The following is a 144,179-nucleotide window of genomic DNA, read 5'->3' on the forward strand; positions in this document are numbered from 1 at the left end:
GTATTCTAGCTGCAGACCAGAGAGAGCTTTATGGTTTAATCATAAAAGTCCTGTTCATTTCCACCGCAGACGCTGCCGTTTATGGAGGACTGACGCGTTTTGGGAAAATTCCACAATTGCTCATCTGCTGGCTGTGTAGCTTTGCTGAGGATGAAGCTTCGATATGAGGTCATTACCAGATTCTGTGGCCATTAGATTTGATGGAGTCCTGAATAGCAAGACTTAATAGAAAACAGTAATGTGGTGGTGGAGGGAATTTGGGTAGATATCTTTGTCTTTGCCTCCAATACACAAGTTTTCATTATCTTTTGGTTCATAAAAATGTTTCATAAACCACATTTTTTTGCCCACACACACACACACACACACACACACACACACACACACACACACACACACACACACAATCTTGAATGAATTAAGAATCAATACTATTTTGTATTTAATAATAACCACACTGGTTGTTATCTCCACCACCATGGAAGTGTCGCTGTCAGGAATCTGTTAAATCCCACCACCTGCACACCTGACTCAATGTGATAAGGTATTGATTAGATATTGATTTAACATTCAAAGCACATCAGAGCTGTGAGAAAAAAACTGCTTGGTGCAAAAAAAGATGAAAAAGATGTAATTTATGAGATGTATAGTTTAATCATTGTTTAGGATTATATATTTATGGCATAATATTATCTGTATTAAAGGAGCACTCCGGTAATTTTATACATCAAGTTTACAGCACAAGTTTCAAGTGGCTTTGATTCTAAATGTAGGTTATATAGTATGTTATGCAGTGTGTTAAAGCTGTAAGAAGAGTCATATAATGTCTTGGTGGCTCTGTAAGGAGCATTCCACAGTCTTAGAAAAGAATTTACTATGCAGGGAGAGTATAATGAACAGATACTATTGAGTTGCATTGTGGGAAATGTAGGATAGTTGACCAATGAGACTCGAGGAAGTGAATTCACTGATGTTTGCATCAGTTCTATTTTATTTAAGCTTAACAGTGGTTCAGAAATTAAACCTACATCTCACTTGAGGCGAGTCTGTGTGAGTTTGTCCATCTGGATGCTGCTCAAACCAGAATTAGCAGCACTACAAGATGCAACCTAGCAACCAGATGTAGCAACAGTGAGAGAAGGGAAATGTCCTGAAATATAACTGAAGAGGACTCACTGAGGGTTTTCTCAAGGACTCTTATAGAGGTTTGTCAGAGGGGACAAATATAAACTCCCTGAAATTGACAAGAGTGGAAAATGTTCAGTGTGCACAGCTCAGTGAATGAACCCAAAGGGATGTGTGTAAACAGCAGATGAAAATTAGTGTGGCATGTGTGGATCCAGATCCAGGCTGTGGTGGCAGAAGGCTACATGATAGGCCAAAGGGTCTTATCCCTAGGCACATCCTCAGGCTTCCTGGGGGAACTCAAGGCACTGTAGACCATATGGATAATATGATATATAATCCCTCCAGCACGTTACAGGTCTCCTTCAACATCTTGTAGTTAAAGGTGCTGGTATACCTCCACAGGGACATTGCACTCCTAATCAGATGTATGGACCACCTCACTGTCTTTGTTCTACTATGAGATGTCTGAGTCTCTTTCAGTCATTACTCAAAGCTTATGACCAGAGATAAGGGTAGAAATGGAGAATGGCCAGGTTTATTGAGAGCTTCACATTCAGCATCTGCTTTACAACAACAGCACTTTGCCTGCCAATCTCGTGTTCCATCTTACTTTCTGTCTCGCCCTCACAGCAAGTTAAAATGTTCTCCTCCTGGTGCAGTGGCACATTTCCAACCTGAGGGAAACAATCGACTTCTTTTTTATAACAGTAGATATATATTCTATATCATTAGAGAGGTGTGATACTAAAGAGTGAAAAGACTAATTATGTAAAGGCCTACAACTGTTACTTACGCACACACATAAAATGTTTCATTCTTGTGTTTTTTAGTGAACTGCATAGGTTTGGTTTGGGAGGTTGGGTACATTATTGACAGAGAAGGACCTTCTCTTTTTTATCTTACACACACACGTGTGATCACACAATATATAATCACCAGGTAACATAAATGTCATTTTGAAAAGGTCAGCAGGCATTCTCCCCCTCTGCAGCTCTCACTGAGGAGAGCAAAAAGACAGGGTCACTGTTGGACAAGTGTCAGTGCTTCAGGGCAGACTGAGGTTTCTGCAGCTGACCTTCAGCCCTCTCTGTTTTACTGGTTGGTTTGTCACTCAGAAGAAGAAAGGCATGATGCTAAAATTGTACAAATGGCGACGAGTGTACACCCTTTCAAAAAATATCAGCTTGAAGCTATTCATGATGTTGCACCATTTTTACACATGAGAGATCTGGAGACAGAGAGAGAGAGGTTCAAACAAATCCTGCAAACTTTCTCACCTCCTCACATCTGATCAATCACTGTGTGAATTAAGCGTGGTTGTCAGTTTGTCAGTTTTGTTACAAAGATTGTTGGATACAGAATATTATATTTATACTTTCTCACAGAAACAATAAAGGTTCTTTGTTGTTGTTGTTTTTGTGCTAATTGCCCTGCTGCTCTCAGCTACTGTGTTAATATGGCAATATAAGAAACTCAAATTTCCCTGGATAAATAAAGTTTAATAAAAGAACAGTTATATTACAATAACACAGACAAATAATGAAATACTGGTTGTATTGAAGCCAGCAAAGCATTAATTAAATAGTTCAGTGTATCTGTCTGTCTTCCTCTCTGTCTCTCTGCCTCCTCCCACTTTGCCTTTAATCATTAACTTTATCTCCTGTCCCCCCGCCTCTAATTATTGTTCATTAGTCATAGCTGCTTCTATTTCTAGAGCTAATTGCATGGTTACTAATTAGTTACTAATACATATGAGTATGTGATTACATGAGAGTTGAATTTAGTGTTTGTATAGAAACAGACTTAGGTTTGCATCAGTTGAATCTCTACAAGTATTTAATTTCAGTTTAAATTTCAGTCTGATGATGATGGTCGAGGTTGGATGAATAAGTGACCCCACGCTCCTTCTCTGCCTGGAAATGATTTCAGTGTAATTGTATTGCTGTAATTGTCTCATGGCGTCAACTTGACTTTCCCATTATCGCTCTCAAACAGGGTCATGTGATGTTGCTGGCACAATTACATGTACAACCTTTCTATGTTTGCTCTGCAGAAGCCGACATGTACGCAGACAGCGAGAGCAAATATAACCACCAGCATTTTGTACTTAAGTGAATTAAAAAACTTAAAAAAAAATCTCCTTACCTCTAATTTCTTTTGTTTTTATGTTTTGCTGTGTTTTTCTTCAACTGTACGACATGTTCATTTTTCTTTTTATGTATGTATTTTGACCTACAAATGCATTGCAATTGTAAATATCTAATTATCTCAGCTGTTTGTGTGATTTGATCAATCTTTCTGGCTGGTTGCTGCAACAAGTGGCTAAAGTAAAAAACAAACAAACAAACAAAAAAACTATTTATTGCATCGTTTGTTTAAAGAATGTTATGACCAAAGCTGTTTCTTCTGTAAATCTGATTATTTTCAAAAATCCTAATGATACCTGTTACTGCAAAACATACTGTTATGGTAAATTAATTACAATATGAGCCATAATATAGATTTAGTCTCTGAAATGCTTGTAAGTATTGCAGTTGTAACTGCACAGCAGTAACCGTGGGGTAAGTAAAAAGCCTTATGACTATCCTGTCATAAGGATACAGTGAGCAAACCTGGCCTTGGTACTATATAGTGGTGTCACTGTGGCTGTGAAAAGGCTTCCTGCCCACAGAGTCAGCCTCCTGCTGCAGTGATAGAATGAAGGTATCATGAAGAAGACCCCGGTGTAATAAAGCACAGAGGAAAGCTGAGAGCTGCCTCTGCTGCCTGTGAACACCCTGTTTCATCTGTTATCTTTGCTTCTGGTTCCGTGCTGGTCTGCTAATGTACTGCTCACACCACGCCTTCTGTGTAGACGACCAGCTTACAAAGACAACTGAACCCACCATAACCCATATCAAACACTGAATGTTGGTGAGTATGAAACAAGATAAGGGCTAAATTACTGCTTTGCTTTATCTTCTGTATTAATCATGTGCCATTCATTAATGGGTGAAATGTAAATGCTTGTGAATTGATTATTAATATTTCAAACAGTGGAAAGTGGAATTTCTGAGGATAAAGAGGCAACAGGAGAGGAGGCCTGAAGTCCAGAGATACCTGCACGTTGAAACTCATTTTTCAGCCCATGTGTCACAAGCACTCTACGTGGTGTTGATCTGACAGTGTTTTCCAGAGCAGACAGGGCACTCCCATTAAGAGCACAGCAGCATGCAGGTATCATTACAACCAACCTCGAGGATCAAGACAACTGCTCACATCACCGCTATGCTCTCTCCACTCGCCACTAGACTGTGGGATCACAAGAATCCTATAAGTTCAATGTAAAGAAGAAAAACAAGACATACATAATCTGTTCCAGGTTACTAGTGTCGTGCTTTATCAAATCTTGTGCACCAGACTATTTATTAAAAGGATTTAAGAAGGAGGGGTGTAACTAAAAATAAGTTTAGGGGAAGTAGTGTAAGGACAAAGTACAACAAACCCAAACAGGATGGAAGCCTGAAGACAGAGGGAGACTGACCAGGTGAGCTGAATCTCCCTGATTACCTGACTCTACCCACTAGGCTCCTGCAGATAAAGGCCTTCCCACAGAGGGTTGTCACAGAATTAGTTCATCTGAAACCTTACAACAAAAAACATATAAAGACCAATACTCCTCTATTAGAATAAACAAATGAAAAAACAAAAAAACAGAATTAAAAAAACATAGGTTGAAATCCATCTGGAATCAACAATTTCATAAAATGGCAATAAAAAGAATTGCTGAGTCATTTGGTCCAATGAACCTTCTGGGAATGATGAAACAGCAAAAGCTTTAAATCCTTTATTGCAGATTGTTTGAGCAGCCAAGGGTGAGGAGGTCAAAGGTCACAGATAGCACTCTAACAGTACATGCATCAAATATGCTGGTGACCCTGCAGCTGGAATACAAATCACCACAAAGGATCAATTTGGCAACATTCCCTCACATTCATCAGTCATGGTTTTGCAAAGAAAATAAGTTGAGAGTTCACAACCCCCTGTGGAGGTCAAAGGTCAATATGTTACTATGGAAATTTTCTCCTTCCATCATTATCAGCAGATCACTGAGAGACATTTATTGATGTAACAGTGGCCCTTGAAGGAGAATTGCAGTGTGTGAATATATGTGAGAGGAATTATAATGTGAGTGATTACTCATACTGTGAGTGTGCTTCACACTAATGAATGTTGACATCAAGGAGTCTTAATTTTGAGTGCTACTAATCAACATCTTTTATATTATACTGGATTAGTGCATTGTTTTGGTTTTATGCTAAATTTACTGCATGGTTCTGAAGCTCTGTAAATAAAGTAACCCGGATACAGAATTAATCCAACAAGTGGAGCAGTCAGAGGCCAGACCTTAAACCAGGAAAAAATGCTGTGGAATGAACTCAAAGAGAGGCGAGCTGAAGCAGTGCTGTGGGAAGAAAGGTGCAAAATTCCTCCTGAACATGAACATGTGCAGGTAAAACACTTGTTTGAGGTTATTGCTGCCAAAGGGGGTTTGACCACTTATTAAATCTGAGGGTTCACTTACTCTTTCCACCAGTATTCTGTGTTGAATGGTTGAATTCCATTGGTTCAGAACTGTTTGTGTGCTTAAGCACATTGTGTTTGTCTGTACCTATCACTACAATAAATATCTGATCACATTAGATTACCAATTAATGCAGAAAACTGAATTCCAAAGAGTTAACATTATTTTCTTGCCCCTGTATATAGTCTACTTTCAAAGAGTTACAAAATTTATAAGTATATACTCAAAGCAGGCACTCTGGATAAAAGCTTCTCCTAAATGCACAGGTGCAGGTAAGTAAAAGAGAGCTGGAGAGAACCAAGACAGCATAGAAAAAGCTTTGTGACATGATGAATGGGTAAAGAGATGCTCAAAGGAAAGAAAAAAGGGAGGAAGAAGAGGGGTGTGAGAGATGTTAGTGAGAGTTGTGACGGCAGATATGGGATATGCAAAAGTTTGGATGACAGGTAGAGAGAGGTTAAGAAAGGACAGAGCCAAGCTGTTATGTAACGAAAAGGGAGGAGACAAAATAAGAGATGGACGAGCAAATAAGATAAAAGGGAGGGAGGTAGATGAAAAGACAGAACGAATTTTCCTTGTAAAGTGCAGAAAAGATCTCGACGTCCTAGTCCTCACAGAACCCAGAGAGTGTGTTTGTGTTTATTTGTGATCAAAGTACAGCTGAGGGACAGAAAGAGTAAAAGGACAAAAGAAACAGTGTTTGTGTTCGAGAGGACAAAACTTAGGCTAACAGAGTGATGATATTAATGTGGCTCTGTTGCAGCACTGACAGAACAACGCTGTGAAAAGTGTTGGTATTTGACCTGGTAATGGTATTGGGATGATGGTGATGGTCGTGATCATCATTAGCATCCTTGTCATCTGAGAACCTTGCTGAGATATCTTGGTCTGGACTGGAATCCACTGAAAGTCAAAAACAATCTACAAGAGACACTCATCAGACTGGCAGCAGATTTCTCCAGTATCCACTGTGCTGCAAACTCAGGACAGATCTGAAAACAGATGACCTTCAGGGCTGAAAGGGTGGCAGGGGAAATTACTTTAACCTTTTTCCTCTCACAACTACTTCGAAATGTATGAGGCAGGAACTCTAAAAAACTATTTGAAAAGGTCAAGTAGTTGTTTAGGAAAAACTCTCAGTCGATTATTATTCACATTGTGTCCCTCAGGGAAACATGCATTTTGCTCTACCCACAGAATAAAGATGTTAACTAATGTTATATCTGTCTCCTCATCTATTTCTGGGGATGCTTGTCCCTGTTGCTAATGACTGTCATCACTGTCATTGCAGTCGGACAGTTTTTTTCCTTGTTGATAAAGTTTAATAATGTGTCTGGTGTGTTCAGTTCATATTGGTAGTTGTGTGAGTGTGATTAACTAACCACTAGTAGCACTGATAACGGAGCTCTGTGTCAATCCATGTTTAATGTTGGAGCAGAATAATTTCAGAGTACAAAATAATTGTTAAACTGAACGTTGCCATCATGCTGTGTGTGGAGTGTAGGAGGCAGTGTCAGCTGCAAACTACTGATATTAAATCAAAACATACTGACAGTACTGTATTAAAAACCATGACTCATTTTTAAAGAGATAGACATGCTAAGGACTCTGCTTTTGTGAGTGAGATTGATGCCTGATGTGTCTCTATCATGGTTGTCTGGAACTATAAACAGGTTTGATTGATTTGGATCTCCCACATGAAATTCTGAAGCTGGTGCCAAGGAAAAGCCTTCTCCTCCTCCTCCTCCTCCTCTTCCTCCTCCAGTTAGCTGTTCATCCTTTGATTCTGACAGTCCACTTCGATGCACGTCTGAAAGCTCAATGTCAAAACAATAAATAACAAGGAATTGCTGAAAAAGACAAGGAGACCTCTTTGTTTCCTACAGGGAATTCTCAACATAAAAATACAGCACACTTAGTGGAATAATAATATAATGTTAAAAGTTAATTATTAAAGACCAGAATCTGGCGGTGTGGCTGAATACAAAAACCCTCTATTGAACCTGCTCTTTTCCACTATCCAATATGAAACGTGCAAGTAAGAAAAGAATGGTGGTTAAAATCCATTTAGCTTCACTGTCACAGCCCTTAGACATACTGGATGGCTGTCCCATTGTCATAAATGGGTTTTTCCTACTATGGCAAGTAATACGTGTGTTGTGAAAAATACATATTTGGAAAAAAACAAACAAACAAAAAAACACTTAATTTCAAGGTAAACAATATATGCAAAATACTACTTAGTGAGCTAACTGTTTAGCGAATGAGCAAGCAGCAAGCTAACTAGTTAAGACTGGGTTTGTGGCTAACTAAAGTTAACTTTTTTTAAAGTTTTTTATTCCTCAGTTTAGTTTTATGTAGATGACACTCTACTTGTAAAACTAGATTATTTTGTATTAGTTTAAGATAGTGTCACACTGATACAAAACAAAAATAAAACAAATAAAAACTAAGAATGACCAGAGGTTTTGCACATTGAACTGCTAATATTTGAGCATTTTTCAAACTGTCATAATTTGGTCACACCAATTATATAAATACTGAATGTGAACCATGAACCCTGTATTGTGACTCGCACCAAACCATGAGCTAACAGCAGGACATTTAGAATACACCTGGGAAATAGTCAAGACAATAAATCAATGAGTCATGGCCATCATTTATTTATTCATTTCATATGCAGAGAAAAATATACAATTTAAAATTCAAGCTTCAGCAAAAAGTCTTTATGCATTGACAACAAGCCAGCTAGCATGGTAGTTCAGTCTGCCATCCGCAGAACAGGAACAAGTAAGTTTATGTAGCTACAACCAGAGTCATGTGATACAAACAGCTCTGTCATCTGACCCCATTTACAACCAATATTCAAATCCCACTACAAGTACTAAACTGTGACTAGAAAGCATCAGGTCATATTTAAACAGATATAATTATATGACATTGTGGGCATATAACTGATTTTCTGACTTAACCCTAACCCACAAAGTGTATAAACTACTTTAAGTTTTGAGATCACAGACATACTGTGTGAGACAAGGTTCAAGAGATGGGGCCTTGACAGTGACAATGCTTGCTGAGGTAAAATTTCTATACTTTGGAGCCATAAGAACTGTTTCATTTCATGACTCAGGCAGTGAGCAAAATGCAGTCCACAAGTAATACAGAGATACATATCAGACAGTCTCCCGCACAGCAAAAAAACACTAATGCGACACTGTTTTCTCTTTTGATAGCAATAATAGTAATAACAACAACATCAACATTGTATGCTTTTTTCTTCCTAGATTTGGATTTTCAACAGGTTTTTAATTTGACATTCATGTGGTCTGTAAAATGTAAACGAATGAAAGGAATCTCCCTGCTTTTAGATGCATGGAGGTAACAATACGTATCGTTACAGTTGGCGAGAAATAGTTTTTATTTATACACCAAGAATAACAGGAGAAAGAGGTCAGACATTAAATGATGATCAGAACCATGTTTTATACTTTACACAAGTGTACTATTCAAACAAAATGTCTGTACAGAGCTAATTGACAGTATAATTATGCTCACTCTGCAAAGTTAGATTTCGCCCTCTTGGAGTCCTCTTTATATAGTTTTGTGCTACAAAAAACACCAAACAGTAATACAAAATATCATTGCGTCTTCAATTTTAACAGTGACAGTTAAGCACAAAGAGTCTCACAGCTGTATCATAGCATGTTTTCATAAAGATGAATCATATCGAAGCCAGTGTCCTTGATGCTCCGGTCATTTTTCCTACAGAATGTCTGCTAGGTTGTACAAAAGACGACCTGTATTCATAAAGCTATCTCAGAATAGAACAGACAGACGTCATAATTAAGGATAGCAGAGGTATGCCAAAATGTAGAGCTCCAATTCAGTTAATATTATATTAATTTATGGTAAAGAAAAGCCCCATAAAGCCAGAATACATTTTGGGAAATCATGGCAACATCATCTGCATACAATCTAAAGATATACTACCGTCTTTATAGCCAGCATTTCACTCTCAGCCCACTGCCGATGACAAATTCACTTCACTTATGAGTTTCAAAACTGTGAACTAAAAGGAAATTTGGGTATTTACAACCAATGATTGGACAGTTGGACTTGGCCTACAATTATTTTCTATATTAGAACATTGTGGAGTGTATTATTGTGCTTATGGCATGGCAACCTAATATATTTTTTGTGGTTAGCTTTACCCATCGTTAGATTAGTTTCACCAGAGAGAGTTCACTGGTTATGCAGCTCAAAGTATTGCTGCTATGGTTACATGTAGTTTAATACACCTTGAGCGCTGTTTTATAACAATGTTTAAACTGTTGACATTTTAGCAGTTGTGGAGCCCGTAATTTAAGGCTAAAGAGATATATTTTAAGAAATACAAACTAAAAATTTTGTGGTTTTCTGGTCTGATGAGTTCTCTTCTCAGACACTTTGTGAATACAGTTCTGGACTAGTATAAACTAACAGCGAAGCACCAGTAAAAACTAGAAACACGTTTTATCCAGCCAGAGAGCGAGCTTCAGTAACAGACTTCACTTGATATTTAAGGCAATGTAAGTTCATAGAATTGTTCCTCTCAAACAAAATAAGACAAAATTTGGTAAATGAACAAAATGATTGTATTTGCTGCTAAGAGTAGCTGTAGCAAAGACACTGGTTTGTACAGACATAAAAAACAAAACAATACAAAAAAAATAAAAAATAAATACAAAAGCAACACAGCAATACAGAAAACCATAGCCATCTACGACAGCAAATGGAATCAACTTGCTCTCCTGAAACTGATTCTAGTAAAGAAAAAAAAGTGAAAAGAATAATTAAAAACACCATGTTTACAATATGAGAACTTAACCAGGTGAACCACTAAAGTAACAAGACACAAATATAAAATTAAAGGGGACACCAACCCTAAAACAGAATCCACGTTATTTCTTACAGCCTGGAGAGTTTAACCTTTTACTGCCTCACTGAAACTGTAGCCAAATACTGCAAAACATCAGAACAGTGGAGGTATCCAAACTGTGTTACTGCATTAATGTGAAATAATAATGGGAATTGTTGGGTCTCTCTCTGTAAATATAATAATATAAAGAATACAGTCTACATGGAAAGTACCTTGAGATAACTTCTGTTGTGATTTGGCAGTATATAAATAAAATAAAATAAAATTGAATTGAATTGAATTGTCATTTTTTTGTAAATTAAACCTCAAGCTACACAAAGACTTTGTAATATTTCTCTTTAGGTTAGACCCAGAAATTAAATTAGAAAGTTTAACTTAAGCAGTAAATCAGAAATTACTACAACATTTTTCCAGAAATTGAGTGATTGACTCTGCTTTTATTATAAATTAAAACTGTGAAAATTCTACTATATTGCCTCCATGTAAAACTACTGGTCTGAAATTTAAATCTAAGAGTAAAAAAGTGAGAATTTTTTGTTGTTTGTACAGTGCCACAAAAAGTGTAAATAGGTGTTCTAACATTATGCTTTTTGCAAACATGGCGGAAATACCTGTTACAATTTTTGGTAATCACAGTATCACATATAAAAGCTATTACAAACAGAATTACAACTGAATAAAAACTTAAATTTATATATTTGTGTGTCAAAGTGTCTACTAGGTGTTCAAAAAGTTAACACTGCCATACTGCATATATAATTTTTAGCTGTCCAGGACCATGAGATTACCACACAAGATTTCTGTTTCAGGGCTGGTTTCCTCTTTAAGACACTAAGAAGAGAGAGAGCCCCTTTGTCCCTTGGAGGGGGGTCAGAACACTGTGACCCCTTCCTCCTGCTTTGCCACTGTGGTGCTGGGAGTCAAAATTACTCCACTGTTAACACCTCTACCGACCCCGCCCAATGTAAATGCCCCCACCTCAAAATATCTCAGACCCAGAGTCCAAACCCAACCTCGACCCCAAACCCCACCAGTTTCACATTGGATCAGTTACACATCAGATTCCCCACAACCCACCAACAGCCACACACCTGGGAAAAACAACGCAGCCAGATGTGCCCTTTTGAAAACATCTGTGATTATACTGCCTCTGTCATGTTCACTTTGCTTTTGTTTAAAATGCCTAATTACGATGGTAGGTATCAGTGGACAGCAAACTCCAAGCAAGCATCTTTGTATTAGACTTTTCCTTACAACAATGGATCAAATTTAGTCACTTAAGTGGAAAAGATAGTCAGGGCTGTGTATCAAGAACTGCGCTGGAATTAGAACCATACACACATTTATAAAAACGTCCGTAAAAATGTGGACCATGGTTCCACTTCCCCAGAACCACAGTTTAGTTTTTCTTTTTCCTTGTACACTTCAGTCTACGGCATGAGTTCAGGAACATTACTGCTTGTATACAGTGTCCACAATATGACAGTCAGGGGTAGTGCTAAAATATGTGACTAATCTTTGCAAAAGAGAGTGGTAACAGAGAAATGCAGGACTAGTCACTGCAGGAAAATCATTTCACACAGGGAGGAAGGTGATATTTTTCTGTAGCAGGTATAAGACTGCAATGTTTGTGATGATCCCATTTATAGTCATAACGCCCCAGAATCATCCAGCATAATAATAGGAGGTTCTAGCTCATGAAAGAAAAAATAGTATGAAACAGCACACACTGAACTTGTGCATGGCAGGAATCATAGAGAATATTTATATTTTCATTCATTTTATATTTTAACCAGAAAAGGAGCAGAATAATTCAGAATTTATGAAAACCAAATGTTAATGGATGGCCAAATCTGCTCTTTCAACATATTTTGGTTTCGGTTTGTATTCAAGCAAGATGCAGAGAATCAAAAACAGGATTCAGTAAGAGCCAGAATCAGAGCTGATGAAACCCAAATGATAGGCAGCCTGACTAATCATTATTACTGCTGAGTGTTCATGAGAGTCTTGAATTATTTTCAATGAATCTTCCAACCTAAATGACCATACAGGTTGTTGGCCACTGTTGGAAAGGACCCATAGGAGCATACCGTTGGTAGACTAACAGGACCTTTGTTGTCAAGATAACAATAATAGACTCACAGTTAAGGTTGTGGAACGATAACTGTTTGGTTAGGATTAGGCACAAAAACTACTTGGTTAGGTTGAGGAAAACATTACTTCCTTAAAATGTAACTACAGGTGATAATAAGCTGCTTGCAGGCTGCATGACAACCTGTGGGCTCGTTTTTTAACAAGAGGACAGTCTCTATTTTGACACTGTTTGGCATGTTTGGGGAAATGATGTGTTTCTTTATATTAATTCTTACACGTGTTGACCTGAAAAGTTCTACAAGAGATGTTGGGTTTGATGGCACAATCACAGACATTTCTTCCAGCTAAGAGGACCAAATTCATGACCAGTAATCACTTCACTGTCATCTGACAAATTACAGGGTTCAGGTGTATTGTAAGGTGTTCTATGTTCCCTAAGTGCTTGAAGCAAACAGCTTTAATGAGCCCATTGTTTTTGCCCAGGTCATGTTAAATGATTTGTTAACAACAAACTTTTGAAGTCCTAACTGCAAATTTGATACAGGTAGATCTACCTGTGGATACAGGCTAATTGACATTTCATGTGTGGAACCACCACAAACAGGCACTGTCAAAACAACAAGAAGAAAAGCATTAATACCCCTGCTGGGCTTTGACCCAAAACTGAATCCCTTGTTGAGTGTTTGTGTTTCTTTGATTTTACAATCTCACCAGACGCCCCCCCACCCCCCACCCCAAACTCCCCACAGATGAGCATAAAAAGTTTTCAAAAATCACAAAAACGCTAAGAAACTTGTTTTACGACAGGATTCCTTAGGCTTATTTTGCTTCAGGACACGTTGAGAAATGTTGCTTCTATGAGAAATAACATTCATGTGACCCATTCTGGGTCCATAGACACAGTTTAAGAAGTATTGTTCAAGAGTAGCTTGTTGCACATTGTTATTCTTCCTTATGCCACCTATTGTTTTTTTAGATATTACATCCAACTTCCTGACAACACTCTCAAATATCACATTACATTTTATATGCCCATTTAGTCCTGATAAGGGCTCAGCAGCATATTGTCATTACGAATTGTTTTTACATTGACCCATACAGGACCCATCACGATGAAGACCCAACACTGAGATCAGTATGGGCCACAGGGTCTTTTGTCCACAGCTTCGAACCAAGTTCTTAGGACTGAAACATCAATTGGTGAAGATAGAATAAACTGTAGTGAAAGTGTTTATCAACCATTTCACACCTCCAGAAAACTTTACTCCTCCTTACTTCTTCCTTGGCAAGTCTTCAGTCCATGGTCCACCAGACGGCCACAATCCATTCTTCCAATGTTGTTAATATTCTTTCTACAAGCACAAAAGTAGTGCGTGGTGGTTTCAGAGATTTGGTATCAGCAGCTCCTTCAGTTAATCCCCTGCTGTTTGTAAGTTCTCTCCAAATATCTAGCTCAAACTCCTGCCTTCTCATAACCAAGTTAGGCATCTTTCTAAAGCTGCAGCAAACTGGGTATCAGCCTCAGTTGGCAGAGCTAGAGGGTGCTGATTTGGAGCTGCAATAAATGTCAAATAATGTTTTCACCTGTTTTGTGTTTACATCCACCTCAAAAAAGGTGGATGTCAACATGTGGATGAAACGCTGCCACTGAATCCTGAAGCAAGTCTTAAAGTTTCCCTAAAGTCTGTAGCTCATTTCCACAACATCTTACCACCTCAGTGAAGTTAGGCCATAGCTGTTCCGAGATCCAGGATCCAGAATGGTTTGAGCTACTTCCATATCTGGCACTATCTCATACCTAAAAGTCTACCACCCTTCCTACCCAGTCTTTCAACATAACCCACTTCCTTCCACCCACATAAGCTCCCTACGGGTCCTATGTTTGTCATCCCCATCCTTATTCCTAAATTCTTTTCCTTTCAATCCCGTCCTCCTCATCTCCCTCCCCCCCGCCCCAGGCCAGTCTTCTAGTTGGGGGACGGGAGGGCTCGTGCCGCTAGAGAGCTGTGATCTGAGTTAATTCTGTGTTGGAGTTCCCTGTACCCTGGATGTCTCTCCTTTGTGGGGGATCTACCCCCACCAAGGGGAGTTCCACGCCTAGTCATGCTGGATTAGGCGTTCCTCCCCCAGGCCCCCCACCATCTCCGGCCTTGCAGCTGTACGCTGCTGCTACCTCCCTGGCAATGCTCCTCATCCTGCCTGATTGTTGGGTGTCGAGGCGGAAAGGTGATGGGTGGCAGAACTCGCGGAAGCAGCGCTTGAAGTTCTCATCCAGGAAGGCATAGAGCACAGGATTCAAGCTGCTGTTGACATAGCCCAGTGCGATGCAGAAGTGCATCAGGACCAGTGTGAACAAGCTACTCAGGTTGAAGCCCAGTGACTGAGCCAGGACCATGATCTGGATGGGTGTCCAACAGACGACGAATGCTGCCACCACCACCAAGACCATCCTGGTGATACGACGCAAGTTACGGTCTTTTTCCTTGGAGCCTGAGAGGATGCGAACACTGCGCAAGCGCTTGACCATCAAGCTGTAGCAGATGCTGATAATAGCCACGGGAATAAGGAAGGAGAAGAGGAAGACGCAGGTGCCGAATACAGGATCCCAGTGACTCCTAGGTTCAGGTAAAACCACGATGCACTCAACGCCTATATGCATTCAAAAAGAAGAAGACAGGAAGAAAATAAAAGAAAAAGTTAATTATATATCTTGAAATATTGTAAGTGGGGACCGCAAAAGTGGTTAGAGAGAAGCCCAGTACAGCAATACAGTAGATCCAGGATGTATTAGCCTGGAGCTGCTTCTTGAGCAACAACCACCGGGAGCAATGACTGCAGCTTAAATGACTTCAATGACTACATCTTAAAAGTCCTGTCCTTAAGGGATCTAAGTTTGAGTTCTATTGTATCTCTATAATGAGCAAAGCCCTGGTGACTCTTGGATGAATTGGCATCTTGGTAGCTACAGTATCAAATTAAAACACAGTTCTTTTTTCACTACTGACAAAGAGGTAGTGCACAGAGAGAAAATGGATATAAATTTTCTAATGTGACTTAAGTGCATTTCCAAAAATAAACCTTTAGCATTATCACATTATGCAATTAAACTGGGATAAAACCTACTCTGTATATTACAGGGTACAATGTGGATGATATCTGAATACTGATGTATTTATTAAAAATGCAAATTACAAATGCAGATTAGGCAGTGATACTAATAATAGAAGACAGGCACAGAGAATTGAGGACAGAGGAAAACCAATGTCTGCATCTATAGTTGGAACATGATGACAAAGGTACAAAGGAGACAAAGTTTGAAAGGATGAGTGAACAATGACAGGGGAGTCAGTTTTCACAGGGAGACTGGTTTAATCAGTTGATTCATAAGATAGTCAGCAGCTAAAGGAGGAGGGGGACTGGATGGGAGAAAGAAGACAGGAAGATAAATGTGTCTGGACCTATAGAGAGATAAGTAGTGACACGTAAAATAAAAGACAGTGAATAATGACTTGGGAGTTTTAGTGGGAGCAAGTGGTCAGGTTTTTCATTAAAAAGTAAAGGGGCAAAAATTGTGCAGAGGAGATACATCTACAAACATCATAATAATTTAAAATATAACATGTTAAAACAGTAAGACTTTGAGAAAGAGGATGCATCTGCACCTACAGGATATACTGATATACTGAGTTATGAGTAGGACCAACAGCCTTGGTGAATGATGACAGGAGAGTAGTTTTTACAATATTTGTTCACAAACACACCTGCGCTTTCAGCTTAAATCACAACAGAGAACAGCATCTCAGTCCTCCTGATAGGACCTCATTTGCCCAAATGAAAGTCAGGTGCTGGGTCTGGACACTGGAGGAAAATCCTCTTAACATGCAGGAAACAATGAATCACAAAATGAAGAGAAAATGCAAAACTGACTAAACAGCAGTGGGCGACAGCTTAAAAACAAACAGTGATACTGTGTGCTTCCAGCCAATAAGATGATTTATTGCAGATCCAAGAGGTGCAGTGTTTTCTGATGAGCTGGTAAGATTTCTAAGAAATGATGACTGTTAAAAATATACCTATTCCCTTATCCCATAGACAGTTTCTATCTATTCTATTCTATAGGAGGCTCAGACAAAAAAAGAGGAGGAAAAATAAATGGTAAATCTTAAAGGGAGTGAGTACATTTATAGAGCTTCATACACTGTATGTGTTTTATAGCATGTAGCAGACACAATGACAGGGCAATACTATATAATAATAACATGCCAACATGTTTTCCATGATCACCATCTTAGCATGTTAGCATGTTAACATTTGCAAATTAGCACAAACTACAGCTGAGGCTGATGGGAATGTCATTAGTTCTGAAGGGATTTAGTCATTAAAAAAAAAGAACTGAACAAACTGAAAAGTCAACCGAAAGTTGTAAGATTCATCCTCTGAGGATCATGAATGCAAACCATGTCATAGTTATTGAGACCTTTCAGTTTGGATCAAAGTAGTGGAGCAACCAACTTTGCCATACCTATAGTCATGCTCAAAAGTCTTGATCAAAATCATGATCAAATATTTTCATTTGCCTTCACGATACAGTCAAATCTGCTGCATTTATGGCTTTGAAATAGAATTTAAGGATTTTACTGTGGTATGGCTTGAGAAGATTCAATCAAAATTGTGTTGTCAGAATAGCATGAATGTCAAATTTAGCACACAGCTGTTTCACTGCAGCTCTTCCTGAAAACCTGACATTTAAACTTAAAAGGTATAAAGTATTGAATTGCCTACAGCAGCAGTTTAATACTTTCTTGCATAGTCAGCCTGGTGAAACAACAGCACGGTCTGAGCCTGATAGAGCACAAAGATGGATGAGAAGAAGAGAAAATCTCCTGTACATACTAATTTTCTGACATCCCATTTGTCAAAGGTCCAAACAACGGCTGATTACAGTTTAGAGGTGATCTAGTTCTGTGATTTCTGCCATTAGATAGATTTCATGTTTTAACCATAACTCTGAAGAGAGCGGAGATTAAAGATTGGATTTTTTAAAATCCTGAGGCTGTTTGCAAGGCCAAGAAATCAGTCTGACTTAAAGTTAAAGTGACAGCACTGAAGCTTTTAAGTGTAGCAGGGTGCGGGAGAACACTTCAGCTATGAAGAGGTTTGCACTCTGTGCCTTCTAGTTAGTCTGATTAAAATAATTATACTGCATGAACAAGTGTGTGTTTAATGAATTAGTGAAATTTTACAACCCCTCCAGAGCACCACTTCAAAAAAAAAATTATTGCTTGTTTTGTCCTTGTATTTAGAAAAGGGACATCACTTAAACAAGAGCATTAGAGACATAATTTGCTACTTTAAAACCTTTATCTTTGACAATTGAATCCATATTTTTGGAATATTAAATGATAAATCAGGCGGTATTTTTAGGTTATTTTTTCTCCTCCAAAGTCACAAACTTTATGATGTAGTGCTTCTGGCTATAGAAGAGACGTAATGCAGTGTTTTTATTTTGAATTAAAGCCTTAAACTGTGTTTGCTCCAAGATAAGGCAGCAGCACGCGCATGCACACACACACACACACACATACTGCAGAATAAACTGCATAAATAGTCACAATAAAGCCAGATCAAACAAATAGGAATAGGGACTGTTGAAAGAAAAAGTTGATCTATTATTCCATTTGGTGGATGCTTTTATCAAATGCATCTCGCTGGGCCATGAGTGCACACAATTTATAGTGTGTGGGTGTCCCCAGTAAAAATGGAAGCCGTAGCCTCGGCTCCATTACTGCCACACTCCAGCCATTGATCAAAAACACAGTAAAAGTCTGTGTGAAAGGACAGGAATAGTAATAACCTGCTTGATAGGGTTGTGCGAAGTTTATGCGTTTTATAAAAATTGCTGTAGATGGCTCTCTGTTGCCTGAGGGAGAAAGTGGTAGAAATGAAGCACCAGGTATGTTTTAAACCTAGAGGAAAACACCACCAACAAATATGATAACAGTATTGATCCCTGTAGGGAAATAATCCCTCTTCATGGAGGGTCAGAGGGCAAATGGATCAGCAACCATACATGCTGCAAGAGGTGAGAATCTAAGAAGTTGGTATGTAATGAACGTTAAAGCCTTATGGGATCGCTAACACGACTGTACATGATTCTATCACTTCTGGCTTCATTTCATCTTCCTCATCTCACCTGTCGTCATGTTCAGGAAACTGCTTCCTCTCTGTCTCTTCCCCTCTATTTTTCAAACAGAACATTTCTGACAGTGAACCTTGTGGACATTTCGATTTATTATATATATGATTTCATTCTCATTCTGCTCAGAGACAGACTGTGACAGCTCATCAGTACAATGATACCACGAAACTCAGATGTCAATGACTGCAGCTTCAGCTGCTAAAAGGAATGTCAGTCTACACACACAGGAAAATATGAAGGTGTTTCAAATTTTCACTTTGCTGCCTGCTCTGGTCAAATTCCCAACTGTATTTGTCTGGCTTCAAACAGCTACATTATATCACACAGCAACAACCATCCCACTGCAGCACAATCTGCATCACATAAAGGAAGTAAACATGCTTTCATTTCATTAAAGTAGGAGTCATGGCACAAGAATTCCTGGCTCCTCACCTACTGGCACATGGGAAAGGGAAAATATCTGAAAATTTCAATGCTCCAGCAACACTTCAGTCAGTGGCCGTCATCAAGGTCATCATACACATTACACATTTAAATCTCTGTGGATTATACAGTCATGTTAACACAAAGACATTTACCCCTAATAATCTCTCATAAAAACAGGTTTTCTTTTGCAATTTCTGATAAAATTTAAAAGATAGTTCATGGAAATGTGTAAATTGAATTAGATTAACTACATGTATTATAGTTAAAGGTGATGTTGTACTCCACCTTATATTGAGAGGTGTGTCTAACTTTATTGTCCTCCCTTTTTTAATTTCATTTTCAAATTAATTTCACCAGTACATGATATTTGCTCATGCTTCTCCACTGCTGTAAATACAAACACACACACTCCATACATGTTTTATTTTGATGGGAAATAAAATAATTCCTTTGATTCAATTCTCTGCAGAGGTCTCTTCATATAGGGCAGTTTTTATAGTTTACCCAGACTGCCTGCTGCATTAATGCACACACATTCCCACACATAAAACAGACACTGACATGTACATTCATGAAAATATGTTGATGTGTGTCGACTGTAGACATGCACTTTTCAGTATTTTGACAGGAGACACAAAATACGTCAGCTTTTGTCTCTCTGAGGATATGTGTGATAGGTGGAAATCTCAGAGATGGGATGGTGTTGCGGCTCCATTAAAGCATTTTGCTGCACAACGAAAGGTCAAGCAGCAATCACTCGATAGCTGTTAGCAGCAATCACTCAATGGCTGTTTCGAAATATCTCATCTTTTGAAATGTCAATGGATGACTTTTGCTTCTGTCTGTTCCGATACAAAACAGTATTGTCATATTTTAAATCATGCAGTGAAACAGTATTGGTAATTAGCTAAGATTAACCTTCATTAATTCAAAGCTTAATGTCAAAAGAAATTGCATCATCTTGTTGGAAGATGCAAATTGTGATAATGTTTTGTTGATACAACAGACTTTTAACTCATAGCTATGCTTAGTTGAGGCTTTTTAAAAAAATCAGTTTTAAGATTTTTATCAATTTTTGAGCCACAGTTATTTATAATAACTGTGCATGTGTTGTATGCTTATAATTAGGGAAACATTATGGTCATGGAAAATTGTTAGGTTATGTTTAAGGTGAAGCAACTAAACACTCAGGTAATGTTATGGAAAGACTGTGGCTGTGGTTAATCAAAAAGCAAATGCTAATTGCAGGTTTATGACAGGATGCAAACTTCAGTCTCCTGCATGGAGGTCAGACGTGTTACATTCCCATCCATCTGACTTTAACACCTTCACTTTGGCAATATAAAACACTCACTACTTCTTGAATGTTGACGCTGGAGTGCTAATAGTGCCAATAAACCTGCCCTTGCCTCAGGTTCTGTTCAAGGATGTCCATGCATGATGGTGGAGCTAATCATTTATGGGAGAAGAAAATTTTTAAGAAGGACATACTGAACATAAAAATGGACCCAGTCCAATGACTTTATGTCTAATGGTAGGCCACCTGCTCTGTCATACTGAAGAACTTTTTGGTTCAGTTCTTCTGATGAAGTAACAAACTCTATATGTTGCTTCTTTTCACTTTCATATCTGCATGTTTTTCTTTCATCCTTGTTTTCTTCATTTCTCTTGTTATTTTTTTCTTAACTATCCAGTGTTTGGTTTGTAATCCTTGATGTTTGTTTCTTTTCCACTTTCTTTGTCTCTCTACATTATTCTACCCATACTTTCCTTCTTGCTGTCATATATATCACAGACTGTGTGTCCCATCCTGGTTTCTATTTCACAGCTGATGATTCTCCACCTCTGCTTTCATTCCTCTCATTTATCACTTCTTTCCCCCCTATTGCGTTTTGCCTACTACTTTCTTTTTCTTTTCCTGCAGCTTGGATCGTCTGTTATTCTCTCACTCTCACTGCTCTTCTCTTTGTTTCATTTCAATTCCTTGATTTTGCTCTCTATTACTTTCCTCACCTCTGATTCAGAGCTATTATTTTCTCTTTTTGTTCATTTTGCCCAGTGTCTTATCTTTTGATCCCCAATTTTGTTTTCTTCTGCCTATCACTTTATTCTCTTTTCTTTTCCTCCTGTTCTTCACAGTCACTCAACATCCTTCCTTCCTATTCATTCTCCTCTTTTTGACCTCACTTGTCCAGTCTTTATCTCCTCTGTTGGTCACTGCTCTTCTTAATAATTTTCTCTTCCTTCCTTCACCTTTATTCTCACAAGAAAATAAATGTGTTCATTACACTTCCTTTTCTCCAACTTTCATTTCTTGTTTTCTCCTCTCTCTCACTGCTAATCTCCTCTGCCTCCCCCCTCTTCCATTTTCAATCAGGGCAAAACAGCATTCTTCTCTTTCTTTTTTCTCCTCTCTTTCACCTTTCCTCACTTTCTTACTTATTATTACATTCTTTTCTTTTTTCTCCTCCCCCAACAACTTCCATTTTCTATCTGAGGTCTGAAAAGCTGTGGTCTTGCAGTGATTGGATCCTGTTTGCCTCCCACCTGAACACATGAAAGCTTGTTACCTTCTTTAAACAGCCGCCTCACTAGCTGCTGACGCACAATATCCAGATGTCACTATATATATATATATATATATATATATATATATATATATATATATATATATATATATATTTACTGAGTGAGAAATGATAAAACCATACCCTTCACCATAGTTCATTAATGTCAATTCAATTACTGTTATATTTAATTGCATGGGTTACTGATAAAGCAATGATATGTAAAATTTAATTATGTCTCATATCATTACATTGCTTTGTGAATGATAATACTTATCAACCTTTTAAATACAAAGCACTTTAAGTAGAAGGCAACACCAGAGGGCTGGTTTAAAACTGTGGCCCTATCAGCTGTTTACATATCTTATTCAGGGACAAATGTCAGCACACACATACAGCTTGTCAATCGGCTTCTGTCTTCTCCTTATCACTGTAAATTCTGTCTTTGGTTTAAAAAGATGACGGCATCTTTGGGCTCTGGGAATGTGATGTGGGCATTTGTCACTGAACATTTTATAGACAATTAATAATGGCTTAATTTGAAAACAGTCTACAGCTACACTGGTGGCTCTGTGAGGCTGAATTTAGGCATGGTGGTGATTTAGGCTAAATGCTAACGTCAGTGTGCAAACATGATCATAGTGACAATAGTAACATAGCTGATCTTTAGCAGGTAATGTTTACAGTGGTCACCATCATAATTTAGTGTGTTAGCATGCTAACATTTGCTAATTAGCACTAAAACTTCCGCTGTTTTACAGGTATTTGTAAGTATTTGACACTAGATGAAAAATCAGGGGATCACCAAATTCATTAGGATTCAGCCTCTGGGAACCATGAACATCTTAAATCAACACTGTCATCCCCACAGCCATGCAGCTGTGAGGTTAAAAAGTAAATGTTATCATTTTGTGCTCTGGGAACTTGTGTTGGAGCCTTGTTATTTTGTGGACATCTTATAAAACTACAAATAATAAAAAATAACCCCAGTAGCAGCTCTGGTTAGTTGAGGGGGGAATTGCTGCATGCTATGTCGACGACCTTGCAGGACAATGGAGAATTTACACTTTTTACCAGTCTTCAACTTGCTGTGGGAGCCCAGTACAATCACAGTTTGCTACACTGTTCAGCTTCCACTCAACAGTATTTTCTGGGCCACATAACATTGTTTCATTATTTATTGCGGTCTGGTTTGTTTTGCCATTACTTCACCGATTTTCTCAGACAGGTATTTAAACTTTGTACCTTTCCTCTTTATTTCTGTGTTCCCCACTTGGTTTCTCCTGCTCTTTCCTGTGGCTGAAAAGGACACAAGATATTCAGGCTTAAAGCAGTTGTTGCTGAATTTATTATTCAGTCAGAGTACACTGAAAGTTTGCAGGGGCAAATTAAAAAAAAGGCTGAGCTAGGTTTATACATATGCTGTATTTGCCCTTGTTTACCTGCGCTTGCATAAAAATCTTGCAGCTCAGAAGCTCAGTACACTTGCATGCTGTCTCAACTCAGAGATCAGCAATTCATCCTCGTTTGAATAGTTAACCACAAAGACAGACTCATTTAAGACATTTTCTGCCACACCAGCTCTCTGCTCATTGTACATGTCTCTATAGGTATTAGGACTGGCTGCATGAACAGTGATTCTCTGTCACTGTAAGAACTTTGATACTGGTTCAGATTATATTTTCATTTGCTACTCAAAATTGCAGCTTTGCAGCCTTGTTGGAAGTTTGACTTCTTTGAGTGCTTCCTACTCTACTGTCAAGTTTGACAGCACTGACACTGACAACCAATGACAAGCTTAATCAACACTTTTTAAAAGTAACTTTAACTGGACGGAATGAGGAAAATTGGAATAATATTGAAATAGTGATATGGACTGCCTTCTTCAGCCTATGGAGGGTTGAGATCATACTGTGCAGATCATGGGGCCTTAATGAAGTCAGTCATTGTGGTGGATGCCTCTCTCTTGTGGACATTAAGAATACATTCTGCCTCAGGGCTTTTCCCCCCTTAAAAGAGTAAAATATGCTGCAAAGGAAAATAAAACCTGTCATCAGCTGTCACAGTTTACTCCTCTTTCTCCTGTCAGTGAGCTTGTGCACAGGAACTGTTTGGTTTTGAGGGGCTGAAAAGGTTGAAAGTCGCCAGTTTAGGCTTTAAGTTTCAGACTCATACTTCTTTACCTGCTGCTGCCTGAAGCTGACAAACTGACTGTGGCAGCCACAGACTTATATAACCTGTTCAAATGTGTGTGAGTTAAGTGGCAGTACATGAGGTGGTTTTGTGCTGTATATGACATATGCATGTTTACAGCTCATCTCACACTGTTGCTTCAGGCAAAACATAAGGGAAAAAAGATCACATGCATGACTGTCAGAAGGCTATGAGTGTGTGTGTGTGTGTGTGTCTGGGTGCTTAAAGACATCTCAACATGTAGGCATGTGTGTGTAGGTTTATTCCATGTGTGTATCCTCTATACATGTCCCTGGGCACATCTGCTTTCTCTGTGTGTGCATGCGTCTGTGTGTGTCTATCCTGAGGGCCATACAGCAGTTGTCATCAAAGTTACATTGGGCTGTGTCAGCAGGGGAGGGGGCACATACACACATTATAAAAGGGTTTTTCACTGTCTTTTGTTACAGTATTCTTCCACCACACTTTATGGCTGGGTTATTTAGTTATTTTCTTTTCACTGTTTTTCATTGTGCAGCAGATAAACTGAACACTGAACTAAGAGACATCTGATCTGTTCTTTATTCTCCATTATGTAGAGTTATGTACAGAGAAAGTATTTTAGCAACAACTCGTGAACTACTGCTTCAAAAATCTTGTGCGTATGCAACTGAGAAGGAAATGGCAGAAAAGGCTCTTTGACGGGTCAACCAGAGAGTCTACTGCAATTAATTAAGTACATGAGCATCAGGATGAAATCACTGTAGGTGCATCTGTGTAAATGGTGAATGAACTGCACTTACATACTGCTTTTCTAGTCATGTTGACCAGTCAGAGCACTTTACACTGCAGGTCACATTCATAAAACTTGTTCTATACACGAAGTGCTCTAACACACACCCATTCACACACCAATGATACATCAGGGGCAGTTTCGGGGTTTAGTATCTTGCCCAGGGATACTTTAGCACATGGACTGGAGGAGCCCAGGGTCAAACTAATGACCTTCTGATTGGTGGACGATCCGCTCTACCTCCTGAGCCACAGGAATGTGGATATGACTGGATGTAACTAGTTGTCTGCTCACAGCAAAGCTCATGAATGAGGCATTTTCATATCATCCTTCAGGGCTGTGGTGGGCTGGAGACTATCCCAGCTAATGTCAAGAGGTGGAGTACACCTTGTACAGGTGCTCAGTGATTCATAGGGATGACACAACTGATGCAATTTGGAGTCACCAGCTAACATAACCTGTTTGTCCTTGCACTGCGGGGGGAAACTGGAGCATCTGGAAATAACCTGTACAGACACAGGAACAAGCACAACCCAGAACCTTGTTGTTGTGAGGACACAGTGCTAACTACTACACCATCAAGCTGCCCAGGAAGATCAACACCATTACAAACAATTTATGTCAAGCCTTTGCTGTATGTCTTGGTGTGTTAGTGCCACCTACAGATCAGTGGAACAGTGTAAAATATGATGGTGTGGACAGTAAGTAGAAAAGATATCATATGTATATCATTAATATTCATTTTGTTTTCTTGGTACTTTAACGTACTGCTGAGAAACAGCAGTGATCATTGTACTGAAAATTAAATACAGGAACACTAAAAACTAAACAAGCATCTGACCCAGAGGTAAGTGTAATAAAAAGCACACTGGCAGCCCTGATATAAGGACACAATATCTTGCCAGCACAGAGTGATAATATAGTGCTGGTAAACAAAATAAAACAGGAGGTAAATATAGAAACAGGAGTGATTTATTACATAGCTTTGGTGGAAGTACTGTATGTGCTCTATTGAGACAATCTGCTGTAAGCTAATACTGAAAAGGACTGACCTTGGCTTTCTAAAACCTGCTGATGCTCTGATGGTCCCGAGAGCCCAGCAATTGGTCCTGTTGTTTATGTGTGTATGTGTGCAAATCATAATGGGGATGACATATAGGATCATACTTTGTTGGAATAATGTTTCTCTGAATAAAAACAGTTGCATCTGAAACCAAGACACAGGGCTGAAGCATCACATTAAAACTTATGAGTATCATCATCAAACCAAAGTAATGATATGTGACACATCACCTCATTATACTGTGCGTATCACTGCTTTTACAATAACTAGCTTGTAAAAGATATACTAAGCCATCATAGATGATGAGGCATGACAACATTAATTATGCATTGTTACTATAATGCCACTGTATCTCATTCATTAAAGTTTACATACTGTAGCTTGGAGGATGTAGAAATTACAGCAAAGGCAAAACACAAGGGAACGGACTTTGACGTGTAATCTCAAACCAGTGCAACACTCAGAACGCTGCTAGCGTTTGTTCCTCCACTTCATTATATAAAGAGCAAAAATCCTTTATAATCCTTGACTTAACATAAATAAATAAGTGTTTACATAATGAACAGTGAAAATAATGAATACACTGTAACACAGAAGCTTTCAGCCTTTTCTTATCTAATGTCCAGTATTACAGTGGTATGGTTGGTAAACTGCATCACTGGCAAACATCAGCAAAAACACTTTTGTTGCATCCAGCGTGAATGTTAAATGAAACTTTCTACTATATATATATGGCAGCACAGTAAGGTTATGTCTAGGAAAAGACTTATAGTAAGAACCCCTTTAAACACTTATTAAGACATGTAAAAATACTCTGCCTTGAATGATCATTTCTCTGATATGGTTTTACAACAACAACAAAAAACCCTTAAAATGTCCTTAAAATCTACTCCTCCTCTCTCACTGAAGTGGGTCTGTGGAGGCATGCTGGAGCAGTGATTAGCACCTCACAGCGCAAAGGTTCAGGGTTTGACTCTGCTGTTCTCCCTGTGCCTACGTGGGTTTTCTCCAAGTACTCAGGCTTCCTCCCACAGTCCAAAGACATGCAGTTTAGGTTAACTGGTAACTCTAGATTGCCTGTATAAATGGTTGTTTGTCTGTATTTGTCAGCCCTGCCATGGACTGCTGACACATCCAGGGTGTACCCCTCCTCTTGCCCAACGCCTGCTGAGATCGGCTTCAGCCCTCCTGCACCTCTTAAAAGGATAAGTGCTATACTAATGGATGGATGGATTTGCACATCTTGAACTCCCATTCAAGTTGAGAACAGAAAAACTTCCAACCTGCCAGTGTCAAACACTGTTCAGACAGTACAGTGCACAATGATGTTAAAACATTCAAGTGCAGTACTGCTGTCAAGAAAAGTGGACCTGAAAACTTTAAATGTAAGCAAACGCAAAGTTCAATGCTGCTCCTACATTTTTTTTTAAGGTCTAACCCCAGTGTTGTTGTCAGTGCCTGCATACTGCAGCACTAACACACATCTCTGCAGCAGTAGACACGCTGCTAGGAAACACACTTTGCTATGAGTCTTTTGGATGGATTAGTCAGAGCAACTATTAGTGACAGCAGGGTGGCTGCTGATTATAGCCTCCTTCCTGCCACTGTGTCCTTGGGCAAGGCTTTTGACCCCAATTACTGAGAGCGGCGTGCCATGACTTTCCCTGCAGCTGTCAGGTTATAAAGCCTCTCTGTCCGTTCTCTGTTTGTTCAGAGGAGAAAGGAAGAGGAGCAGAGAGGAGAGCAACACCAGTGGAGTAGAATGAACCTATATTAGCCCTGAATGTCAATTTGTTGTACAGCTAGCAGTCACATAAGAACACTGATGATAAACAAACAGCTGCAGGACATGGCCAGCAAACTGTAATTACATGAGGAGTAGAGCAGAAGAGGAAGGAAAAAGAAAGAAGATGATAGGGGAGAAAAACATGGATGGAAGGAAGAGACTTACATAGAGTGAAAGTGGAAGATATGAAGAGAGGAGAGAATAAGCAGAGAGGTGTGGCAAGGGGAAGAGGATAACTGATGACTGAGATGTGAGAGAAATGAATGAGGTAAGAACTAAACACCGAAATTAAATCCAAATAAAATAAAAATGAAATGTGCATGAAAATGAGATGCAAATGAAATGAATGAAAAATGAACGAGGTAAGAATTAAAGAGAGGAACGAAAGTCAGTTGACACAAATGAAATGTTCTATATTAAGTAAAAGGGAGGAGAGTGAAATGAAAACAAGAAAGGTGTGAATGAAATAAATGTAGATGGAAACAGGAGGAGATGAAATTAGGATTAAATTGATAAATTGTGACTGAAAAGACAATGACGTAGAAGAAATGTGAATGAAATTATGACTCCTGAAATGAAAAGAAGACTGAAAAAGGGCAGAGATAGAAGAGGACAAACTAGAGACTGAGATTAGAATGAATGAGATGAGAATGACCTGTATACAATAAACAAGATGAGAGTACAATGAGAATGTAATTGAATGAGATGTAAGCTAAATTAAGAAGAAAGGAATGAAATGAAAAGAAAGAATGAGAGATTAATGATATAGCAGGAAGAAGCTGAGGAGAAAACAAGTAGAAAACAGAAAAGAGACATGAGCAGTAGAAAAAGCAGACTCAGAGAGAACTCAGAGTGCAGATGTAGCTCAGCTGTAGAGTAGACTAATAAAAATGATTATAGGATTAGGCTGTAGCTGCAGGCTGAGACTGGATCAATATCTAACCACTAGGCCTCCTGTTCCCCTGCTAGCTACAACATATTACTCGATTTAACTACAAAATAGCCTGATAATAACTGAGCGATGTGTGGGCATGTGTATGGAAAATCACTGACTGTTTCAGTGATTTTCTATGCTTAGTATTAAAATAAATATCAAAACCATAAATGATGGTTCTCCCTCGCTGTGCCTCACCAGTCTATTTTCAGATTCTTTTTATATGCAGTAATTCTCAAAACAACAAAGATAACACAATGACAGGGGGTCCAAATAATTATTAGGACAAAAGCTGGAGATAAAATTGGGATTTGATAAGAGGTCACCAACAGATCTGGGAACAGCAAGAAGAGCTTCCAGAAGTTCTCAGGGCCTGGATCAGGCTCAGAGAAGGAAATCAATTCACAGGTATAAGTAAGAGATGCTTTAAAAACCAGTGGCAAAATCAACTGTAAAATTGACAGGCACCCAGTGAAGGGCAGAAAAGGTTGGAGTAATAACATGTCTTCTCTTGGGATGTGTTGGCAGTCTGGCAGCAGCTTTCTGCACTAGCTGCTGTTAGAAGGCATATTTCTGGCTGGGGCAAGAAGGAAGCTAGTTTGTAGTGATAACACCTGGAGTGGAAAAAAAAAACATTAATGACTTTCTCCAGGTCAGTGGATGAAAGAAAAGAGCTGATCTCTGTGATGTGAAATTCTGCTCTATATGCTACCAAAGACCAAAGAGGCTCTGTAGTCAGTGGCACTGGAGGGAGAAATTAGAGTGTGTGCTATCAAGATTCAAAATTGAAGTTGAGGAGGTTTTTGTCCATTGAGCAAAAGGAGACACATAAACGAATAATAAAGAGCCCAAGATAGGACCCAGGATTTGACAAATATGAGCTAAATAAATCCATCTGTTTTTGCATAAAAGTGATTAACTTGTTGTATGTATATATATGCTTTAATATCAGGTCAGGTTTTGCTTATACTGAATATCTCCACCCTCTTCTTCTACAAAATGTGTCCAGTATTAGAGTAAATGTAAAACAGTGCTGAGAGATGACAGACAGGAAAGTACTGTCAGGGTCAGCAGTAAATGTGGCTGCAGGCTGACAGTGGACCTGCTGTCCTCCCAGCTGCCTGCTAGCTGGCACACCTGGTCTGGTTCAGGTGAACTGACTCGTAGCAGCTTAAGGTCTGCATGCAGAGTTGCTGACACACAGGGGACAGAGCAGGAGAGGGCAGAGCTGCAACTGGAGACGTTACCACAGACACTGATTCCAGCCTTACCGATGTTTTCTAGTCTGCAGGTGTTCTATAGACTGATATTCAGACTGAATGGCCAGTTATTTGGAGTAAACAAAAAGACTCAAGTTGCTCTTTCTATTAGAAAAACTGGGAATCAAAGTCTCTTCAGGTCACCTGTCTACTGCCAGGACAGCAAAGCAAAGACAAAGCAACATTTATTTATGTAGCACATTTCATTCCAGGGAAGATTCAATGTGCTTCAAGATAAAAACAAAACATATACACATGCTAAATATACGTATGTGTGTCATCCAATGAAATCCTCCTTTACTCTGTCACCCTACTTCCTCCTTTACACCCATGATAACTGATACGGCTGCTAGAGGTCGTCTGACTATAAAATGTAAACATGGGTTGTAGACAGTGAGAGGAAAAGACAGGCAGGTGGATTTCTAAGGTTGGTGTTCATGATGAAATTATTCTGCTTTAATATCTGGGGGAGGATGTTCTGACATGTGATCCCAAGTCAAACAGCTCTAACACCCGAGGAAAAGATTTGTTCAAGAATGATTTGTTTAATACATTACAAACAAAAGTCTTCAGTCTGAAATTAAAGTACACTTTAAAATATCTGTTTCCAAATTTTCCACCTGTTTATGAGGTTTATCTCACAGGAGACTGTGAAGGTATACAGTAACACTGTAATACCACGCCAATGACACATTCAATGACATTCTCTAGCTGCTGAAAAGGCTTCAGCTGTAGCCTGAAAGCTCAGTATTCTTTATAAACTCAACCTCATATACTTTATGCTTTCAATGAATATTAACTAAATAATACATAAATAATAACAGCTATAAATAATAACAATATTTTACAGAAGATCATCTATATTCTTAATGTGTCCATTAGAAGACAGCATGCGTCACTTCAGCACTGACCTGCTTCACATTTCTGCTTAAATGAAATTTAAATATTAATGAACCTAAATTTGGTACAACCTCCCACACAGAGGAAAAGAAGAGCACAGGTGATAATGTTGCCCGAAATAAGCAACTGGCAGGTCCTTGACAAGAACATAATAGACATATTAAAAATATTACAGCATTTTCAGAGTGAGAGAATATCTATATATGAAGCCTGACTGAGAGCAAAATGCCCTGCTAGTGACCACAAGAGGCTCAGTGAACAAACAACATGGCAATCAATCAACCTTAGAGATTATATTTATATACAACTACACTGCAGCAGCAAATATGTCTTATAGCTCACTAATGTGACAACAGTGGATTCTGAAAGCGGTGGTAGGGTTGGATGGTGAGTGTACACAGTGCATGACTGTCACACCAGAGAGCGAGGTTCCCATCCAGAGTCCTGTCTGTGGCTGGTTTCTGCAAACATTACACTGATGGAATTAACTCAATTAATTAACAACCTATCCTTATTACGTTAATAAAAAACGTAATGGAGTCATAATTGCTGTTGCAGTTTAGTTGTACAGAAACATAATATATAGGAGACAGGGTTGATATCACAGTGGGGCTAAAAATAATAATGAAAATGGTTCAATCCTGGGAATCAAAAATGCAGCTTTTAATTTTGAGGCTTACATCAATGGGCCCCAAGCCTGGGGTCAATAACAGGTCGATGAATTGAGGAGGTTGAAGATGTATAGAAAATAAAAAAATCTAAATTCTGCAACACAAAAACATATTTCTTCAGGTATGTAAAAATAATTCAAATAATCAGTCTGATAATCTACAGGTGACAGCTACATCAACAAAAACCCATGTTGTTTTAATGTAAGAGAATGAATTATGATCGTTTAGTCTTTACAACAACAGCAACATAAATTACAACATTAACCTTGTCCTCTCCTTTCTAACTTTAGCTACACAAGTAATAAACAGTAAAATCACTCTGTCATAACACAAATGAGTAAGCTAGCCTACCAGGATGTGTGTTAAAACCACAGTTTTTGTTCCATAACGGACTAGAGGCCAGAAATGTCATTTTATAAACCAAAAATCTCAGCAGCTGCTAAAGAAATGTTGAGTCATCAGTATTGATGAACAGCCCTGTTTACCTGCTGATGACATATTATGGCTTTTGGTTTGTATTAACCTCATGTATTGTCCCTTTAAGGTCAGATGAAATTCTGTGTGCACCTGTTCACACAGAAACTGAGCAGAATTCTTTGAATGTTTTTGGCCTTTTTAGGAGAAGAGCTGCCATCTGTGAGCTGTAAACTCCCAACAGCAAGTTTGTCATGATATCCAAGGCTGCCAGCACGATCAGATCTCACACACACACACACACACACAGTCCCATCATCACTCTCACACAACCGTATAAGGCAAATGTACTGCTCTGAAATACACGCACACACAGCTTAATGTGTGCAGAGCAGAATCCGTTCCACAGCAAGACTTTTCCATTAATATTAAGCTATAATTCTGTGTATGTGTGTGCTGTAAACTGTATGAATGCCTGAGCCAGATGATATATGGCTACAAACACACACTCACAGTGTATAAAGATGGAGGACCCAGCTGGATCCACTCAGCAGAAACTGATAAGCAGCTATAAGAAGAGAAACGAAATGAGTCTATTTCAAACTGAGAATGAAGCTGCCGTTATCCATCAGGTGTTATCAGGTATCAGAGAGACTGAGATGAACAGAGAGAGAGAGGGAGAGAGAAAGAGACTGTGATAAAGAGTAAAACTTTCCAACAGTTAGGCACTTCTGTAAACTTTGGTGAGAATACAGCAGCTGTCCTGGACTTCAAACACACTGTCGCCCTTTTCATACAGGGAGTATGTAGCACTGCTCGCTTCATCTGTGTTTAAGCAATGATTCTTTGTCATTCGCTTTAGCTTTACTCAGACATGATGAGGGCCTCGCTGCTCTCAAAGTATTTGGTGTGGTCAGTTGTAAAGTAATGCCATGGAAGAAGAGAGTTTTCTAAAGGGAGAATAATATTCCTGGTTCTCTCTCAGGCTCCATCAGTGATGGGTTAAAACAACGATTTTGCCATTGAAGTCATAAATGTCATAAATGTGAGGGTCACTTGGCCTCTCCTCTCACTGTAAATCCCCTAATAAATTTCCACATTGATGGTCTCTTTATTAGGTGTATTTACTATTTATTAGAGCCAGTTTTATAATGCCACATATTGCACAGCATAAAATGACAGCACATTAAGTTGGCATTTTACTCATCTTTGCTCATTTAGATCATCTCTTGATTTTTTAATTAATGAAAGCTGAGAACATGATGAGGGAGTGCTTTCTGATTATTATTGTGACTCACGCTGTGAGAGGAAAAATCATTTTTCTCAATTTATCTGAAGTGATGAATCTCCTCAACTTAAATTTGGCTCATTCACAGTTTTTACAAGTTTATTCATTTATTTTTTGTGCATAAAGCATCTATCTATCTGTTCACACCTGACTGATATCTCATTAAATTACATGGAGTTCAGTGGTATATTCTGGGAGGGAGGCCTGATCTTCAGGTGATGCTCTCTAAAATGAGGTGTTTCTCCTGGTAGCAGCTTGTGTTGAGGAAGAAGAGAAGGCAATAAATCATCAGATAAATGAGCAGTAGATATCAAATATGGAAAGTTATAGCTCCATCTTGTACATGACAGAAACAGTGGGATTTTATGACTCCATTCACCCACGAGTAACGTCAGACCAGTTTAAACTGTGGATTTACAGGTACAGTGCATTCAGAATCAAAGGATGGATACAGAGTCACTCGACATCACTGAAATATTAAAACCTGGAGGCCACTTGAGGCAAATTATTTATAGTATAATTAAATACTGACATAATATTGTTCCTGGCCATTTGTAAGTTTTACAAGAGCCCAAGCCCTAATTTGAACTTTTGTGGGATACATTAGTGCAGGAGTGTCTGCCAAGAACTCACTGTTTGAATCCCATTCAAGGCTGGGCTCAGTGTGGGTTAGAAACTGGAGTAGTTATAGTTTGAAAGCACCTGGTTGAAAATTTTGATTGTGTTTGTGGACATATCTGATAGATTTAACAGATGAGCAGTGGACAGCAGTAACACTGTGATGCATCAGTGAATTAAAAAAGAAGAGTGTGTTTGATGTGTGGGTGGAAATGTCAGTGTCTTTGTTCCTTATTTTTCATGCTCATTGTAAATTAATGCTTTGCAAAGTCCTGTTTAACGGATTGTGGCTCTGCATCATTTGTATAATGATTCCTTTGAAACTGAGTTACCATAATTATGGCTTTCTGCTGATTGAATCCAGTTGCATTGAATTCATTTGTATTTTCCGCAGTTAATCTCAGTCATGCATATTTATGGTGTAAATGATGAGTGTTAGTAATTCAAACATTATGTGTTTCTGTGGGGTTATTACATTTAAAAACATTCAGGCAACTTATCTGTCATTAAGCTCACATTATATAAATTGGACACAGTCACACAAGTCATTTAGGTTTTAATAATCAAAACATATCAGGTAGTGACTCAAGCTGTTATCTCACTGGTCTATTAACATGACTTCTGCTGATTGCTTTGTGTTCGACAGCAGAGTTCAAGCATTAGAAATCGTTCTATTTTGGTAGATCTAAACATGTACCTGCTGGGTGCAGGTTCATAATGTCAAGCATCATGCAGAGTATTGTGTCAATTCACAGGCAGCTGGTTTTGACATTTTTTGCACTTGTCTGATGTAAAGAGAAATAAAGAGCAAAAGGGGCACTGCACAATAGCAGTCAGATGCTGTGCAGTAAAAGCTATAAAACTGGCACAGCAACAACATTTGTACACGGCTTCACTCACATCAGGCCTCCTGGAGCAACCTCTTGAAATACAGCTTAAATCTTTTTTTCCCCCAACTGCTTTTCATAGCAGCAGATATAAAAAATATATCCGTAAAACCTGTTTTGTGTGTTACACAACTTTGCATAGTTTTGCATATTAATTAGACATTTAAATTCATAGTATCACATTCACAGGTGTAAGTAGGTATGGTGAGACTGTGCGGTAGCTTCACAGAGTTCGTTGGACTTTGTGGCTTGGTTTTTGTCCAGTGCAGTGCATTGTGGGACCTGTATTCCAGTGTGTGTGTTTCTGAACTGTGTCCAATCAGTTCAATTTACCACAGGTGGACTCTAATGATCTCAGGGATAATTAAAGCGGATGCACCTGACCACAATGTGGAGTGCCACACCAAAGGGTCTGAGTACTTTTGTAAATGAGAGATTTTTGTTTTTGAATTTTTATAAAATAGCAAATGTTTCTAAAAACATATTTTCACTTTGGTCTTATGGGTTATTGAGTGTAGCTTGATGGAAAACAGTGGCAATTTTATCCATTTACAATTAAATCTACACCATGAAGTGTGCGGAAAGTGGTCTGAATACTTACTGAAGCCACTGTAAATGCTGTCAGGAGGTTTGTTTCATATGCATATGTACGTATATATGTAGGTGAGTGTGTGTGTGTTAATTTCTTACTGTTATGCTCTTGTTCTTCCTCTACATTTCCCATCACCATGGCCGGAACACCAAAGGCCGATGCCAAAACCCACACACAGATGTTCACCACCTGAAGACATGATGATTATACAGTGTGATGTATTGTCATTTAAAAACCCTTATGTCTACAAATCTGAAATGACTAGTGGCATGACACCTACAGTATATGCAGTGCGTCAGCATTCAAAGTCACATGTACAATAGTAAAAAACCCAACAGAACCTAGTGTAGTTTGTTTTCTTTTCACCTCGCTTCATCAGTGTGAATGGAACACAGCATTTCAAACTTCTATTTTTCAGCCTCCACTGACTCAAATTCCATCACTTGAGGCAATTTATCATCTCAGTTTAGAGCCAAAAATATTTCACACAAGTTTATCACATATGCAGTACCTGTGCTGATGTGTAAAATCAGTTAAAGTAAAAACAAAAAGCGTTTGCTAGTCGTATTACACAGAGTTCTGCAGGTACTGCAGAGTAGCAGGAGTAACGATGCCTGTATCTTTATCAGTTTGCCACATGACACAGCACACACAACGTCACTTTAAAGGGTTGATAACATGACATCCCATGACAAAAGTGTCTGAAGTGAGCTGAAGTGCCTGCTGACATCTGATCTGATGGTTTCAGGGAGAATACAGGAGGTGTGAAGGTTCTGAAAAGGTGAATATCTCACTTTGAAATGAAATGCTCTTACCTTGGCCTTGTGAGGAGTCCTCATGTCCAGGGCTTTGACAGGGTGGCAGACGGCCACGTATCTGTCCATACTCATCACTGTCAGGGTGAAGGTGCTGGTGAACATGTTGTAGTAATCGATTGACACCACCGCCTTGCACAAAGCGTTCCCAAACGGCCAGAAGCCCAGGAACACGTCGGTGCCCTGGATACATCCAGAAATCAGAGAATGAACATAGAAATAGAGCTGGAGGCTGTGCAGAGAGCTCCATCTCCGCTGAAATATGACTCTGGACAGTTAATTAGTCAATGAAGTGGAAACAGATCAGTGCAGTGGAGCACAGAACCATTAACACCTCATAACCAACTAGTGACAGATATAGTCCATATAATGTTCAGTAGCTGGGAGGAGAGCAAAGCATGAAGTCAGTTCAGAGTGCAGTCAGAGTGCAGAGGACTGATGAGTTTGAGTCAGTGTTGTATGTAAACAGCACATTCAAAACCAACACATTCAATAAGCTGTTTCACAGAGACAGATAAGCAAATAAATCTCTTAAAGTCACTGTGTCATAAGTTTAGAAAACAGTGATGTATGTTCAGTGTGTGAAGTGTTTAATCCACCCTATACAGATACAATACAACGTCACCTGATTTAATCCTTCACTCTCGTCATAATTACTTAACGGGCTGAAACAACTGATGCTACAGTATCATTCTCTATACAGTTTTATTGTATATGTGATAAACTCCTACCTGGAAAGGTAAAGTAGCCAGGAACAAAGAATCAGCCAGGGCCAGGTTAAAGATGTAGATGTTAGTGGCTGTTTTCATCTTAGTGTATCTGAGGAGAGAGGAGGCAGAGAGACACACAAGCTCAGTGAAATGAGAAAACACGAGGACAGGAAGCTCATTTTACTGTAGGTCACACACACCTTTAACACCTTAATCAAGAGTCTGCAGCCAATTCAGGATTTAATCCAGTCTGCATAACAAACACAGATACTGTGGCTGCAGGTGCATGAGACTATTAAAATGCACAGAGTGTCTTTGTGAGGTCCCGCTGCTAAAACTGCTGGTTATAATGAGATTTGGACGCTTTTATCCAAAGCACCTTGCAGTAGCAGGAGTGAGGAGATTGCTGACATCGGTGGTGACAGTGGGAATCAAACCCCAAACCAGGCAGTGCTAATGCCTTGAGGTTAATAAAGACTACAGCCTGAGGTGCTCTTGTCACTGCATGGAGACTAATGAATGAAAACGCACTAATGAATCAGCTTTTCTCTGTCTTTACTTTAAAGCTTTGTCCAAAGCGAGGCACTGGAGGAACATCCGTCTCGAGGCCAATAAAATCAAAAGGGTTCATCGTCTGTGAAACAAGAATGTTCTCAGCAAATTCCATGAGCAAAAGGACTATGAGATATCATATGCTGAGCTGATATTTTGGTTTGGTTGATTTTGACACTACAAGAGAGACTGGGGATGTGTCCCCTCTGCTGGGCCTCTGTGCTGTGTCCTCAGTTCCTCCTGGTCCTGGTCAGGTGTGGACTCAGCAGCAGCCTGATTTGACCTTGTGGTTTGATATTTAGTTTGCTTGTCCTGTTCCCAAGGTTTATTTGCCAGTTATCTGTTCAGGTCTGGTGGTCTAGTGTCTGGTTTGCCTTGAGGGGGTTCCCCTTATTTTGATTTCATCTCACCGGCCTGTCTCTCAACTTGCATGTTTTTTTTGTTTTGTTGGTTTGTTTTGGTCGATACTTTATACTTTGATGTTTTTGGGTCAAACACAGACCGATCACAAATAAATAAAGTGTTCACTTTCAGTCCTCAGACTCTGTTGATATATATTTTTGACCTGAGGTCGTAGCAGTGAAAAATACAAGGATTCATTGTCTGGAGCTCACACATACACACAAAAAACTGAGTGTGAATCTTAAAAATAATGATTTAAATAAAAAAAGAAAAATCAAGAACCATGTTCATCAAGACATTAATTAGTCACTTATTATTTGAGTGTGTGTTGGGTGTGTCCACTGCAGATTTTCCCTCTTTGGCTTGAGAGCAAACTGAGGGTTTTTCTGCTTCAGCTGCCCTGGATAAAACTTTATAAAAACGCATTGCAGTCAAATGTTTCTGTCTCCCCCCTTCTCACCCCCCCTCCCCCTCCTACCCCCCTCATTCAGTTTAGCCTCGAGCTCTTTTTCACTCTCCCGTTTTTTCCTCAACACATCCCCTTCTTTCTTTCTCCCTTTCTCTCCATCTCTTCCTCTGCCTCCTCCTCATGTCCTCTTTTCCCCCAATCTCCAATTTTAGATGACGTTCACTGTTCACCCCCCCATCCCCCCTTTTTAGGTCTATCATCTATTCCCTTGCATCTCAACATCTGTGTCTTTCAGTCTTTTATCCTTTCATCCCTCTCATTACCTTCTTCTGACTTTTACTTCTCTGTATCTTTTCCCCTCTTCACTTGTTATCTGTCTCCACGCCCTCAGCTCTTTCCGACTCATCCTTCCTGCCTTGGTCTGAATTATATCTGCAGGTTTTCAGAGGCTGAATTTATGATGTTTTCAGGACTTTTTAATCAAATCTGATCTGTCTCTTAACGACCAAAACACAGAGACAGCTGCAAATGAACACAGTACTGAGGGACGTCGTATTCCACTGTGAAACCAAAAGCATGTTTTTCATACTTTTCATACTGTAAAAGCAGGCAGCCATGGATTTTAGGTCATTTCACTCTGAAAGTCAACTTGCAGCGACAAGAACCTTGAGTGAAACTCATCACTCATCAGTAGATCATGTTTGACTTTTAAAGTTACATTATGCAGTTGCGAGCAGAAACTGTCCTTGACACTGTGTTCAAGAAACCTTTACTAACTGAGGCATGACTTGCTTTTTAATTCCAAATCACAGTAAATTTAAAATAACATGGAAAAACTCGACAAAACAGTTCTATAGATGTACAGATGTTTTTACATTATACTCCCTGCATCCTGAGTCAACTGTTCACGTCTGTGAAAATAATACTTAAAACTTTTCAGATGTCTTTTTTTAAAGAACTTTTTCAGATGTCTGTGGAGATTCTCAGTCATCCAGGTCATGGTAATCCAGTGAAGATAACTGAAGGATAAGTTCAGAACTGAAGAAGGCTCCTGGAGGACAGGTGAAACGTCCTCAACTATCTAAAACCAAATCCAGTTGCCCTCCGTTCAACCCTTCTTGGATAACTTTGTCAGACTTTTTAAGTCTTCATCAGCTCTTCTCTGTCTTTCTGCTTCCTTCACCCATCATTCTCCTTGGCCTTTTAACTCTTACTCTCCATCACATCCATCTTTCCTATCTTTCCTCTACCCTCCTCCTTCTCTGCAGGTTCCCACCCATGCCTCCCCTCTTCATCCCATCCACACTTTTACCTCAGCTCTTTTCCTCCTCCTCTCTAACGATCCATTCTCCCAGCACCTTAAATCCTCCCTCCCTAACTTTTTGATACAGCTCCCCTCAGTCTCTCACTCTGCTCTTCCCTCTTTCACTCAATTCCTATCTTCTTTTCCACGTACTCCCCTCTTTCTCTCCATCTAGTTCTTCTTCTTCTTAGTTCCCACCTCTTATCTATATCTTTCTAAATCTCCTCCATACCTCCTTTCTTTCTCTGCCATCTTGCCCTCCTCCTCCTCTCTCTCTTACATTCCTCCCCTCCCTCTCCCTGTGCACCAAACACTTGCAGGCAGGCCGAGAGTCTTCAGAGAGAATATTTCATGGCTGTTCAGCTATCCTCCCCTCTTTACATCAGGGACTGAGTCGACCTAACCAAACCCTCTATCTCTGTCTTTCTCTATCCTCCAGAACATCTTGTCTTCTCTCCATAAGTCTCTGTGGGTCTCTGTTGTCTTCTGGCCTTCTGTCTCTCTGGCTCAAACACAATCTCTCTTTTGCCCTCCATCTCTATTCAGAACGCCTCCCGATACTCAGCCCTGTTCTCTACACTATTTCATTTTCTCTTTCACTCTCTCTGTCATTTGGTGAAAGTATAATTGCATTATGAGTTCAAGGCTCCTGGCAGCAGTGAAATCAGTAGAGAGAAGAGAAAGAAAAAAATAAAGTGGGCAACATGAGAAAAGAAAGGACAGAGCAGTGAGCCCCAAGCAAGTAGAAGCTAGAGTCAGTGACATACAATGTACAAATTAATTTTAACAGAGATATTCCCATACTGTCCTGTAACAGAGACGTATAAGAAACATATTACATACACATATTTGTCTTTTCTGATTTAGTTTCGAAGAGGGCAACTGTCTGGCAGCTCTGCAGCTGAAACAACGTGCAAGGAGTTACAATGATACAGGAACATCTTGTTTACTTTACATGTACACTGGCAAAAGCACAGAAAGTGTTGAAATCTAAAGGAAGGCAAATGATTCATTCATGCACCAGATAATGAAGGTGAGGAAAAATACAGAGGCAGAGAAAAAGAATCTAATCAATGTACAGTGTCAATATTTTTGTACCAGGAACCAAAAAATATGCTTTTAATCAAAATTTGCCCCATGTCTTATCTTTTATAAGCTATTCAAATAATCTGGTAGAAGGAGAAGAAGAAGAAACTCAGATGAAAAAAAGTAGTTTAAAATCTTATGTGTTTCTCTAGAAAATGTAATATTTGTGACTGTATTCAGAGAAAAAAATCTCTGGTCATAAATTAGTAATTTTAGCACTCAAGAACTCAGACAATCTGTTTCATCAGGGCTGTGTGGGTTTCATTTGATCAAATTATGACTGACAGTGGCGTTTCCCTGGCAACACAAGCAATGAACCAAACCCTGCAAACTGAATAAGGAAGACTATGAGATGAGGCTGAAAGCTCTGGAAGAAATTAGTAAGTGTAGTGAAATTTGGGAAAAAGTGAACCTATCCACTAATCACATATTTAAAACTCTTTTAATCTAAAAATTCATCAATCAACTAGTCAATTAATTCACTCATCACTTCAGCACTATCATTCACCAGTGAAGTCAACACTGGATCAGAGCTTTTCTCTGGATCACACTGTAAGCTCAGCACACAGTCCTAATCCCCTTAGTACATATTACTTACATTTCAGAAACGCAGCTGAAACACGCTGGTCTTTGAGACTCAGTGCTGTTAGCATTCACTGTCTGTCTGCACTTAAGGAATTCCACAATCTCCAAAATAAGCATGAAATATTTAGTCATTACATTAAAGCGGGTTTACTGCTTTACGCCTCTCTCGCTCTGGTCTCTCCCTTGTGCCAGCTAATTCCTCAGCTCCCTCTCTCTAATTCTCTTTTGACTACTTCTGTCTTCTCTTAATGTCCTCTTCAATGAACACTAAGGCTGATATAATCCTCTGAACAAAAATTCAATCTGCAAGCTAATGCCAGCATGTGACTGCAGTTCACATCCCCTATTGCAAGACCCAAAGTTCATATTTTAAGATTCTCTGAAACAAATAAACTTCTAGTGAAGTTTGGGGGGGTGCACTTTACTTTACTTTACTTTGTACTGACTAATGTTTTATAGGAAATGTAATACCATCCAGGTTCAGACTTTTTATGTTTTTGATCAATGTGATAAAATATCTTTGTTGTCGTTATATCTTCAAACTTTTCATTCTCAACATATTTCATGCATTTATCAAAGAGGATCCTCTATTGACAACTAAAATAAAATATTTTATTATTATTAAATGGTTGTAGGAACTCCAGCAAGCATTTCTCATGAAGCATACTGACAGCTTAAACCTTCAGACATTGTTGCTATGATTTGCCTTTTCAGCTGTTTATTCAACTGTCAAGAACACAAAGAACCAGCTCCATAAGAAGCATTAGTCCAGACTTCATTTTGCTGTCTTTCATGCTGCTGCATGCCACTCTTCACACTCATGTTGTTTTGGCTCATTTCCTGCACTTCTATGACATTTCATTGTTAGGCCAATAACAAAGGAGACCAGAAATCACATTTTCAGGCAAATTGTGTTCCTCTGCTGTACCACTTGAGACAGATAACATCACCCAGCCAAACAAACTGAACCAAAGAGGGAAACACTCAGCTCAGACTCACTGTTTCCAATATGACTGATGTGGATTTTATTATTCTGCAGCTCTCCACTCACAAAAGATAACAAAGACCCTGTTAAATCACTTCTCTGTCTCACATCCTAGATCTTCTTTTTTCCTTTCTGTTTTTAAAACAATGGCACCAATCAGCCAGTTTCCTGCACAGATCCTTGTATTAACGCTCTACGTCAGACACAGCTCCCTGTGTATTCCCACTGGCCCCCCACGTTTCTCGCTTGCTGTTCATCTTTAATTTTCTCCTCTTCATCTTTCACCTTTATTTGCATGCGACTATGATCTTGTAATTAATAAATGCAATTAATGGATTACCCCTCTGAACCTTCCAGGAAACACATTTGCAGCTGATAATGAAATATGTTGAATTTGCTGGTGCATGGTGTATAATTGAGGGCTTTGAGGTCAATATTTAGCAATTCATCCACCACTGATTCCATTTTTTATCACAGCAGGGAGATTAAAATCTACGAAGAGAAGGATCACAAGCTGAGTGACAAAAACAAATTATTGTTAAAAATTCTCTGTGTTACTGTATTGTCATTACTTATGTTGCAGAAACACACACAAGCAGACCTGACCTGAATTCTAGATCAGTCAGTGACTTGTGAATATCTGTATAACAGCACTGCTGAACGTAATAAAATGTTGGTTTTCTTATATTAGATTGACATGATTCATAAATCACTCTGAGCAGAACAAGAGCAGCTATTTCACCTACAGTGATGACCTATAGCGTGGAAGGATGTTGTCACCCAGATTGCAGTCAAAATACTCAAACGCTGTTTTTGCAGAGGGCAGCAAACCTGCATAAAAGCATTGTGTAGAGCTCAGTGTATTTCTACAGTTTGTTTACTTCTTCCTTATTTCATCTAACATTTTTATCCAAACAATACCAGAGGAAAGCCTGAATGTGGAGTGAAGTGAATGAAACACCTTGACGCTGAACAGCCTACGACTGTCGATCAGATCTCCCCCTCTGCTGGTTCTTTCAAGTCTCAGCTCAAAATCAGCATGAAGGCTGATGTTGTTGAACTCACTCAACACCTGCCCCGTGCACCTGATTCGAGGCCCTCAGTACTATCTCATCTCCAAAATGAAGAGGGTGCCATCACTGCCTTTTTCTCAGACAGTGCTGACTTTCAATTTTAAATGATCCGAAACAGAAATACCACAAAAGTTATTACCTTCAAGCTTTCTGCATAATGAGAACTGTTCGACTTTCTATCTTAGACCAAAATCTTATCAATCATCTCACGTAGATCTTGTGCGATGATCACTCATACACCTAATTAAGTTTGTGTTGCTCAGTGTAGGTCATGACATTTTTAATTTAAACAAAATATGATACAGGAATAGTGGAATGTGATGTAACATTGAGTCACAGCATAATTTCTTTGCAGACGATGTCGTCCTTTTGATTTCACCCCACGCTCATTTTCTGACTTCATGTCCCTCGATCTCACTCCTTCCCTTCCTTATCTCTTTCCATGTGTGTCTCTGACAGACTTTTCTTTCTCACCGTTTGTCACTACACTTTTTCTCTCCATTAATGGGGGGAAGAAGAGGGAGGATGAAAGGAGTCCATTTGATGACTCCTTCATCCGCCGAGCTGTTCGGTTTCAAATATTAATAATCACTTTGAATAATTCACACACTGCCGGTCTGCGCTGTGTTCGGCTTGAATGAGCTGTCACACACTGGCAGAAGTGTGTGTGTGTGTGTGTGTGTGTGTGTGTGTGTATGTGTGTACCAGGCTATACTGAACCTAATAAGGACATCTGATAGGACAGAACATGTAGACAGAAGTGTAAACCTACTACAAAGTACAAAATTAATCTAATCATTGATAACATTTTAATGGAAATAAGAACTTCATATTACATACTGTGATACCCAAAATTCAGTTTGGGTATCACAGTATGTGGTTCACCTCATTCCTGTTGCACAAACAGAGATCCATTTTAAATTTTCTGTTTGGCTCTACATCAGCAGTTCCTCTCTGCATCTCATAACCAGAATAGTTTCACAGCTGCTGCGTCTCCTGAGGCAAATTCAGATATTTCTACCTGTTTTATATCCAAAAGGCAACACTGCTCCTTCCTTATTTAACATTCAGTTGGTGCTGGAATTGATGTATTTTACTATTTTTCCTGCTTCATGGTCAGAAGAAAGGTGCTGGCAGTTGTTTTTCTCCATCAGACCTACGTTATATTTTACTGTATAATATCTGTTTCACATCCTCAGACATCACTCTTACACAGTCTTTTACTTAAGGATGTAAAAAATCAGACTAACATTACCACTCTGTCATTTTGGAAAAAACACTTGTTTATGTTGTTACTAAGACTGAGATGAGAGGATTGATACAGTTTAGCTTAATGTAAACAGCTAGTCTGGCTTTTCCTTCTTTCCTGCACACTTGGTAATTTTCTGCCCAAAAAACAATGAGTCTTTTGCAAAAAGTTGAGTTATACTTTAATAACACAACAAGTGCGAGAGGAAAACTGTGTATTAAAGCTCAAACTCAAAACAGAATGTACAACAACTTCTAGTATGTCTGCAAAAGCCCAAGAAGGAAGACAACAATAATGAATGACTGTGAATGAATCTTTTCTGCCAACAAGATGAATAACGTTTGGAGACACATCATTCATGCTATTCACAGAAGGTTTACTGCATTGAATATATTCAGAAGTGCACATAAAGAGTAGTCAGGTCACATTTGACTACAATGTGGAACAACAGACACATCTCCTGAACAATTCAAAAGATGTTCATGCAGTAATATAATCAGGGGGGCTACTAGACAAAAGTAGTTAGACATGCTAATTTGAAATTTCTTTAAAAAGTGGGCAACAACAACAACGAAAAACATGAAAGCTGTTCTCTGCATGACATCTTAAGGCACGAGAATATTGTTTCATCCATTGGGCTGTGTGTCTTTGACTAAGACGAAACCTCTCCTCAGGCTTCACTTTCTTCTCTCACTGCACAAAATGTTTCTACGGTCAAAGAAATGTACTGTGCCGTCTATTCTCAGAGCACTGCAGAGGTCTGTGACCCTTTGAGTTGCTTTTTGATCTAAAAACAGAAATTTACAGTGACCGTCACAGTTTCATTCTGTGTCTGACAAAACTACAGTATTAAACTTTTTCACTGCACATGAATGCTTCTTCACAGCATGAATAAGACCATCACTTCTGCTGTGAAAATATGTAAACCCCTTTCTTCAAAGTGCAGCCGTGACTTGCACTGTAAGTTAAATGTGAGGGAGAAGCTTTTGATGGCAATGCATAGAGCAGTTAACTGTAAATGTTTAAAATGGTTAATTTAAACACATTTAATTCTATAGTTTTCTTTGGATGATTCACTCTTGGGCATCAGATCTACAAAATGGTCCCCTACTTAGATCGATAAGTCCTGAAAGTGCTGAAAAGTCTGATGACAACTGAACTCTATATGCTAATTATGATCATGAAATACAGTCAAAAGCCCCAGAACAAGCAGGTGGGTGGATCTGAAGTGGGGACTTTGTTGGTAACTACTGTAGTATTTACAAGTTCCATGACAACTGAGTAAATATATCATTCTGTGTTTCGTCAACATGATTTAAGGAAGACTTACTTGGTTAAGGCTGGATAACATTTAACCTACACCCACACTCCATACTGTAAGCAACAGATTACAAACGACGCCATCCTGCTGATAGATCAGAAAACTAATCTTTCCGTTCACGAGCTCATGAACTAATGATGAATTTTGTTGATTAATTTGGAGGAACGTGCTGGAAGCACATCCCAATGCAGTTAGCTTCAATATAATCCAGAGAGACAACTCTTCTGTTTACTTAAGGTTGGACTCAGAGACATGTCCTCTAAACCATTTATGTACAGTTATATGAGCCATAGTCAGACTGGCAAGAAACGACTAATGCTATTATATGACCCAAAATGTGACAGATACTGACAAATTACGTCAGTTTGCACTGAAATAATTTCCAACTTATGAAATGGCTGAAATAAACCTGTAACCTCGAACCCCATTCATACTATGTCCCCAAACAGCAAAGCATCATTAGAGAGCAGAACCCTTCAACTCTGTCAAATCTGCCGGATAAACATCATTTTTACAATAAATCCTGTACTTTCCCTTTTGTCTCTTTGTGCCTTAATGACACGGCTTCATAAAGACCTATTTATCTGTATCCTGCCAAAGTATAAGCCCTTTCATATCCCTGTGTCTTCAGAGGAAAGAGCTCTTGAAGGAAAGCCTTTCTTGATGACAATCACACAATCCAATTCAAAGCCGCCAGCTGCTGCGGAGGTACTGGCAGTGTTATTATCACAACCCTCCTCTGGTGACATCAGCCCTATTTTTTAAAACCTTTAAGCATCTCTCTGAAAGCAATCCAATGGATGTACTATTATCTCTGCCTAGCTGAAAGGGGATTCAAGTGAACGGTGAGAGGGATTATGGGAACATGTATGCTGATGTCAAACAGAAAATTCAGAGTGTTGGCATGTATTGTGAGGATTACAACGCTCTTTTTAACATAAACACTTTGGGAATTCAGTTATGAGTGCCTACAGGGCTGCCCTTTGCTTTTTGGCAGTCAAAAGCAGTCTTGTACACATTGTCACTAAAAGTATTAGACATTTATACAATCAGTGTATGCCACTGAAGCACAATGATGAACCTTAAATAAACCTGTGCTGGCACATCCTGTTTTTGTCCTGGTAGCTACAGTTTAATGGTGAGAAGTGGTGAGAATTCATATTATGACAATAGAAAGACAGATGTGACAAATGCTTCCAGTTTGTGATGCAGGTCTTCTGTTGAATATTCAAGGTGTCAAAGAAGGTGTTATTTTCTCCAACTTAAGGAAAAGAAGCCAAGTAACTATCACAGGCTCAACTGTAATCCCTGTATCTAGTCAACTGATCTTGATGTGTTACATTGGAGTCGCTCTTTGAAAAAGGTGAAGTGATAAAATTTGGTTGGGAAACAATTTCTAATGGTTTAGACATTTTGTTTACCACCATCATCAGGTCGCAGATTCCCTTCGACTAACTGTGGCCAATTAAAGGGAGTTTTGAAAACAAATGTGCAGCAATCTCAGGACAAAATTGCCACCTACTTTACATGCTTATAGAAATATCCCTGAAATATCCCTGTAACTCTGCAGTGTATACCAGAAAAGTGCCACAAAAAGCAACAGTGAAGTAAGAACAGAAACCAAAGGAGAGGAAAGGAGAGGAGAGGACCCAAGAAAAAAATTTTTTCATCTTCAGACAAGAGCACAAGAGAGTGAGTGGTATTAGAGTGATATTGAACAGGGGGATGTCAGAGAGATGAGACTTCAGGCCCTCTGAGCTTTTCACTCCTGACATAATACTTACAAGTACTGATCCAGGTGGGTCATATAGTACCCTAAAAGCACTTTGGAAATCCAAACAAGGACCAGACCTGACCAGAGCGCCACAAAAGCTTCAAGACAGTCGCTCTCTTTCCCGTAAAAAGCATTAATTCTCATCATAAGGCCATGTTTGTCTACATCTTCTGACACAGCAGGGTCCTTCCATATCTCAATCATGCCTCTCTATTCGCATACAAATTTTTAGAAGATTGGGGTTTTAGCTTTACAACATTTATCTTAATTACATTTGTTCAAGCCTTCTGTCCTTATCGATGGGGCGTTTTTTATAAGGATCATATTTTGAACCAGATCCTTATAGAAAAAAAAGACAAGAAAGAGAAGAAAAGATGTAGTCTGAATGCTCTAATTAATTTGTATTTTAATAATAATAAGTTCATCATGCTTAGCTAAATTTTCAGCAACAACAATCAGGATAATAAGATTTAATAAAACCAAGTGCTAATGCTTCATTTTCCCAATTACCCTTGAAAATGCAGCTAAAGATGCTGACATCCATTAAACTTCCACTTTTAATCCCAGTGAGCCTAATTTTGAAATGGTATAACTGGCCATAAACCATTCAGATGTCTTTTTAATGGCTAATAAGGTAAAGTTGTTCAGTGAGTGTAGAGCTCTCTCAGTTCAATCTCATTCATCCCACTCACTGCAGTCCCACAAGTCACACTGCTAATGGAGAGTTAGACTGACACACACACACACACACACACACACACACACTTCAAACGCATGCTTTTTAGTCAGATAGAGAATCAAAACCACTTTATTAAGCCAATCAGAATTCAATCCAGAGAAAAGGAGACTAGAGTAGCACTGATGAGGACATGAGTGGACACTACAAACACATAAACACACATTAGCTTTACCTGAGAGCGCAGTTAAGTGGACTCAACCCATCTAATACACACATACATACATACACACACACACACACACACACACACACCAGCACTGACATCAAACACCATGAACTACTGACACCAGCAGAGTTCAGGGATTATCACAGATTGAATTCAGTATGACATCTTTGTTCCATGTGATGTAATATTTAGTGTTATCAGCCCATAACTGTGAGCAAATCTTATGGTTGGGTTTAATCTTAAACCTGAGCCCAAATCACTAATCATGCATTAGAATACATACACTCCCTATAGGGCTGCAACTAAACATTACACTTAGTTATATAATACATACAGCGTTACAGAAAACATTACAGATCAATTTTCTTTGTGTCTTTGGAAGTTTCAGTGACAAATAAGTCACATATTTTCATGTATGTGATTTATTTGCTATGTCTGTTTCTATTGGACCTTTTTTTTGCAATACACAGCATTTTTAATGAACAAATTGAAAATGTGCATAAAAATGCTGGATGCAAACTACTGATGTCTTGGGGGAAAAAAATTTAAGATCACAGCAATTTATACAGTTTCATATTAAAAGACTTAAATGTATGAAATGAAAGAGAACTTTAAAGTTCTCTTAATGACTTCTAAAATTCTAGATGGGTTAGTCCCCTCATACCTGTCCGAGGTTTCTTCCCTCAAGCACATTAGTGCCCAGGCTGTGCTTCTCTCTCTCTCTCTGCTACTGTCTCTTACTGCAGAGCTGGAGAGTTTCCTGCTGCTCCCATGATCCAGCTCAACCAATGATACGACAATGATTAAACATTTATTAGTGTTAGTGCTATTAATGTTTCACTGTTTGTCATTATTATTCCTTTAGCTGTAATAATAATATTAATAATAATAATGATTATTATTATTGTAGTTATTATTATTATTATTACTACTACTATTTACATTTTGACTTAGTCTGTGTATCTGCAATGTTGTCTTTCTCCTACCCCCCCCCCTCTCTCTGTCTAAACCCAACCGGTCGAGGCAGATGGCCGCCCACCTTGAGTCTGGTTCTGCTCGAGGTTTCTGCCTCTTAAAAGGAAGTTTTTCCTTGCCACAGTTGCCTAGTGCTGCTCATGGTGGGATCTGTTGGGTTTCTCTCTGTAAATTTTATAAGATAAAGAGTACGGTCTAGACCGGCTCTATATGTACAGTGAATTGGCCACAAGCTCAAAACTTTCAAGCTGTTAACGCTTGTGAAAATGCTGTTGCTGGGTAACTAATGTGAACCCTACATTGTTCTTTTTTGGAAAGTAGTGATTTTGTTTTCTGTGTCAGCGCCATAAAAAGGAACAAGAAAAAAACACATGACAAAGGTGATGATTCTCTTGAATATATTAAACAAAACAGCATCTGAAGGCACCACTGTACTTTGTTTTTATCATGTCAACAGAAAAAGAAATAAATCACACACTGTTCTTACTACTTCCCACCTTTTTGCAGTGTTCCCCCCTCATGTTCTGTTCTTTTGTCTAAAATTACTGTTTCTGCTGTAAGAGGCTTTCTTCATTTGTCCACCAGGAACATCTCTGCATATTACTGTCGTGTCCTTGTTTTGATCAGAGAGGACATGCTGTCCCTGTCAGGCTCGGAAAAGGAACAAATATGTGAAAATACAGAGTCACAACTCTCTGGTTCAGCTATTCTCCATAAGAAGTGTCTTCATGACACACAAAAGACATCTGGATTCACTGCTTATTTGCCTCCTCATTGGTTACCTCATATAGCTTCGTTTTCAATGTCACAGTGATTCATTTCTCATCTTGAAACACAGTTTGAAATAACATTAAGGTAAAATGTGCATATGTATAAAGTCAAATAATAAACACAAAAATTTGCCCTGACACTTTCTGATGTGACTGTGCACTGGGACTGCTCATTGCAGATTAACTTTGCATCATTGTGAGCCATTGTTTTCCTATGAATAGACAGATGATGCTGAATGATGTGACACTTCTGTTTTCAGCATTTCATACCTAATTGCTGTGCTCAAAGTTGAAACTATTCAAACTTAAACTTGAGTCTGCGGATGTAGCTACATGTATAAGATCTTCATGGTCACAATAGGGTCCTGTCAGGTAACCACAATCACACATCGCTGCTCTGCATACAGTTTGCATACAGTCTGCATAATACGATGAATCATGCTGTCACTGAGCTGGACTATCAGTACTATTAGGAGAGTGTCAGACACAGAGCAAGGTCGGCGTAGCCTCACCTTGTCTCTGGATATCATGCCACTATTCTGCAACCCACTGACAGACTGATTAACATACTGACTGAGGGGCTGATGAAATGACAACTGAGAAAGGACAGGTGTTTTTTATGAATACTTTTTATCTATCTTACTGTCAGCAGTTACAGGTGTGATCCCAAACCACCAGCAAAACTCCTCAAACATGGATTTACTGGCTGTTACAGTTCTTTGTAAGGACAACACAAGTGGTCCATTCAATTGTTTAAAAAAAACCTTTTGTGTACAAAAAAAAATCTGAAATCAATCCCCTTTCATTATCCATGGGGCAATTTCCGGAGTACTGACTTCCTCTGTATTCCTGTCTTTAACACAACACATCAAATATCAACACCCTGCCAGGTAACAACAATAAAAAAACAAACACACAACTGTCAGCGGGAGAGATGTCTTTTTCTTCGAGTACATTCTTGAAAGAAAACAGCAGTTGAAAGTAATTTCCCCTGATGCTTTTAGCTAATGCTGTGAAAGAAAATGGAAGAAGAGGGGGAGAGAGGAGACGCATTGTGTCTCCTAAGATGTCCTCTCTACTCCAGTAAATTAACCCAGACATTTTTACAAAGACTGCAAAAAGTGGTAAACACTTCCTTTTCACTCTGAAGGACTCTTAAATTCTCAGTGTGACTGGAAATTTACAAAAGTATCAGCATGAATCAGGTCAAGGAGAAAACCATGTCACTGGATACTGAACACTCACTACTGTGAACATGCAGTTTCACAAACAGTACACAGACACAATCAAGTATAGCAAAAAAGCAATGTATATGCCAACAGGTATAGGTCTGGTGTTTTGTTGAGATCTTCTCAGATTTCAGTCTTACAAGAATAACACAAACTGCTTATTCATGGCAGTGATCTCCATCTGATCTATTTGCCTGCAGCTCCACAGTGTGCACCTGTTTACACTCTGATAGTGTTATCTTCTCAGTCTCAGTGTCTGAGCTCTGTTAATCTAACTAACATTTGGAGTCCTTGAAAGACCTTCAGAGTACAAACATCAGCTGATTAAAACCATTAGTATGTGTATAATCAAAGCAGCACAAAAACCATGTACTTTTATTTCAAGTAGATCACTTTTAGTCTTGCATTCAGAGGTGAACATTGCTCGAGAGGGAACCACAGCTGCATGTAGCATGATTTTTCTTACTGCTTTAATTCACCAATGACAGCTGTGAAAGGAGGAGTTGCTCTCATCTTCACTGACTGAGATGTGGAAGATTAGCCCTGCTGGCTACACTGAAATTCTGATGTTGGGTAAGGACACAGATGGGACATTTTCCCTCCAAGCAGGAGGTTTAAAATCGACGGATAACAGCACTGGACTCACCAGTGTTAGATCTTTTTCCTCTCTTGTCTCTGTGGTGTTAAACACCACAGACCAGCTTGACAACATGGACACTGTGACAATTGTCCTAGATTTGAAGACCTTTCCGTGAAGTTTCCCTTGTGAAAATCTAAACTGGAAGTCTAGTACCTACAATGGCACAAGTGTGTACTGAATAACAAGTGTGCTCTGTCTGCTGCTATAGCAGCACACTGTAACAGTGAATATAATCCTGGAGTTCTTTTTGGCACCGTAGCCAAACTTACTCAAAGGCAGCCTTCTCTCAGCTGCTCACCCTTTACAGCTCATGATTTCTTAGACTTTTTCTGCAGTAAAATTAGATAAAATACAAAATCATTTCTTTATCTCCAACTCTTTCTGCAGAACCAGGTCAGCATTACATTAAATCCCAGATCATTTCTGTTCCTTGAGACTACATATCTGGAATCACTATCTACCTACAATTCTAAACACTGTTAATGTATCACTTTAAAACTGCTGTAATGTGTGTGTCTTCCTATTTAGTGTGGTTAGTGTTTATTGATAAAGACAGCTGTGTCTTGTAATGAGTGTTAAGTATTAGCACACGACAACTGACAGAGGCCATCTTGGCTGTTCGATGACATGAGCATGTGAAAGTCATTAACATGGGAATCTTTCCCATCATTCCTCTCACATGACCTGAGCATTGGTTCCAGAAACATGTGGTGTGGATCTGTGCCTGTTGAGAAAGTCACCGTCATACAGGCTGAACCAGCCACCCAAACATCTCCAAGCCACCCACATGAATGCTTGCCTATGTGCAACCTGGAGAGGCATAACTCCAGTTTAAAACTCTCTGTACAGCAGTGGTTCCCAACCAATTTTACATTACATTTGTGCCTGAAATGTGCAATGCAAATAAACTTGTCTTAATTTTATCTCTTCAAACCTGTGATGCAAAATCAGTCTTTGGTTGAACTCTCAAACCTCACGTCCACACTAAAGCAATAACGTGTGATTAGGGGTCACAAACCAAAAAGGTTGAGAACTACTGCACTAAGACACTGTGAACATCTCTCAGCTCTAGTTTTAAAGGGGCATTTGAGGGAGATAACAACCTACCATCTGTTACTATCCACACTGCAAACATGAAAGTGACAATTAGATTCAGTCTCTCACTCGTTAAACTTCAGAATGATCACAGCTGTGACTCTATCACTGCTGTCTTCTTTTCCTCTCAATGTCATTCTGTCTTATTTGGGGTATTTCTGTCTCTATTGCTACATCCTTTATGTTTGTGTCCTCTTTCTGCCCCCCAAACAATTACACAAACACTTTGTTTTATCTGTTCTAATCTTTGTTTGCCAGTAAATCATCTTCTATGTGCTAAAACTGTATGGCAAGAGGACAACACAGAGATACACAGAGAAACTGTCAAAGACACAAAAACGCAGAAAGTGAAACTGAAGTTTTAGCCACTTTCAACTGATATGATCAAAGTGTTTTTCAGTGCTTTAAGATGTCAAAAAAAACTTGGTTCAAAGAGACATAAAAGCACCATCAATACAAAGAGTTTGTTTTGTTTAATACTCTACTGAGCAGCAATGGACTGCAAGTAAACTGGAGGTGGAGGAATGTTACTGGAGGGGTCAGATGTGCTTTTTTAAAAGACAGTGACTAAGTATCCTCATTGTTTCTCCTCCAAACTTAGTTGCTGAGTTTCTACAAAACTTTTTCATGGTAAGATTTCTGCACACTGTTTGCAGGTCATCTCGCACAATGGAGCTGCTCAGAGTCTGTAGTCTGCATGGCCTCATCTCTCAAACATTAGAACCAAGCTGTGGAGCAGAAAGGCAAAGTAAGGACCACTGGTAAGAATATACCTAAATTCTCTGCTCCTGTTCTGTGGTCTCCACCTCTCCACTTTACACTTGGTGGGAAAACACCTTTTTCAATGTAAAGGAACAAACGGTCCTGGAAAATTGGAAAACATAATTTAAGACATAATTTATGGTGATGGTATCAGCATTACGCCAGTAGCCTTGATTTATTCTGAGCACAGACCATATCTCACTGTTTTCTAATGAGGCCTGCTGCTAATTTATAACCATGCATAATGACAATATTTTGATTAAGGATACATTTACATCTCTCACATTCTAAAGAAGGAAAAAGGTGATCAATAAATGTGTCCTCACCAGGCAGGTCACCGGAGTTTGCTGCCTCCAAACGTGAGCAACATCTTTCAAGGGCCTCTTATAGTCTTAAGTGTGAATGAGATCAACACAGCTGCAGAAGTTGCTGTGATTTGGTTTGTTTGGTTAAGTGCCTTTCTGAGGCGTTCCTAAATAGTGGAAGTATTATTGACTTTAATCTGAAAGACACCCTCCTCTTAAACCTTTGGGAAACTAGCTCATGTTCATTTGTCCAATGAAAAGCTTCTTAAAAAAAGAGTGTTAAAAAAGAATGAAATGTGTTCCCCATTCAAATTAAATCACAAAGTGTCTCGGCTAAAACCTGGTTCTCTTCATATTACTGACTGGATATTATGACTTGATTACATTTGCTTGAACTGGCTGTCTGACTATCACACAGCACTTATTTCTGTTTGACATTTCAAAGCCAATGATGGAGAATAGGTGCTTTTCTCAGTACATAAATGTATGCAGTCTGGATTGAATGCACCTGCTTTTGTAAAGGCTGCTGATCTGCAATCAGCCAAGTAATTCAGCAACAAATAGGAGCAGAAGGTCTCAAATCATTTGGTAAAAGCACTTTGGCATCTTTTAATCTTTAAATCTATCACTGGCTCAGATACATTACTTCTTGTAAATTGTTGTTGCATAACATGCCATTTCGTTGCTGCTTTTATCCACTGTGTAGGCAAAGTTAATGTCGGTCTTTGAGCTACACAGTAAATGAAACTACAAACCAGTGTTAAGGAGCCTTGAGAACAGTTAATGCATATTTAGTTTTATTCACTTAGTTCTACTGTGAGCCACAGAGGCCAATCTTTGTAACATCAGTTCAGAGAATTCTATTTAAAGCAGGTCAAGGAACAACAGTGAATCGAATGTTTTACACCTCCACAGCCCTGAACATTTTTTTCTTTCTCGTTCTTTTTTACCCACAGATCATAATCTTCAACCTGTCAATTCAACTGTTTAAGAAGTGGGTATGGTTGGATTTTAAAATCATCAAATATATCATTAACTTGTCTGTGCTGATGTTGCACACAAACATTAAGCTGTTGCCAAAATCCACAGGGACTTTGCTGTTCTTAAGTTCAAATGTATTTTATTGATTCCTTGAGAAGAATACATTTAATTCCATTCTCTTCCACTTTTGGCTGGTGCAGATCTCAATACCAACCCTAATCTATTGCATACACATACCTAGGAATTAAGTTAGACAATATGTCTTTGTAATTTGAGTATAATTTAGAACCAGATCCAACACAGGTCTTAAACACAACTGTAATCCTAATGCAGTCCATTGGGATAAGTCTGAACCTAAACACTCAAATAAAGGTTTACCCATAATGCAACTGTATGAACAGGTTTCTCCCCACAGTATGCAATAATTTAATAATAATTTTTTTCAGTATTGCTATATAACATCACATATATAGAAATGATCTATGTTCCACTTTCATATCTTGCATCAAACATAGCTCACAAACAATAGAATAAAATGATAATACGATATGATCAAATATTCATGAAAAGATTCCACTGAAAGTCAATAAATGATAATAGTGAAAGATCACCCAACCTTCTACACAAACATAATGTGTACACATCAATTAAATAAAATCTGAAAGGCAGTGAAGGACAATTAAAACCAATTATATCTAATTTCACCTGAATAGACTCTAACATAGAGAGAACACTGGCAGCAATCTGAGCCAATAAAAAAGCAGCTGCTGTCCATCAGTGCACAAATACATGTCTTCACAGTTCACACTCACCATCTTGCCTTAAAAAACGTTTTCTTTTTTCTTGCGATATTTATGACACACCACGTGATTGAAGATGATAGCAAGTTGAGTTTGACACACAAAAACCTGCAGCAGTAGAACTTATTAGAATTTGAACCCTCATTTACTAGAAACCAAAGACCTCTATAGAGATACATGAAAACCTTGTCTCTCTCTGGTTCAAACACACATGCATACAGAACATGCTATGCTGCGCTCATTAATGTGAAAACAGAGTCACGAACTGAGATCTGAGGATATTACTGAGAGGGGGCAACTGTACCCTGGGATGAGATGTTCATTAGAGCCTCACCTGACATTCTGTCACACTTTCTGCTACTGTCAGCAGCTGCATATTCACACACTTGGAGTCATGCAACACCTCCCTCCTGCACAGCGGTGCAGTAAAGCATATAGCGGCAGCCCGCCGCAGCCTGTAAATAATGAATGATTTTTCTATAAATCTGGGCGCAGGGTGTAGAAGCGCTGAACATGTTTGGTCGGCCAGCATCTCCTCATTTGACAGGCTTTTCATTGCTGCTGCCAGCCAGCCAGCCTCGCTCAAAGCCCTGCCAAAAGCATTAGAGTGCCAGCCTCGTGATTGCTGACTGCTGTCTCTTGGCAAATATTGTGCATTATCGGGAAACCTTTTAACTCCCGTGGCCATTACAGCCGAGGCTTTTGTTAGCCACAAGCAGGTAAAGGGCTCAGTGTTCTCATTATGGTAGCTGATGAAGACCTGGTGGTTGCAGGGGAACAGACCTGCGACCTTTGTGATACACAATACTATCTGTAGCCATTAAAGCACCCTGTCACCTCACCTCTTTTCTTTCAACCATTCTAACTTTTCTTTCCACCTCTCTGTCTCTTTCTCCACCTGTGTTCTCTCAGCTCTAGCTGCTCACTGCTGATTTATTTGTAGTAAAATCTGCCAGTGTCAGCAGAAATGAAATAATTATATTAACCACCTATTCTGCATCTGGACTCATGAAACATTACATCAGTTGATGCTGCTGGTACATACCACACGTCATACAGACAGAAGTAGTTAAGGTACAGTAGCCTGGCTTTGCCAACCAAGACAGCAAACGTGACACAGCTGCTGCTTTTCTTGAGGACTGACAGGTGTCAATATTAATAGAACAGGACGTTGGTATATCCTGGTACTTGGTGTCATGTGCCAATACAAGGTGCCAGAAGAATGGTGTCATAATGAAATAAGTAAGAAGACAAAGCTGTGGTTAGCCTATCTTACCTGGACTGAAGACTGGAGGCAGGGGGAGACTATAGTCTCCACCAAAAGAATAAGAATACACCCTCCAGCAGCTGAGCATAGTCTGATTTTACATGTTGTTGCTTATTATACGAAGCTTATTTTGATTCCCTTTTCCATCGCTCTTTTCTTCTCCACATATTTTATGGAGATTCACAACTAATCTTTTTCACCTCTTGCTCTCTAGCTTCTCCGGCTCCCTAGAATTCATTACCTGATGTTTTATCAGCTTCACCCTTTCACTCACCTTTTCTTCCTTTAGAGTCTTCCAAAGGTTTGGGAGTCTCTTTACATAGAGCTGAGTTCTCTGTCATTATGTTTATTGTACAGAACCTTATGTAAGCCCCTGTTGAGCAATTAAAAATTATTTTGTCCATAATGCATCCCTACTCTTGAGTCACCACCCACTCTTAAATGTAGCTGAGTGACCAGAGGTGCTCATGAATGGCTGTTTCCACAGCTGGAAAAACCTTTAAAGCCAAACCCCTGTGGCCAGGATTAATGTTTCCATCACTTTCCATCACACTATGATGTAACCATTAAAATTAAAAACACTTTCATAATTCAGTTTCTTTCAAATTAAATTTGGTTTATCGTGCATTACAGACACAAGGCCAGAAATGGAAAGAAGATAATAGTTGACTTGGGTAGGAATAGAATGGTTGCTAGTACATTAGCTAAGTTGCTGGCACTTTAGGTAGAGATAACACAATAACCAGGTTGAACAAATACAGTCTTGAATGCACCTCACATTATATAACCTTTAGCAATGTCCTGATACAGAAAAATACAGAACACCTGTTTCCTTGTGAAAATCTTCAAATGATTTCCCTGTTTTTGTGACCTGACTTGATCCAATTAGCTAAATTGCTGATAACGAACTATTATGTGTGTGTGTGTGTGTGTGTGTGTGTGTGTGTGTGTGTGTGTAAAGTTTCATCCAAGTGATATAAAAGTCTGGAAAAAGTTTCAAGTTTGATGGTAGCCATTTTATTTATTCATACATTTATTCATGATGGCACCAGGTACGGTTGAGTGCAGTGGATGTGATAACTGCCATGCTTGGCTTGATGCTCCTAATTTGTCACTGCGGGGGTTGATTTTCCAAGTCAGGTAAGTCAAACAAGTCAGTAATAATTTGTGATAATTTAATGCAGGACTTCATCATTTCAGACTGGCTAAGTGACATTTGGGTTAATGTATTTTAGGGCTGTTATGTAAGACTATAAACTATGGGAGGAGGGAATGGAAATTATACAGATGAGGCCTGAAACTGATTGTCATCGCCAACTGAGCACCACAGCAGAGGGTTCTGCGTCACTGATTGAGGATCCGAGAGAGGCAGGTAAAAAACATTTGCAACACTGTTATCATCATGTCGGCTTATTTGAATTGGAGGAGGTACTGTCGGTGTGGTAGAGAATGTATGAGAAAGAAGAGAAGGTAGGAGGAAAATGTCATTTTATGGCAGTTATTAAAATGTCAATGACCTTTTTGAGCAGTATTATTTAACTTCCTTTTCCTTCCATTTACACTTCCTTTGGTAGAAAGAACATGCGATTGAAGATCAGAATTATATTAACGGTTTAACTAATGTTTCAAGTTCAGCCACAAAGAACGTGCACTTTCCTCTCTTTTAGTCCTTTCAGGAAATGTATAAGATGTGTGTTTAGTCCAGCATCAGATGATAATCAGCAGCAGTGCATTCCACTTAACTCAGCTGCAGCTGTTACCATTTACATCAAGTCTTTGTAAATTGCTACGTTTAAAAGATGCTGAAATGAAACATTTAGCGACCATGAAAGTCATTTAGGTTTATAGATGTGTTCCAACAACACTTGTGTTTTATTTATCGCCTCATTTGCTGTATATGTGCTTGATCTGGCTCTGCATGGACTGTGGGCTGTGCAATTGACAAAAGAGAACAAACAAAAAGCAGCTGCTTCTACCGGGATTTTTGTTTTTGTGCCACAAGCTGACCTATACTGTCTTTGTGCAAATATTTCAAGAAGTCAGTCTTGCGTTCAATCCAGACTGTATTATCCCTGCCTATCTCCTGTCTGAGTCCACATTCCCTGTAAGTTGTCATCATACCTATCATCACAGTATTGTTCTGAGGGCATGGGTGTAATCATGTGTGAAATTAGTTTGGATAGGGTTTGATGGTGCTCCATGTCTCAATGGATAAATATAAAGCCCATCTAATTATGATCTGGAGCAGGAGAGGGAGAGACCAATGACCTGTGGCCCGTTTATCTGCCTCTAATCAGGATCATCAGAGAGGAGAAAATTGTCAAAACTGTCTTGGTTTCTGTACCAAGTCATTTTTGTGGTAATTTATGTAACGATTCAGGATTTTAAAGGTTTAACCAGCTACCTTTGTACAATTTGGATCAATTTTGTATGCAATACTACAGAGACAATTGGGTTTTAACTTAGATAAAACCACATGTTCAAAAAGTAAACTGGATAAATCAGCTCAGCTCATGTTGGAAGTCTTTTCCTCATGATACATCATCTGCCCTCTACTGCTAGAAAAATACTGCAGGTGAATGTGTTTTTTACCTTGCTATCAAGAAATACTGAATGGCTCGTCATGGATGGTTAGTTGTCATCCATCATAAAGTCTGATCAAAACAAAGCCAGTGCACTGAAGACCTTTTTTGCATGGTCATGATTCAGAATCAAGGATAATCTTCAAGGTGTTTCATTATATGCACAATGGAAGCCTTTTTCATTGTCTACAAAATTTACATATAAATATGAGTTCCACTGGAGAGTGTCTTCTAAACACCCTATAAAAACCAGCAAAAAAAGCAGAAGCAAATACTTACTATAGTTAATTTAATACTGAAGTAATTATTTTTTCTTTAATAACCTTTTAAAACTTGTCATGGTTCATATTATCTGTCAAAATAATTTTTGCTGAGCTACAGGCTAAAATGTGAAATCGGCAATGATATCAATAGATATAGTCAGTATATAGTCAGACATTAATTATTTGTCACAAACTTGACGATGTCACTAAAAATAGATAAGACAAGGAAAGAAACATGGCAAATAATTTACAATATAATACTGTCATAGCTGCTACAACTAATAGCTTCACTCTGAAAATAAGATGGAAGTTGGAATCAATCAATTTTCCCTTAATCACAGCAAAAGCAGCGGTTGTCAGCTATTTAAGAGGAACTCCACTGATTTTATACATCAATGTGTTAGGGAGTACAGTTATTCCCACATTGCAAGAGGTCAAGAAATGTCATTATCAGTCAATTTAAGCATTTGAGCAAATGACCAGAGCTGTTGTTTTATCTGTTGAGGGCGGCCTCAGTCTAGCCTTGTATCAGACTTAAACAAAGTCTGCCTATTGGTCTCTCGGCTTCTCGACCATCTCATCTTTCATCCTCTCCGACAGAAATCCTGTTGTAGTTTCCCTGTAAGGATGTGAATCATCTTCTCACCCTCCTGAGGGGGATCCACGCAGGTTGAGAAGCCTCGCTCCTCTCCATTTATCACCCCTCCGTCCTCTCACATCTTTATCTTCCTTGTTTTGTCCTCCCCTTCTCCCTCTTTCCCTTGACGTTTCCCCTCCTCTGCCTCCTGTCTCCTCAAATTTAATCTCCCTCTCTCTCTCTGCTCCTCACTGCGTCTCTCCAATTGCACATCTTTCTTCATTCTTTATCCCCCTCTTTAGCCTTTTCCTCACATATTATTGTATCCACAGACTGCAGAATGGGAAAACATCAAATTAACCTTTAATGTTTTGTTTTCCTACTTCACCTCTGGTCTTGTTCTTTTCTCTTCCTTCAGACATTTTTTTGCTTCCTCCTCATTTGTCCTCTCTCCCATTACTCCCTTCACTTTCACCCTCCTCCTTTTCTCCTCCCTCTTCACTTCAGCTAACTGGTCACATGCTCCCCCCGTATACTTCCTTCTGTCCTAAATTCCTCCATCTGTATCTCCCCATTCCCCGTCGTCATTGTGTTTTCTCTACCCTTCTTCTTTTCTTACTTTCCATTATTTTATCCTTCCTTTCATCCACCCTAATCAACCTGTTCAGTTTCAGCAAGTGAACACACAGGAAATTTCAGACCATCACAATAGCAAGCAGAGAAACCTTCCAACCTCATTTGCTGATACTCCTCCCACCCACCACCAACACTCTACACCAATCAAGGACCTAATTAAGGACCTCAACCCCCAACTCTAAAAGACCCCCTCCAACTCCATCCCTGCATCCCTGGTCTCTCCTTCCCCACCGTTTTCTTCCCTCAGCTCTTCCTCCCACATGTCTCCACCCGCTCTCCTCCTCCTACAGAAGCAATTAAATTACCCAACATTCTGCACAATTGCATTCATCTCCCTTTTCTGAGTCTTTCTTCTTCCCCTCAGTCGTTTTCTTCTAATCTAACTGATGACATTAACATATGAATAAGTGTTTGTTTTGCTACCCTCTACTGTAACACAGAGGTGATTCAACTAGCTGAAGCTACTGAATTAGCATATGGAAACTGTAATATAGGGGACTATATATGTATTGTTATTATAAGATACACATCCAGCACAACTGAATCTCACTGATATCACCCTCACCTTTTACTCTTGTTACATCAAGGTAGAGCTGTATACCATGACTGCAAATGCAAACACAACATTCTGCTGCTTCACATTAAAACTGTTCAACTAACAAAAGACATGCTGGTTATTATTGTGAAGCAGGCACAGGAAATGTAAAGGGCGTAAAGAAACAAGAAGGAGCAGCCAATGTGAGCTGTTAGGGGGCGTAGGTAACAGGCTGTTGCTGCCCAATTCATACAACCTGATGTGTTTTAGGGTTAGGGTTGGGAGTAGGGGTAAGGTAGCGGGGTATCAGGAAGAGGCAATGAGAGTCATGCAGTAAAAAAGACATTTTTCATTCACCTGTAATTAAAGATTAAAAAGAAGCTTATATTTTTGCAGGCTACCACTTTTTCAACATCTCGTCTCCAACCATATATTTACAATTTCCTTTCTCTGTAGCTTTGCCTCTTTTCTCGTCTTTTCTTTCCTCAGATCTTTCCTTTTTCCTGCATTCGTCTTATTTCTACACTCATGCTGTATCATAAATTGTCTCTTTGTTGCATATACATTCACACTCTGTCCTTCTTTTTAATTATCTTCTGTCTCCTCTCTTTGTTTCTGTTATAGATTTTTTCTAATTGTCAAACAGTAAGGAACGTGTTGCTGCATGTCAGGGCACTCTGCAGACCTGTCTCCCTCTTTAGCTCGCCTGCTTATACCAACAAGTACCCAATTAAGCCAATGGCCACAAACCCACTCATCTGTCTCTCTCTCCTCCCCCCTCTCATGTCAGCTCTTGTCTGCAGTTCTTCAAGACCCTTTCCCCTTGTTAACCCTTGTTGTGTTGTGGTTCCTCTCTTGCTTCGATTTGCTTTAACATCACACCTCTCATTTCAGTCTCTTTGTGTCTTGTAGGATGACACTGCAGTTTGATTTATCTGTTTGTTTGTCCCCCTGTTAATAACATGCAGCTACACAAATACCACTGATGAGATTTTAATGAATTCCAATATTTTTAAAATTAGACTCGCTGAGGGGTGATGTTAGGCAGCATCACTGAAAGCTACTGAGTTTAGTGTCACATAGCAACATCTATGAATACTGCAAGTCAACACAATATTTTCAAGAGGCAGAGAAATAATCAATGCAACAAGATGTATTTATATTGTTTGATGAGTGTCAAGTGACTTTTGTATGGCTAACCATCCACACAATCCTCCTCTAGGTGTCACAGTTATCTTCTTGAAAACAGGCAACATTCAAAAACCATGTTTACATGATTCAATATGTATAGAATAATGTTTGTTTGTAGATTAGGCAGACAAGGTCTTCATTGTTCAGTTTATTCTTCACCTTGGAAACAGCAGTTAACAAAAGAATAAAAACTAAAAAAGTTTTTATTCTTTTAAAAGTCCACTTACATATTTTTTTTTAAAGCATTTGACCATATCACAACAATCAGTTGATTGAGTTTGAGATGACCGAGGAGTCCTTAAAATGCTCAGACTCTTCAGTTTCATGGCAACAGAGAAACCTTCATCTGCTAATGATGAACATGATTAGGTCAAATGATCCAGATCAAGCGAGTGAGTGGACCTTGAGTTAAAATGTTTCATCAACATGGTTTTAATCATTCGCTGTTCTTCAGACTTAATACTTTACTGTTGGCAACTGGCTGCTCTTATCCACAGTAGGTATTTTTAGGCTCAGTCCCTTACAGGACACGTCAGCAGTTCATGTGGTTTTTGTTTTACTGACATCATATCTCAGACGTTTCAGTTCTGGCATGGCGTCACCTACAGCCAGCCCCGCTCATAAAAACTGCATAAATCACTGCGGTATTTCAACATTCATCCCCTTCATTCATTCACCATCTAAAGCCACACCACTTTTACTGTAATGCAGATGAAATGCTCCCTGGTCAAAAATCAGCCTGGCTCTGCATTGTTAACAATCAAGAAAAAGTCCAGAAGTCTGCCGGTAAACGGCGCGATCAGGGGTAGAAGTGGTGCCATGTTCTGGCTGGGCAGAGCAGAAATTAGCCATGATGATGGTAAATGGTCTGGCTCTGTTTCACCATCTGAGGCCCTCATTAAGGGAAATGGCTCACAGAGGCCCAGAGCAGGGATGACTGCACACGTCGTTAACCCCAGCAAGACTGTGTCCTGTGTGTGTGTGTGTGTGTGTGTGTGTGTGTGTGTGTGTGTGCGCGCTGAAACTGCCTCACAGTCAAGTCCAATCTATGGCTGGTGTGAAGAAATGACACACCGCTGCCCAACCACATGTTGCTCTGTCACACATACACAGATGAAACACTTGTTTGTGACTGACATCATCTTACTCTGTGTTCCATTATCTGTTCTGACACTAATTAATCAATCTCCTTAAACAGGAAATTTGTACCATGATAATAACAAAAAAACAACCCTACATTTGCACTGCAAGAAATCACGCAGACATCAACGCACATATACTGTGTGAATCTGCAATAAGATCAGGGGACACATTTAAAGGTTCCCCATAATTTAGAGATGCTGTTTTACATTTAGGCCCCTTTACAATTCACCCGACACATCCAATCCAAATAAGACGATTCACTTTTGGCTATTGGCACCTACAAGTCACAGTTAAGCTAAGCAACAACTGTCCAACTAATACAAACACATGGATGACTTGTGTAGATGAAACTATGAGCGAAACAATGGGGCTGTTATTCAGGCTTCAAACAGATCATTCAGTGGTGACACTCATTAAGGATTAGACAAATGCTACAACAGCATATTACACCCATATGTATGTATTGATATCACTGGTCTGCTTTCCTCTGTCACTTTAATGAGAGCGGTAGAAAAAAAAGAAACCTTTTCGTTTCAACATCTGGTCAGAATGCTGCTGATATCTGATCAGTACTAGAAGCAAGAGATGTATGAAAGGTGACACTTATATTAAATACAAATGTAATATTATTTTCATGTGTCTACAGAACAACGATTACCTATTTGTTAGAATGAAGCAGTCTCCATTTTAAAAAGCTGTGTGATAGCGAGGACTTCACAACCACAACAGTCCATTGTTGTAGTTGTGAAATCCTTGCTATTACACAGCTTTGTAGCTCAGGTTGTCAACAGACTGGATTTTTTCCTTGGTCCTGATTAATTTCCTTCCATCCTGTGGGGTTTGATATTGCCAAACCTCTTGATCCCAAACCAGTTCTGCTCCGGTCCTGATTAATTCCCTGTCATGTTGAATATTAGAAAGCTTCTACCCAAAGGATCTCAGCAGGTCTAAATTCCACATCTAAATGTTAAAGTGATAATGTTTTTAAATACTGAAGTATATCACTGAGGAACTGGAGTTGCATCTATAATGACACCATCTAGCCCCATATAAAAAAAAAAGTCAGCCAATATTGTCGCATAACATATGAACAACATATATAAAATTCAACCCAAAGGCCTGGTTTGTCATGTCCAGGCATGACATCCAGATTCTAGATTTGATGTTGTCAGACTTGACTTTATACAACTCCTACATGAGGAGATATTTAGAACACTTTGTTAAGATGAAAATGTTTCAGGATCAACTTTCGAGAGCTGCTGTGTCAGGGCGAATTCAGCAGAGAACCGCGACTTTCCATTTTGTTGTCACATGGTATTTTTCTATTTTCTCTTTTATAAAAAGCCTGTTGTCAGAGAATTGATGATGAGAAAGCAAACTGTGAAATCCACGTTATCTGAACACCGGAGACGCGTCTTCACAGTTGGAGGTGGAGGGGGTGTACTTTGCATGAGGAACATTACTATTCATTGTTTTCAGCTGTTTTCATTGTTGTAGTGGATCTCAGGGGATTCGCCATCTGGTGTATCCAACTCATAAATGCCCTAAGATCTTAGCGTTTATTCCACCTCTGTCCTCATGGTTGTTTTGTGTTCATGTTTATGCTACTAGATAGTAGATACTACATAAATACATAAACTATGTAATGAAGGTCAAATATTAACACAAATTTAGAGAGAGTCCTGTATGGGTATATCAAGTCGATGGCACTCATTAGCAGTGAAAGATGGAAGAGAGCTGCAGAGATAAGAAATGAAAATGACAATGAAGATCAAAGCATAAAAATGGATAATAAGGGATCGAGGAACAAAGAGAAAGAAGGGCTTCTCCTGCCTCTCCTCATTTTCCTCTACCCTCTATCTGATTTCTCTTTCCCTCTTTTCTTTTTCTTCTCACCACTCCATTATGTCACAGCTCCACCGATCAGCTCTTAACAGGCAATCAGCTGCATATTTCTTCTTCTTTGACAGAGCGAGAGAGAGAAGGCAAGAAGAAAACGTAGAGGAGGGCAGTGCACACATACCAGACATGAGATAAGACGGGATGAAGAGAGTGGGTTATTTTCTTCAAATTCCAGGCATATATTGTTTAGTATTTTGTCTGTAGCCCCATTCTGTCTCAGACTTGCACAGAGAAAACCAAAGACACTTATTTCGACTGAATAAAATGTCTGCTGAGTATCTAAATGTTTAAACCAATCCACTTCAGAACAGCAAAGTTTTTGTGCTAGACTTGGGCATTGTAGCTTAAAATCAATTCTTTAACATTTCAAAATTATTCATGTCTTTTGATTATACAGATTTTTACGCCTTTATTCTGAAATTCGGCTTTACAAAGAGAGTTCAGTCTGTCTCTAATAAATGCCTTTAGATTTAACCAGACCAGTGCAAACATTCTTCAATTAAATATTATTAAGAATATTTAATAATGTTTTAACTGAGCACACTTCTGACTACTGTCTTCAGAGAGAATAAAGTACGTGGTCAGAGTGTGAGAGTGTGATGAACAATGTCTCCTAAAAACTGTCCTGTGTGGTCTAACCTCAGACTGCAAATATGTTTTGAAGCACAGCGCCACCTGGATTACAGTTTTATTAAAACAATACGGAAACTACGAAAGCTTTCTGCTGCAGCCAAAAATGACACAATGACAGTGAACCCCCGTCGGCTTTGCAGCTTTGTAAAGCCAAAAGGGAACTGCAGGTTCAAGTTATATGTCTCTCTCTTTACATTCTCAGCTGATACATTGCTATTGCAAAACATCATAGAAATCTTGGTTAAATAAAATCATCACTGACTTGAACACTGTGTGAAAAAACACTGCCAGTCAATACTAATCAGCCAGCCATTAGGTTTTCCCCAAAATGTTATTGGCAAAACAATTAAGTTGTAAATAAATAAAATATTTATGAAATAGTGTTATAAATTGAGTGTGCCTTTTCTTCTTCTTTTTCCTTCTTGTGCAGTCACACAGTCCCTCACTCTAGGGAAGGTTACTGATTCCTTCAAAAATATTGATAGAAAAAATATATATATGAAAAAATGTGTGGCTGTGTCACTTCCAAATGTTTTCCTTATTGTTTGAACCAAAACAGCAATATGAGTAATGTCTTTGAACACTTAAAAACACACATGCTGAAAGTTATGAGGATACATATCCATACACACACATGCACATGTTAAGAAAGCTGCTCGTTCCAAGGTCGAGAATGAACCTTCAAACTAAACTTCAATGCTTCTTGTAATAGATTCTCAAAGTCTATGAAATTCTACTGGAGGGATGACCACCATTCATGTTCAGGTATTTGATGTCTTCGTGACAGTAGGTAAGAACACGGTCTGGCTTTCATCGCAAAATCTCCCACAGGCGTTCAGCTGGGTTGTGATCTGGTGACTGCGGAGGCTATAATCATCATCATTTCCAAATCACTGATCAACCCTTTGTTTTGCTGGAAGCATCTGCATTCCTTATGTTTCTGTTTTCATTTGTCCCCTGTTTATACACACCTGTCACCTTAAAACTCCTGGTATTTGCAGAAGGATCTTTTGGATATTGATTTCCTTTCATTTTAAAATGCAAGAACTACATCCTGCAGCTTCAGCAGCACACAGACACGTTTTGGACTAAATTATAACAAGATGTGACATTTGTTTAGGAACACCTACGCCAGAGAAAATTCTGGTGTAAAATTCAACCTTTTACTCCTGCTGACTGTGTGGAACCACTTAAGTAAAATCCACAGTCGAAAAATGGTTTGTTAAAATCCACTTCAACACAGATTTAGATAATGACCCCAATCTGATTACATTATACTGTTAAACCAGCCAGAGACAGAGGGAAACATATGGTGAGAGAGGAGAGGCAGAGAGAAGGCTGGGAACAGAATCAAAGAATGAAGAGAAGAAAAAATGAATGAGATTTAGCCAGTTTTTAGCCAAATTACTCCTCCTTTTACTAAAGACATGTAGGAGAGAGCAAGAAGAAGCAAAATGACAGATATTAATGAAATTCTAAGAGCAAATGACACTAAGTCAGTGGTTTGTCCAGTTTATGCCAATGAATCCACTATGACTTCCATTTCAAATGTGCTTAATTTTAGACCACATGTCCATAATCAGACCTAAATATCATGTACAAGCGGAAGAGCCAAAGACAAAACAGTCAAAACAGGCAAAATAAAATGAATATAGACCCTTACTGTACCTCTCATTACATCTGGCTTCTCATTGGTATCAGTGTTACAGTTTAATTCTCATTAACTGCACTGTGAGAATGAGCAGATACCTTATTTAATGGAGGGTTTTTATCACATTTCAGTAAAGGAACAAGTCAGTAAAATGATCTTTAAAACCCAGCAGGTCCCACAGAGCCACTCTCCCTTCACCAGGGAGAGAAACCCAGTTTCTTATTCCTCTCTTCACATCCCAACAATTCCATAATTGTTGATTTAACATGACAAAGTTCTTGTAAAAAGTAAAAGACAGTGTTGACCTTTATGACCCTTAATGCAGGCTTAGCCCTGATTATAATGTTTGTGCATGAGAACAAGAGTCTACAGCCATGCTAATGGCTCTGTGAACTCTTAACTTTATGCTAACATCAGTATGCTAACACGCTTACAGTGATCATGTGCAGGTAATATGATGGGTTTACCATCTTATTCTAGCCTGTTAGCATGCTAACATTTGCTAAATAGCACTAAACACAAAGTACAGGTGAACCCAGAACCCAGATTTGAAACTGTGACCAGATGATGGTTCTGGATGAAATGTAAGGGGATCAATAAAATCAGGGACCTAATCTTAATGCAAAATTAATATTCTGTTCACCATATTATTATCATCGCGGCTGCCGATTCACTGAGAGTTCTTTTTAGGATTTATGATTTATCTAAGTAACATCTAAGTACCATATAATGGGATGGAGACCCAGCCTCAGCTCATATCATTGCTTTGCAGTGGGACCTCATTTTGTGGAGTATCACTTTAACTTTCACAATGACTCGAGTGTCATGGAATGTGCTGGTTTTCTCAGGGAGCCAGCACAGATGCTGACAGATTGTCTGTCATCTTCATTACTCATTAGGTGGTATTTTAACTGAAACTGGTGTCAAAGTCAGTCTCATTTTGGAATCTTTAATCATCTAATGACAGTCAAGGATATAAGGGACAACCATTAACTGTCTGGTGCTTTCAGGACAACACAAATACAGTATAACAGGGAACACAGGATCAGGCTTGGAGCCCAAATTCTTCACTTTGATTTCAAAGCAATTAGTCTTGGGTTCATATTCATCAACTTCTCTGAAAAAAATGTCTGCATCAGGAAGAGCTACTGAAACATGCATGACCGACTTAAAAGGAGGCTTGGAGTATAGTCACGTGTCTCGTGTGGCTCAGTTTAATCACATCACCGCCCTCCAGAAAAAGTTCTAAGGAAATATCTCACGACTGTCCCTCGAGGGTTACAGATTCCAGGCTCAGGCTGACTTCACACTACTAAAAAGAAAAAGCATGAAAGAGACGGTCTGTTATCGGTCTCTATCTAAGTTAAAACTCAAGGGCAGTTGAACTAACAGTGTTGTGATCTGGGTGACTGCAAGCTGATTCTGTGAGGCCTTAAATGTCTGCAGGGACTGCCTCCAGATATATCTACCAGAAGTACACTGGATCACCAAAAGGAGCAAAACAAAATGTGTAAAAGGGCTGGAGCTGTTTCATTCCTGCCATGGAAGCTTGTTATTTCCCCTGATCCACCCAAGGGCATAATTTGCGCCAGGGATGGGGGGAGGCCAGCCCCCCTTACTTGTCACAATCCTATTTTTGTGTCCTTCGCTCGGACAGTTTAAGGATGATTTTCTCATTAAAATCTCACTAAAAGTTGTATCATTACTGCCCAGTCACCATCCAGAGAAGACAAGAATTAAAGTGTTACACATTTTCAGCTTTCATCCTCATTGTCCCTGAACAAGAATTTGTCTTGGGGGAAACATGAAATGTGCCTAAAATGACAAAAAAGTATGTAAAACATACAATATAGGTATATAAAATATGTGTGTAAAGCTACCACATAAATATAAAAATCCTTTACAGTTAAGCGAGGAGAGCAACCAAGCCAATGAATCCAGAGAAACAGCATTTGTCCCTGCATATAGTAAATGTACAATTACATCCTCCTAAATACAGAGTGGAGTAAACCAGCTCTCCAGGGTGCTTAGTCATGCTGCAGCAGTAGCACCTGTGAAATACAATAGAGACAACAAGAGACCATCTGAAAACATGTTGTCAGCCCCTGACAAACAGGCTATGATCAGACATGGGTCTGTTCTGAGGGAGGATGTGAGCTATGGCCGACACATGCCAGCATTCACCTCATTCTGCAGGATATTGTGTATTACAATACAACCTTGAAGCTTTCAGTGCTCTCCTGAACATCCACTACTCAGGAAAGATGTTGTTCTTTTGAGTTTCAGGAATACTTAGACTATTCAGTCGAACATTTTTAAAAGCCACAAGGCTGTAATGTCTCTGTTGCAGTTGCAAAAAGCTTTCTATACCACACTCAGTAAGTGCATAGTGCAAATGTTAGGTGTTGCAGTTTTAAGAGCCCACTTGGTGAGTTTGAGTGCTTTCTGAAACATTACCAGGAAAAGATGTGAGACTGAAAACCAAAGTGAGCTTCTTTTTTTCCTACAGACACTTCACATATACAGTATATTAATAGGAGATATATGGCTATTCATAAAATGTTACACAAACTACCATGATGAAAAGAAGACAACTTTTCAATAAAGAGGTCTTCACCACTTTTCAGGTTTTTAAGTGCAAAATCCACCTATAATCAGAAAAGTATAAACGTGTCAGTCAGTAATACACTATAAATTAGTCTGTTCCATTCAGGTTTTTCATTTGATCACTAATGCTAATTAAGTCAAGTGAAATTAAAAATTAATGACAAAAGAGAGACAACGGAAGAAAGGAAGCAAGACAGAGAGGAGCCACTGCAAGGACAGAGCGTGCACTGTCCTGAATGTATGCAAATGAGAGCGTGTGTCTGTGTCATAGAGACAGAGAAGTCATGTGACAACCAGCTATATTTGGTGTCTATTACACACAGAAATACATGCGCACATACAGACACCCTCTGTTCTCAGTACGAGGGATTCATTTGCAGTGCAGAGTAAATGGCCTCATAATTCACCATAGTCATTAGGAAGGAGGAAGGCACAGTCATTACCCTGTGGCACACACAGACACAGACACACAGACACACACACAGACACACAAAGGTTGACAAGCACACAACAACAGATACAGACAGAAACATTTGCAGATACTCATATGTGTTCATAGTTTAACAGCCACACACTAACAGTTAGTTGTCTTTGATATGATCATTATTCAACTTTTTTATTCCTTTTCTGAATTCCACTCAGTAAAAGCACTTTGAGAAGAAACAGATGGAAAGACACAGGCACACATTCACACACATCATCAATCCATCTGCAGAGTATTCAGGTCACAGGGTCAAGGACTAGCAGATATGACATGACAGCCATCTCTCTCTCTCTCTCTCTCTCTCTCTCTCTCTCTCTCTCTCTCTCTCTCTCTCTCTCTCTCTCTCTCTCTCTCTCTCTCTCTCTCTCTCTCTCTCTCTCTCTCTCTCTCTCTCTCTCTCTCTGCTGGTTCACTCTTTGTCAAGGATCCACAATGAGATGAGCTGGCAGCCTTTCTTTCTTGTATGTCTCTCTAACTCACAGATATGCACTCCTGGCCGTCCTCTCAGCCACTCACCGGCAGTATCCATCAAGGTGTAACAGAGATGTAAAGCACCACTTCCTCAGCTATTTGCTGATAAAAGAAAACAGCAGACTTTGTCTGTCTCCTGTTTGGTGCTGAGCAGGTAGTGTACAGTGAGTGTGTTATCATGAATAGGTGCCTACTAAGACTGGGGGCTCAGACTGTAACATAGTCTATGTTAAGTTGTAGAATGAAAACATTATAGAATGAAAATCATAGTATTAGAGAGCTAATGGTAACTGATGGGTCCTCTACATATCATCTCTCTTCCTGATATCAGGCAGGAGAGTCTGGATGGACACACAGACACACCGTCCCTATAATATTACACTGACACTCTGGCCGATATCATAAACTCACTGTGGGAACCTCACTGATCTCATAGGAGTGGGGGAGGGAGGACTGTTGCATATGTGCAAGTGCTTTTGTGGCTCCAGAGGGAGTTGTGCAAAATCTGATGAATCTCCTCAAGTGAGTCAGCATTGATTGGAGCCAAAGAAAGTTTGAATATGAGAAAAATCCAGGAGTTAGAAAGAGGTGATCTTACCAGACCACTGTAGTTGACGACTCATTTCTGCTTGAGGCTCATCATTCAGGCCTATATTAACCTTATTAACACAACTAGTCAAGTGAATCAAGTTGAGTTGAATTGTGAGGAATGGAAGTACCAGGCTGCGACAAAGAAGAAGAATAAAAAGGATGATCTCTCTGAGTTTACACAGGGCCAATGCTAAATCAATCAGATACTCTTAAGTAACAGCTACAGAAATTTGTTCAGGCTTCTTTGTGGTGACGCACAAGTTTCTGTTACTGTCTGCTTTCAGTCTTTAAGCTTTGCTGAGCTTTGTGTGAAACCTAAACTTCCTCAAACTTCTCATCTATTTGTCAAAAAGTAAAGTTTTAATATATGACTGGTGTACTACCAATCAGTTTATGTTATGCAATCATCTGTGTCCGGATGCATTATTCTCCAAATTTTGTCAAAATGATGCAGTGATTTGCAGATAAACCTGTGTGATGGATGAAGAAACAAACTAATGAATAAACAGATTTCATCAGGAGGATGATATGACCGTCACTGAATGCAGATTACACACACTCTCTCTCTCTCACACACACACATTTTTATTAGTAAAAGGAACTATAGAGGAGATGAAAAATGAGACGATATCAGATAATGTGACATTGTATTATGATCCCTCTCTTTTTCACCTTCACTCTTTCATTTCATATCTTTCTCTTTGCCCTTTAGTTGTCTCCTCTCCTCTCTCTGTTTATTGACCTCTCTGTTTCTGCCTCTATTCCCATCTGCTTCAATCTATTTTCAATAGAAAAAAAAACAAACAAACTCAGAATAACACCCCTGAGTGGTTCGACCAACAACTCCACACACCCCATACACACACACACACACCACTCTTATGATAAATAAACCAGAAAAACTGTCCATCAGCTCATGGACCATCAGAGATTCAGATAACTGGGCAACTCAGTGCATCTGAGAGCCCAGTTGCAACCTAATTAGACTCTCTGGTATCAAAAAACTCAGTTCAAATGCCAGATCTGCTCCACAGCAGATGGTCAAAACTGACACAAACTGATCTGTCGCTTTGTAATCAAAACTCTGGTCCATTTCATGTTTCAAGGATCTAAGAAAAATGTTCTAATGGCTGTTTTATTTTACCACTGAACAACAAATACATAGAGAAGACAACCAACCAAACACCTCATTTACATGCATATAAACAATATATGAGCATAAAGTCCCATAGTTCACAAATACAGTTTAGAATATGTGTACAGGGAACACAGAGCAATGGAAAATAAACACCTTCTTTGTGTCAAATTCCACTTTGTTGCACATTTTTCCATCCGGGGGATTCAAATGAAAAGCAGCAACATCCAGATTTGCTTTTAATACTCAGCCAATCAGCATACAGCCCTTAACAGGCTCAGGTGTGTTTTACACTGCTCTCCAGGGATAGTAAAGATTTACTTGACATCCCTCTTCTGTACCTGTTGCCTTTCTCCGTTCTCTCTCTGTGGAGTCCTTCCAGTGCCTGCTTCATCCCTCCTCTTTTCCCTCACATCCATCCCCTCCTCACTCCTTAGCTCCCCCTCTGCCAGACTGGAAATCCTTGCTAAGTCACATCAGCCAAGAAGTGACATGAAACTCTTACTGCATGCTGCAAAGCTGAGCTGTATCATCTTTCACCTTTTGTTGTGGCATGTTTTGCCTTCTTAGAGCTTGGATTTTGTTCATATTTTTTTGTTCGTATATAGTATACATAAATATACAGTAAGTGTCACAGTTTAAATGACCCAGTAACAGATGTGAAATATGTTTCTTTTTGACTTCCAGTGTCCCACTGATTTGTGTTCTGCCATCACTCCTACTAAATTAAAGCTCGAAGAAAAATGTTGAATGTCATTTTTTTTTTAAACTGCAGAGGCTTCACACAGAAATTTGCCATTCAGAGCGCTGTCATAGTTAGACACTTAATGTGTCATTTTTAATTGTAAAAGCACAAGATACATGTCAAAACACTCCTTTAGAGCTGTACTTTAAGAGGCAAACCAATATTTAAACACCAGATTACATAAAATGAAACAGGCACATGTTTGAAAAGTGCTGTCAACATCTAGGTCAAAGTGGAAATTAGTTTTAAGTGAAAAGCATATAAGTAAACTAGATTTATTATGAATTTGGAAAATGGCAGAAGGCTCGTTTTTCGGAAATATACATACTGGACTACAAAACTCAGTGAAATAAAGGGTAGGCTGACTCTTACATTGACACTGAATGTTAGAATTGGATTTAAATTGTTAGGTGCAGAATTGTCCACTATGGATGTAATTACACTGGGTTGACAGTGTGATAGGTTTATGTTATGGCTTTTAATTATGTCAGCATTTTTCTAAGAAGTTGGGTTTCCCAGCAGCCATTGCTATGGAGAGGGAGCAGGCTAGAGGACGAGAGCTGTGTGTAATATGGAATGCTTTCACACTGTGCCACACAAGTTTTCAACTGATTCATTGTTTAGTCTTTGAAAAAGAGCCAATGAGATGACAATAACTCGTGAAAAAAATAGACAATATGCTTAGAATTTTTTCTGTATTTTTGAAAAATGACTGAAACAACTAATCAGTTATCAAAATACTGAATATTAAGCTCTATGATGATGTAGTTGACTTCTTTACTTAGGTATATGTGCATAAGCTTATACTGTTGACTTTTTATCAAAGAACTATATCTGTGCTCCAACTGTCAGTTTCCAAACACTGTCTATGTATAATGTGATTGAGACTTTTATTTTTTGGATGTGTTTACTTGTTGCCAGCAGAACACAGCTTCACTTGAGAGATGGGATATTCACCTGATACGTCCTGAGCAAGTTTGTTCCCAGCTCTGTTGGTACAGTTTTATGACACCTTAGATTTGACAGTTTGTGTTTTTGTCTTTTTTTTCCCATTGTCTGATGTTTTTTGCTCTAAGGAGCGTGTCATTTTGATGTCTCAGAACTGATGCTAAGGGATGATGATGTCCTAAAATGTATAACGTAGATCAGTCTGTTGTTATGGAAACAAAACCCTTTTCCTTTACAAAAATCCCTCCAGGCAGCACTTTTTCCCTTACAGGAAAAAAAAGCTTCACACATCTTCAGCCTGCCATCCTCTCCTCTCCTCTCTCTGTCTCCAGGCCGCTCTGTGCTGAATTCAGCATAATGTTTCTCCCTCCCTGTGGTCCACCTTCTTGTTTTTGAGCCTGTAGCACTAAACAGATGCTCATAGGAATCCTTGCTCATGGCTCTTGTTGTTGCTACGAGCTGAAAACACGCCTGCATTGCGGTGCTCTGCTGCTGAAAGTTAAAGCTCCTTCTCTCTACTGTTCTCTGACAGCGCTGAGAACTGAAAACACGCTAAGCTCACAGTGCTGTCAGGAAAAGCGCCAAAGCATGTCTGGGAGAACAAAAAGCAAAAAAATTCTCAGAGTGATGAGTTCACTGACAGACACGCAACCTTAATTAATGCTACTTGATGGCTTCTGCACTGTGATTTTTATCCTTTATGTTTTGTTTTCCATCTGTGGTTAACGCTGGCATTTAAATGATAATTAACTGCTGGTCCTTCAAGAACTAAACAGAACAATGTTGCTGCTGCCAGAGGACAACATTCTGTTCTTATTACAGCCAATAGGAGGCCCTGGTGTTAATGGAGGACAGCTCAGTGTACTTGCTCATAGGAAGTGAAAGTGAAGAGACAAAAAGCAAAAGAGCCGCTGATGACGCTGTATACAGCAGATGAGCTAGAATCCCTTGATGAAACACCAATAAATGTTTAATGGATAGGTTTGGATTTTTTTCAAGCCTGTCATCACACAGTACGCACAAGACAAATGTACTGTGAGATTTATGGCCCTGAAGTGACTGCAGCTTAAGAGATGGGGGGAGAAAATTCACAGTATGCAATCTAGCTGAAGCTAACGTGAGGCTTAAGGAGACTTAATTAGGCAAACTAAGTGGGTATCTTCATCCTGGTAGTTGTGTGTGGGTTTACTGCTCGTGTTCTGTCCCAGTAATAAAGCTTTATGCAAGTGATCGGTCCAGTTCCCTAGAAATTCTGCTTATATAGGATGATTCTGCTCTTTGTAATTTATGTCCAGTGCCTCCATTCACTGTTAATGTAGGATGTAGTGTGTCCTTTATGTAGAAAAGTGTTAAGGTCCAGGTGGTGGAGGGACATGTGGCATGTCTGACATCCAGGGATGGGATTTTGCATCCAATCACACACCAACAATTGTTTCCTTTAGTTGACTGTAACCTAAGGTTAACTTGGGTCAGAGCCCACAGGAGCGGAGCACCACCTCCTAACATACAAACTGCCCCCTGTCAGAGCTCAGCTCCACCTCCTTCACTATCACAATGTTGTCAGTGCTCACACTTTTAACTTCAAACATCCATGTTCAGACACTGTCTTTTATGAAGGCTTCTCTTTGACTTGCTTCATTAAGTAGCTGTGGTCACCACATAGAATCAGGATCAATACGCATCTCCCAATGAAAAGAAGGGCTGTGTGCATTTTACGCATGTGGCACGCCCGCTGTAATCAATTAAATCCTCTCATGTGGCGTAACCTGAATGTTTTTCTGCACTGCAAACAGATAAGCTGTCACACAGACTTGCAGTTTAGACAGTGAAATCACTGGGAACAAAGATGCTGTGGTCAGGAGTCCAGCACCATCAGAGCTGTTGCTACATTTTCATTTTAAGCAAATGTCCAATGTTTTCTTCTGGAGTATCAGGGGGATTTTCTAAATAACCAAGTGACCTACACACTGGACAAATCCCAGAATTCCTGTGTGTCTTTGTCAGTCTTTCTTTGTCTCTTTATGCTGCTCGGTCATGACGCCAGCCTCCCACTCTCCCTCCATCACACTGGACATGAGAAGCACAAGTCTGTTTCTCTCTCCTCCATCTGATGTAGCTACACTACAAGATTTTACACTAATTACACAACAGTGTGTTTGTATTTGTGTTGGTTGAATGTCACATCTTTCCATCTGGCTTAAAGAGTGACTACATGTTCTTAGCTGTGACTGTGAAAAAGTGCAGAGGCGGCACAGTGTGAGGGACAGAGTAAATTGTGTGAGATATAAATTTACAGTGGAACTTTTCTATTATTTCCAAAGGAAATTATGTAGTTGTATCACATTCCTCAGATTTCCAAATCTGCTTCCTTAGCTTCGTAACTTCTTATTTGAATTTCTGTATCTCACGCTGGTTTTTAATGGACAGTTTTGAAAAAAGAAAAAAAAAATCCATATCAAAATCGATACAGCAGAACCAAAGATATCATCCTTTTTATTCCACACATCTGCCTTCCTTTATAGATATGTCGCCTGCATTACCCACCATGCAACTCAATTCAAGGAGTGAGCAACAGTGGTCTGGTGAGCTGATTTTTTACACACACTACACAGATTCTTTTCATATCTAAACTTCAGCCTCAACTGATACTGATTCAAAGGACAGTGGACATTACTTGAAGTGATTTATCAGGATATTTGCAGCTCCCTGTGGAGCCACGATTTTTTGAAGGGTTTTTTTTAAACATATGCTGTTGTACCTCAGACTGGTAAACAGTCTTTGATGTGTAAAAGTCTGTGATGTTCCCCTTTAACAGGACTTGAATTCTAAACGGATACATCTGGGCATGTTATTCAAACAGACTACCTTCTAAAAGGTGGATTAAATAGTTAAAATTATTGTTCCATTATGAAGAAATGCTGAAGTACATTTTGGGAGGCATTTGTTTGATTGATGGGTCTCTCAGTCTATCACAGTAAGATGTGTTACTTGCCCTTGCTTGACCCTCCTAATCTTCACCTTGCTGGCCAAATTAGGGTTTTATAACTTTAGTAACTGACAACGATGGTGGCAGGAAACAGCATTAATTAAACCCAAACTACAAAATTCATAATGTCCCCTCAGATACCTGTGAGTGATGCCACAGATGCTGCTGCAATATTAGTCTCTGGGCAGAGGACAGTAACTGACAAAGTTTTACAATTTTGTCTTTTATGTTTAAGAATCCCTTACACAGTAGTAGTAAAATGTGTGTGTGCATCCATGTACATATGTTTGTGTAGGTTAAATGTCACCACTTTCCATCTGCTGCGAAAGAATGACTCAGACTTTTCTTAGCTGTGAGTGTTTCTTAAAAACTGCACCCAAATGTCACATCTGGTGCACAGTGAAAACAGACTTCATTTACATTTCTCTTATTTTTTCTTATTTTCTCTCTCTGCAGCCTCTACATGAATACATGAGTTGATCACGCAGCCCACTGTTTTGGGACTTGAGCTCCTGAACCTGCTATAACCTGCTTGGATAAGATTTGAGTCTATCCCAGGTAATTACCCACAATCCATCACCTTAATACCAACTCAGGCTGAATCACACTGGGCCACATTCTTTAAGTCTTTGGGATAATTGGACATCTTTACATTCAAAGCACCCAGCTGATGCTCTGACCTGCTCTCAGTCTGAGATTATTCTTTAATGATTTCAAGCTCTTTAAGGTGCCTCAGCCACTATAATTTACCTGCAGAGTGAAAATGCACATATCCTGTGATCTGAATCCAGTTTTTGAAACAGTTATGATTCTATGTCATGTAACAATCAATCCACAGCTTTGCACATAAAACATCACATTATATTCTACATATTTAATTGAATAACTTTAATTAACATGTTTAATTTAGTTCAGAGATTACTTCTGCATGGTTTATTCTTGGTCTAAGAATGTTGGTGTATATCATGTTCTCTATGTTATGTGCTTGCTATGTTTGCCACATTGCATCACACTCAAAATCACAGTAAACACGAGTTACTAGCTAAGGGCTGTTCCATTTAGTGGCCTCTCTAAGTAGGACACGAGGAGAACTGAAGGTAATGAGTTTCATAGGTTGTATCTCCAACTTGGCACAAACTACTGTATGTATATGTTTGTCAAGACAGGCAGCAAATGAGGAGGCAAATGCAGCAGTGTCAGAAGATATAAATAGTCAAGGTAATAGAAAAAAAATTCACAATACAGTCACGTTATAGTGTCACTTATACAGTTAATTAGTCAGACATATCAGAGTCGAGAACATATCAGCTGCACAGTAGTTAGAGCTTATATTTTAATGGTAAATAAGCAGTTCCCACTCTGCAACTTTAATTAACACCATTGAATGCCATATCATGGAGCTGCATTGGACAACAAATGACAGGAAATTAAAAATAGTCACACCTGTCATGATGTTTACCTGCATATAGAAAACATCTCTAGTTGGGCATAAAGGAAAAAATGCATGTGATAGAGACATACAACGCAACAATCTTTTAAATCAGAGTTCTAACTAAGAGGGCAGACTTTCTGCACACCTAACTCTCCTCCTACGTATTATACTCATCCCACAGTATTTAAGATCTTTCATTTCGCTCAATTAACCTCCTGATCAACGCATGGATGTCTCTGATAGTAACATGTTATCTTGTTCTCTGGTTTCTTCCTGCTTGACATCAAACTTGTTGTAAGACTTGTTGCAAGTAAACCTCTGGAACTTTGTGAGTAAAAATAACCAATACAACCAATACAATCACAAAATGCACTGCTGAGTCTTTGCCAGGGATTAGTGGCTAACAAGGGCAGAGACCTGCACTCTGCTCGGTCTAATATGGTGGAGGCAAGTGTCGGCCATCTTGTGCAATCAGCCCTTTCATCCAGCCTAACACCGCCAAATGATGGAGGCTGCTGCCTTCTGACACCCTTGATGAGGGCAAGTTGTCGGGGCGGCCATCTTTACTGAGGACAACGGCTGAGTGCTGACACTGCTGAGCAGGAGGGCAAAGTGTCAGCAGTGAATCAACACCTGTGTGTGCGCGCGCACGTGTGTGTGTATAAATCTGCGTGTGCATGTTTCATGTGTGGGTAAAGGCACGGAGACGGATGGAATACTTTTGTCTGAGTTTGTGCACATGTATGTGTGTGTGTGTGTGTGTGTGAGAGAGAGAGAGAGAGAGAGAGAGAGACTCATATCTACAGAACTACATGTAGATAGCAGAGTAAGAATAGGTCTAACAAGAATAGTAGTTATCTACAGAGGATAGTTATATTATAGTTAGTGGTTATCTAGCAAGGGCAACATGCACACAGACTCATACAGACATGTAATCATTTCCTTTCCACTTCAGGTCTCCAGCACAGCTTGAACTGTACAACATTTAATCATGATACAGAAAACTGTACAGTACTCTGACTGAAGTATGAAAGCTTGATTGCAGAATACTTTTCTAGTTCTAAGGAACCAGATATTGTTCACAGGGCTGCGAATGATTACTATGCTGACAAATGTCTCGAGTGAAACTGTCACTGTGAATACTTGCCCATTCCATTTCTGTGGAAACTCAAATCACCACTCAAGTGCTTTGCAATGTTTTATATAGAACTTGATTATGCAGGAAGAAGCAAAAGAACAGGATTAATATCCTGTTGCTATTTGCTGGCTGCTCAATCTGTTGTAACATATGGGAAACCTGGGAGAAATCATTTGATCTCAGAAGAAGTAATTTAAGAGAAAATGTGCAGCTGGAGTTGAACCCACAGTGGGTCAATTACAGTCCAATAAACTGTCTAAGAAAAACAGAGCAGCTATCTTATAAAACTTACAAAGTTACACATCTCACAAGCTCAGTTTTTAGATGCTAAACATTACCTGCCACCTTTCAAAACTCTCCACAGCAACTTTCTAAATTGGGCATTATAGATTCATATGGGTGAGGATTTAAAAGAAAAATCTGAATAAATTAGTGGAGTAGCATTATGAATGTAGATGCATGTAGAGCATGAGGGGTTAGTAAACAGCTTGAAAATAATGTGAATCATATACTATGGCCCTCACAGTCACCAGGTCTAAAACCAACGAACACCTATGGGAGATTTTGGAGCAAAGTGATAAACAGCACTCTCCACCACCATCATCAAAACACCAAGTGACGAAATATATTTTGGATGGACTTCAGAAACAACACCTCCCCACACCACCACGTTTTCTAAGACTGAAACTCAGAAGCAGGGACAGAGCTGTCTGTCATGTGGGAAACAGCCTGTTTGATACAGCCTGACATCTGTCTTGGGCAAACAGATATAGAGCTTTAATACGGAGCAAAAGTACAGCAAAGTATCCCAACAACAACAAAGTCACACAAACACATACACAGTCTCCTGGTTCAACATGATATACATGAGCAGACAGCAGCTGCCCACCGGGCTAACCACGACTGCACACAAACTCACACAACACACACATGTCCACCTACGCTTGTTTCAATCAAATCTACCGGAGAATACTGCATGTGCACACACACACACACACACACACACACACACACACACACACACACACACACACACACACAAACCAGCACAGTGGCACACATGACCCATACATGACCAGACAGTTGCCTGCCAGGCTTTCCACAAAAATATCTACACAATCGGGCATGTGTACACACACACAGACACATGCAGATGCAGGCTGGGGGTAGCTTATTTTCTTTGAAAGATCACCTTGAGTAGTCGATGTTGGCAAAATTTGTTTGAAGCAGCCTCTTGTCCTCCCATGCCTCAGCCACGGATTACCATCATTTTTGATAGCCTGATTTAATGTTCAGTCTAAACAACCTTTTTGGTTTTTGATCCTTTAATAAAACTACAGCTAGCTGCAGCATGTCATCACTGTTTGCATGTGTTTTGGGGCTTGGGTGACAATTAATTCTCCTGATGTTTTATCTAAATATCTTTTAGATGTGTGAAGTGAAAAAAAACCCAAGAAAAAAGATTACACATAAATATCAACATTTCAGACAATGTTTCTTTCAGCTTCCCTGTCCTGTGAATCATTTCAAAATATCCAAAATAAAGACAGTTGCACATCAGAGGTTCAAAGATATTCAGGTTACAGTGAAAAGATGAATCAAAAAAGCAGAAAATCTATGTGATAAATGACTTAAAGAACTATCTTGATTGAATCATTTTCTTTCTAATAATGAATAATAATAATAATTTATGGACTAATAATTCAGCACCCGTATCTACAGGCTGTGGTAACAGTGACTGAACCTCTGACAGATGCAGTGAGATAACACAGCTGTAGTGACACTGAGCTCTGAACTGTGACTTGAATAAAACAGCTGAGAAGATCTAATAGCCTTTTTATATGTTAAGACTGGGTTAATTACGGTGCTATTATTTAAAGTATTTCATCCTGTCAGTTTGGATTTCCATAGCAACAGTAGCCATATCATCATTCCTGACTGTCAAGCCTTTGATTTAGAGGAATGGCTGAAAATGTGCTGTCACTAAAGTGGAACTATCCACGTGTTAAGACCATACGATCTCACATAAATCAATTTCATCCATTTTATTTTTCAAGACTTTTGTTTGTCTTACCTTATGATGACATACATGACCAGGAAGTTTCCCACCAGGCCGATGACGCAGACGATCATATAGACGACCACGATGGTGACCTTCACACCTGTCGGCAGCAAGGCGTCTGTCTCGTTGTATGGACCGGTGAAGTTGTTCTGGAAGAGCGAGTCGTTGTAGAGCTGCAGGTGGCCCAGCTCGGCCAACAGGAAGTCATCTGGGAACTCCATCACTGACAAAGAGCAAAGGCAGGTGGTTTATAGCCACCTGAAAGAAAACAGACGTGTGATTGTAAAGAAGGGAGTCAAAATTTTCTAGTTTGAAACATTGTCTCATGTAATATGATTATATCATAAGATCACACTTTTCCTGCTTTTTCCTCTAAAACAGCTTTTTGTAAATTTACCAGAAATTTTCCACCCTTTTGCAACCCTACTTACCAGTAAAATAGGCTATTGTTGTTCTGTTACATAACACATGGAGGAAACTGGTGTCAAAATATTCTGGGTTGTTAAGTGGCAAGATGATTAACAAAGGTAAAGCTATTTGCCGACTTTGTAAAATGCGGCAGCCTTAGAAGTATCAACAAAAACACACCTGACAAGTCTGTCACCTAATGATTAGGTTATTTGGGTTGCAATTAAATTAATTCAAATTATCATGTCTCTTCAAATCCGATTTTTGAAAAAAAAAAAAAAACAACTGAAAAAAATGAAAAAACTTTAACTTATACTGCACACTGTTGGTATTGCATGTTTCTCAAAAATAAAGTTTAAGGTGATAGAAAAATAATCTTCATGCTTTCAAAAAACCAACATTCAACAATATGAGACACAATGCAAACCCTGATTTTTGGTGTCAAAGTCACTCTTTGTCCACCCCATCCAACCACCCCAACTGTGTATCAAGATTTTTCATGGCAGTATAACAATTTGCTGCTTTCCTACTTAATGTAAACAGATTTGCTTTAAGCAGTGGTAGAATGGATAAATAAAGCAGGAAGGATGGTTGGGAAAATCAGAGAGGAGAATAAAGGAAAGAAGAGGGCGAGAGGTAAATAAATAAATTGGAGGGAGGGAGGGAAGAAAGGCAAAAAGAGAGTGAGGAAGGATGGAATAAACTTAATTCGAGGGGATGAAAATGAAGAACAGAGACTAGGAAATGGGGGAAAAGAGGAGAGAAAGAAGGAAGAAAAGAAGTTGAAGGATGAAGGAACATGAGAGTGGAATTGAAAGCATTAAAATTCCTATTAATGCACTGTCATGTGAGGAATACATTACTGCCAAGAAGTGTGAGACAAAGAGACTAAGAGAGAGAACGAGGGGGAGACAAAGGAGGAAATGACATCAATATGGTTGTTAATGAAGTCAGAAGAGAAAAAGGGAAAATGGTGGTCATATGCCATTTTTTCAGCAAAGTGGAACACAACATTAGCATTTTCAACAACCAAAAAATAAATTAATATATTTAGAGGAAAAGACTCAGTTAAGAAAAGACTCAAATGTTCTTATTATTAACAATGAAACATACAACGCTTGAGTCCATCTGTATTTCTTTACTTCGCGTAGCCAAAAAGCACAACACCAGATCTATTTGATTTGCTGAACAAATCTAAGATGTGGGCGACAGCTGAGAGGTCTGGAACCAGGTTAATGCAAATGCTAACACATTTGGCTAGTCAGTATTCATTGCACCAGGCTATTTTAGGGCATTGCCTCTCTTTGTAGATGATGTGATTAGGTCGTGACAGCCAGTACCTCCAGGTCTGAGACCATGATAGTCTGCTGGAAAATGGAGGATAGCTCACTCTGAAGGAGATAAGTGTAGAACCACTGCTCCTTCATGTTGAAAGGAGGTGGTTTGGGGATCTGAGTTTGATGTCTCTTATGAAGGTATTTTGAGAACAAGTGAAAGAGGATGTTAAGGCATACCCAGAATATGCTTAAGGGGTTACATATACTCAGTGTGGCCTGAGTACACCTCACTAAGGGTAAGCTGGAGGACGTGGCTCAGGACACGGATGCTTGGACTGTTTAACCTGCTGCCACCAGAACCTAGTCCTGGATGAGGGACAGAAGATGGATGGATGGGGTTTATATAAGTGGAATTCACTCACAACAGTGCCAGTGTTCATCACAATAAGAGACCGCGTCACCCACGGCAACAGTGTGGCTTATTCATGTGATTTAAAATTTTTTGGACAACAGTGGAGTGGATATCAGGCCCTGGCTACACAGGCAAGACTCTCTTTCTCTGCAACACCCCTTCATACGAACTGCAGCAGCAACACGTCAAAAATGCTGCCATGAACCAGGCTCCCTCCCTCTCCCTGCCTGATCATGAATATTCATCAAATCAAAAACAGCAAAGTAACTCTGCTGTGCTGCTGAATTTCCCCAGGGCTACTGCCAGGCTCAATACACATGGGTTATATATGTTCCAATATCTCTCTCTTTCTTCTCATTTTCTTCCATCCTCCTTTCCTCATCTCTCTCCCTCCCTCTCTGTTTACATCTCATTTCCCCTCCCCCTTGACATCCTAACTCTCCATTCTGACACTGCGTTTTGTTTTCCAGGTCCAATCTCCATTGCAGTCGCAGAGAGTGTGTGTGTGTTTTGGCTGCCTGGCCTTTGATGAATAAGCAGTTAAACTTAGAGCTTCAAGTGTGTGTCCATGTAAGGCTGCAGTGCCACTATGGGTGGGCTGCTGTACCACTTCCACTACGTGTTAGCGGACAAAGAGGCACTAATGAAACTGATGTTTTTATTACAGTCACTGCATGCAACAGCACAAGGTGCATGTAGGAAAACTAAAGCTACAGCAACTACTTTTTACTCTTCAAACGCTGTTCTTAGTGAGTATTTCTTGGTTGTTATGATCCCTAAAGTAATTTCAATAATTATGTTTCCAACCAAATGTTGTCAAGTCTTAACAAAATTTCCTGAAAAGTCAGTGCATGTTTCTATTAACCACCGTAATGTGAATGCGATAGGATGAAAGATGATGACATAATTAATTAAACTGCAGTAACTCTAATTTATTGTGGCATTTTCATTACTGTTTTCAACCTCAGATGCCATTTGTCTTACTCTAATGAATGGATTTGTCTTCTCTGATTCATGCATGTCATGTGGTGTTTCTATCACCTGCTTTGGTGATAGAGTGGGAGTGACCTGCATCAAGTTCTGGACTCAAACTGGGGACATTCAGGTCAGCCATCCATACTCTTTTTTTTATTCTGTAATTTACAATAATACAATACTACAATATTGCATCAGGACCTGTTTAACACTGAAATCTAATAATATAAATGTAGTTGAAACAACAGTTACATGTAGGTGAGATGTCTATAAAACTTTCACTTTTCAATCAAATGTAGTTCAGTTGTTGTAATAACTTGACTGAAGAAACACAAATGAAAATGGCCCAGCCAGTGTTCAGAAAAGTTGTGTAAAGCTTTTTGTGGCCCCCGGAGGGAAACGCGCAAAGCCTGGTAAACTGTCACCTAAGTCAGCGTTGGTTGGGTCTGAAGACTTCAGGTTTGAAAATGAAAAAGATCATCTGGGGGTGAGTTAGAAAGAAACGATTTTACCAGACCCCTGTAGACAGCCTGTCATCTCTGCATGAGGCTCAAGGATACATTAGCTGCTGGTAGCATAACACATGCAAATTTTCTGAATTTGGCAGTTGACCAGCATTCTGGGTAATGTAGGTGCCAAGTTTTGACAAGGAAGAAGAATGCTTGGAATGGAACAGATGACACCCCTGGTCATGCTATATTGATTCTGATCATTCCTTTACTGTCCACCATGAGTCTGATAGTGTTATAGGGTGATATTGTTATTTCAGGTTCCAGTGGCAAAACTAAAAATGGTCCAGGAAGTACAGTTTAAGAATGACATTAATTATTTTTGAAGACTTATTACTTCCCAAAGCACGGCACAGTGGTTCACAGTACTCCAAGATAGGATTTTACAACCCATCAATTACGAGTTTGAGAGCAGATACATACTCATGTTACACAGTAATCTACATGCATTTATTGGTCACCGTAGCAGCCTCCAGCAATGTTTGAACCAGTTCAACCCTGTGTTTTAGCTGGAGATCTCTGCATTGGCCCCCCTGCTGCATCACCGGATGGGCCTCATTCAAATGAACGATGAGGCTGCATTTTTCCTGCAGGGCTTAAGTTGGTCTGAATGTTGCCATAGACCCTCAGAGAGACTCGATGAGGAGGAGTTTCCACATTGATGTTATTAGGAAAACTAAACTAATATCTTGAGGAACTCCTCAGAGAGGATGTAATAATTAAAAGTGAACAAGCAAGCAACAGATCAGCAAGTTGCAAAACAATCCTTTAAGCTAAATACCTGCAGGCACTGAGCACCTCCTCAGAGGAAGCCCATAATACAAACAGTTGTTAATAAGTCCATACAGTTCAGGTAAACTGTTGCAGAAGATGCCGTCTCTGCTTATTTTCAACCTTTCACCGTGTTCTCAATTGTACAAATGATTACAGTTACATAAAAAAAAAGTCTTGGTTTCTGTTTTCTCTCTGTAGAGCACAGAGCTGACTGGAGACACCAAAGATTTCTACACCGATGATACAGTGAGTGTCCTATGCCATTTCTGCTTCTATTATGACAAAAACAGAAATCATCTTTTTTTGGATTGATGCTGACATTGTATGTGGCACAGATAAGCATCTTGCCTTACTCGTTAGCTGCTTCGACCCTCTGGATGCAAAATCAGATCAAATTAACATGTAATAACTTTGTCTAGAAGTCTAGAAAAAAGATTGAAAGACAAAGAAATCGGTTTTATGGTACAAAATGCCTTGTGGATAATCGCTTACATTTCTGTTTCAAGTAAAATACACATAAACATTTACCCCCACTTACTGAGAGAGGCATACAAGAAAGAGAGAACATATACACAGTTTAATGAGGAGATGATGGGTTCACTAGCTTCTCTAATTTTCTATCTAATAATCTATTTTTTCTAGCTGCATGTGTCAGCAACAGGTCTGTCCCAGTGTTTTCCAGAATCATAACAACAAACTCCAAAACTGAGCCAGGTTTCACTAGGCAACAGCTGACTGCTCTGCTGTTAGGGTCTTTTTCAACAAATACAGTGTACATGACCAGCTATCGTGTTTATGGTCTTTTTATGTGGGATTAGTTTCAAGCCATTACTCACTGCTGGAGAATATCACATCTTTGGCACCACTTCTCACAAATATGCTTTCATCCTTAATAAGCACTAAGATCATTCTGCATGACCGCATTCATCTGCAGAGACAACAGTACTGTCTGAGCAGCTGAACATTCTTCATCCAAAGCAACATGGATAATAGGTCTTACAAGTGCTCAGGATACTGCAAAGTTTAAACATCTACAGGTTGATGACAACTGAGAAAACTTCATCTGCTGATGGAGACCATGTGGTACTGTTGAAAGCCTCAGACCAAGCAGGTAAGTGGACTTTGAGTTGGGATTGTTTGGTATAAGTAAGTATTTATTATGAAGATTTAGAAGACAGTTCATGAAATGAAATAAAACAAAAGCAAACTGCCATGTTATGGAGCTTATTGGTGACAAAACTATGGAAAAGTCTCAGAACTAATTATTTTTTATCTCAAACACTGTAGAAGAACAATGAAGAACAGTGAGGACAGAATCAGGAATGTAGCACATGTAGAAGAATTGTTTTACTAAATGTGCATGAGTGGCTCCTTCCTCAATCTTCAACATTGTTTGCTCTTCATTTATATGCATTGCACACAAAGTTCACCTGACAACAGAACACAATGCAATGGGTATGATTCGCAAATGAGCTATCATCCTATTAGACTCCACCTTCTAAGTCACATCAGGTCATTTATCCACAAAGACAGCTTAAAGTTTAACTGATAAATAGACTCTATAACCAAGATGGCGGCGCATCCAGACGCAGCGGCCCAGCGCTCTTCAAGTTTTGGCATGGTATTTCATTGTTTTGGAACAGTGACAATAAAGACTTTTCTATTCTATTCTAAACTTGTAAATCAGTTCTCAGCTTCTCTAAATCTGTTAAAAAAACAAACAACAAAAAAAAAAACTTAAAAATCAAAACAAACAACAAAAAAACGGTGAGATTTTACTGATTTACATCATTGTACTGGTGTTGCATTTGTTTTATGTGCTGGTGCAAAGTATCTCAGCAGTAACATGAGAGTCATTCACTCACACACACTCTGAGAGACACCAAGAAAAAGTGTTGCAAGAAAGCACATAAACAAAACCTCCACCCCCTGACAGACCACAAACGCCCCACACATGGAACCTAACAGAATAAGTAGTAACTGATGCATCTCCATAACAGCAGGTGTTTGAAGTAAACACACTTCAGTGCACCCAACTTCATCTCTTTGCCACACAATCTGTCACTTAAACACGCCACAGAATGAAGCAAACATAAACACACTTAAACGCACCGCGCACACTGCAAAAAGTGCACGACAAATGAGCATATACCACACTTTAAAATACAACTACGTCACGCACGCGCCGCGCCACGCGCCATCAGTATCCATACAGTGTGTTATGGCAACCTTTCAGCTTAGCTCAATATAAACACAGTGACAGACTGCAGACGGGCAGAGGCGCGTTTTCTCACGCAGTAGTGGTGGTCCAGGATACTGATGCATGTACATATAGGTGTATGCATAAACAGCCTACATGTTGTACTTGTATTGTTGCAGCGGACTGGGCAACATCCTACCTTCCTGGCGCCAACAGCTCCAGAGCTCCCCGCAGACCGCCCCGAGGACACAGCCGTTGGAAGTTGTTGTGTTTCTCTCTGCGTTACTGTGCTCAGTCTTGGTTTCTGACCGCTTTCTCTCTCGGCTTTGGTTTGTTTTCTTTATTTGCGCAGTTTCCTCCCGCTGTCATCACCAAGTAGCTGGTGTCAAAAATCCAAAAAAAAAAAAAAACCTCCGTCAGTCAGTCCGTCCGTCCGTACAGGTTTCCCCGGGATGGCGAGGGGAGAGAGAAACCGCCTCACCTCCAGTCAGCATCAGCTGGCAGGCAGACAGGGGGGGGAGAGAGAGAGAGAGAGAGAGAGAGAGAGAGAGAGAGAGAGAGAGAGAGAGGAGGGGTCTGCTGGGATATAGATGCAGGCAGGCGCTGCGCTTTCTTCCACCCCCCCTCCCCTCTCCCTCTCTCGGACAGATCGATGAGAGCTTGCTCAACACCCCCCTCGCTTTCTCTCTCCTCTCCTTCTTCGGCTAGTAACCCATCTTGTATGCGCATTTGGATCTAGAAGGAGAGCTGCTCTGTGTGCATTCTTTACATTGTGTTAGACTACTGTGTATACAGCACGTGTATCCATTTACATATATGTTTATACTGTTTGTCATCTGCGTTCTGTTTGATTCTGAGGGATGATAAAAGCTGGACTTAAACATCTAGAAAGGGAACGATGAGAGTAATACAACCTGTTACTGTAACTACATTATCTCTCCTGTTAACAAGATATGCTTACATTAGCTTCCTATCCAATGAAATTTTCCATCACTTAAGCTGAAAAAGGGGATGACATGGTACTGATGTGGGCAATAAATAAATCATCCTTTTGGGCGAGGAGAAAAAACTGTAAACAGTATACAGAACGAGAAACATGCTGCAGTTTATAGTTGGTTGTTGGACATTGTATCTCTGGAATTACAACTTTTCTGTTTCCAAACTCAGTGCATCAGTGTTTCTGTTGGCCACCTGTGAATAAAAGTGAAACAGAAGAAGTAGTATAGTAGAGTAAGAAGTAGTATAGATGTGCAGTGTGACTGTACCTTAATGCACAGATGTGGTACTTCCTTCACATTTAAACGTTTGGGGTTTTTTGTTTGTTTTAAGCAGAAATCAATTCTTTGTCAAGCTTTTGTGATGAAGTTCACCAGAACAAACATTAAGCTTTTCAAGAACCTCAACAGTGTATATTAACAGGAGCTAATATTCAGAGTCATCACTTATCTTTGAATAAAAATCTGTTTTGATCCATCAAACAAAATAATTCTAACTTCTCTCATAGGTAAAGTGTTAAATGAGACTGGATGCTGTGATAAGTGGATTTATGTGTTTTGAATAGACATCATAAACATGTATGAATATTGTTGTGTCCAAATGTGCAATATGAGATTATACTAAATAAATATAAATATAAAAAAATATAATAATAAATAATTTTCACTGAGTCACCAAGTACATTTACTTAAGTACAATTTTGAGGTACCATGACGACAAACTATCACAGAGAATGTTGAATTAAAAAAAAAAAAAAAAAACAAATCACAGATTTTTACAGATCATAATGACAAACACTACTAAACTGATGATAGACTGATACAGACTGTTTTGTAGAAGCTGTGCTGCAGTAAGGAGAGAGGAGGTTCCTGGCTGCTCAGTGGAGGGAATGTTCACAATACAATAATTATCTTTTCTTAAAATTGGAACAATTTCATCTCATTATAACTAGTAATGACTGACAGCAATGACTGATTTTTCTGAGTTCTCTCTCCAACAGTGAAATGTAGCAAAATAAAGGCAAAAAAGCGCAGTGTCTGATCCAAATGACGCTCAGCACATGATCAAATCTCAGATCTCAGGACTGTAATCTGCTGTCAGTCCTAAACTAATCAAAAGGTCTTTTAATACGTTGTTTTTTTCAACTCACCACTTATTCACATAGGACAGAGAAAAATAACCAAACAAGAAAATGAACCCATGAAAAGGTCAGCACTGTTTTTAACAGTCAGTGATTTAAAGTGGACTTCTCCGTCACGGAGTCATGTGTTGTTTTTGTGACCTGACCTGATCCAATCAGCCAAATTGCTGGTAATGAACCATTTTGCGTGTCTGTCTGTGTGTCTGTCTGTGTGTGTCTGTGTGTGTGTGATGGCCAGACTTAAATGAATGATTTTCTGGCTGTAACTGTGCCAGTTTGATGCCTGGACAAGCAGTAATCTCTGGACTCCTCAGGTTTCTCTGCTGGGTTCACTTTTTGGCAAAAGATTGATTCATTCAGTCCACAAAAACAACCAGGTTCTGGCTGAGACAAATTATATAACATTTATCTAACATACTCTGAACTCGCTGTGTTCCAAGGTGAATAAATCATGACTGTAGATGATGATCATGTTTACAACCTGCAAGAGGATTTATTTCCCTTTTACTGTTTTTGCTCTCTCTTACTGAAATATTCCTTTTATTTCCTATTTTCAGGTTCCATATCTTTCTCTCCTTCTTTGTATTTATGGTGGATGTATTGTTTGCCTTATGCTTAAATACAGGAGGTCTAAATTAACCGGGGTGTAGTTTAGGGGTTGAAAAGGCTCAACATCACACACTTATTGTTGCTCTGCAGTTTTTTTATTCAGCCTTGTTTCAACAGCAGACTGCCATTCAAACATTCTCTCTCTCAAACAAACACTGACACCCTGCAGGTGCAGCTCTTCAGGACACATGTACTAATACTAATGCCGGGCTGAAGATTACTATTATGATTAACACTGAGGTGGAGACTAGAAAACATATTTACTATGCTCAACATTAAATTAACTCATCACTCAAGACGCACTTTAACCATCATGAAATTACAGGATACAGTCTGTAAGTTCATTCCACAGGACAAAGCTAAATGAGAAAGACAAACCCTTCCCAGGTGGGCATGGGAGAGTTGAAGATGCTGCAGAAGATTCATTTTTGATTCCAAAATTGTCATAACTCAACCAGGCAAACATGAAGCACATTATGAGAAATCATTCAATAAGACTGACACTTCCCGAAATCTGCTTAGAAATCAACAAGACATTAAAAAACTTCCCTGAGAATCACCTCATTTTTAGAGGTCCCATACTGGACACTTTGCTGGTGATATCCAGAAGAGGATATATTTGTGGATTTAAGTACCAAAGACTAGCCCACCACAAACGATCATACACCACCCATCTTTGCACGCCCCTGAATATGCACGCCCTTCAATATACCAACCATGCCACTCCCTAAAAACACTTCAGCTGTGTAATGACTGAGAGGGAATCAAGGAAGATAAAGAGAGGAAACATGATAAATACCTCTAAAAGGTGGCGATGTAAAGTTGTGTACTCCACTGTGAGGAATTCACCGTGATGAATCCTAACATGAGCGACGGCATCCTGTATGTATGAGATGCAAAAAAGTTGCATTAACATAACAGTTAATGCAACAACACGGTAATGGAAAATTGTTGTTTAATAAATAATAACATATTTGTGTCATTTTCATTTCTACACACTGCCCAGCTGGCTAGGCTCCCAAACTGTTCACCCTCTAACCTTATAAATAAATGAAAAACAAATGCTGCCAGCTGACAATGGTGATTAACTAATAAGACAACCATTAAAGGATATCTACAGCTTCCCAAGGAAAACATAGGGGAACTAGCTTGCTAGCCGCTGGCAAATGTTTACCATTTGTCTTAGCCAGTGTGCACATTATGCTAGCTAGCCAACATTAATGTTGTAATTAGCAAGCTAGCAAAACTGAGGTGAAGCAAAACACGCAGTAATGTTATCAACATAACTTTGCAAAAAAAACAGTAGTAGCTTGTTAATCACCAGAACTTTTTTGCTCAGTTTTATCAAATAGGATCGCAATGGGCTCCTAGACTCCAGAGCAGCATAGCCTAATATTAATCACCATCATCTCTTGTAAGCTATTATTTATCGAGTAACCTAGCCAGTGTTAGCTTATGCTTACCACACGCCCTACTCTTCCTCCACTCTGTGTCCGCTACCACCACCACCATCATCGGCCGTGGGTGCTTAAGAAGATCCTGCAGCAAACATATGAGTAAGTTTTGCACGTTTGACAGCATCTGCCTGAAGGTGTTGTAGCTTTTTTGCGCCGCATTTTGTTTTATAGCTTGCTAGCTCAGCGACGGAATGACTGTTTGGTGTTGTGTTGTTAAAGAAGAAAAAAAAACAACAACAACAGGTTGCATGGTTATGGTGGAGTGTGCATTGCTGAGAACGGTGACTGTGTAGGTGTAAATCACAAAGTTATGGAGGTTCTGACAGCTCGTTTAGAGGCACAGTTTCTGAATACCGCCTGTGTGTTTTGGTACTTTCACCTATGACACCCAAAAAAAAAAAAAAAAAAAAAAAGGAAATCTGAGCATGCCAGTACGTTACTGTAGCTGAACCAGCTGTTAGACAAAAGGACAAAACCATAATGTACAGTTGTATAAAAACAAATTAATGTTGGTAAGAAAGAAAATGTAATGCATGTACTTACCCAACTAACTGAACTCCTCTGATGTGTGGGAAGAAAATGCAGTGGGGCTGCTGCTCCTGCTGTCCTTTGGCTGTCCTTTTATCTCACCTATTAATGTGTCTTTGTTAAGCCCCTGCCACTGTCTTGGGACTTTTACTTTGAAAATCTGTGCTTTCTCTCCAACTGAAATTAATTGCCAAACAACTCATGACTAAAGCTGAACTAAAACAGAATTTCCAGTGGAAACTGGCGTAATGTTTGTTGTATGTAGCATAGAACAGCATGTAGCAGCAGTGTGACATGCCAGTCCTCTGTGTGTCTCTGTGTGTAAACAGTGCAGAGACCAATGAAGCTGTTAATGACTAAATGTCCATCAGCTGTGTGTAGCCAGCCCCAATTAAGGTTGCCATGGTGATGGAACAGTTTCTGACCTGTGAGATTTGGCTTAGTGCACCTCTTGAACTCTCATAATCAAAGTTTTTACACTGTGAGCACTACAAGACTTTACTGAACTCATCTGTGCAATTTTGTGTTCTTGTTGTCACAAATATGGAAAATAGAGTGAGTTATTTTTTAAAAAGTTTAGCGAAAAATAATGTGTAAATAGGTGAAACTTGTGGCCATGAGGATGAGTTAAACTGAATTTTTTCAAAACAAACATGTCACTCACTCCATCCTCTCAACATCCTCTCCATTCATTTGCATGGAGAAAAAGCAGACAAAACATGTAATATTTCAGAAATTATGAGACCTTGTGCTGAAAAACGTAATCCCCATCATCTCCTGATCGAGCCTGCAAGTTTTGACGTTTGCAAAATTAGTTAGGTGCTAAAAAAAAGTGAGCGTAAGAAAAACGAAAATTTTGGGGCTTTCTCAGTAAACCCAAATGAGCAACATCCTGCCTATATTTGACCAACATAGCCAAGCAGCTGCAGTGCAGCCCTGCTGAGCTGCCCTGAATTTAATTTCTGTATGAAGATGACATAAATGGCTGGGAAAGAATAGATATACTCAGCGAACTCCCCAGATGAAGATTATAAAGATACAGAAGTAACTGTTTTTGCACTCTATAGTGACGTTTATTTATTGGCGCTGTCTAAAGGCTCCAAAGAGCTGAAGGAACCTGGAGACCACAGAGGACTCATTAAACACACTTCTTCTGTAGCAGATGGACCTCTGCTGACCTGAGCTGAAATCTTATCCCAACTTCTCCCATGAGAATCTCTTATATTGTCATCCTGAATATGAAAAATGGATTTATAATACTCTGTAGAGGGTACACACATGATGTCAGCAAGTGGCCTTGGTCAGTATCAGTGATTCTGGCTCCACAGAGACATATTTTGTACAGGAACTGGCATGCACAGCCAACACATGAACCAGGCAACAGCCAATATTTGTTTTGTCAACTCACAGAATTAATGTTAATTACCTACAGCTGAGTACATTTACAGGCGGCGGTTGTCATGATAGCCACTGAAGTCAACAATCACTGGCTTAAATTTTCACTTTCTACAGCTTATTAAGACATTGTTCATTTGACAAGCTGAAACTAAAATTGCTATAGCTATAATTAAAACCATTGCTCACTTTCAAATTTTGATTTTGATTTTAAAAAAAGATGGTTCAGCTGTAGATGCTACTTTAAAGTTGTGTGAACAAAACAATGAAATATTTAATTATACTGTTTGTCTGTTTTTGGTGAAAAATAGTCACCAGAGATTTTGCAAAAAATACAGATGATCTTATTTTCCCAAAACAGAAGCACCTTATAGGCAAAGGCATATAGGCCGTAACTGCAATAGAAACCCATGATGTGTTTTATAGAAGGCTTTTTGTGGGAGGGAACCATGTTTCCCTCACAAAGGGCTGAGCTGATGCACATAGATGACGGCTGTTATGAGAGTAAACCTGTGACTTCCTACATAGTGAACAGAAGCTGGTTGCAGAACCTGCAAGCTCAAACTCCACCTACTTCTAATTTAAATGTTTACTAAGTGGGATTTCATATGTATAATATCTATGTACTAGGTTTAATTAATGGGTTGATACTTATAAATGTTTTGAAACATTTTTCAGTATGTTTTTGTCGTTATTAATTGTGTTTTCATTCTAAGTCTGTGTTTTACCTTTTTATTTTTTCTTTCCAATATTTATATTTGGCTTGCTTTGTCGACCACTTTGTGGAAGCTAATGGGGATCCAAGTAAAGGACAAAGAATGTGCACACATGTTGTTTGTCAGTGATGCTGCCTGCTTGGCCAGTGTTGTCTTGAGAACACATTTTTATTCCTGTTGGGAACACCTGAATGGGTGATATCTAGACAAACTCTCCTTGGTGCTCTTGTGTTTGCCCTCAGTTTACTGTGTACCCTGAGGACTTTTGCTTTATCCTCTGAATGAAATATTACATTTTAGCTGAAACTCGCAGAGAACTCCTCAGAGCAGGAGCAGGTGTTGTTGTTTAATATCATGTTTGTGCCTTCTTGCTTACATTAAAGATTCATGGTTACCTAAAAGTTGAAATAAAGCTGTAAAAATGATTCCAATATCCCTTTCTTAGCCATGATATTTGTTTTTGTGCCCTTGAGGAGTCTCATGTATCATGGATCATTTTATAAAGCCAGAATAAAACATTTTCCATTGTTATTTTAGACATTTTAGCAGCGTGACTCACACCATGAACAGGCATTATATTCAGCTGCAGTATTGCTCAGCATACAGTATCTTAACAATCTGTTGGTTTTTGCAGGATCCAGTGCTTTGGGCTTGTACTACAGAACAGGTTCTACTTGTGCTTGACTCTGTGAGCTCAGTATGTCAGTCTACATTTTCATTTCAGGACAGTGTTTTTTGGTTAGTTTTCTGAAAAAAGGACAGATTTAATTAATATTGATGGCATTTACTTCTTCATGTAAATGACAAAATGGACACACCTTAAAATCTCTGACACTCTAATACTCATACAGCTTTATGGTTATTAATTTGATGGTTTTTAGAAGGTAATTTTACAGTTGGAGGCTGCTTAAGCAAACTTTGAAAGGAATTTCTCCTTACTGGGAGGTGTCTTCCTCTTACTGGCCATAGGGGGCACTGACGTTCAGCCGTAGTGGGAGGTATAGCAAGAGTGGGGCAGGTAGGATTGTTTATGTGTTTACATGTGTTTACATGTGACTTTGATGAATTTTTTAGTGTAACCTGGAGATCAGAGAGAAGGACAGAGGAGGGAGAGAGAGTGAGAAAAACAAGAGTGATAGAGAAAGACCAGAATACAGAGGTGGAGAGAGAGACAGGGTGAGGTGGTTTGTGTTTAACTAACCCGAGTTGACTGTCACAGGCAGCGTGCAAACAGATGGTTTAACAGCAAGACATCAGTCTGCAAAGTCAAAGACGCAGTGAGAACCTGCTGCTTCTGTTTTTATGTGATTGTCAGTCGTGGGATAATTACAGAATATCTCCGGAGATGAAAACACAAAAGCTGGGATGTAATGCCCATTATAAAAGAGACCTGTAAAACTGGAGGGCCAATGGAAAGTTCATATTGTAAGATAAAACACATATTTTGCTTAATAGTCTGTAAGAGCAGCTTAAAAGCCACAGAAACCTGTTGCTATATCAGCTCCTATGAGTCTAATGTGCTCACTCAAGAACACACAATTTTGTGGTAATTTCCTAATTTCAGATCTGCTTTGTCTGTGCTGTTTGGTCTGATTTGAAGAGAGTTGGTAAATTATGAAATATATTTTCCACCCTGAACTTTTATTGTTGCTCATTTAATCATGAATAATGAATCTTTTGAGAAACCCAAGTTCAGGGGCTTTAATACTCATTCATTTTTGTTTTATTATGCAATACAAAAAATAATAAAATAACTCAGAGACACCAATGGTATTAAAAGTATTGCAGCAGCTATTACTGCTAATTTTGGCTTTTGTTTTTTGCTTTACAAGCATAATGTGTAAAGATATAAAAACAAAACAATTATAAAGTCATGATAGTGGTGGTCTCTGGAGGAAGAAAATGCAGACTGTGAATCCTGTGTATAATAAATAGCCTGTAATGCTGCACGCTTGACACCTACACATTTTGGCCAAAAAAATATGTGTCAGGCTTTAACAATGAGAACAAGACAATACAAGAGTTTCTTTTCCAAAAGGGATACAGAGAATAGAAGAAGCTGGCTTGTTTTTACATTATTAATACCAGTAGTGTTTTGCCATGTTGTGAAGCTAGCACAGTTTGTTGCCTTGAGGCAACAATAGCCAATACTAGCTCTCATCTGCTTCTTTTTGTACTGTGCACATGGCTAATGCATACATCTATATCTGTCTTTGAATCCTTTTCCTACTCTCTCCATTACTACTGGTTTGGTAACAAAAATCATCTGATGTGTTGTCGTCTCTTATTTTGTGCACCTGACTACAGAGCAAGTTTCCCATCTTGGATAATAGCACAACTGAACTAAACTGAACAATGTACGTATGTCCACTATGAATAACCATCTAATGATCACACAGACCATATACAAAGAATAATTAGGCTCTGATTCATATACTGCAATTATAGGCCACTCCTCCGTGCTAAATACAAAGTGCCTCTGTAGGTGTTGGATGCTGCAGCATTTCATGGGCAAATTAAGTAAACTAATTGCAGTGGAGATGAATGAATTCCTGCTTCTTAATACTCTCGAGTAAAGGTAGTGTGAAGTGACGCCCGCAGGGACAGACCAAAGACGAGGAATTCAAATTGAGGTGAATAGCAAATCGAGAGCAAGAGAGACAAAACCTTTCAGACCCATACCTGCTACTTTAAATTTTCGGTGTGCTTCGTATCTGCAATATAATGATCTGGCTCTCTTTTGTGGAGCATCTGTGTCTGTTCATCATGGCGATCACAATAAGAAGGCATGCAGTGGTCCAGTGTGTAAAAACTGAACTACTGCAGCCTTGAATTTTCTGTTTTACATCAGACTCCTACACCAGTGACTCTCTGTGGAGCTTTTCTGTTTGTCTCATGTCCCAGTCACTCTTTATCAGTTGAGAAGCTTCCACGATTAAAGATTTAAATCATAGTATTTGGTACTGATATCTAGTGAAGAGGAATTACTGCAGATGTCTAGGGTCCTGGATGAAATCCTGTTCATTCCGTGTGTAGACATTGATAAGTGACTCACAGGTGGAGCACTATCTCAGAATCAAAAGTACAACTGACAACCGTAATTGAACAAATCTGATTCAAACGTTCACAGTGTTTTTATCCACTTTTAAAGGCAAAATGCTCTAAGTAAAGATTCATCTGACTCAGTGCCTTTCTGAGATGAACAGCATAGCAGTAAAGCAAAGTTAGCTCCAGTGGGTCAAATAGGACAGACTTTCTGTCCCTCCTGCTAGAGCCTCATTATACTGGTTCAGGAGCTGTTTTTCTGAGTCGGCCGCAGGGCTGCTCAGAGGGAAACCACCTCATTGCTTCAGCTGTCACTCTGCTGGACTCAACAGGCTCTACAATGCTGGCAACAGGTACAGGCAGAGGCCATCAGAAGTGATCTGAGCTGCGATTGGTCACTTTAATGAGAACCATTTCTGTGCATGGATGTATCTTCTCCTACTGCAAATGCTGTTTCACACAGCTCTACTCTGCTTATCTCTAGAAAGCTGTTGTGGGAAGAACATTCACTTAAGTAATAATTGTTTGTTTTTAAAATGTTTGTGAACCTAAATTACATTAAAAAACAAGTACAGCAGCTTGCAAAGAGAACAGGAGCGTGTAAGGCACAGTTGACTTAATTTCCATAAATTTTTTAAATTGTTGTTCTCAGTTATCATTTTTATCTCTAATAACATTTGGTCTTATTGAGTGTGAACTGGTGAACCTTCACTATATTGAAACTGATGTGAGTTGTGGTTGCCATAGAAACCATTTATAATCCAGCTGCAGCTATCAATAGCTCTCCTTCAGCTTACATTCATCAATATTGGCCATATCGGTTTGTTTTAATCAGTCCTGTATTATCTGTTTCTCAGCAGGCCAGATTTTTGGTCTCTGCAGTCTGCTCACTTCACACAACAACAACAGAGCAGCAGCTGAAAAAACAGTTTGAGAAAGTTAAATGTATCTGTATTAGACTTATTTCTGGACACTTGGAAGCTCTCATTACAGAGTCAGCAAATAATTGTACCCACACAGTGAATGGATTTATAAGATATAATAAGATAGTCAAGGTGCAAAGCATGATGAAAAGTTATCAACCACAATGCCTTTGTGTCAATTACAGAGACAAACATTTATTTCTTTCAAATCTCAGAAATTGTTCAAGAAAATCCCGAGACAAGAATTGTCTCAACCACTGAGATGCTGTTTTCTCCTTAAGAAAAAGAATCACTTCCTAAGGCTGAATGTTGTGTGTTAAATGGATCATGGTTGGCAGAACAACACAGCCTGTCTGATCTGTTTCCACTCCATTACTCTGGCTGAGGAAGTGTTTGGCTGTGTCAGCCACAGGGCCAGTCAGCAGAGGGAGACCTCATCAGTCAGTCTGTCAGTCTCTGGACTCAACTGGCTCTACTGACACTGCGACAAGAACAGGGAAAGGCTGTCCTGACTCCTACTGGTCACTCATAGAGATCATGGATCCTCACTACTGAGGATTAATGCAAGAAAACATCTTGAAAAGTCCTTATTTAAGATAAGCTGTCACTTGTTTTATCATCTTATTAAGAAACATACTTCCCTCCATCATGTTTTTTTTTCTTTGTAGCTTTAGTGCCACAGGATTGTTACTGACCACATTTATGCTCTCCAGAGGATAAGCCCTGTACATTTCAATGAGGCTTATCCTCTAGTACCACTCCTTAAAGACACAGTTTACATTTTAAGGCCCCACTCCTGGTGTAAGAACTAAGAATAGTGAAAGTCATCCAACATCATAACAGTGATGAGAGGGAGCAGGCAGAGATGCAGTGCCTTGCTTGAGAATATTTCAGCAGTGAAAAAGTGCATGGTCCAAAGATGTGGGATGCTCTGTCCCTGGTCTCACATATACAGATCAGCTAAATACTGAAGGAACATAAGCACTTGAACTTGTGTTAGCTCCTGATATTATGGGTTACATATTTTTCACTTAATTTCCTGGAAACATTCATCATAATTCCCTACAATATAGCTGGTGTTTAGCCATAAATTACTGGGCTATTTCCAACAAAGGTCAGTTCAATTTTGTAGTAATTATTCAGGAAATAGAGAAAGTCTTTGTTGCTGCAGTTATTAAGTATCCTCTTGTTATAGTTTTTATGAACTAGGAAATTATGTAGTAGGTTAGTAAACAGACGACAATATCTGTCAGAGTTTCCCAGAAAGACTAAAATAATTTTAGAAAATGAGCCACAGCCACTTTATTTTACAGGTTTGGTCTAATTAGGAAATTGTGTGCAGCATAAACATCAATTGGATGAATATTTACCTGTTACCAAGTGGATCTATAATATGTGACGGTTCTAAGTAATGAAGGAACAAAATTAAGGAATTTGTTTGTGTTTCTAGGAAACTGATGGATAAATAATATATGAATAATTGCACTGGAGGCTATCAAGAGCCACCAGCAGGTCAAAATCGTTGGGAACAGAAATCACGAAAAGAGAAGAAAAGAAAAAGTAATCATCATCTTCATTCACTGCAGATAGTCTGCTTCCTGAATATCCATAGAGGCTTTGCAGATGCCAGTAAGCTCAGTGTGAGGCTGGCTGACAGCTCATCAACATGAGTGACAAGTGTTGGGACAGGAACCAGACCAAGGGGACGAAAGCAGGAGAGAATACATTTTCTGCCACAGGTTGACAAGATGCAAAATGTCAAGAGAATTTACTTCATGAATGTCACATTTCATAACCGTTAAAATGAGTGTTTTATATTTACGGCTGTTGCCTTGGCAAAATGTAAATACAAAAACTGGGAATGCATATGTCGATTTATATTGTGAAAATACTAAAACTGAAGGTGTAATATATGATGGTAAACACTGCAAACAAACCATGCAGTTCTGCAGGCTGCAGAGGATTGATTTTGCTAGTATCCACCCATCAGCTTAATGGACAATTAATTTTGATAGGAAGGTAGCTACTAGCCCACTCAGCACCCAGTACACTGCTGCCAAGAACCTGCTGTAGCCTGGAGTCCATTTTTAATATATTGCACTGCAGTGAATGTTTGGATCACTGTGTAAGTTATTCATGACAACAAAAAAATCAACTTTAACCAAGGATAGGCAGGGGGAGAGAAGCTGTGGTGAATAGTCTAATAACTGGTAAGCAGAAAATTACTATGTTATGTCTGAACCAAGTCTGGGGACATCTGGTGGACGGGTACAAAGGCAGGTCTGAGGCAGAATGGCCAAAATACACAGGACAGGAACCATGACAGTCTCTATGACACCTCTAAGAAATTATCAGGAAATTGCAGACCTGTAAATTAAAGCATTACTGATCATTTTACAACGCCATAAATGAAAAGGAAATATGTATAAAAGTGCCAGTGGGGAAAATGAATTCAAAACCGTGCTGACACTGACGGAAAGTCATTCAGAGAATAGATGGAGGGCTCAACGGGCAAAAAGTAGTTTGACATACGGTACAATTATCAAACAAAATATAACCTGTAAAACAGTAAATAAGATTATCATTGGTCGGCTCTTAATATATTGGATGAAAGACATTTTACAAGAATGTATCCTTTTTGGACTTATGAGACCGTGAATGACCCTCAGTGAAAATGCTTTGGCGACACGAAAGATATGTACAATATACAATGTTGCACATTTTATATCCGACATAATTTAGTTTTCTCTTTTGTTTGTGAAGAGGTTAAACATGTTGTAGTGGATTTTTCATCCTCAGTTCTTCACTATCTCTCATGTTCCCTGCCCAGTGGCGCGAACTGTGAAATGTTGGCAAGACTGATAAACAGTGATCTTGTTTGCTTACAGTGACTGTCATAAAATTAGACATTAAGGCAGTGAAATTGTGATATAGACTATATTATAACGTCTGCGGGTTGTAAACATGCCCCAGGAAAAAGCACTGAAATAGATGAAATGGGAGTAAAAGATGAGGGAGGTGAAGACAGGAAGCACAGAGAGAAAGAAGCAGAGTGAGTTGTCAGAAGGCCTGCAGCCAGGAGACACAGCTTGTTTCTTCTGCATTGGTGCTAAATGTGTCTGGGATGCCTCGATGTTCAAACTGATTACCATATTAGGACACACTAAAATACACACTCTCACACACACACACATATACACCAAAATAGGAACAGCTGGCATTGTGGCTACCTTAGAGAAGTAATTAACCTTTAAAGATTTGCTATGTTTTTGCACTTTTCCTGTGGCTGCAATACACAGTGGACAGGCTCATGGAGGAATCGTGGCAAGCAAGACTATAGCTGTGTCCCCACTCAGGACCCTGAAGTCCACATTTAACTTTAGTCCAATGCAGCTATGTTTACCTGAATTTGGAGGACACAGCTGAAGTTCTTAGAAAGCCTTAGCATCCAATAACCATTGCAGGAAGTATGTACACATAGATACTTTATTGTCATTGCAGTAAGGAACTATACAACGAAACTCTGCAACATTTCCATATAGCAGCATATCATAAAATAAATAGTAAATATATGAAATAAATGATTGTCTTAAAATAAAAATGTATCATATAAAGCTGTCACAATAGTGGTCATTCAGTCAGTCAGTGTATGTATTTGGTGCCCGCTATGTCTTTACCTACTGGAGCTGCACAGTGTGCAAGAGGCAGCATTCAGCTGCTCCACAGGGAAACTGAAAGGCCTGTTCCTATGCAGGTGGGCAAAAGTTTCATTGTTTTTAAAAACTTTTTTTCACATGCATTTTCACAAAGCTCAAAACTAGTAACAAACTCATGAAGAGTTAAAAAGTGGTATTTATGGAGAGAAGAATAATGAATTAATGCTTCATTGAATTTGCACCCAAGTGGTTCCCAGAAATATTTTACATAAACGATCAAAAGCCACTGCAGGTTAACATCCTGAAGTGCTTCATTGCTTTTGGTCCTTGTGGAGCTGCTACTGTCTTATTTGTCAATGAGACTCAAGGTTAATACACACTGGCAGGTTTAAGTGTGTGTCCAAATACCAGCGTCTGTTGTTTTCTCCACATTTGTGTCCTTGCTGGTTGAAATGTTTCGACATGTCGGATGCAGCACCTACAGAGAAGTCATTTTATTACATTACGTCCCTGGTCACTGCATATTGACTTCCTCTGTTACTACAGCATGTTTGCTGTGTGCCACAGGTGTGTTGCCCTTCGAGTTGAAATCTTCTAAACAGAGGATCTGTTTTTAGGATTTAGACCTTGAACATGGACACAGCTGATGTCAGTATACTTAGAAATCTCTACCATCCAAGCTGTTGTGGAGGCAAAAGTTGTTTCCCACCTGGTCCCCGACTAAATGTAGCTATACTATATCTCAGGGGAAAAAAGCGAGCGCCTTGCTTCAGATACACAATGAAGGCCCAGGGGACATTTCACCTGTGAAGTGAGAACTGTTGTGCTGCTACTCAGGTCAGGGGGTGATGCAGAAATAATGGAGGGAATGACAGAGAGGGGGAAACATGTTGGGAGGATATGTTAGCTCAGTATGAAAAGATTTTCTGGCAGTTAATAAAAAGACAGGTGGGCAGAAAGTGAGACCGGAGGAGGTCTGTTTTCTCCCTTTGTGCTTTGAAGCCATGTTTTCCTCTGACAAAAAAGAACATACCTGAACCTTTCAGTGCTGTTGTTGACAGGAAAAGAGATTATTAAAGATAATGGAAAGTAAAGGCTGCTCTTCTCCTGCAGTTAAGTACACATACAGACAAAAGAAGAGAAACTATTTTTGTTGCCTCTGCAGCTCAACACAATGCTGCAGTGAAAGACAGGTCGAGAGAGCATTTGTCATGGGCAGAGAGAGAGAGTAAACTAGACCGTTTTATTGCTGCTGCAATTCAGTCAGGGGTAATGATGAAGAAGGAATCAGAGAGCTCGAGTGTTTTACTGAAAGAGAAAGGCAGAAAGAGAGGACAATAGGAGAGCTGTAGTGTTATTGCAACTCAAATGGGATTAAATTTAAAGGAGATAGAGAGAAAAAAGCGGGTGTGTTTTGTTTCTCCCAAGTGTCCACGTGTTAAAGAAATGAAAGGCGATGTATAGAAAGAGAAGAAATTGTATCAGAAAGTGGTTTCATGCCACTAAAACCAGGTTTGATTCTTCTGCAAAAGAAAAGCTGAAAGAGAATGAAGAGGAGGTTGTTGATGATGTTGCCTTTACAATAGAAAAAGCAAATGAAATGGTAAATGGACTGTACTTATATAGCGTCAGAATCGAACCAGCATCTCTGATTGTCGACTGCTCCTGACACAGCTGCTTAAATTGACAAGTATATTTATTTGCAATAAAATGGAGCCACACAGAAGGAAAATAAGATGATGGAATCCACACGACGTCATAAGAAAATGATAGAATTCTTTCAAATTCACTTTAATTCATGTTAATTGTTTTGAAAGCCACTGGTTGAAGCACTTCTTACTCCAATATTAAACCATAGTGCTTTTCACTTCTATAAAAAACATCCCACCTTTATGGACTGCATCCAACGGTTATTTTCTGAGGATCAAGCCTACTGACATTTATAATCCTCAAGTTTTCCTCTAGCACCACCATGTAGCTGAAATCACAATAACTACTGCAGGGATTGTCATTTATCACGTAGTTACCTGTCACATCATTGTAAGCAGTTTAACAAACGGCTACTGCTGTCAGTGTTCGAGGAGCTATGAGAGTTAAGGAGTATGTTAGCTTGTAGCTAGCTATTCATTAATTAAATTAATTAACATTATTTGTGTTTACCATATTTGTGATTTTGGTAGGTATTAAATTGAGTCTCTCCACAATATAACTCAGTCCAAATCAAATAATATTGTTCACATTATTCTTTCCATTTTCTTCCTTTTCTTTCTTTTTTTTTTTTTTTAGATTATTTGTCTTTTTATTATAACCACAAAAACATTCTGAATTTGCTCAATTAGCTGTTGGATCCAGCATATCTCAGGGGAAAAGGTGAAATGAGGCTAGAAACAATTGGGCAAAAATGACAATGAGTAATGTGAGCATTCATACAGAGAGACAGTGAGAGAGACATCTGAGAGAGAAGGAGATGTAATGAGGTGAAAACTGACCCAGGACAGTTCAGTGGATTGTTTTGGACAGCTCCCAGACAGCTGTAAACAGACTTTTGGTTCCTTCCGTCTCACCGTCACTTTTCATTCAGTCTGATGAGATTTGGATTGATTCTGACAAGCAGGGTTATTAAAACACAACACCGTCATATCCCCAAATGTCCAGAACACTGCTGAGAATAGACACGGACAACTGTTCATCTGTGGGGGTTGGAGGTGGTGTTACACTGTGGAGAATGAGGAGGAGAAATGAGAGCGAGAGTAGAGGAGTAGAGGATAAAAGAAGAAGGCACATTTTCCATTTAAACTGTCTAATGTTCTTTTCCATTCTCCCTGTTGTTTCCTAGTTTCACAACAACTCTCCAGGCAATAGTCACTTTATGTGAGGGAAAGTAAGACGGTGTAGTACTGAGGAAAAAAAATACATCCTCAACTTCAATGTCAGTGTTGTATATGTGCTAAAGTTTTACCTCTAAAGCATCTGATTCAAATTAAGTTGAGAATGAGCATTCTGGAGAAATGAAAACTAGAAACACACTGTAAAAGAGATAAAATAGTACTGACACACAGAGACAGAGAAAAGACAACAAAGCAAAAAACTACAAAAAACCAAATGATAGAGGAGCCTTCAGTTTGATGGCAGTAAATTGTCTTAATCAGCTCTCAAATAATACTTAATAAAAACTTTACAAGATGTGCAACTGGTGCCTGTGAACAGCTCATGATCTGGAAGATACAGCTTTGGTGTCCTGAGGAAATTGATTAACTGTTTTAATATGGAGAAGTGTGTGTTTACAAGTTGATGCTTTAATAATAATGGTTGGCATGAGTTCTTTTGAGGCTGTGAGCAGCACTGTTTATTTTATCATTGAAATGTTGTTTAGATCATTGTTGTGTTTGTGAGTTAGTGACAGTACGTAGTAAACACCTGATAAGGTTATTGTTGGCATGAGGTGGTGAGATGGCAAAATACAACAAAGCTGTCATGAGGGTTATTAGCTGAGCTTTCCCTGTGATGACAAGATAAAAGTCTACCAGGGTAAAGACCCAAAGGCCTTTTCCCTGGCACACATTTCAAACTGGCACAGTCAAGTGGACCAAAACAAACAGATTGTATGGCATTAATGTTATTAGTTGAAGCTGTATTTGTCTTACTAAGGATTTGTCAAGGATTTAGAAAATAAACCACTTATGAGAGATACTGTGAATGAGTCCATTTGAAAGTATAGCATAGAGTATTTATTTATTTTCAGTTTGATACAGGATGCACTGAACTCTTCACCTTTGTATTCAAAAAGCTGCATTTTCAGGTAGATCTTCTTTCATCTGCTGTTGGAGAGCAGATCTTTACAACGACACCGTGAACCAAAAACTAAACTTATGTAAAATATAGTTTCTCTACAGAAAAACTGTTCCATCAGTATGCTACGGAGCTGGTACACAGACAACTCAACACAGCTAATTACTCAATCAGCCCCCCATTTTAGTGTGTTAATGCCAGCTGTGCTGATTCTGTCACAAAGCATCGAACATTTCAGGCTGCAAATAAATATTTATGTCTGGTCACGCTCTTGTCTGCCGGTGATAGACAATGAAGCACAGAAATTGTGGAGTTGATTCAGAAGTCTACTGTGCTGTCTTTTGTTTGTTTGTTTGTTTGTGAGCTTGTTTGTTTTTTTGTTTGTTTTTTTTTTGGCTCCTCTATTAATAATAGGATCAATTCCACTGAGAGTTTGTTCAGGATAGAATCCCAGTTCTTCCTGAAATCAATGTTGTTGTTTGCAGCATCTGGGAATTAAGAGATTCCTAATCCTTTTGGAATGATACCTTCTCTCTAATAATCTGAGAGTGAAAAAATAACCCCATGCTACAGAAGTTAAACTCTTCATAGAGACAAGATGTAATTAAATCATCTGAAGCCACATCTGCACTCTCTAACACCTTATATACACAGGAGTCAAAGTGTGAGCAGCATGCCAGCAGCTTCACTACTCTGACAGTGTCTACACAGGATGCGTTCAGGCACTGTATTGAGTGTAGGTTTTGGCAGCACTCAGAGCCCAGTACATTGTAGTTATGCACCTAAAACAGCAGAAAATAGACTTGAAGCTCAGTAATATGCTCAAGGACACCATTATTATGTATAGCACAAGTAAAATGCAGCCTGTGTAGGCAGCTTGATACATTAAAATAGGAACATGTCTTTATCTAAATCTCTCTCTGTAGACACGCAGTAACATTGCAGCTCCCCTAATGACTATGTAAGTTTGTGCAACACTCTGTTAGGCTTATAATAAATCACTCTGGAGTCGAGTAAATGAATAGATAAATGAAACCAGTACAACTTTACCATTGACAATGTGCTAATATAATTCTTGGGAACTTTATCAGCAGCATTTAGTGTCGGCATATTATTTGATGCCAAGAAGCTCATATGTATTTTGAGCCAATTCTTGGGAGCAATTAAGTGTGTTACAGTGGCCAGATGCAATACACAGAAATACAAGTGTTAACACCAGCACAAGAACGAATTAATAATTGAATCAACTCAGGTGTAATTGAAGGGAAGGGAGGATGTTTACAATAGAAGCACCCAGCTTTCTAAAGCGTGAGCCAGTCTCTTTATATAGCTGAGTACTGTGCACTTCATTTTGGAGGAAAATTACAACCAGCATTAACATAACTGACTGTGGGACTCAACACTGTCACACTGACACTGTCTGAAATGTTCTTCAGGTCCACACACATTAGTTTTAGTTTCAGAAAGAATCAAAGGAGGTGACTTCATTGTTTAAAGCACTCTCACCTCTCATTTCCTAGCACTCTACACACACCTATCACCTCCATGAATAGAGAGCCTCACGTAAGCAACAGCAAAGTTATTAATTACATTTTACTTTTAAATCTGAATGCTCATTTATCTGATTAATTAGTGTTTTGGTTTTCTATTTTTTTGTAGTTGTTGTGTAGTGTTGGCGTGGTCTCACTATCTGTGTGAACAGCAGGCTTCAATATAATCCACTCAGAGGTGGCTGCCTTTACACACTGAACAAAGAGCTAGAAAACAGACTTACAGGATAAATTGGAGCAACAAATAGCACATTCACTCAAGTTCGGGTCTCTACAGGCAGTTTTTGCTATAAAAGGGCATAGTAAATTTATTTGGCTTAGCATCGTTGCAAGGTTCAAAGGAGTGTTTACTGATCTACTTATGGTAATTCATGCCCAAGCACTCTTATTATCATCCTGCCTCACATGCATATGATCTAAATGTGGTGATATTTTGGTTCTGAGGTTGCACTCTGACTTTTGCAGTTCTAGATTGTTGATGGTGGGTGTAAGTGCTGGACTGTGACTCCAGAGTCAGATCAAGTGCATAGCACAAATTCCAGAATATAATAGCACACAGGTGTATAAATGAAGTAATTATAATAGGTAACAGGTCAACATGAATTTAGAAAAAATTATTTAGAAGTCACTTATAGAAAATGCAGTTGTGCAGAACCTTGAGCTGTGTGCAAGCTTTTTCTAGCACTCAGCATTCATGAGAGTGTCTGTCAGTTGCAGCCAGTGATTGGAACTGACAGCCTTCCAGGCAAAAAGCTTGTTTCTCTATCGTTCAGACTGCCACCCCACTTTAATCTTATTTGTTTGACCTACCAAAGACTCTGAAAGAACTTTAAACACTCCACTAAATGGGTAGTCTCTATAAAAGGTCAAAAAGTATTATTAAATCTCCTTATTCTTCTTTAATTCACATCTATTTTATTGAGACTGACAGCAGCACAATCTGAGTAGCTGGGGAGAAGTAGGTCAGAAATTCAGGCGAGATTTAACCCTCTGCCAGCCAATACTTCATTAATTGAATAACCCATTTTAATCTTCCAATAAGAGGCCTTGAGTTCTGAAACCTGCCTTTGAAAAATAATAATAATCCTCCAGCACACCCATGTGATCTTATTCCCCTCTTTTTCTCTGTTAGATTCTTCTTCCATTTGAAACACTGTGAAGACAGTAAAGATTGCAAGGTTTCATCAGACCGGCACTCTCTTCTTGTATATTGCATTGCCTAGTAAGGAGCTGTGTACTACAGTTAGACACATCAAACAGAAGTCCAGGTGCGAAGCGTTAAGGACCACATTTTAATGACCACTGCTATTATTGAATGTGAAGGGATTTCAAGTATTTCAAAAATTTCCAGGTCAACACAAACTGTGGAACAGGGTCTGAGAAGCTAAGCAATGAAACATAGTAGTATTGTATGGTTAAATTAAAAAGTCAGTCAAACTTGTGGCCCACATTTCTCCATTTTCTGAAACAGAATTCTCTTCAACAAATCAGGTCTCAGAGGACAGGTTTAATATATCGCAGCGCTTGAGGGAACTACAGAGGGGTAATTACAGAGAGAGCCTCTTCTCACCCTAAGCAGGAAAGCTTCCCTGTCTAGTTTCTCGTTTACCTTCCCAGTCCCTTGTTTTTGGATTTCTTTGACATCAACCCTGAATTGTTTCCGCTGCTCCTAGTGAACACAGTATCCCCTTTGTAGCTCCTCAGGTCTTTGGCACCAGTGGCTGTAAACAACTGATAATGATCCTGAAAGTACAAGTTTAGTGTCTTGAACTGAATATACAGTTTACTGTGGAGAGTATTTCCCAGCTGACACATTTGAGTAATTTTATGTTTCTATTCGACTTTTTGGGGCCATTAGAAGCAATGTTTATTCTATGATCTGGATCATGTTGTGTTTGCAGTATTACCACCATATGTTAAGCTCTTGCTGAATTAAATGGGCAGCTTTACATTATTAAAGATAGTTTGGAAAGATGCTTTGTCTATAGAGCAATAAGTCAATGAATTTTGTAACACAGAGGCTGTGTCGTCAAATTCCTTTTGAATGCTTGAGTATAGGTATTATCAGCTCCTAAATACATAGCTCTGAGCTAAGAAACAAAAAATTGTATTTTACAAACAAATGTATTCACTTGCACACAGTGTATTGTTTAACACCCATTTAAGGACAATCATTGTTATATTCTGTTTCTGTATTTTCTACCCCAGGTTGTTGTTTTGTCTTCAGAGAACAAAGGTGTTAACCTGTATTTTCCCTTTTACTCTTTACCATTCTCTCTTAAACTGCCCTAATTTTCATATACACCAGCAGTAGCATAGTGGTTGTAGATGTGGGTGAGCATAATTAGAATTTTTCCACCTTGGTGAAAATCAGGAGAAGCCAGTTGGGAGTGTTTACTCTTAAAATTCCCAAAGGATTTTCAGTTTTTGGCTCGGCTGTAGCACAGACACAGCCACTTTGCTATTTGAATATAATTTAACTATGACTCTCAAAGTTAGATTTAATAAAAACACAACACTCTTTTGCATGCATTTCATTTGTTCATCTACTCCGGCATTACTTGTCTCCTGTTTTCCCTTCACACTTCTGTGCAATGCAGGTCTGTGTTTTGCAGCTGTGCTCTGCCCACACAGTATTTAATCACAGTGTGACTCTGTCCATCTGGTTGTGAAGATCTGATAGAAATGTGTGCAACATCACATTTGCTTTAGCATCAGGATGTGTCAGTTAATGTGTCTTGGTGTGATGATAGAGGAGGAACTTAGCTTCTGTCAGGTGGGATGAAACACAGAGTAAAGCATGTTTTCATGCCCTGACACAGCACTTAAAGATGACTTTGGTGGTTAAGTCCCACTTAATATTTTGATGTCGATGATTGCTTGCACCAGTGTTGGAAGATATGTGAAGGACTGTGACAAAATAAAAACAAAAATGAAATATTCCCTTTCATTGAGAATCTGTCTTCAAAAGCTGCCAGTTGTATAATTTTGTGAGATCAGAATCTAAACATACTTCTGATAACAGTTCAAAATCATTTACAAGGCTGTGATAATGAAAATGGCTACCATACAAGGATACCATGTGAATATCCTCACTGCATGTTGTCAAATGCTCTCTGGAGTCTGATGTGCAACTACAAAGCTACAAACATCAGATTCAGGAGAACTGCCAGCAACAGAACTAAGTGATTCTGCCAGTTCCATTTTTGTCTCTTACATCATAACCAACAGTTGGATTGTTTGGCAGTTCTGACTTTGTTCTGGAGAGTACTGGATGTCAGAGATAGGTAGACATCTTAATGATGACACAGAGAACCTGCTGCAACAGGGACACAGGTGTGTTGTCAGTTAAAACTTAAATGAAACATAAAAACATATGAGGCTATTTATCCTTTCCAACATACCCACAGAGCATGGGCAGTATGAAGTGTTGAATCAAGCTGTAGCACTGTCAATGTAATATGTTCATACAAAGATTTCCCGATTTTAACAGTTAATAGGTTAATAGTAGAATACTAATGTGAATGTGTTGAAATGGAGCTGGGGAGCAATAATGGATGTGGTGATGCAAAAACAGAGGCGAGCAATCAGCTGTTTCTGGTAGGAAGAGTCAGCGAAGCAATTAGCTGAAAGAACACAAGTTTGTTAAAGGGGAACTCCACGGACTCTACACATCAAAGTCTGCTTACAGGTGGGGGGGGTTCTACTGCATGAAGCCTTTTGAGTCTCCAGAGGGAACTGTGTGAAGTCTGATAAACTGGGTTAAGTGATGTCACTCGAGTCTGCGTCAGTTGGGGCTGAAGACTATAAGTTTGAATCTGGGAATGTGGAGTTCTTCTCTTGCTAGCTGTTAATGTATAGATGGTTTGCTGTGTTGTCTTTATGTCAACCCATTTGAATATTTAAATTAGGCAAGTACTTGTTAAACAGTGTTTAATTTATCATTTTGGCAAAATAATCGTGGACTGTGGTGCAGCTTTTTTCTGTCTCTGCAGACAGACTGATCAACAGAAAATTAATCTACAGGTATTTTGGTAGTTAATTGTTTGAGTCACATTTGATGGGTATAGTTTCTCAAATGTAGGATTTGCAGATCGTCTCATATGATAGTGATAGTGATAGTGAAAATGTCATCCTTTGCCTTTTCTGACAGTTTATAGATAAGATTAAGATTAATTGATAAACTGATGAAAATAATTATTAGTTGCAGCTGTTTTTCTCCACAACCTTCCACATTAAAAGTGTGTTTCCCAGCATGTGAACTCCACAGTGTGTGTGGTGCAGGAGGAGCTCCTACATTTGTGTTCAGTGCAATGTCATTTTACAAAAACTGCCCTGTGCTATATAATCTTTGTTGTTTACTGTGATATATGGTTACAGTGATTTACTAGTTGTAGTGGAATCCAGAGAGGGAGAATCAGGAGAGATTATGACTGCACTCACAAAACAAAACAACAAACACATACATCTCTGCATCATTAACGATATTCTGTAACGTGCAGACTGGAGGTTTTGTTGTTGTGTTGGTTGATCATTTCCAGGAGAAGCAGCACGACTCCCTTGAGACAGAACACCAGGAAAAGATGACTGCAATTAAATACACAAACCTGCCAACGCAACAAGCCCCAGGCACAGAAACACACATGCACACACACACACAAAACAAAACATCATTTGCATAGACACACAGCCACATACACACTGTGTACACAACAGAGGCTGCACATACACAAACTCTCTCTCTCTTGTTGGTAAGGTCAGTCACTTTTTTTCAGAATGAGGGGGTGGAGAGGAAGAGAGCCAGCAGGAGAGAGGAGGATTAAAGAGAAGGAGAAGGGGAAGTGAGAGAAAAAGGAGAAAATGAAAAAAAAAGAGGTAAAAGAGGAGAGAAGAGGTAGGGACAAAAAAATAGAAAATGAGTTTAGGAGCACAGGAAAAAGGAAAGATGAGAAGAAGAGAAAGGATCAAGGGAAGGATGTATGGAAGCAGAGGAGATGAAAGTGGTACATAAGAAGAAAGCAAAAGGCGGGTAAAGGAAGTAAAGCATGAAGGAGACAGAGGAAGTTAAGGAGAAAAAAGAGCACATGAAAGAAAAGAAGAAAAGTAAAAAACTAAAGGAGCAGTGGAATAAAAGAAAAGCAGAGGCTCTTCAGGAATCCCTGCCATGGAGTGGGAGGTCATTCAGGTTAATTCGTTCAGGAAATCCATAGCAGGAACGTATTTGTAAAAGGGAAGGAGTGCGTTTGCGTGCATGCTGGATTTCCTGTGAGCTTTAATTAAAGGTGACCCTCTGTGCAGGTTCAGAGTATTTCATGTGGGTGTGTGTTTGCATTTTAATTAAAAGTACCTGTGTATCTTACTGTAATGACCAAAGGTTGAATGTGCTTCCTGAGGAATTAGGAATACAGACTGCTTAGCTTTGTGTCCCACCAAGGAGAAACAAAGCTTTCACAGCATCGGTCTGGAAAATTACCTGGAAGCCTCTTACTTTTGTGACATGCACTTCCTGCGAGTGACTCATGCATACCAAATTGAAATGTCCAGATTATGACAACACCAAAGACAGAGCACCTGCACACTGACTCTAAGCCTGAGCGATGTGAGAGGGTCAAAGAAGCTTCTCATTTTGGAATTGGGGTGAGGGCTGTAATTGACAATACAACATTCACACCCACTGAGAAGAGGTGAGGAGGGAGCCAGAGCTTGCTTTTTTAATTCATCCCACAACTATTTTTGGTCCTTTTCATGTGTGCAACAGAGTGCAATGCCTTCCAAGAGACTGACACTTTTGAGTGTGGCTGTTGGGATTAGAGATAAACACTTGTGTCTTTGAATACAGTCAGACAACATGTCAAACAAGTTACTTCTTTTTGAGCATAAGCCGGCCCTTACACCTTGAGAGTAATTGAATGCGCATGTGGGTCTGGGTCATTAGTCCACCTCACATCATAGAGTCAAATGAGTTAAGGTATGAGTGAGTGTTAAACTGCCTGAGAGGGGATGTCAGGACCACATTGTTAGTGTAGCGCTAAGGACCATATCTACTGTTATTCCAGTTTGACACAGATCTCTTTTCTGTACAATATGTGTGCAGCAATAACTCTCATGTAAGGTCTGTAGCTGCCCCTACAGAGGTAACATGCCTGTGACTCACCACCAGCTAGTTTGGCTGAGAGGCAACATATCCTCAAGAATCTAAAGCAAGTTTCCTCTCACGCTTCTAAACCATGAACTGGATGACCGCAAACATTCACAGACAGCTTGAATACTTCAGACTGTTTTCTCAAGGTTGAGAGGACTTGACAAAAAAGTGGTTGTTTCTGAAATGTTTCTCTTTGAAATGCTGGTCAGACGTCTTGTGATGAAGCTTTGTAATTAACTTTTAGTTATATCTACCTCTTATTCAGTGAGTGATATGCTGCCTTATTAACAACTTCCAGAAAATGGACCAAAACCTGGTGCATTTAGGTGTTGCTCATGTGGTGCAGTGGGCTGAGAAAGCTAATTTTACGAACATGTCATTATGATCAACAAATGTGGGTGGAGTATGGGCAATGATGCTTTGTCTGAGAGAAAAGTAACGACCGTAAACTCTTATTTTCTCAGTCAAATGTCCTTGCATGAACAGACCTCTTGACGCCTCTCAGCACACTGCAGTGTAAATTTCAAATGTGCCGTGTTTCCAGGACACAGTGCTCTTACATTCCTTGTCTCAATGAAAGGAAACACCACTCCTGTGCCAAACTCACTTAGTAGTGACATGAGTTGTTCTACATCAAGACTAATGAGCTGGATTATGGAGAAGCGGGCAGACAAATAAGATGACAGAGCTCTCCTGAGACCTCGGAGGTTGATCCATTTTCAAAGTGAGCGCTATGAGGAGGGGAGGAGGGAGAGTGTGAAAATGAAGGAGATAATGAGAAAGATATAATAAGAGATTGATGAGGGGAAAATGAGATGGATGAATTAAGAAGGCTTAAATAAGGATAATTACATAAATTACAACAGAAACAGAAATATTTCATGTTATTTATAGTTAGATAGCATCATTTATTAATGCACAATGCAATAAATATTGATGAAAGCACGTTAGCTTAATAAAGAACCTTACCACCTGAGCTGGAGACTAATTCTACCCAAATGCAGCACAGTTCAGAAGCAGATTTGTACTATCTGAAGCAATATTACCTGGGCTGCACTTCTGCTTTAAACTTTACCAACTGAGTCAGAGTGACGCTCTGTTTTAATTAATCTGCTCTGCACTACAGTTGAGATGAAATGTTCACAACGTAACATGAACAGGTTTTCACCGGTGGGACGTCTTTGAACCAATTTACAACCCATAAGCACTCAGAGAATTCACATATCTCTCCTGAGAGTGAGCATTCAGAATATCCTTGGAATCTATTATGAACCACCGTCTGTAATTATGCACAGACTACAATTTCATCTAGGAGCGTAGTTACAGAAGAGCATGGCCACCACTCAGTCACAACCTGCTGTCTTATGTGCTGTGCATTTGTACAAAGCTAGGCTGTCATGGTGACTTTAGTCTTGATTCTTTAGTCTTGATGTGTTGTTTGTTACACACAGAGCTGTGTTGCCATGGAATGACATCAAAGTCAGAAGAAATTTTGAATTTGCTTTCTTTGATTGGAACTTCTACAGCATTACACCTTGTTGGTGTCTCTGTTGCTAGACTACATCAACACTATGTCTATTTAAGACAATGATGAACTGTCCGAACTAAGACAAACAAAATTTACCACATGAAACTAATGAAGCTGTGAAGCGGTGACAGTGAATTCAGGCCAGACTACATGTGTAATTACTGAAGAAAATCCCACCTCAACTGTGCACACTGGCTTAATGTGTTTCTCCTTTGCTCTGGTCTGATCAGAGAAGTCCATTATTTCTCATTTTCATCCCACAGATAAAACGTGCAGTCCCTGGGACACTATGTGCTCTGACGTAATCCAAACATATATTCAATCTATTTTGTGTAAATTCCCCAGAAGGCACTTATGCAGACACTCTGGGCACCTCAGTCAGATGCATCCTGCCATGGCCTGTCATGTCTGTGTTCTATTGTAATACATTTCTCAATGCTGTATCATGTGCTTATGTCTTTATGTTGTCATTTTTGTATATTGTGTTGACAGTGTTTTCCAATTTCATTGTATTACTGTTGTATTATCATAGTATGGATGGAGGTTGTCTTATGCCATATGATGTAGTAATACGTTATATTATGTGACCTTTAAAAAATGCTGTTGCAAGGTAAGTACTGACAGGATAATTAATTACTACTAAGGCCCATACCACATAATGTCTGGGCTTCAGGTCCTGGCTGTGGGACCCTTGTTGCATGTCACACGCCTCGCTCTCTGGCCTCATGTCCTGTCTCTCTCTAGACTGTCAACTGTCAAATAATGCCTGTCTCCTACTCTGGGACCAGGCTCAGGAAATTTCATTGCAATAGATTTTGATATTTTGTGACATAATCAACCCTGCTCCTTCTTCCTTTTGCCCTCCTCAACTTCAGAAATAGTTCTTGTCCCTGGCCCTGCATTTTCATGGAACTTTTAAGACTTTGTCATCTTTTCAGCATCGTTTGCCTAATGTTTGTCACTGATAAGAGACATTTATAGCCTTGTTTTAACACAGCCAAATATCTTGACTAGGGCAGGGTATTACATGTAAAATGTGGATCTGTCTTTCAGAAAAGCCAGACCTTCAGGTTGCCTTCATTGGTCATCAGACCTGAGTATTTAGTAAATGTGTGACAGTGGCTGTTGTTGTGAGTTATTTCTTTTACCCAGAGGGTCAGAGGCTGACTCCAGAGGTTTCCTGGCTGATGTGAAAACACAGGAACCTCTTCCAGCGCCACTAACAAGCTAGCCGAGTGCAGTGGCACTGATCAGTAAACAAAGAAATCAGCCACTCCTCCTCGCTAACAAGGCAGGCTAACAAGTCCCTCTACACCTTGACAACTCCATTAACTAAACAAAATTGTCTGAACCATGTTCACCCTGATGCCCCTGAAGAGGACGGGAGGGAGAGAGACACAGACAGGATGAGAAGTGAAAAGTAATGGGGAGAAAATGATGTGGAACATTAAATGAGAAAACTGGCCAGAAACAGAGTTTAGAGATAGAAAAGTTGAGACAAGATAAGGGAATAATAGGAATGGAGGAGTAGAATGAGACCGAGGCAGAATTTACTGCTGTTATCTACCTCAGGCAAACATTTTCCTTTCTGCCCAAGGAAAGAAGGATTAGAAACTCAAGTGCAAAAAAGTAATCAAAATGCAATCATTAAACACAGTAATTGAACTAAAATATTTTACATTTTCCACTAAAACATATGAATACAAAAGAAGTGACAGGACAACCTTGGTGTTGGCAACAGTCTCTAGTATTCATGCAATCCAGAAACACAGCCATTAAATACCTTGATTAAGCCTAAGTGAAAGTGACAAATAGAAAAACATACTGTGATTGAGATAATTAGGTCAAATGGAAACAACAGTGAAGTGAAGATGGCTCAGCTATCTCCATGACAACAGATTAAGAAAGTATTAAGATAAGTTTGTTAAACAAATTCAAAAGTTGAAAATGAATGTCGGGAAAATATCCTAACTGAGATTCTTCTAATCACCACCAGGGTGTTACAGATTGCACCTACATGTCTGTAACAATAATAAAAAAAGACAGTTTACTGTGATGGAGTATCTGTCTGTAGGAAATTTCAAGCCTCTGTAAACTGATTTCCATTACTCCACATTCATTTATTAAAAAAAACACAAATAAAAAACAAGCTTGTTTTTAACCTTCATTCATTGAGGGGATGTTTGTCTGCTGAGCATGTCTGTTCTTTTTCAGCAGCACTCTCTCTCACTGGTTCTTTCATTCGGCTCTGTAACCTGTGCAGTTCGACAGGTGTGACTGTACTTCAGACTGTCACTTAGTCCTCATATTGGCTGAAATGAATTTGCTCTCAAGTGGCACCACTCAGGCTAAGATGAAAGTATCAAATATGATTTCACAATTTAAAAAAAGAGCATAAAAACGCAGGTGGATTTTCACACAGTCATCCTTGAAGGGTTCTGACAGCACCTCATGCTGTGGATATTCATAAAACTCCCTGGATTCTTGCTGAAGATTCATGGTCCACTGCCCTTTTCTTGTGGGACTACTACCACTTATCATTACTTATTATGTCCACGGTTATCAAGAAATTTATGAAGCACATTCATACTCTCCAGAGGAAGAGCCATTTCCATGTTTGACAGTTCTACCTCTACTCTGAGAGCCAAAATGTCAACTTTACACACAAAATAAATCATCTACTGTGCATAATACCATGAATACCTTTTCTCTACCGCAACCTTCAACACACATTTTTCATAGTTAGGCAAACTATTTCTAAAGCTCCAAAAGTAACAAAATCCTGAGTATATTTATTTTATTCAATGCTTACTCTAATCTAAAAACCCCTTTCTGTAGTATTCCAGAAATTCCCAGACCAGTGGAAAGCCTACAGTATCAGTTCATATTGTTGCATAACATCCTATGCCCTAAGACAGGTCTGCACTGGCTGTTCTCATCTTTGCCTTCTATTTTTATAAAGCTGTGTCACTCTGTGTGAGTGTCACAGTGTCAGTCACCCTGTCATGTGTGTGTGTGTGGTGTGTGTGTGTGTGTGTGTGAGGTTGCAAGTCAGTGTCTCTTTTTAGGAAACTGTATGCCCTTGGTGTTCATCTGCCTAGCAATATTTTATGCTCCAGTGAGCAAATGTTGCAATAGGCTGCAACAGTTTTCCTCAGTTGGGTTGCTCCCCTCTCCTGCACCACACACACACACACACACATACACACCTAATGTATTTTCTATGTGCTTGGATATACATTAGATGAGGGCGAACTCACTTAAAGACATGTTAAAGGCTGAATCAATCTAGTTTACAGCTCCAAACGATAAAATGGTAGTTATTAATGGTTATTGCTGGTGGTCAGTGAATGGAGAAAAAAACCCAGTGCAATGTTTGTACATACACAGTAGATACATACAGTATACAATACCCCTGGTCAGTATCACTAAAATGTTAAATACAACTGTCAATTTGATTGATTTTATTCATTTTATCACAACGTGATTATTGTCATGGTGGAAAATTCCTCTCCTTCCAAACTTCTTGAGACTGGGAGTCATCTCTTCATTCTGTAATACAAACTTGTATTCATATTGCCATCTATAAACATCATCTCCTCTGTACCCTTTGCACTTTCTGCCCGATATCAGCACACTACCACCTCCATGTTTCACGGTCAGCACTCTGCACTCACTGTGATAGCCCTGGCCAAATCCACACCAAACCCCATCTGATCCAAACTAATTTATTTCGGTTTCATCTGACCAAAGAATGTGCTGCCAACATCCATCTGGTCTGTTTTCATGTTCTTGGCAAAGTTTAATGTTGTAGTTTTCTGTTGTTTTATAACAATGTTTTTCTTCTCAGACTTCATGCAGAGTTCTTTACACTGTCTGATCAATCTGATGGTGATTTGTCTGTGGTGTCATTTTCTGAGCATGGTCAATGCTCCTTCTGTATGGCTCTTCCTTTACCTCCTCACCACTGCTGTAAGTGTTTCAGCTACTGAGAAAGCTGTGGTGTTCACAGCTTCTCTTATAACCTCGCTCATGCAATTAGCTTTGACTGGAAATCACAGGTGATGTTGCAGTGATCACAGGTGTACTCACTTTTGTTGCACCAAGGTTGTACTTTGTAGCCCATTCTTTCAGTGTAGTTATCTAACCTGTTTGTTTTTGATTATATATAAGATCAAATACCCTACATCTCAACTCAGAATCATACCAATAATTTGAATCATTTAAAATTTGACAGAGATATTTCACAGGCGTTTGCTCAGTTTTATGTATAATATACAGAATCTCCACACGTTAAACAGAAAACACTGACAGCAGACACATGTCTCTGATTTCACACACAGGAAAATAGACACACATCTCTATATACTGTATACTGGTACAGCAATATGTGTAGAGCATGTTAGGAAGACACACACAGCTAACACACACACAGCTCCTCAAGGGCAAAAATACAAACTTGTCCTGTTGCTGAGAAATTCATGTTTAGTGATGAATCTGCACCAACCAATCCAATATGTAGCTTCAAATTCAATCATACATACATATTTCATTGCACTGCATTGCCCATAGCTAATATATTTCATAATTCTGCAAGACTGTGTATACTGTGTGTATTGCAAAAGAATGAGAGAGAAAATACATATCTGTATAAAGATATGTACATTTTAAGGGAAATAAGATCATAACACAAACATGCAGCACTTAAAGTTTGTTCTCCATGAAGTTACTGATTTACACCATGTGCTTGTGCATCAGGACTTTGTGGCAGCACATGACAGAGCTCTTGGTTGTTTCTGGAGGTAGGTGGTTCTGGTGTTTAAAAGCGTTAACAACATTCAGTCACAAAGTTGGCAGCTGAAGTTGTAAGGTGAGAAATGGTGAGAATAAATCCATGTAGTGCAGGAGGCTGGAGACACTCAAACAACTGGAACCAATCTTCTCCTTAATTTATCACTTTGTCTTTAAAAAAAGAAGCAAAATTACAGTCACCTTTCAGCCTGTTTGGGCTACAGTTGGCTGAAGTGCTGAAAGAAACACAGCATCACAACATGTCTGTGAACTTCAGATTGTTTTATTGCATAATAATTGATAAAATCAAGAGACCTTTTCCAGAAGGCCAGCTGTTTATGTTGCTATAATTAACTCCAGGAACAGGACGTTCCCTCAAAGCCAAGTTTTGATTGATTGTGGAAATGTTGCAGTCGTGGCCAAAGCAACACACTGGTTCTAATTCCTCTGCAGCATTAATTGATTTTTGGCCATTAAAGGGCCAAAGCAATCTGACAGCAACAGAGCCTTGATTTATACACTGTGGGTAATATGTAAGCAAACAACTGCATATCTGCCCTTCATGGAGAAAACCTAAATAAATGTTAAACTATTCACTCTGCTTTTAGCACTAGTCTATTCTCATCAGCCCCTAAGAAAAAAAAAAAAGATTTCTCTCTATTTAATTTTTAATATATGGCCAGATGAGCCACTCTTCATCAGTGAGTCACATAGGTTCACTACTGACTGTAAATTGGCTCTCTGTCTTAATGATTTTGATTCTCAGTCAGATCAGTGGTACTAAGTATCCTGTCATAATTACAGAAGTCATTTGAATTCATTCATTTAAATTAATAACCACTAAGCAATACTGTTGATGTTAACTGTTTCAGCTCAGGTGTGAATTTTCAAACTGGCTGCAGCTTCAAATGATCCTGTAATCTCATTGTTTTTTTTCACAAGATTCTCTCTCCAGACCTCCAGGGTTGAGGAGAGATACGAGTTGCTGTGTGATGTCAGGTTTAAGGTTGCTCTTTTCTCTGCTTGAATAGGGAGAGAGTCATTTTTTGTTTATTTATTTTTTGGATGTGCATGAGGCCATATCCCTGTATGAGTGATACACACGTCTTAAACAGCCTGTGAAAAAACAGATTACTACATGCATCTTTAAACCAGTTTTAAAACAATACTTATTACAGATGAACACTGAGCTGCAGTGACTCTCTCTAATTAGGTCATAGGGCTATTGCTTGAAAACAGAACCTATTATCCTAATCAGATTCAGTCCACCATTACAGTCCACTCAAATTCAATTACAAGCCCAGTCAGTCTAATCTACTGTTATTTTGATATAGGCTCTGTTTTTTCATGTCGATGAGCATTTATATTATTTTAACGGTGTTTACCATGAAAAGCTGAGGTGACGAAGAAGTTAGAGTTCAACCTACAGGACTGCATTCACAACCATTTTATTCATAAATATATACATGAAAAAAAAAAAGAATTTAAAAAATTAAAAGAAAAAGCTTAGAACTACCTCAGCCAGCTTACCTTGTGTTGCACTATATGATACTGCAGGTTATAAACTAAAACAAATGAGTTTCATGTAACCATGTAATATTCAAAATATATACTACTGATAATATCATTTTGAATAATAATTGTTATACACTATGTGTTCTCATATAAACCAGTCACCATGACTGTTGCAACAGTAACTAGCTGATCCCAGAACTGATCTAATCAGTGCAGCTGTGTAAATAGCCACTGATGTTTGTCAGACTGCTGTAGATGAAAGTCTCTCAGTCCCTCGTGTTCTTTATTAATAAAACAAGTTCAATATTCCAACAAATACCTTGTGTTGTTCGGAACACAAAATTCCTTTTCAATATTAATTACATCTAATAATATTTTCCATTGGTCACATCAGTGTCTTGGTAATGAGTAGTGTGTCAGTATGTGTGTTTTGATGCTGTGATTTACTGGTGAGGTAGGACGTATATAACACTGAGGCATGTTATGTACTTGACTGTTTAAAAATGTTTGTGCATATATTCAGATTTGCTAGTAATGATACAGTATACACCATATAATTTATACTGATGATCTCAGTACTCCAGCAGGATAATGGAACATGCTTATTATAATGCTTCTCCCTGCTGTACAGGGAAACTGCAGTGAGTCCTGCTGCTCACATTGACTATGGTAATGATACCTCCTCATCATGCATTTGTGCATTTTGCATATGAACTACATGTACTATGAAAATATTTTGACGCCCTCTCCACCACCCTCTGGGACATACTATTTACGACTGAACAAAGCTTCATCAACCCACAGGACCCAAGTGGACTGATGTATTTTGGACAGTTTCAGGACTACAGTATGAATATTACCGTTAAATATTCAGCTAGATAATGATATATGTTGGAAAATCAAAATACAATGGCAGATTGATTGTATGCTGGCAGCACCCCTGCAGTGTGATTACTCTTCCAAAATATGGCTAAATTGAAACTGACTCTTGAACTTTGCTGATGTTTGACATATTTCGCCACATTCAGATGAAACAATGAGTGTTTGGAGCTTATGCTTTAGAAGCTTTCTTTAGACATTTTTCTTTCTGCCATGAAAATTTCCCACCAGCCCTTCTCTCTCTGAGAGAGCACACAAGGTTTCTACTGCCTCTATTTCAGAATCAGAATATATTATTCAGAGCATGTTCACGTGTTCTATGTCTAGTGCCTATAGTCTGAAACCCTTTAGATTCACAGTGTCATTATAATAGAGCACTTAATTGGTTAGTTAAACCTGCAGGCAAGAACATGACAGACTTACAGGCTCAAACTTATATATACATGTGACAGCAATTTAACATGTTGGTCTCATGTCTCAATAAGCCTCCTGGGTCATTATCCATAAAAGTTTCAAAAGCAATCAGACGAGGTAAGACCCGACCCCAGCACAAGGTTAAATGCAGAGCAGGAGATAAGGGGCTGTATTTTTGTGCTGTCACATGGTGTGAAAGCAGTGGCACATTGGTGAACAGTGAGGTTATTTCCTTGGCTGCAAAAGTTCAACCTCTCGGTGACTCGCCCTGTGCTCCATTGTGTTGTACATTCATGTAACAGTGTCCACGTGTTTCCTACATGTTTCCTACACATGGACACATGTAATCCCATAGGAAGTTATATTTCAGAATTTTACTCTGACATTTGAGGGTGTGGCTTTTACTGACATGGGCTTCATTTAAAGAGGACAGCAGGAAGCAATGGTGGCAGGGTTGTATTGACAGAAATACTGTTCATGTTAGAATAGATAACAGCGGTGATGTTAGATTTGTCTGAAGTTCTGTGTATGGCTCGGAGGGGAGAAGATTCTAGCAGGGATTTTAAGATGCACACTTAACACACAAACACACGCAGGCAGTTACAAACACACATAAATGCTCACTCACACAGTCAGTATCAACCGTGCAGGGTAATTTACTCTCTCAGCTCAGCTCACACCCACAGATCTCATAAAGCTGAAGTGATTTCCTGCTCACCACAGGTATACACACACACACACACACACACACACACATGACTTTGCCATCTCAGCTCACACTTACAGATCTCAGAGAAAAGGATGATGATTCCCTGAAGCCGATGCATTTTCCCTCTCAGCTCACAGACTGGAGACAGCTGGGGTGATTCCCTGAACACAGCGTGGACTGTAGTGTATGACACACACGTCAGACACATAGTGTCACTGTGTCAGACCTTCATCTGTTCAACTGTCTTCAACTGTCTAATTTGAGTGACTTCATTAGTGGTCAATTAAAAAACTAGATGAGGAGTATTTTTGTCATTTTTGCTTAAAAATGTTGTGAACTAATTGTTTCAGCCGTACTTTTCACATATGAACCAAAACAGGAAAACACTGGGACTGGATTATTGATCAATGGCTGACTGCTCTGATTAATACTGATTCCTTCTCAGGTGGTAACATGACATTGTTTCTGCCTATGAAGCAACCAAAATAATTTGGTACAAAAATTTCTGGTGGTATTGTTACAATCTGTGGGACACAGATGCTGCAGGTGGTGTATATAAAGATATCAAAAGTCTTCCTCCAAGCAGCTGTTACCTTGAAACACATACCCTCTAACATGTGCTGCTTCACTGTGATAGCTGGTCAGTTTGTCTTAAGGAAGCGTGTTGCCAGGAAACAGGTGACAGACGACTAGACTTGAGCATAGTTACCATTAGACCTGTCACAAAGAGGAGTGTAACCTTTCATGCTTATTGTCATGGTTCTACAGTTACAGTCACAATCTTTTCACTCAGATACCCAGACCAGCAAAGTAACCACAATCATATTTTTTGTTTGTGTCTGCGCTCACAAACAAATATGTAAGTAAACTCTATGTAACTTGCCTAAATGCATCTTTTTGATTGCTGCCATATTTTTCCAGCTCATTAGCTGCATTGGCTTAGTTTAGCTTAAAGACTGAAAAAGGTTTGCAAAATTCACCAACCAGCACCTCTAAAGCTCACCAATAGGTCATATCTTGATTGTTTCATTTGTCCAAAAGTTTACAACAGACATTTTGTGGTTTAGGGAGATTAAGTGGGACACAGACACTTTCTAGACTCTTGTCGGCACCATGAGGTTACCAGACAATCAGCAGAGACTCCAGGAAATGTCGTTTATGATCTCCATGGTTCCTCTGCTTCCTCACTGACTGACAGGTGGTCTAGTCCCAGTTCAGTGTTGTAACACAAATGTTTCTCCTGATACTAAATGTTAATGTTTGACCTCCTGAATCTAACTGTGTGTAACAGGAGGCTCTTCTACATGTAAAAGATTTGTTTACGTGGTCATGTCAGTGAAGTGTACTTCACATGCTTCTGTGTATGGGCTCAGAGGTGTTTGTGTGTGCCACTGTGGAGAGTCAATTTACTGCTAACTGGCACCGTCTCGTGGGACTCGTGTGTCACTATGGCAACAACTGGAGACAAAGATCAGGGTGGGAGAGCGATAAGACAGAGGGGAGAAGGGGAGAGTATGAGGCTGGGGGCTATGTGGTTTCACTCCATCTTTTTCTTCTCTCTGCTTCTTTGCAGTGAGAGGATTGCTGTGTTTTACTATTTGGACATATATTTTTATAAAGTAAAGATCTTTATTAGCTAGTTAACAGAGCCTACATGGATAATGATGATCAACAGTCAGACAAATGTCTTCAATCCTTGGCAGAATGAATATTCATTATAAGCAACAGTGTCAGTGATTATTCAATTAAAAATGATTATGAATTATTAATTAACAAGTTGGGACAGTAAATGTGAAACATTGTTATATTTATTGAAGAAAAATAGCACATACAACATATAATAATGCTGCTTTTGAACTATATCAATAACATTCACAGGCAGGCATGAATTCATCCTGTCTGATGCTCAGTATACTTAGTAAAAATTAATACTGTATATAGCAGCAGATGATATGCAGTGTTATTAATGTTATCAGGGACAGAGAAATAACAGGTGTCTGAGCTAAATTTACTAAATTTATTTCTAAAGAAATGGTTCTGAATCAATATTACACTGATCATTTTGAAATATTGAGAATATAAGGGAAAAAAATTAGCTGGATCCATGTGACTTTCTAGAGAGGTGACTCTGTTGTAACTCTGAAAACCTCTTTACTCATAAATGGTCTTTGCTGTGTACACAAACCAACAGCAGCCAAGTTTTACTTTGGCCTGTCACCAAGTTCTTAAGGAACAGCAGATACGACCTGCCGCCAAAAACATTCGTACCATTTTAAGCGAAGTGGGCAAAAGAGGCAGTTAGTGTGGACTTAAAATGGGAAGCTGCAACAAGATAGAAGATTTGATAACACACAAGGCAGTTGTATTTTACCAAGACTCTAAACAGGAGGAAACAGCTGTAGCCTGGTTCTGTGAAATAGTAACAGAATCTGCCAGCACTCTAAGACTCACTAATTAGCAGATTTTTTTTTCATTTTCACAAAAACCAAAGCATAAAAGTAAAACCAGCAATTTACTTTTTTATTTTATTATTAATTTTTTTTAATGGGAGGTTACGGATCGGGCTTCTTCTAGGCTCTGAGTTGTTGCCAGGCAACCAGCAGGGGCTCCAGGAAGTTACTGGTCGCAGTCAAGAAAACAGTAACAGGCTCTGTAACGGTCAGGTACTCCCTTTATTTAAGGAGAACATCTGCTGTTATGAGTGTGTAAATATCTAGTCCTCAATATGACCCCTATTTCTTTAAGTGGAATTTCTAGAGGAATTTTTCTTTCCTATGTTTGGACCAAGAGGATATATTTTAAAACAAGATTAAGACACTTGAGGAGGTAACAAAAGCCAGTAACATAATGATAAAAATGTAGGAAAAGAAACTGAACTAAAAACTAAGACCAAGTCTACTAGATAGCATGGCAAAATGCTTTTTATTCTCGTCACGACTGTATTAGGTAAAGAAGTATGGGGATCGAGGGAAGAAAAGAAGTGGAGGAGAGGTGGAGGAAGAAACAGAGGGGGGAGGGGTTTTGTCAGGTACAAGTCAGACAGAAATGAAATCCAATCTGACAACCTTGAATTGAACAAGATCTGCACTCAAATTGCATTTTTTACATTCAATGCATGTCAGCTGAGAGAGGAGAGGAGAGAGGAATACAAAATGAGGAGGAGGGGGGAGGACAAACATGTAGAGAAGTGGAGGCTGGACAAGGAGAGGAGGGTCAAAGGAATGGAAAGACGGTCAGATGGAGGGAGGAAAGGAGGAGAAAACAAAGATGGGAGGATGAGATGAATGGAAAGAAAAGGTTGAGGAGGAAAAAAGGAGAAGACATAGGGCAGGCAGAGGACAGGGGAGAGCAGGCGGCAGGAAGGAGAAAGAGACTGCAGGAGGGAGGGACTGGAGATAACAGCTAGCTTCATCTGTCACACCTCTTTGCCGGGGTGGGTTGTGTATGTGTGTGTGTGTGACTGCAGACACATAATGTTAGTCAGTTCAAACATTCTTCAGATGAAGATGTTTCTGAGAGGGAAACAAATGTAAGAAGATTTTTTTTACAAACACGAGAGAGCAGTGTGAAGGTTTTCCCTCCCAACATTTTGCTTCTTAGGCAACATACAAGCTGCCCTGTCTTCATGGTGGAGGTTGTTGGGGTGCATGCAGCTCGGGAGACACCTGATTAATTGGCCAAAAGATCAGTTGGTTAGCTGTCTGCCCTGTGCCTCCACACTGCCACTGCCTGATTACTTTTTGAAGTTGTTGGCTCAGGCACCAGTATTACAGTTGTAAAGCTGCATTTTTGTCCAGCGTACGCTTGGCCCTGCCCCGTGCTTTAACACCCCTGCTGCCCCCTTTTGGCTGGCTGGCCCACTGTTGGTGAGTGTACAACAACAGGTGGGTTTAATGTTGAATAGGTATGCATATATACACACACACACACAGTAACAGCATCATCAGACATCAGCAATACTGCCATGATCCATCAGCCTCATGCAGAGGCCGCTTAAGACCCCCAACCACAGACTGAGCTGAGCAACAGCTCTGTGAAAATAGGGATGATGGCATGATGGATGGATGACAGACAGCTGAGGGAAGACAGAAAGAGACAGAGCAGAGACAGAAAGAGAGCGTAAACACTGAGCACAGAGGGGCCAAGGAAGATAAGCACATGTAGAAGACCAAACAGCTCCGAATTTGGCAAAGTCAGTAAACTGAATGGATCAAAGACAGAAAAATAACATGAACTACTCTGTTCATTTCAAATACAGATGGATTCAGTGTTTGTTCTACAAACACACAAGACATTTACCAAGCAAGTACACATTAATTCAGTCATTCGAAAAGCAAATCGATGAAATGGATGAAACACAAAAATAACAAGCTGTTTTTTGTCTGATCTTATTTGTTAAAACCTCAACAAACTAATGTAGAAATTAGGGCAACATGAAGACACAACAGGCGTTTTACTGTATTTGTGAGGACCCTGATTGAGATACTGTAGTATATTCACTTGCCTTTCACTTGTATCTTATTAAAATCTGACCACAATACTAAAGCCAAATCTTAACCCTCAAACAATGACGGAGGGAAGATCAGGCAAAATGTCCTCCTTGATGTATAACTTTGTCTTCACTCTACTCACGATATTCCTTTTGCAATGGTTTAAGCAGTCCTCACTTTTCACAAAATGTCTTCACAGCTAACCAATATCAAAAATGTCAGCAAATGGCAAAAGATGCCAACACCTTCTGCAAACATTCTCATTTTCCCAAAAGGTCCACCGTTTCCCCAGTTCCCTCAAATGTCACTTTCCAAAAATAATCCAGACTTTCTCAAATGTCCTGCGGTTTAAAAATTGTCTGTACTTTGTAAAGACAGTAACACTATAAAAATGTCCTCACTTCTTATCAAGACTAAGAGTCTGCCTCTATGCTAGCAGCTCTGTGAGGCCACACTTAAGCACTTTTGTGTTTTAAGCTAAATGCTCATGGTGGCATGCTGACCTGCTAGCATGCTGATGTTAAGTGGTTATGGTGTGTAATATGTTTACCATGTTAGTTTAACGTTATGAGTGTGGTGTATCACCAAAGTTAATAGGATTCATCCTGTAGGGACCATGAATGTGTGTACAAAACTCCATGGTGATCCATTCTGTATGCCTTGAGGTATTTCATTTGGGACCAAAATGGTGGACTCATCGACTGACACTGCCACCCCTATAGCTATGCCATGAGCATAAGATGAAAATGTTGATACTTTTAAAAAATGCCCTCACTTTTCCGAGACTCACTTTCTAGAAAATTTCCATGCATTCTAAAAATGTCCTCACTCTCTTAAATAGCCATTAATTTTCTTGAATTATCATCACTTTATAAAAATATCCACTTTCCAAAAGGTCCACTATTCCCAGAAATGTCTTCACGATCAAAAATGTAAAATGTTCTCAGTCTCAAAAATAGAAGTGAAAGAGCACACACCACAAAACATGAGAAACACTGTCAAGAAAAGTCAGGAGTTTCTTTTTATTGTCACAGATTCTCCAACAGCAAGGCACGAACAATGCACAGAGTTACACATGCACACCAAGGTGACAAAGAACCACCCACACACATCCAGACACCAAAGACAAACATGTACATCACCTCCTCCTCCTCTCTCTCACCCTTTTAAACCCAGGAGAAAGTGGAGACATAAAAGATGAGTGAATCATACATGAGTGCCTGTCTGTCGCCTATGATGCAGTGAACTGACATAAAAAGGTCTTGGACTGACAGGTCACATGAACATGGAGGAGGAAGATACTCCAACAAACTCACAAGACTTCTCAGACTTGTATTGTGAAAGATGGTCCAGAGAGAGAAGAAGAAAACACTGTCCACACAAGGCTAACACCTTGAACAGTTAGCAGAGAGTAATGAATAAACAACGGTTTGAATATTTTCTTAGGACTTTTACCTGAATGGACATAAATTCAACCTGACCTCATTTGCAAACTGCACTGTTACATTAGAAAAAATGTTTGGGATTGGGAATTAATAAACAGGATTTGTCTTTTAATAATCTCTACTTCTGCTCCTGTTTGATAACAGCAGCCTTCTTCTGCAATTACACTTTACTATTTTGTCTTGAAATCTTGTTCCTGCATGTTCTTAAAACTTCATTTCTAGGTTGAAATCAGTTTTGTATTCCCTCAGGAAACTTTTTTTGATCAGCTGACATGTTGCATGAAAGTGTACATAATGACAGTGAAGCATTCATGCACTCTCCTGTTTAGGTGCGTGTGTTTAATGAATACAGAGTGTGTGGGTGGTGAGGTGAAGGTAGTCAGCCACATAAAGTGCCAATTAGGAAAGTAAAAAGGTGGACATGTGCTGAAGCCTGAGAATCATTAATTAATCCTCAACCTCACATTGAAAGTCACACACACACACACACACACGTTCAGCCACCTACTACACAGTAAACTCAAATGACAGTACATGCAATGAACCTGCAGAACCTGCTGTTGCTAGGCAAAAATGAGGTGTCTGAGGTCACTGCTGACTTTTTCTGTAATAAACCATGATCTTCTCCTAACTTTAACCAAGTGCTGTGAGTGACTAAACATAACAATAAAAAGTAAAAAAAAAGCTCATGAATACCTTCATTCATGATTTAAATCTTCCAATACGAAACCTGGATTCATGTGTTAACTGAGTTTGTGTGTGTTTCTGAAGAAACACAAGCACAAGAGCAAGAAATCTAACTTACATCTAACATCTCAACCTTTTCTAAAAGATCATTGTCTTGTCTTTTCAGCACTCTCTGTCAGGTTGGTTTTCTGTGGTTATGAGAAAATTATCAGACCACTAAAGCTCAGACACTTGACATTTTAAAGAGTGGTTGCTTGTAATGCTGGCGACCAAGTAAGTATAGCTTTTTGTTCTGACATCATCCAAGATAAAAGCATCAACAGACTAATGCAAAGAGAAATGTCAGAGTTTGAACTGACACACAGGCCTGAACTCACTGGTTCATGTTTGTATGAATGTTTAAGTGGGTTTGTGTGAATTTTTTTTTTTTGTATCTCTGCACTAAATAACACACCCCACAGGCAGAAAATGCTGTATACTGTGCACTTTGTCCACTTAATGGTATTCTGGTTAAAAGTGCCCAATAACTGACATGACATGTTGTAAACTGCAATGTCTGATATCCACTTTAGCTTAAAAGGCTGACAGGAAACTCAAAGTTCAGACATTCTTGTTTGTTTATTGAATAACTTCAAATTGTAAGAAATAACTTTGGGCCACACTTAAATATCTCAGTAACTATTGGATGAGTTGCCAATGACATTTTATACGGACACATATCCCCAGAGGATATATCCCTAATGACTTGATCCCCTGACTTTTGCTCTAGTGCCACCACGAGGTTAGCATGTGGTTTTGAGGGAAATATCAACAACTATTGAATTGATTGCCATGAAATGGGGTACCAGGTTCATGTCCCCTTCAGGATAAAGTTGGTGTGAGTAATAAATAGACTCTGTCTTGGAACAGGCATCTTCTGAAAAGATGAAAGAAAAGGTAATTTTTTTTTTTTTATCAAATCAAAAAAGGAATTTAAAAATAAGTTACACCCATTTGGTATGAAACAGTAACTAAGTTTAGGTCAAGAGTTGGTCAAGTAAAATGCTTTGTTAAAGACAGGCAAGACAGTGGAAATTGTTTTTAAGACATTAATATTGTTCGTTACTCTGATATTGGACATAAAGTTTTTTTTTTTAAATTGCAGAAGCAATATTAACACAAGTCCTGTGGTTATATCAAACAAACAGAGATAACCTGACCAATGAAAGCAGGGAACAGGGAAGAGAGGCATGGTTGGAAAAAAGTTACAAAAGCTGAAGAAAACAACAGAGGTTTTACAGGGAGTTAGCTATAGGGAAGTAGAAAGATGAGACAAACGAGGATGGTTAATGCAGAGTATATAAGTCACATCCTGTGTGTCACTTCTCTCTAATGTAATTCTCTGTCACAGTTCAGAGACAACTGTGCAATTAAGACAGCAAAGCCTGTGCGTCACTCACAGACTGACTCTTATCACAGCTGGAGCTGCATTAATGTTTCACTGACAGCTTTGTCACATCACACAAATTCTTGTTTTTATGTTTTATCAGTTAGTGTTCTTCCTGTCATCTTTCATATTATCTGTAATTTTCAAATGGCAGTTTCTATAAGTCAAACTAAAAGGGTTCAATCAAGGCCTTGTAAAACCTACGTGATTTTCAAAATCTCTTACCAGCCCATATAGTATATTTTTTGATTTCTATATTGATTAATTATCATTATAAAGGAGGTTTGGTCAGTGTCATGGGGTCAGTCTTGTATCATGGCTACTGTCCTATGGGTGCTGCAGAGGCTGATGCTGGGCCTGGCTATACTTTGATTCTGCCTAGCGAGAGCAGCATGATAACAGCGCAGCAGCAGCTTCAGTCCTCCATGTGTGTCTACACAGAATGTATTCAGACCCAGTTTAGAGTGTAAGTCACCTGTGTGACCTATGTGTCAGTGCCTAATACACAATCAGCTGTTAGTGTGTAAAAAGAAAAAAAAGATTGAATCATAATAATATATTTAAAATATAATAACTATAATTTATAACTATAACTATACTAATATAATAAACCACTTCCACTCACAGAATATACACTGTTTAGCCACAACATTAAGTAATGCTAGGGCTAATTAAAGGTTTGGATATGGTCCAACGCTGCTCTGTTTATACCACATTGAGATGCATTTACATATTAATTGTCACATAGGGTACAATCAATAAAATCATAAGTTTTGTGCTACATGCAGACAGCCATAGACATGGGCAGATCAAAATATACATCATATGGATCATCATCACTGGTTCTACATTGGCAAGATTCACTTAGGTCTGAGATTAGTTAGGTAGCAGACTTCTCACTTTTATTTGGTGGTGAGAGTCACTTTTGACAGATGAAATGAATAATTATATCTCCTGCTAATTAACTTTTTATTCTGTAATTTTGTATAATGAATTGCAAGTGTGTTACAGAAAAATAACGCCCCTTGTCTTTTGTGTGTGACAACAGAAAACAAGCCTTTCTGAGAGAATGTACAGCTTGAGTCTGCTGGACTGTCTCTTTTGTTTTGATTCTTCTATGTGGCTCCCTCTCCTCTTCAAAATGTTCTCCAGGCCTTAAAATAAAATTGTCATTTGCTTCCCCTCTGCAGTGTGACATGGGTTGCACAGCATATCTGATCAGAGATGAAAGACTCTGATAGGTTGCTGCTCCATTCTCATAACCAAAGGAGATAGGATAGAGGAGAAAGATAGAGGGGATGATAGGAGAAGAAGGGAGGAAGCTGGAGGGGGAGAAAAGAGAGGAGGAGAGGTCACGAGAAGCAGCAGCTTAGGATGTTGATACGATGGCCTGTATCCTCCTCCCCCTTTGTTGTTTGAAAAGCAGAGCTGAATGCCTTTTGATATACATTTAAACCTATTTCTGAAGGTGTGTCAATGTACTTATCCTAACAATTTGAGGAAAGAGATATAAAGAGAGAAGGAGTTGAGATGAAACAGACATTTTTTGCAAACTTTACGCTATTAAAATTCCCTGGTAAACAGAACAGAATTCTACCACTTTGGTATATCCAAACTGGAATCAAACAGCTGTGAATAATCAGTCATTCCAGAAAAACAGATAAACTGAAGATCAAATGAAAATTCTTAGCACTTGAGGCCGAGAGTATCCTAAAAATTTTAACTGAACTGCGGGATGTGAGTGTAAAAATATACCCATCGAGACAACTTGAAATATGAAGTGTGTGCAATGAAGGTGTAATTTGATTAGGGTTTTCCTCACACCAGAGAGAGCAACTCAAAACCTGAGTAAAAGTTAAAAAAAGATATTTGAGCAGGTATTTCAAGCAGAGAGACTTGGAAAGTCCAAGAAAGTCTTGAGGACTTGAGGACTCTACCAGACAGTAAGACACAAAAAGTAATCTCTTTCTGTATAAGTCAAGAGACACGGTTCATTGTGCTTTCTGAAGCAGCAGGTCTGTGTTAGAAGGGTGCTGCATGATATTTAAGAACAAAGGAAGAAAAGACTTTTTGATGTCTCCATACTACATACGAAATGGTAAATGGACTGCTTTTATATAATGCTTTTATCATTGTCTTGCCTGATAAATTGCTCCTACAAATTATGTTTATGTACTATGCATACATTTGTACTGCCAAAGGGAAATGTAATTTCTGTGTAGAGTATGACAGGTGAAAACCTTTTCTTCTCGGGTGAGCGAGGACGCCAGAGACTGGGGTTTGCATTGTGAGGAACTATAATAACAAAATGAAATGATAATGTTGTCACTGTTTTGATTACATGGCTATATGTTGCAACAAAGTCATGAACAGAAGCATGTACCATTTGTCTCCTACTCCATTTAATTCCCCCCAATGTGATGAACTCCCAGAGAATTATCATTTGAATTAGCAGCTCCCCTCAGCTTTATGGAGATTTATAGTGACTTTGAGCTCATTGTTAAGCTTCCTGGCCCACAACTTTAGTGTTTTAGTTCACTCTCACTGCTGTCATAGCATCATTTTTGGCCACATTAGGCAGCTGTTTCCAAACCAGAAATGCTCTAAAAACCCACTGTGCACTACCTGCACAGCACCAAACAGCAGACACAGGCAGTTAGCCACTAGCTGGTGAACATTTTAAAAGCCAGATATTTCCCATTTAACCTAAAAAGATGATAATATATCAATACTATGTTCACTACCTCTGTCTGCTGCCCTCAAGCTGCCCCAAAATATTGTTAATTGTAGGTTTACGGTTAGGAAAACAAGGTTCGGTTTTAGCTAAATTGTCAAACACATTGTGCGTGCAGCTCATTCGTGCACAATGCCTTTATCTTGTGGTGGTTGTATTTAAATCTCTTGTTAATGTGAGTTTTGACCCTCTGAACTTCCTGTAGCTGATCACTGTGAAGTTAATCGGGTGGGGTGATGCTCTCTATGTAATCCACCTGTTGGCTGTTGTCTGTTTACCTCAATGGGAAATTCTTATTGCCACTCCCCAGTCTCTGCCGTGCTGAACTAGGAGGTCCCTGTGGGGAGTGACAGGCTCAGGGCCACTGTCTGAACATGTGTCACATACTTAGCCAGAGGTTGCATTAAAAATGAACGTTTGGAAAGTTTTATTCCCGTGTGAAATATCCGACATTTGATTGAAGTGATATTATCGATAAAGATCTCACCTTTGCATTTCTGTAAGATTAGCCAATAAATTCTGGAGAGATTTTTTGATAGCATCAGTGAATTTGCAAGCTTTTATTTTGGCATTAAATTGAGGAAAACCACGATTGATATTTAGAGCTGTCACCAAGAGAACTTCTCCTTTGTTCTTTACAGGAAGCCCTGGTTTTGCTGGCAGCACAGCTACTCTACCATGCAGGGTCTCTGAACTGCAAAGCATTAGTTGTGAATTAAACCAAAGGGACCTGCTGGTTTCTAGCAGCTCTGCCTTCTTGACTGTCAGCTCCACATCCAGGAAGCAGCATTTCCATAGTTGTCGAGGAGAAGGGTTCTGAGCCCTGAGCTCAAAGCAGAGTGAAATAACAGTGATCTCCAGCTTTGAGCTCATCAGCAAAGGTCACGGCTGATTTTCAATGTGTACTTAGTTTATCTAGCAGTCCATGCAAAATTCATGGGATGAAAGAGAGAGAGACAGAGAGGAAGGCGGGGAGGAAGACAGAGGGGGAAGGTCGACAGAAAAGACAAAAGACAGCGCAAATAAACCACAAAGCCATAAACAAACAGTCTGCTGTCTGTTGGTATCTCTACCTGCCTGTTGAAATAACTGAATTGTCAAGGTCAGAGGTCAAGCTGTTCCTTAAGTATAAACATAACTGAAAGCCCTCCAGGTCTGTCAGGGAGGCACTGATCCCAGTTCCAAAACAGAGTACTGAACTGAAAGCAAAGATCCCTTTTTCTTTTTTAAATGAAAATGTTTCATTTCTCTGTGTTAAACCATTAATCCCTGATTCATGCATTCTGCATGGTAAACCCCTCGTTCTCAGAGTCACAACCCAGACAAATCAGACTGTGTTGGTATTAGCATGACTTACACTTTCCAAGGTTAAGGTTAAGGAAGTGGTACTTCTTCATTACATGTTGCCTAACAATTAATCTAATTTAAAGTACTTCTTCAGCAACAAAGGTAATTCTAGTGAGTGTCTAATAAAGGCAAAAAAGGAAAAATTAAGTGTTGGATTAAATAATAAATCAATTAATAAATAAATTACAGTCTGCAAACACAAGAGACCATTTGAAGTAATTTGCCTGGTTGTGCAGCTGAGGGTATTCTTACAGTTCAGCTTGACCTATTGGCCTATCAGTAAATTAAACTAATAAAATGAACGAGGACACTAGTGAACAAAGCCATGCACAGGTTATAAAACTGAGATGTTATAAAATAGCAAGAAACAATATTTAATGTGGGTGAATCACATCTGGCCAAGACTTAAATAAAGTTAATAACTTTATCATAAAATAAAGTCATTATGTGCACTGATATCTATCCAGCTTATCAGATCAGTACATCACTGTCAGCCTGTCTGTCTCACTCTTTGTCCCTGTTGTCCTCTTTTCATCACCGTCCTTCTCTACTTGCTTCTTCCCTCTTTCTCTCTCTGTCTCTCTGCCTTCCTCTTCCCTTCTCTCTCTCATATCATTAGCTGATTACTCATCCATCAACATGAATTACAGAACAGCAGAAGCTAAAAGGATAAACATGCATTTGTTCCACTCATCATTCAACCTGTATGTGTGTGTGTGAGTTTTAGATGTAATTCCCTTCATACAATATTCAGGTTGTTGACATCTCAAGGATGGCAATAAAACAAGCACACGCACTCACACACAAACATACCCAGTCACTCGCACAAACACAATTTACTACATGCTTCATTATGTGATGGATCACCTCTCACCTAAATTAGCAATAAAAGCGAAAGGCTGCATAAACAAGCGCACACACAACACACACACAGGAATGTCTGTCTCTGCTTATCTCAGCAGACGAGACAGTAAGATAAAGGGAGAGAGGAAAATCGGAGTCAAAGAGTTTAAGAGGGACAGAGACACGTAAAGTCAATAGCATGATTAAATGGAGGAGGAGACAAACAGCAGTTGCTTCTGCTGCAGAAGCAAAGGACAACTTTACTGCAACATCCAAACTACATTTAACAGCCTATAGCTTCTGGGTCAGACAAGCCAAACCAAACTATTTATTTTTTAATTTTATTTATTTATTTTAGATTTTGGATATTTCAGTGTAACTTCACAGTAAAATATACTTGCACCAATACAAACTTGCCAAGTTTCTGATATGGTTTAGAGTGTGTCCCAGCAGGAGGTATCAAGTATTCAATTATTGATTTTCAGCTTCTTATTCCTTGAGAAGTCCTGCGAATGTGATGAGGTCAAAGCAGTGAGGCAGACAATAGTCAGGTTTCCATCCAAATCACACTGGTATCATAGAGGTGTTTTAAACAGGATGTTCTTATCAGTCTGCCTCGGTATTTAAACACAGAGCCGTAAATTAAACTTAAAATTGATCACTCTTTATAATACAAGCTTTACTGAACAAAATAATAATATGGAGAGCAAAGCACTTTGTAAACTTTTACTGTAAAGTAAGTATGTAAAGCACTTAGTAAGTACAAAATGGCCACAATGTGAGTACAGCAGGGGTGAGCGACAGATGGGTGGGAGCACAAAGGCCATGAATCATAACCTCATTGTTCCTTATTTAAATAAATTATACAGAGAGTAATTTATACTCTGATAAATATTTTAGATTTCACTTGGACCCTGTCTCTGTTTCAACTCTGTCTCCTCACAGCTCTATCTCCCTCTCTACCTGCTACCATTCAACGCTAATCCAGGATGAACACACGACAGAGGACCTCTACTCGTCAGTCGTTAGTGCATCAGGTTTCTCAGACTTTTGGTTTGAGTCATTGTCTACCAGAACAGTATCCACACTGACTGTTACCTCTGATTGAGAACACAAATAGATCCCATTCAACACCATTCTAACAAAAACCACATCTGATGCTTGTATAGACATTAGCAGCTCTGTCAAAATCATTTCTCTTCTCACATTAGTTCAAGAGTGGTAAGAGGTTACAGCTGTACAGCTGACGAGTCAAGACTCCACATGTTCATGCTTGTGCAGCATATATACATTACCAAACATACAGCTTTGTTAATTGCATCTCATTTGTAACATAAAAAGTCATAATTGCATCAAGAACCATCAGACATTTTCACATTACACTTTAAAAAGGCATCAAATTTCTGATGTCAAGCCATTTTACATTAAAGTGTAATTTCCTATTTTTACCACTCGTGAATGTTCTTTCAACATAAGGGTGCTTGGACAGGTGCACTTGATGAAGAATTTTTAAATTTCCATGAGCATGAAAAGAAGAAATTGTCTGGAATAATTTTCATTATTTCGTAGATATTTTGTATCAAAATGTGCAAATGCAGGACAATTGAAACAGAGAAGAGAGACGCATGAGACAAAGACGTTGTTGTGACACGTGTCAGTGTTTCAGATCTGGTAGGATGTAGGTGGAAATGGACTACTAATTATACTTAGTAATAAATGGGGAATGAGAGACAGGTGAGTAGGTGGGTGGGGGAGTCAGTTGGCTGGAAAGCATGAAGGGCTGAGATTACTGTAGGGCAGCTGGAGGTGGCAGGGTCTGAAATGGTGAGACAGTCAGTGATTCTTGGCTCAGACAGAATGAAAGAATGACTGAATTAACACTAACATCAGGGGAAACACAAATCTCTGAGCTGCTTTTGATTTTGTGAAGTATTGGAGCAGAGCACCTTTAGACTGGGTGAAAACAGACAATAGGAGCTTCTGTGAGTTCAGACTATTCACAGGGTTTTTCCTGTGCATTCTCCTCTATTCATCTTTTAGATTGCGATACAAAATGATGAGTGTGTTCTGCACATTATATTTGCATACTCAGACAAAAACTGATGTCCCCCTCTTGGACCAGACTGTGTGTCTTAACACCTTTTTGTTAGAATCTAATTAGAGATCTGTGTGCTGTTGTACCATACAGTAGCCATAGAACTACAAGAGACTGAGACTTCAGGGATGTGGCTCCTAAACTTTTGCACTTGCTCTTGTTGGACATAGCCTATTTTATTTGTGTACTCTGTAGCATGTTTTAAATCTATTTCAAACAGTGTCAGAGCAACATGTTCTTCAGCTTAATCCTGGAAAAGTGCAGGTTTATTCATAGTTAGAATTAGAGCAAACACTTGACTGTAGAGCCTTACATTTTTGCAGCAATAGGGGAAGAAATCATAGGAAAAGTGTGTTTCAAGTGAAGATACACCACTCTCACTTAAGTGTGTCTTAACTGTTAAGAAATCACTCTGTATTGGAAACAAAAGAAGCTAAGAATTGGTACAAGAGAAAGGTCAATTAGTTTTTCAAAATTTCATTGATTGCATTGGTGATCACAGATATGAAAGTGATAATATTTAACAAAGTAAAATGTTTGTGGGTGGAATTGGGATTGTTGGTGAAAGTCACAAAAGATTAACCTCTGAAATGGATTTCCTCCAGTGAAGCTGATAAGATCGAGCTTGTCTGCTGCTCTGGTGTTTGCTCATGACCTACTGGGGGAGATCTGACAGTGTGTGTGTGCGTGCGTGTGTGTGTGTGTGTGTGTGTGTGTGCGTGTAAATGTACAAGAAGCTGAAGACCTTACAGCAACACTGTCTAACAATCTATCACCAGTCTCCCCTCTCATGAGAGCACTGTTTGTGAGTGTCTGCCTGTGTGTGTGTGTTTGCAGGACTGTGTGTTTTTGTTTGGTTGAGTGTGCACAGTGCTTACACACATTTGTGTATTTCCTGTACCTCTACATGTGTTTCTGTGTCTGAATGTTTATGGTCCAGCTGACTGAACTATTGACCCAGTGGTTTGCTGCTCCGTTGTTCTGTGCCTCACACAAGACTGATCTAAACTGTTGAAATCAAAATTCTGCCAGACGCAATGTTGTTGTTTCTTCAGAGAAAAATCCAATATGCCGACATAATCAATGGAAACATTTGCTTGAAAAAGACAAGTATTCATAATTTGAACAAAACTGAAGGCCTAAAGCTCTGTGAGCAAACCCTTTGAGGCATCAATGAACATTACAGACTCTGATGATTTTGGTATATTATTATTTTGGGATCTGTTACCAATAGAACATTAAAGACCCTCACTAGGATACAGTCATTTGTGAATGAAAAATTATTTTAGAAAATGACTCCCAAAGTTTGATGTCTTACTCACAGGATAACTTTAATGAATCTTTGTGTTTGCAGGAGTCTCAATCTCCTCTGACTTGCCTCTTCCAGAAGAGTGAGATAATCCATCACAGCAGGCGTAAAGCCTTAATTTGGTTTAGTCAGACTTCATGTTTCATCACTTTTTCATTTTGTTTGAATTGAGTGTTTTCATATCACTGCATAATTTTATTATTACACTTTGCCTCCTGTCAATCACTCCACACCCATGGGGAGAGATGAAAATCTCTGCTAGAAAATAATAAGTCAGAAGCAAAGAAACAAGTTGATTTACAAACTTTGTCACAACTGTGTCTTGTTATTAAAGATCTCTGTATCAGCCAACATGTCAGATCATTTTACGATAAGTTTGTGCATGAATAATAGATTAATTGACACAGTAAACATAGTCGACATCTATTTTTAAGAATTGACAAATTCTTAAATCGGGTGGAGGTGCGAGGAAAGATGTGGAACTAATGTTTATGGTTCTGTGTGCTTATTCTCTGCTGCATCTTGCTCTGTATGGTGCAAGCAAAAGACTGCAGCAGATGTCGGCATGAAAAAGAATCAAATTATGGCGTTATGCCTGGGGGTGGGGAGGTGTTGCTTAATGGTATTCACAGAAGTTACTTTTTCAGTACGTTCAAAATTCAAAATCAGTTTAAGAAGGGCCTGCGGACGGTCAACTGAGCTGCTGCTAACGTTAGCTCATGTTGTCTCTAGGTTGGGATTCCCTCAGTGTTCATCATTCAGGAGGTTTTTACTGGGAGCTGAGTTATCCAGGGCGGCACGGTAGTGCAGTGTTTAGCACTATCGCCTCACAATAAGAAGGTTCTTGGTTTGAGCCCGGGGCTTTTCTGTGTGGAATTTGCATGTTCTCTCTGTGCCTCTGTGGATTCTCTCTGGGTACTCCGGCTTCCTCCCACAGTCCAAAGACATGCTATGAAAGCAACTAAAACAGTAAAGTTGCAGCTAAACAATGAGCTGAATCATATTTACATCTGCCAACTGAAAACAGGGTTTCTAAATATCAATAAGAGGGAGAGATGACAGACAGGGTGGAGAAACATTAATGGAGGTGAGGACCGATGGCTTCAGCAGATAAGGAGAGAGGGGAAGTTAGCAAGTGCAGCTGATGAATCTATTCTTGGTCCACTCAGACTGTGATTGGCATTTACATCTGTCAACACAAAGTGACCGTTCACACCAATCAGCTTCCTCCTCCACTCACCACACGGTGCGCTCAAGGGCTCAACTGCGCACACATCATTTGTATTTCCACGCACACTATCAGTCCTGAATGTGCAAATGTCTACATGTCAACTTCTATGCAGGTTTTGGGGTTAACATTTTGACCTAAAGGCACACTGACATGTATGGACACACACATATGCGGACTTCCTCATGCATGAAAGCACACACAAAGAAACACTGTTTCAACAGGCGACTTTTAGTCCAGTGCTCAGGACAGCAAAGGTCAGATCTACTTATGAATCAGAATAAATTGTTGCATAATTTGTCTTTTTTTGACGCTGGGCCTCCTCTTCTCATCGCTCTCTTGCTCAGTGTCTTCTCTGTTCAATTTCACTAATGCTTTCAGCAGAAAAAAGGAAAAAGGCTGATTCATTATGTCAGTAATTCTCTTTGCGACGAGACAGAATACAGAAGAGCAGCATTGTTGTTGACTCATATTCCTCCTGCCAGCTGCTCATCTCTCTTTTTCTTCCTGTTTTTTCTTCATTCACTTCTTCCCTCATTTATTTCCTTTATCATTGCTCTTTTGTCCTTCCTGTAGCTGTTGTTTTCTTTCCATAACCCTTGTCCTCATTTTTCTTTCTCCTTTACCTCCTTTCCTCTCTCTACGCAGACATTCCCTATTTTCTGTCATCTCTTCATTCAGTATCTCCCTCTTCTGTACAGGTCTATGGTTTCCTCGTTTTTCTCCTTCTTGTCCTCTAATCCTGAGATTATTTGACAAAAATGTTTGTGAACATTTTAGTCTGCTTTCTTACTTTCAAGACCAAGAGTGATGAATTCCAGGCTACTGCCCATCCGACCACAGTGAAGCCTAAAACCAGTTTTCTACATTGTATGTGGTGCAGTTCAATAACCACGAGCTTTTGCAAATAAACTACATTTAAGTGGCATGGGCTCATTCAGAATTGACAACACCTGACTATCAAATGTGTATGGCATTTTTTAGCATGACAAACATTTTTTTTTATTAATGAAAATCCTACTCCTAGCCTTCCTACCCCCCCTCCTCTCGTCTCTCTCCTTTCCTTTTTCCCATGTTTATCATCCCATTAATTCACAGTCTATTCCTCCCTTACTCCTTATCCACAATCATCCATCCATCCTTACATACATCTCCTCCTTATGTGCATGATCCAACTGTTCTTTCTACATTCCTTGATTCTCCCTTACTCCTCTCCTGGACTGTGCCCCCCCCGCTCTCCTGTGTGATATATCAGTCTA

At 39.2% G+C, this 144,179-nt stretch overlaps 1 protein-coding gene across 2 annotated transcripts; it reads right to left on the bottom strand.

Annotated features, from left to right (window-relative positions):
• Positions 1–13,449: 13,449 nt before the first annotated feature.
• oprl1 (opiate receptor-like 1) lies at positions 13,450–94,549 on the bottom strand. Of its 2 annotated transcripts, XM_051071455.1 has the most exons (9): positions 94,280–94,549; positions 93,743–93,818; positions 93,079–93,159; positions 89,733–90,724; positions 82,991–83,236; positions 36,820–36,907; positions 36,089–36,271; positions 35,372–35,462; positions 13,450–15,353 (listed from the first exon to the last, which is right to left on the bottom strand). In XM_051071455.1, exons 5-9 carry the CDS (start codon positions 83,197–83,199, stop codon positions 14,806–14,808), a joined length of 1,119 nt encoding a protein of 372 aa, XP_050927412.1. In that variant the 5' UTR covers positions 83,200–83,236; positions 89,733–90,724; positions 93,079–93,159; positions 93,743–93,818; positions 94,280–94,549; the 3' UTR covers positions 13,450–14,805. The 2 variants fall into 2 exon arrangements, with proteins under 2 accessions (XP_050927412.1, XP_050927413.1); XM_051071456.1 differs by lacking the exon at positions 94,280–94,549 and having other exon boundaries at positions 93,743–93,993.
• Positions 94,550–144,179: the final 49,630 nt, after the last annotated feature.

The sequence above is a fragment of the Lates calcarifer genome, linkage group LG6, assembly GCF_001640805.2.
Source record: "Lates calcarifer isolate ASB-BC8 linkage group LG6, TLL_Latcal_v3, whole genome shotgun sequence".
NCBI lineage: Eukaryota > Metazoa > Chordata > Actinopteri > Centropomidae > Lates > Lates calcarifer.

Excerpts from the sequence above, each read along its gene's own strand:
- oprl1 (XM_051071455.1), bottom strand. The coding sequence starts at position 83,199 with ATGGAGTTCCCAGATGACTTCCTGTTGGCCGAGCTGGGCCACCTGCAG. Across the intron at positions 36,272-36,819 it reads TGGCTACTTTACCTTTCCAG|GGCACCGACGTGTTCCTGGG; the intron begins GTAGGAGTTTAT and ends GGATGTATCCAG. Across the intron at positions 15,354-35,371 it reads GGAAGAACAAGAGCATAACA|GCGTTGAGTGCATCGTGGTT; the intron begins GTAAGAAATTAA and ends GAATGCATATAG.